The 144,179-nt window shown below is 41.9% G+C and overlaps 1 protein-coding gene across 1 annotated transcript; it reads left to right on the forward strand.

Annotated features, from left to right (window-relative positions):
- Positions 1-29,995: 29,995 nt before the first annotated feature.
- Positions 29,996-110,712, forward strand: HDA9 (histone deacetylase 9). Its single transcript, XM_087700658.1, has 14 exons — positions 29,996-30,248; positions 36,941-37,053; positions 37,134-37,251; positions 37,373-37,447; positions 37,534-37,753; positions 37,965-38,028; positions 58,790-58,882; positions 59,031-59,139; positions 59,945-59,994; positions 60,161-60,251; positions 108,750-108,823; positions 109,649-109,747; positions 110,214-110,280; positions 110,372-110,712. The coding sequence occupies exons 1-14, from the start codon at positions 30,212-30,214 to the stop codon at positions 110,461-110,463; spliced, it is 1,302 nt and encodes a 433-aa protein (XP_087556784.1). The 5' UTR covers positions 29,996-30,211; the 3' UTR covers positions 110,464-110,712.
- The last annotated feature ends 33,467 nt before the right edge of the window (positions 110,713-144,179 follow it).

The raw sequence follows: 144,179 nt of genomic DNA on the forward strand, positions 1-144,179 counted from the left end.
CTTCAAGTGTTCGTGCCAACTAGAGTGTAAACATAGGTCATCTACGAACACTTCCAGTTCGTGCCTGAGCATGTCCTTAAAGATGTTGCACATTAGGCGCTGGAAAGTTGCGGGTGCATTCATTAGCCCAAAAGGCATGAGAATGTAGGCAAATACGCCCCATTCTGTGGCAAAGGCAGTCTTGTGCCTGTCGTCGGGGTGCACTTGTACCTAATTGTAGCCCGAGAAGCCATCTAGAGAACTGTAGGCTTCCTTTCCTACTACCCTCTCCAGCATGTGCTCGGTATAAGGTAAAGGATAATTATTCCTTTTCGTAGCGGCATTCACTTTCTTGTAGTTGATACACACTCGGATTTTTCCATTTTTCTTCATGACAATCACGATAGGTGACACCCAGTCCATGTGCTCGATCTCATATATGAAACCTGCCCTCATGAGTTTGTCAATCTCCTCCTTCACTGCATGGGCGCGTTTAGGATTCATGGGGTAAGGTCGTTGTTTGGTTGGCACTGCATCTAGAATCATTGGGATGTTATGGGTCACAACCCTAGGGTCGACTCCCTTAAGTTCGCCAGGCAAACACGTCGATGTACTCTTGCAGGAGCGCAACAAGTTTGGTTTCTTCCTCTTCCGCCAAGTCATCTACGACGAATACCGGTCTTGGTTTTTTGCCTTTTCCAACCAAGTTAACCTCCTTGACTTTAGCAAGTCCCTCTATCGATTCACTAGTCTGACCTTCTCTCTTTGCACCTAGCAAGACCACCACTCTGTCACCCTTTTTAAATTTTGTAAACCGTTTGGGCAGATCCTGTGGTTTCCTCTGCCTTTCCGCTTTTGAGCCCATTGCTTGCTTCCTGGCCTCCTCTTTTAGCCTCTTGCGCCTCAGGTGGACTGGCAAGTCTCTCTTGGTGCATTTGACCTCAGATGGTTGCGGTATCTCGGGATCACTCTCAGTACTGACTTCCGACTCTGAGTTGAACTCTCATCCTTCACTTGAGGAAGGTGTTTCCCAAGGGGGTCTTAGTTCGGTAGGGGAATCTATCTTGAGCACTGGGATTACCCACCGTTGTGCCACTCCAGCTTGCCCGTAATCTACGGCCTCTATTTGTTCCAGCCAGGATCTGTCACACTCCATTAGTATGACTCCTTTTTCGTTTCGACTGAGCCCTTCCTTCCTAGGCCTTAAGTCTACCCTGATTTGCTCTATCACCTTTCCCTCCGTGTCGTACTCTATCGTGTCTACCTCTTCTTCACTTTCTTCTCTTGCAGAGCGATAGTCCTCATACTCCTCATCATCCAGGTCCTGTTCTTCTGACTGCTCTCATCCCCTAAGCTTCCCTGTTCACGCTCCTTGTCATCAGTGACTAAAGCCCAGTTGTATAACAAGTTCAGGTCATGGACTTTGTTCCATTTCCATTCTGGTTTAGCTAGAAGGTCATGTAGAGGCTTTAAGTTAGCGGCCAAATTGCCGTTCAATTTATCGGACAGATACTCTACGATCTCCTGAAGCTCTAGCTTGTTGTTGGGGGTGCGAGACGAGGCCGGTTTGCCTGAGTTGAGCAAGCTTATTGCCATCATGCAAAGCGGCACAACTGGCTCTTCAATTGGTACTGTGGCGGTTTTAGTAGCCTACTGAGGTGGTCCTTCCTCATTCGAGAATGGTAGGTCAATGGTTGCCAGCACGTGCATCCAATCCCTTTCATCCTCAGGGCAGGGAATATATTTAGCCAGCGATCCATAGGGCTTGGTCAGTTGAGTATTGCCTTTTAGCATGGTTGAGATGGCAGCCAGGTCAACGGACGTCATCGTCCAAGTGTCCATCTCTACCCTCACTGCACTAGTTCTGTTCCCTAGGAAAATCAATCCATTGCTCCAATCCTCTATGACTCGTGCATTCCTCATCCAAGGTCGGCCTAATAGTATGTCATAATCCACTCCCTTCATGACAATAAAGTTTACCGAGAATTGCACACCGGCAATCTTTACCGGCCAATTCTTTAAGACCCTAAATGGTCTTACCTTCATGCCGTTTGCTAGCGTGACGTTGAATCTAGCGGTCTCTACAGGAGGGTTTCCCCATGCCTCTAGGACCGCATGGTTTAGCACACTAACACCGGCACCTGTGTCTACAATTCCCTTCAGAGTCATGTCCCTTAAGGCTAGGACGGGCAAAACTGTGTGCATTTCAGTGCCCTCCCAAAAAGCATTGATGTGCAAAGACTTAGGATCTGTGTGTAGAGTTAGACTTGGGATCTATGCAACTGCGTCGTGATCTTGCGGATCAGTGCCCACCAGTTCCGCGTGTCCCTCGATCGAGTCTTTTAACTCCTGCCACAAGGAGTGATTTTGCCTAAGTAGATCCTCCAGGCTTAGAGTTACTGGGGCGGACAACAGAGTTGTGAGGAGGCTATTGGACCCTTGTCTTCCTCTGAGGCTGGCAGTTCTAGGCCATGCATCCCATCTGCCCTGGTAAGCTTCCCCCCGGCCTTGCTGCTGAGCCGCCTTTAGGGGTGCAGGCATGCTCCCAGCCGGTGGTTTTGAGGGTGAGACTGGTGTGTTAACACTGGAGAAGTCATCCATAGGGTCTTCCAATATGGGTTTAGCATCTTCAAGGTGCTTTTGGGCATCCTTGACCCACTCCTTGACCTTGGCTATAGCTTCGAGTTGTCGTTTGCGATGGGGATATTCTCCTACCTTGGCACTCCCTAGCTCTGCTGTCTTAGGGGCCGAGGTCTCTGCCTCTGCGTCTGTGACCCTCTTTCCCGTCACCAGCGTAGTCGTTTCCTCAGTTTTAAGGGTTATCTTCTCATCAGCACTTTTTTTCCGTCTCCTCTGGCTTTTCTTCCCGATAGAGGTTGCATCAAGGTTGCTTGGCCCTGGTAAGGAGATGCCTGCTTGTTTCATTTGAGCTCGCATCATAGCATGTAGTGGGATGGGCATATCCTCACTACCGAAAGTTTCAACTCTGAAGAGCCCCAAGGGCACCGATGGCATGTTGGCAATGCCCATTAATGGATTCCGCCTAGGACAGTCAGGAAACAGGTGTGTGATTCCACACTCTGTGTATTGGAGATCTGCTTTGTCCTTGTTAGCTTGTTCTCGCTCTGGGCAGCGTGATGAAATGTGACCTGGGTGGCCGCAAGTCCAGCATGTGACCGGATCCTGGCTTAGCCCTCCAAATCCTCTGCCTCGTCCTCTTCCTAAGGCCATCACTAGTACTGGTTGGTAGTCCATCAGGACTGGGTTGCCCTCCTCGTCGTAGGATACATAAGGATTGACATATGCCTCTTCCTCGTTGGGCTCCTCCACAAAGTGGACAGGAGCGTCACTAGGTGGGTGAGTCACAAAAGGCCCTGGTGGCCTAGGTATGCCAGTCGAAGCCTAGGCACGATAGGTCTTGGGTCAGTTGGTGTTGGAAGAGCTAGCTAGGTTCCCCTACCCAAGAAATTAGGTGGCCTACTGCCTAAGTATGGAGGGTTGTACTGCTGCTATACGGGAATCTCCTCGGCATTCTAGAATGCACTGTATCATGACCGAATCTACCGCAATTTGAGCACGATCGAGATCGAGGATCTTGGCACTCCACTGGGAGGTGATTGCTGCCGCAGTACACACATTGTACATGCGATCTCATCGGCTTTCTAACGAGCTCTTGTAACCGCGCAATCTCCATTCTCATCTCTGCCATCCCTTGGTCATGGTCTGCACTCTTTCCCTTGTCCTGTGCACTAGCAGTTGCTTTTTCTCCTAAGGGAGTTGATCTCTCAGGGTCCCTCTGGTTTGCATTATCCCAGGTGGTAGCCCTCATGCTTCGCTCTCTAAGTTGATCATCTATACGTATTGCCTCCTCGAAGACTCGAGCTAGCACGTCACATTGTAAGGTGGAGTTACTGGCCAGAGCCTTGTAGAGCTCCTCACTCCGAACCCCGTTCATGAACATTGTAGACACTACCCTTTCGGTAGGTCGCTCGTTGGCAGGGATTCTCTTGTAGAGGCTATGCACCTGAGTAACGTAATCCCTAACGTCCTCCTTCTCCCTTTGACTGATATTCATTAATCTAACAATGAGGTTGTCCGAATACCCTGCCTCTAAGAACCTTTTGATAAAGAGGCCCTTAAGGCAGGTGAAGTTTGTATGTTCTGTGTCATCCAGACTAGAGTACCAGGTCCTCCCCTTGTAGCCTAAACACAAGCCGAAGGCTTGGGCTCTCTGTGCAAGGTCAATAAGACCGTTTGCCTCACATACTTGCTCGAACTGCTCCATGAAGCTATACGGGTCACTGCTAGGTTCATATCGAGCTAGTTGTTTCGCTACTATAGGATTCTAGCCTGTCCTTTAGCCCCTTGCGTGACTCCCAATCTTGACAGTAGCGCGGTGGCTAGGGCAGTAGCACTTTGCTCCACGGATGTATTGTCCATGAGTCGCTTTGCCACCAGTTCGCTCAACGTCATGCCAGCCTCTGCTGCCCGTTCCCTCTCTACATTCGGTCCGGACTTGGCTGCCCCTGCTAAGTCTAGCACTCTTCTAGCCTCGTACATATCCACGTCCTGCTGCAGCCTTCTAGCCCTTTGCTCATGGTTGTAGGCAATTATGCCTTCCAATGCTCTCTTGATAGCTCTTCTCTCTTCTTCTAGGTTAGCCACCACTTCTTCTACAGGTCTACCTTGGATCTCAGTTCTGGTGAGCAGATCGTAGTCGTGAACCAATTCTTGGACCGAAGTTGGAAATTCTCCTAGGTCTAATTGGTCTTCCCCTTGACTGCCTCTTGATCCCGACATTGTTTCTGTTTCCGGCTCCATGAGGTCGTCGATGAATCCAATCAGCTCCGGTGGCTTCCACTCCTCTATCTTGTTGCTTCCCGTGTCCTTGTGTTTTCTCTAGACACTACTAATGGGGTGCTCAAGCACATGTCTAAGTCTTGGGGTCTCCTCCTACTAGTGGGTTCCTTAATGTTATTAGGTATCCAAATGTGTTCCTTGTTATTTGAAAGCAGCGTCGATCCTTACTCACACGTTGTGCTTAGTGTTTTCGAGGTGCTTGGTGCGAAAATAGGCTTTTCTCTTTTCTTGCTGTGCAAGTTTAGTGGAGCAAAAAAGTGAAATGCCGATGCAAAAGAGTTTAACGCAAACTCCCCCTTACTTCTATCCACATTCTTAGTCTAATTTGAGTTTCCCACTCGGTTCCTGGCTATTCTATGGTCTTTCCGCACCCTGAGTTCAATTAATCTCCGAGGTTCTAATGAGCAACTTGGGTTCTGGGGATATTCAGGGTTGCATCCTGGGGTCAGGTCTGTGGTCAAGTCAGCAAAGATCCTTATCTTTGTGTTCTAGCAAGATGGTCCGATTCTGGGAATCGGACCGGGGTGGTCCGACTCTGAGAGTCGGACGGTCCAACTCTGGCAATCGGACCGCTGCGGTCCGACTCTAACAGTCGGATGATGTTGGTCCGATTCAAGATTGGCCCGAGTTGGACAGGGGTGGGTCCAATTTCTTCGATTGGGCGAGGTGTCTGATCAGACATGCTGGTCCGAGCGGACAGTTGGGTGTCCGGTTATAAGGGGCAGTCCGAGTGCCACGTGGCATGTCCGATCGGGCTGGTCCGATCCTAGCAACTGGACTAGACTGGTCCGACTCACTCATAATCGGACAGTCCAATTTTGGGAGTCGGACAGTCCGACTCCAGAACTCGGGTGGTCCGATTCTGGGAATCGGACCACTGCGAGTTGGTCTAACTGCATCGGCAGCGGGCGCGATTCCGGCGCGTTTGAACCCTCCCTACTGTCTTCTGCACTCAATCATCACAAAGCATCCCATAACCGATCAGAGCGCTACTGGAACTCACTGGACTCACTGAAATGGCACGAATCGAATGCGCCTGGATCGGGGTTGCGTTTCCTCGTCCTGTGAACCAGAAGCTCTCTCTCTCTCACACACACAACAAAGCCAACTAAGAAAATGAGGTCTGTCCTGGCCTCCCAGGCCTCTTAAGGTTCTTTCCCAGCATTGCAAAACCCTATAGCCAGTTCCCTATCCCTGGTTCACCCAGAAGCTTGAGTCTGGTCCCGTGTTTTCCTGTTTTCAACAGCAGCCAGAACCTTTGTCTCATCTGGTTTTACTCTAATCTAACCTCCATCTAGTGCAGCCAATATGAAAAACAGAAATGCAGAACAGTAGTCCTAATCTAATGCTTCCAACAAACCCAAATACTTACATGTTCCTCAGATTAAAACCTCCTAAGTCTCCTAGTTATCTCGAGCACTGGTTCAGGCTGCAAACCCTACTTCCATGCTCGATCTGCTGCGCGCGGCGCTCAAAGCTCGAATCCGTTGGTCCCGGCAATGGAACCAAAATGTGGGAGCTTTCGCTCAACCGCCAAGACCCTCGGACCACTTATTACTCAAGTGTTTCGAACTGAGCAGCCATGGCTACCTCTCACATAGCCGTCGCGCTACGCCTACCTTGTGGGTGTAGTGAGCTTACCTTGATGCTCGATCGAGTACCCTCCTCTTTCTTGCACCCCTGCAGCTCCATGATCCTTGAGGCAAACTCAAGCAACCTCAATCCCTCTCCCATGAGCTTCATCCCCCATAGCCACGTTCAAGACCAGAGGAGAGAAGAGGGGAGGAGAAGATGAAGAGGGAGAATGGGGAGCTTCTTCTCCAGGTTCCCTTGCCCTCCCACGATCACTCCCTCACACACTCTCACGCTCTCAGTCCCTCTCACAAGCACAAGCAAGGAGGCACGAAGGTGAGAAACAGGAGGAGAAGAAGGAGGCGTTGTTTGCCACACACGAGGATGCTCTTCTCATTTACCTTTTAACTTTATATACATGCCCTTAATTTCCATGGGCAGTTGTCCCCCTTTTTTACATGGCCGGCCATTAGCCTAGGCCCTTTTTCCCATTGTCCCTCTATCTTCCTAGATTCCTTTCCACCGCCCGTCTACATTTACAAATTGCACGGGTGAGAGCCCAGCGCTCTTTTACAAGATTTCAGGGTGCATTTTTATATTTTAAAATGCGCCCTCCTATTCCTACTTCAGTTGGGCTACTTCTTTTTGTTTTTTCCGCCTTTGCCCTGTGTCTTTCCCGCTTTCTTTTGCTTTCTTCGTGTTGGGGTTAACAGCACATTCTGCATCATTCTTTCTCTACCATTCGGGTTGGTCACAGGGGTACCAATCGCACCTTGATCTCCACTAACCAATCCTAAATTATCTCCAGACTAACACTCAAATTTAGATTTTTCCCCAATAATGCATAAGTCACTTGTAAGTGGGACTCTATTTCCTCTGATCGGGCTATAGCAATATCTATAGCCACTAGAGGGACATGATCCGAGAAAATCACAAAAAATTATTTGTCTAACACTTTGTTGATTTTTTGTACATTTGGAGGTTTGAAATAAAGAAGAAGGTAGGAACAACCTCTTGGGAAATCCAAGAAATCACTGGATGGAAATATTTCATGGACCGGTTTACCAAGGGGGGGTGAAGAGTAAAGATCAATGGAGAAAGGTGAAGGAAAAATGTGTAATGTGAAAAGAAAAGACATGAAATGGATTTGGAGCCATCCAAAGGGCATGTGAGACTCATAATGTCATGGCTTTGGAGCCTTATGATCATTCAAACAAATGGGACCCTTCTTGGAAGCATTAGTGGAAGAAAAATCAGGTGCATGATTTTGTAAGATTTTTTAAAAATAATTCCACTCAAATTCAAAAAAAAAATTAACATGAAAGTTGTAGCGCATGAGCTGAAGTTTTGGCTGGTATTTTTTTATAATTTTTTGGAGTTACAAGTCAGGAGATATGGCTAAAATGGTGGACGCCAACTTTTTCCAACTATGGTGGAGACCACCTCTCAATTTTATACACACCCACACTTTCTTCCCCACACTTAAACACTTCCATAAAACATCATTCATTAGACTCCCAACCCTTTCCCCTCTCTTCTCCTCTCTCTCAAGCTAGTAAACCATTAGAATTCCCCTCCTAAATCACCCTTAAATCATCCTTAATTATAGTAGTAATGTATGAATTCTCACTACTCTCTCTCCATTATTGCTAGATATGATCTTATTTTATGAAGATTCTTTATATTTTTTTAGGAGAGCTCTTGGACTCGAGCTATGGGGGGAAGAATGAAGACAACTCACCTATGATGGAACTTGATTAAGTACAAAATTGGTTAACAAAACATCTAGATGGAGCTTCCGCATTGGTGGAACCGCCTTAATGCAGCTTTGGTGGTGTTAATTCCTATCCTATCTTAACCTCCTCCCTAAACACCCTCAAGGACTATAGAAAGAGGCCTTCTCCTTTGTAATTTGCAAGAGAGAGCAAAGAGGCTCTTTAGCCCTATTAAGCCTTCCCCATTCTCTCTCATGAGCTCATGCAGTTCATTCCCTTACTATAGCTTATGCATACTCTACAGTGTAATAAGCCCATGCTATTGGTGTCCATATTGTGTATATTGGTTATGTCTTGAGGGTTCTCCATCTCTTGTGCCCTCTTAAGTTTTATTGATTCATCTATTTTTTGTAGTTCTCTCTCTCTCTCTCTCTCTCTCTCTCTCTCTCTCTCTATATATATATATATATATATATATATATATATATATATATATATATATATATATATGAGCGGGTTACTGGCAGAGTCAGATGTACGGGAGGTATATCAGATCCCCTTGTGAGCACCATTGGTGTGAAACAAGGATGCCCACTCTCACCGACTCTATTTGGGCTATACATTGATGAGATAGCAGAGTTTATTCAACAACGAGCCGGTGGAGGTATAGATCTCAGTGGAGCCACAGTTCATATCTTACTATATGCAGATGACATTGTGTTGGTCTCAGACTCAGCTCAGGGATTACAGCAGCATTTATTAGCATTGGATGATTTTTGCATACAGAGAGACATGACAATGAACCTTGGTAAAACCAAGGTTCTTATATTCCATACATCAGCTCAGATATGCAGACAGAGTATTTTCATGGCAGCAGGAGGGAGTATTGAGGTCACTGGATCATATGTATATTTGGGAGTCACCTTTACAACAGCTTTAGGGACTTTCTTGATGACACAGGCAGCTCGTGACCGCCTCACTAGAGGATACTCAGCATTGGCTCTTATGGAGCGACAGTGTCATCAGGCACATTTCCAGGAGCCCCGCACCAAGGGGTGGCTCATTGATACTCTAGCACTGATGTATGGAGCAGCTATATGGGGGCCAGGCCTTGCCGATTATGTATGGACATTGATGGAGAGACCTCAGGTGATCATGATATCTAGATTGATTCGCAACAAGGCCTCAGTTCCACATGACATTGTGCGAGCAGAGCTTGCCACACCGCCCATGCTAGTCGAGGCATTATTTCAAACAGTCTGCTTTCTACACAGATTTCAGGATATGGACAGAGATCGCATTGCATACAGAGCATATATGGCATCTCAGGAGATGGCTCGAGCGGGGGATACCACATCATGGTATGCACAGAATAGAGCTTGGTTTGACAGACATGGGCTGGACATTGATAGACTCCCACCTCTTCTATATAATACTCAGGCTCCCACTTACACACACTCTCTCTCTCAGAGGAACAGAGTCATCAGACAAGAGATATGGCATATTTATATACAGAGGACATGGGTCAGCCCTGCACAGCCACTGCCATCGAAGATGGCACATTATTATACACAGTTCTTGAGCATATCAGAGCAGGGATTCATAGAGATTCCGAGATATATGCAGATCTATATGCCACATCGATTGAGAGTTCTTATTGGACAGCTCAGGGTATCATCCAATCAACTTATGATTGAGAGTGGCAGAGCCAGTGGCATCCCACGAGAGGAGAGGATATGCCCCCTTTGCAGATCAGAGGTGGAGAGTGAGGGGCATTTTGTTCTCAGATGCCCGGCATACTCAGAGTTGAGATCTAGATACACATTGAGCAGCTCACTTCAGGGATGTATGACTGATATGGATCAGAGATCATTTGGCCGTTTTTTGGGAGAGGTATGGCACATCAGAGAGTAGAGCACATAGTGGGTCCTAGTCAGAGAGGGGCCCACCCAGACGACTATTACGCAGTTCTTTCAGACAGACAGAGTGAGAGCTACTGTACCAGCCTCCAGCCAGATTTTCGGGCTCACACTACAACAGGCTGAGGACCAGCGTACCCGATACCGCATGAGGATCCATGGGTTTCGGACCCCACAGCCACACCGATAGGAGATCCGGAGGATTCTTGATCTACATCGACAGCAGACTGAGATCCGACGACACTCGATACATTGGATCTCAGATCTCCAATTTGCTCTTTCTCCACCGCCGATGTACCACATCCTACATCCAGGAGGGATCACATGCTATTAGCGACTTCGACGACTGCTACTACATCCCAAGATAGTATATCTCCCTACATCTGTTACATATACACATCGCACCACTTTATCACAGCCGACAGTTGTTCCCCTATCACAGCCGACATTTGTTCCCCCTTTGTAGCCATTATCTGGAGTACCAGAGCTACATACGCACATACACATACACGACACTTATCACACTCACAGCATCGTATTTTCAATTTTCAGTTTTTAGCTTTTCATTCAGCACTTTTTTTTTGGATAGCTGGACCTCATCAGTTGTATCACAGTTTGTCTCATAGGCCAGTTTTGGTCTTTAGAAGACGTTAATATAACTTTCTTTCTTTCTTTCTTTCTCTCTCTCTCTCTCTCTCTCTCTTAGTTTTCCTCTCTTCTTCCTCACAAGCTCCTCTCCCTCTTGCATAGCATCCTAGTCCGTTCTTCCATGAGTAGGTGGTGCCCTTACCTCATTCACTTTGTGGCAGAAGGGAGTTTGGCATAGTATAAAGGTTGCCATACCGAATTTCCTTTGTCAGGACACTACTCAACTACACTTGGATATTGAAGTCTAATCCATGCAAGAAATATTGCAGTTGGGCAACATTGGAGCCCCAAGAGGAACACCAAGGAAAATGGGTTTCTACTGCAATAAAATATATATTGTAACATCAACAAGCTTTTATTTCATTCTTTTGAGAACCACAACAAGGAAAAGAACAAATATTCACGCAGCATCATAGTAGATATCTCCCACGGATTTGATAGAATCAACCATAATCTTCAACATCTTCATAGAATCCATCAATAAAACAAGAAACACAAAATAATACACCATTTTTGAATGGAAATAATCACATAGTATTCATCTTCATTGTCGTCATAGTTCTCTCTCTCTATCTCTCGTAGAAGGATTCATTGTTTTGATAGAATTGGCTCTCTCTCTCTCTCTCTCTCTCTCTCTCTCTCTCTCTCTCTCTCTCTCTCTCTCTCTCTCTCTCTCTCTCTCTCTCTCTCTCTCTCTCTCTCTCTCTCTCTCTCTCTCTCTCTATCAATAGTACATCATCGCCTCACTAAAATACTCAATAATCACTCTCAATAATCTTTCTTAGGTCATGGATGCACCTCTCAAAAGGCATGGGAGGTATGAAAGGGCACCAGAGCATCTACAATGTCTCTTCATAGCTTACTACTGTCACTTCACTTCAGTCTTCAATAGCTACTTCTTCCATTTGTTCTAGCACTTTTGAACTTAAATTCATCCTTTCCAAAAGTTAGAAAACTTTCCCAAAGTCACACATACATTCCACAGAACACTTACAGAAGATCTACAGAGGATTTATAGAACAAAAACAGAACAGGAACAGAGGCTCTAGAGAAGGTCAACAGAAAATATCAAAATCTCATAACTCATACTAAAATCATCCCAAACTATAAAAAACTATTCAGTAAGCTTTCAAAAGACCTCAACCTTCATCAATCATCAATCCATGCTTCATACAGAAAAAAATCAGAACAAAACAAAAGCTAAACAGAAGGTATTAGAACCAATCAGAACCTCAACAAAATCTATCAGAACATCACAAAACCTCATATTTCTACTAAGAATCATCGTGAGCTTCTGAAATATAATCAATATCATCCAAAACACTCTCAAACACTTCCAAAATAACCAAACATCGCTCAAACAACTCAAAAATCAACCATTCAGGCCTCAAAAACAACAAAAATCAACCCAAAAAATCTAGTCATTTCAGCATTCAATATATCCCCGCACTTAAAAAGGAAGAGTCCTTGCGACCTAAGGAAAAGAAGAAGATAAATCCAGTAAAGAACTCAATGTGATCATTTGTCTTCAACAACACTTAATAAAATCATCAAATCACGACCCCAACAAGTACCCTATATATTTGATAATACTACAACAAAAGGAAAACATCCTTTTGGATATTATCTCAAATTTTTTTTAAAAAATTTAATAGCAGCACAAACTCATAAAGGATATAAAAATTTTCTTTAAATCAGCAGCATCTTCTGCTAGCTTTGAATCTAATATCTTTGTCATTGATCCATCTTCAACTTTAGCTCCATTCAACAAAGATAAACAATATACTCGTACCACATATACAACTCACACAGACACAACACCATGTAATTTGAATGGCACATGTCCCCCAAAAAATGGAGAGCATAGAAAAAGATTTCCATTAAAGAAAAAGAATTGATACATCCAAAAAGAACTCCACAGCTAAGCAGGATGCAGACACTTCTTCTTAAACTGCATACTAGACTTGAGATGCTCCAGAGCTTTACTCTCATCTACAAAATGCAAAGGCACATTCTAGAGGAATTGTAGACAACACATCCTTTCCAGCTAAATAAGAAACTTGGTAGGGAAAGCCTGTGTATCCAGCACTAATTGAGGAGGAAGGTTAATGTAATTGAAGGGAGAGGGTAATGGAATAAGAGGAGAGCATTGTAAAGGAGGATAAGATAAATCATAAAAGGAAGGGAAATGAAGAGATACGGAAGATGGAAAAGACAAAAAATTCAGCAAAAACTTATGAAGGGAATCTGCTGAGAAAACAAAAGGAACAAGAGGAACTACAGGAGGAGGTTCAAAAGGGGTAGGCGATGATGTTAGATTGGCAATGAAAGGACAAAGAGTAAAGATAGGAATGTGAGGGGAACCAAAAGGAGTAAAAGACAACAACAGAGGAATAGTGTTAGGGTTGGAAGTAAGGAGGAAAATATACAACGGAAAACGGTAGGACATAAGATCAGTGGGATCTAATGGATAAAAAGAACAATGATAAGCAAGATCCTAGAAAAAGGAATCAGTGAATAATAGATGATCAGCAATATGACTCAATAGTTGAGTTTGCAAAGATTAGATATCAGATTTATGAAATACACTCCTGAGATGACGAGGCTCCAAAGCATCACCCTCCAAAGGAGGATGCCAAGCATATCCTCTACACCAAGACGTGTGCTGATGATAAGTTTTCAACCCTTCAGCTAAGAGAAGCTCCACTGAATGTACATACATCACAGCTTGTAACACCACATCTTCCACATACAAATTGATATCTTCCTCATCAGGAATCTGCAAATGCCCCGCAAGATACATGAAAGGCAGCAACTGTACTTCATGCAAAATCAGCTCATCAATAAATCTGTCAAACATAAACTTCAACAAATTTGCAGACCACAAATTTTGCCACCCATCCTTTGGAGGTTTTAAATCCACATTGCTCAAAGAGATACACAAGACAAAACGATGCTGATGATACTTGATCCAGAAATACGATGGGAGTGACACCAGCTCAGCATAACGAGTAAAATCATCCTGCACACAATTCATACATTGTTGAAGGAGTTTTACCTTAGCAAAAAACCATTGCACAACTTTGCCTTCTATTGTAATTGGTCAAGCTCCTCTTGGGAAGATACTACAAAAGAAACCACGGGAGGTGGAGGAACAGAAAGAGTAACAATCTTCTGATTAAGCTCTGCAATCATCTTTTGCTATGACTCAACAATTTCCTGCGAAGATTGTAGTTGACCCTCACAAGTACCCAACCTACTGGCTAAGTCTATCATCTCCTCAAGGGTAGAATTCTTCTCTTTAGTCAAGGACGCATTCTCTACTTCCAAGGTAACTATTTGAGTTTCTAACTTCTGAATGGTGGCCTTCTGGGAATTCATCAAAGTAGTAGCTTCTGTCATTTGTTTGTGAATATCAATGAGGGCGGATGTCTCAGATGTGCTAGATCCTCCAAATCCTTACTCAACTGACTAGTCATGGAATCCACTTTGTCTCGCAAGGAAGTATACATCCCTGTGTAAATGAACTAAAGACAAGTCATCAGTGAAGTCTCCAATGTAGCTTGTACACCAGAAACTAACTAGGGAAGCAAAGGTCCAACTAACATTGTTTGTAAAGAAGCATGGATTTGTTTATCCAGCTGCCCATCTCTTTGTGCTGCAAATAGATTAGGACATGACAAGAATGAAGGGAGGAAACTGGTAGAAACAGAAGGAATGGAGTCCTATACAGGAGGATCAGAAACTAAAACAGAAATAAGACTAAGTGGCCCTTTAGTACATAATCTTTTACTACGAGAGAATTTGGTAGGGAGCTCATTCTCCAAATCAAAATAAGGTTGTAATGGAGGAGGAGTTGGAACAAAAGGTGGAGGCTGCTTTGGAAGAGGAGCAGGATTAGCCACTGGCACACCACCAGGAAGAGGTGCAAGGGAGATAATCTTCTGAAGGAAAACATCGTAGGAGACATTACTACCCTGATCTTTCCTAACTTACTGAAAAATGATGATCCATCTTCGCGAGCATGAATGCTGCCCAATTGAACTTGGCTCCCTCTTCAGGATCCAAACATAAGCAGTAAACAGCTCCTTGGATAGACATTTGGAAGCAGGGTTCCTTGACATAAACCTATCTTACAGAATTTGGCAAAGTTGTTTCCATACCAGGGAGGAGATGTGAGCTACAGAAACCCCAGAATTGGTAATAACTTTGCTGGAGACTAAAGGGGTAGAGGTTTCCTTTTGCAAGATAGAAAGGATCACCTCAACTGTTAATAATTGATTTCCACTAGAGACAAAAGACACTGAAAGAGGCAAACACAACACATCACTGATATTGGCTGTGGATAAGCAAAAGCGTCGATTATAAACCAAGCCATACTGGTTCTTGTATGACGCTAGGAAGAAGTAGCAAATTGTGTTGTCCACTGACGGGAACTTCAGGGCCACAAAAGGACGAAGACCAGCACGGTGTCGTAGAATTTATGCAAGAGCTGCAGAACACGGGGTTCAAGAAATAGCAAGGAAAGAGACTAACAAGAAGAAAACGAATTTTTGATGCCAAAGTTCACTATATTTCTTGTCAAGTAAATTACATGAGGTCCATGTTCAGAAAAATCTGTAGTATCACATAAACTGTTTTTCATTCAGGTGTTTGAAGATAATTATGCCATTGGCACATAGGCTTGAAGTGTCTTGAAGAGTTCAGCTGGAAGAGTTCTGCTGGGCATCAATTCTAAGCTTTATCTCGATCTATTCATTGAGCGATCAGCCTATAAATTTACCCAACATTCAGCACCAGTTCAGGATTGTTTTCAGCATTCAAATTTCAGCAAGTTTGTGTGAAGGAAGGTCACTGTTGTCTTTGTAATGACGAAACTCGGAATCATCAGCACAAACATTCTCTATTGATTTGCATGGAATTCAAAGGCCTTCTACAATCATGATGATTGGTTAATGTACTGAAGTTCCACAGATTGTGCCTTCCCTGGTTTGTAATTGATGTTCAGCATAACTCTGAAGTGCTACCATCTCTGTTATGTTGCAATCACACCTTAAAGTTCCACAATACTTGCAAACATTTGGTTCATCAGACTCAAGACAAATAAACTCCACTGGATGACCAAGAGCTGGATCTGGGCCCCCTATGCATGCCACAACCCGTCCTTCCACAGGTATAAGGGTACTTCACTGATATATTCCATCGGTGATTTTCTATCTAGTTTTTGCATCCACTTGGCTGTATGTTTTCCAATCGAAGGCAGAGCCTTCAGTGACGAAGATGACGAACTAGAAGTCGACGCGTTTTGTGTAATGATCATGTTCCCAGATAAGGCGGCAGACCGTTCCACAGAAATGCCATGAGCAGTTGGCTCTCCGGTAAGGACTCACCCTGCACTGAATTGATGCTTGTACCATTCACTGTGACTAATAACAGTAGCGTGATCTTCCCTGAAGAGCCTACCGACTCAGCAGTTCTTAATTAAGTGATGTTGCTAACAATTTAGTGTTGTTCCAGAGCTCCTGCTGTACCGTAGTTGAGAAAGATCACATGCATAAATAGGAAGGAGATTCATTGGTGTCGCTTCTGCTCCCGGATCTAAATGATGCCCTATTGGATGAGATAGCCCCTTCTGATCAACGACTCCATCTCCCTTCTAAATTCGATCACACAAACATCTCCCGATTGATCTCTCCTATCAACAGGATTCAAAGCAACTCACTCTAACCTTAGCTTGATGCGCAAGCCAAAGCTCCATAGCTGTTTCCACTGCCTTTCTTGGTCTTGGAGAAGCAATTGCAATGGGGATACTATGTTTCCTCATGGAGAGAAGAAACTCATTTGAGCCAGGCTTGAGTCTGCAAATTTCGCCCTGCAACTCTTAAAAGATCTCCTCTTTCCTCTGCGCAAGACGCCTGACTTCCCGTGGATGCCTAGACCAGCAAAGAACTTCTGATATCGCCTATTCACCCTTCATTCCCTCGATCTTGCTTAGTATGAACTGGAGGGGGGGGCTTTTTCCCTTCCTCTTCAGCAAGCACGCTCCACGCTTCCCTCTCCCGCTTGCCATCATCTTCCACGACTCCCCCTCTTTTTCAGCAGCATCCCCCAAATTAGTCGATCATCCTCCTCTTTCCCCCAAACTTTTTGCTGATTCCTTCGATTCCCTCCTTTATTTGTTTGGTAAAGAACGAAAAAAAACTCCTGTTTGACAAGAATAGCTTGAAAAAAAAAAAACCCCCAACAAATTTAATTGCATCCATCTTTGTAAGTAAGGGTCAATGCCTTGAGATGCTCTCGTTTGCTAGTTTCATTTTTCTGCACAGACGAATCTTCACCATTCCCATTAGCAAGGGCCTATCCTTTGGCTCAGACCTAGTTTATTGATGACTAAAGAAGCCGCTGAGCCTGAGTTTCCGCGCCCTTTTAGAATGATATCACTAATATGTACCTTTACTCGCTCAAGCAGCTTTTGAGAGACTTCCTTCAACTCTATTTCATGGGAACTATTGAACTTAGATGATCGGCTTCCACAAAGCTTCCTTTGATTCCACGATTTCCTGCACTTTTCTTAGAGATCATCATTGAAATTATCAACTTGATAATGTCCTTTGGCATCAGTTTTTCATATTTTTTTGTCACACCATACAAACTGAAACACACATAAACACAAACACACAAGTGGAGTATGTACATTTGATGCTGGTACTGAAAGGACGGATTATCTTAATGCATCAATCACACACAATGAATCACACGCAAAACGATAACACAAAATGGAGGTGTTTACGGCTCGGATGCACAGCAGCACGACAACGGCGAATGCAATCCTCCTCCAAGAGAAGAGCATAGGCATGCACCGGCAATGGCACATGCTCAATGACAATAGGAGGAATAGAGGTAGATGCCATTCACACTACATAGGACACCCACACAACCAAGAAAAAAGACGACAAAGTTCCTGCAAAACCCAGACAAACTAACACTGAGAAGAATATCAAAACAAAGGACAGACTACCAAACCAAACTGGACCAGACTTCCCCAAACAATCCACATCCTGCGTAAAAATTTTGACATGACCTACTCACTCATGCGACCGAAAGCTTCATGCTATGCAGACAAACAGGCACCCTGATCTCGCATAATCAAGCAATGAAAAATTAAAAAAAACTCAAACACACTGTACCCTAGACAATGACTAGACTCAAACAGAATCCAAAACTTTGACCAATCAGAATAAAGAGAGATGAACAAGCCTGACATCTCTAACTAACAAATTCCAATCCCCATAAGCGCAATGCGTAAACCTATGGTGCAATGAGCGTGGATGGGTGAACACTATCAAATTTATTTTAGCCATTTACAAATTAGATTGCACGTCGTTATTGATTAACCAATAATGCATAGTGAGTCGATTTCGCAAATCCCACCCCTACTTAGACTGACTTGACTAACTAGGGGCCTCTACAAATGCAATTCATTGTTACAACTTATGTGATCTATGGCACAAAGCGCATGTATGCATGACGGCGGGGGTTCATTTTAATTACAAATTCATTGTATGTGTAGCATGTGTGCGTATGCACTATGGATTTATTTTAGAAAATTATGTGAGTTATTGTGCCATGTGCTGCAACAGTGAGAGTTCATTTTACAATTAACGATTAGGTTCCTTTTAAATTAAAAATTAATGAAGTGCATTCTGTTTGTTTGGTGGGTGCAATGGTCGGTTGATTTTATTACAATTACATGTGTTACGGTGCATGTGGGAGAGGGAAAAAGAAAGAACCTGGCAATGTGTGGACACCCACAAGGTCTGAAGCGCAAGTCCTCCTCCAAGCAAGTAAAAAAACAACTCCACAAATGACCACAATAGGCGACTAAATAACACTCGACCTCCTGTCAAAGACGGAAAAAACAAAATGCGACTACCATGATACACAAAAACAAAAGAGCAGGACATATGGCAAATGGATGCAACATGTTACATGTTGAGTTAATGTATCAGTGATTGATGTGTCTGTAAGGCTTATAATTTTGTATTTTGTTTATGTGAGTTTTGTTTGTTTTTGTTCTTTTCCTTTCTTTTTGGATTTTATATTATGGATAGTGTTAGGCATGTTGGGAAAGTGGGATTAGAAAATATCTTAATGAGTCATGTGTTATAATTTTTCGGCATTTATTTGTGTGTTTTTGTTTTGTTTTGATATTTGATTTTTTTAAAAAAGTTTAGGCGGATTTGATTTGTATTTTTGGTGATGTGTTTGGATTTATGTATGTTGGTTTGTCCTAAATTGAATTTGGTTGTTTGTATTTTTGTCTTTTGGTTTTGGTTTATTTTGTTTGGTTTGAAATGATTTTGTTGTTTTTTTAAAATCTTTTTTTTGGGCAATTGGTAATTAATTAAAAACCCAAATATTAATCCCAAAAATAAAAAATATTTAAAATTTTTGGATTTCTTTTGGAATTTAAACATTAATTTTTGGCAAATTGTCACAATTTTTAAACCATTTAAATGGAGTGTTCCAAATATTTAATTGCCCACAAGGGTTTTTATTTTTTTTAATAGGTTTACATAAGGCAAAATCATGCAATAAATTGTTGGAAAATTTTTGCAATTTTTTTTTTATTTTTCTAGTATTTTATTGAATTTAAATGAGCTTTTATGAAATTTTCATTTTTTTCCAATTTGTTTAAATAATTTTTTGAGCTTTCTGTTTATTAAAGGTGGGACCGCGAGGTATATGACAGCAACTGCGTATGAACGACAGCTCCGCGGCACCGGTCGAAATGAGACTCGCATCCTCGTGCGTGAACGAGCGATGGAATAGCACGCGTACGAACGATCCACGAACAACATGCACTTGTGACACAGGACCAGTAGCATCCAGCACACAGAAAATCATCCACAAGCCTGTGCACACGAACAACAGCGAAAGAAACCTGCACACACAAAATAAGGCCCACGAGACAGGGGGGCCAACAAAGAGGCTTGAAAGAGGGGGAGGGCAAGGCATGAAGGGGGGCCGACAGAGGGTTGTTCCTGTGGGAGGAGGGTGTGTGTTCACATGTTGAGGTGTATGGTGAGGGTTGAAGCGGCTGGTGGTGGGAATGGGGGCCTGCGGGGGAGTGTGGTTTGGAGGGGGGGAAGGGGGGCCTGAGAAGGATGTGGGAATGGGGGGGTTAGGGGGTAATTGGAGGGGACAGGTGCGGCCAGGGAGGGGGTAGGGGGGTGGAGTTAGGAAACATGCGGGAGGGGGAACAAGAGGTGGAAGGAGGGGGAAGAAGAGGTGAAGAAGGAGGCGGGGGTGGAAGGAGGGGGAAGAGGAGGCGGATGACGGCGAAGAGGCGAAGAAGGGGAACTCAGGAGGGGCGGCAATAGGGAAGGGGGTAGGAGGGGCAGAGGAGAGAAGGGAGGAGGATGGCAGGGAGGGAGGGATTGGGGGGAAGGAGGGAGATGGAGGAGGGTGGGATGGAGGAAGTGGGGGGAGGAGAAGGATGGCACGCACGCACGCACGCACGCACACACACACACACACACACACACACACACATAGGGGAGAAGGGGAGGGGAGGAAAAACCGTCAGGTGGGGGGGCCTGGAAATGTATTTTTTTAAATTAAAAATTTAAGATAAAGATTTTTTTAAAAAGAAGAAAATGAAAAATAAGAAAGTCTCCCATCGTCTCACGCATAAGCACGTGGGCGAGATAAAAAACATTTGTAGTGGTGGGAGCAGACGGGGGTCGGGATGGTGAGACGAGGGAGGTGCGGACGCCACAGGGATGTCGTGAGGTGTGGAAAAGCAAAAATACGTGCGTGCATGTGCGTGGAAACACCACAAAACAAAGAAAAATGAATAACATGCAAATCGGGCATCAGAACGAAATTTTGAAAAAAGAAAAAAGGTATCAGGCAACGAGAGGAAGAGGAAGGAAAAGTGCAATGGGATGGCCAAGGCAAATTGAGGGCGTTCACATGGAAAAAGTGAAAAATGAGTCTAAAAATGCATACAAGAATGAATATCGAAAAATCCATGAGCCAAAACGAAGGGAGGGAAGAAGAAAAAATGGGCAAAAGAACTTTCCTGACAATCCTATCACATCAGAACACAGTGCTGAGCAAGATAAGCCCCGTGCACATGAAAAAAATAAAAAAATCACTCTCGAAACGAGATGTGAAAATTAATAGAAAAAGAATCGGGCACCAAAACAAATAGCAAAAAAAAGGAAGAATGTCCAAACAACAGTGTTTCACAAGATTGTCATGTTGAAAGGCAGTTCGGGGGGTTTAGGAGGCTATTCACATGGAAAAAACAAGAAAATGGAGCTAAAAAACTCCAATAAAAATTAATAACAAAAAATCCAGAGGTCTAAACAGGGCAGAGAAAAAAGGAGAATTGTGCAAGAATGGTGTCCGGACAAGGCTATCTAGTCAAAATTGAATTCCGAGGAGAATAGGGCAGGTTCACATGAAAAAATGTCAAAAATATATGCAAAAAATGTACGAAACCACGCAAAAATGAATAACGAACAAATCGTACGTCGGAATGACAAGCAGGTAAAAGGAAAAATGTCCAACACAAGGCGTAGGATAGGGCTGTCATGTTAGATTAGCATTCTGAAATAATAAAGGAGCATTCACATGGAAAAACGTCCAATTGGCAAGAGTTGCTTCAAAAATTAATAACGCAAAAACAGTAAGCTAGAATAGGGGGATTAAAAAGAAAAAGTGTGCCATGGGAAGGGACGGACATGGGTATAAAGTTGGATTGGGAGTGTGGTGAACATAGGGTGCAATCACATAGAAAATGAAAAAAAATTATGCAATAAAAGCAATTGCAAGGGAAACGGCCTCGACGACAGGGGGTACAAGGGTGAGGGGTGGTAAAGGGACCCCGTCAAGGTGAAACTAGTACGGGCTAGACACACGTGATTGGTTAATAACAAATGCAAGGGGTATGCACAGCAAACGCGCAGGGATGCATCCCCACACTGAAAACCTTACCGGTTAGAGTAGATTGATCGTCACGGCCTAGGGCTTGTCAATCGACTGGACGCTGACATCCCCACACTTAAAACATAACATGCACTAACAAACATAAAGGCAGGGTTAGGAACACTTGGCCCATTTTGTAGGTGGTTGAAGGGAACCATTGGTGTTGATGCTGGAAGATCGAAACCATTGTCGGGCGGCAGGAGGGACCAAGGCACGCCATAGAACACGTCCAGCATGGCAGGGACCATGCAACAGCGCCCAGGGAGGTAGCTTTATCGGTAGAGTTTGTCGATTCAAGTGTCGATGACGAAGAATAGAATTCTCAGTGCACGAGCACGCAAGAGGATGATAGAACTGTCCCTCGCCCCATGACACACATCACTCAATGAATAAGCATGAAATACCATAGCTCACGCTCGATTTAGAATTGAACAAGGGGAAAATAATTGGGAGGGAGTATGCTAGTGTGCACAATTAATGGTGCATTCATGCATTCCACCTATCGGGCATAGGTGCAAGTAGGAAGGCTAGGGAGCATTTTCGTGTAGTATACAAAACATGGTGGCGTGGCTTTTGATAGTGGCAGAGACCCATCCTATGGGTGCATAGGGAAATGAGAACGTATTGGACTGCAATGTCATAATGTCCCTCAATCCGCACTTCTCAATGATTGTTTGGAGGACACACCAATCACACTTAATCCCCCCTCTGACTGACACTCTGTTGGAGAATACAGAAGGGTAGCCTGTTCCTTACACCCATTGATGTAAGCCTCATAGTCACTTGTGCAGAGGTTGTATGCCTTGTGCGCATTTGATGGTGTAACTATGCATCCCGCCATGTGCCGACATATGATGCAAGAAGAAAGGCCATGGAGCCTCATAGTGCAGTGCACAGAAACAGAATGTGCTTTGTGCATTGAATGGCCCAACCCGTGCGTGCAACACTTCATTCCGCATAGCTCACCTCTCATTTGAATTGAAGGAAAAGGACTAGTCATTTACCCCACCCTTTGTCTCACACTCACTGATACTTAGAGACAGAGGGCAGACTATACTCACATCCCCATCTGGTTAGGATGAAAGCTCGAATCACTCAATTGTTGGTCGATGAAGATCGCTGGTTGGTTGTCGACAAGGTGCCAATGAAGAGGCATACCCAGGGAGGTAGCTAACATATCTAGTACTTGATTTTATCTATAGAGCATGTCGTCTTTGGAAAAGATAGTTTGTTGTAGGGAATTAGTCCTTCGAATGAGACTCTTGATCCGACACATCAAGGGAGAAGGCTTTGGAAAGTTGTGTCTGAAAAGGTTCGGCTAGTGATTCAGCTGTTCCGGACTGTGAGGTGTTACCACCTTTTCCACAGCCAACTTCCTGTCCAAGGGTGTTTACCACCTTGTCTTGGAACGAGGCCTGCTATGACAGGGAATTGCTTCCTTTTCTCCCATAGCAGTTTTTTTTTCTTTTTTTTGTCTTTCCTACTCCCTAAGGTGTTTCCACCTTTCTTGAAGAATAGGTCGGCATGATAGGGACCTAAGTCCTTTTCTCCTATATTTATATTTGTTTTTTTTTCTTCTTCTTCTTTTCAAAATAAATGGAATGACTAAACTGTCAAGTTTTAGAACTATCCTCGCCCAAATTGTTGGTTGAAAATGGAAGAGAGGAGAATAGGAGCAGGAGGTGGAGGTGGAGTTGAAGAGACAGAGGAATCACGCCACATCATCAACAGGAACTAAATGGCTATCATAAATAATATCAAGAAACAAAAAGTGACATCCCAGAGGGGAAGGGACTATCAACTGTGATTGTCAAGATCCCCAGGGAGGGAAGTACTTCTTCAAGCGATAGCCATTAATCAAGAAGGGATCATCAGAGGCATCAATAGTTGAAGCCATTCAAATTAATGGCAAGTACCTTATAGGGACCCATCCAGTGTTGTTGAAGCTTGCCAAGAAACTTGCCAAACTGGGAATCATAAGCCATGACAATATCACCTTCTTTGAACTCCTTGTGCTTGATGAAGCTGTCATGATAGGCCTTGCATCGCGCTTGAGTGGTTTCCATGCACTGCAGGGCCATCCGCCGAATCTCATCCAAACATTCCAAATGCAATAGGCGGTGCTAGAGAGACTCATCATCTCCAAGGCGTTCTTTGACGGCTACTTGCAAAGAAGGCAACTCCAGCTCAACAAGGAAGACGGCTTTTGTGCCATACACCAACTAGAAGGGGGTCTGTCTTGTGGCTGCCTTATAAGAGGTTTTATACGCCCAGAGGGCCTTCCCAATCCGGCGATGTGTGGCAATCGTTCTTGTCAGGATCAAGCAGAGGATGCGATTGGTGACTTCAACTTGGCTGTTGGCTCTAGGATAATAAGGAGTGGACTTGCGATGGCAGATCTTATACAGTTCTATCAACTCTTCCATGATATTGTTAAGGAAATGAGTACCTCTGTCACTTATTAGCTCGAGGGGACTGCCAAAACGGGTGATGATGTTTTCATACATGAACATGGCTATGTTGTTACCATCGTCCCGCTTCAAAGCTTTAGCTTCACACCACTTGGTGATATAATCCGTACATACTAAGATGTATTTGTTCTGCTTTCGTTTGGTGGTAGATCGATGGGACCCACAGAATCAATCCCCCACTTCTCGAACAGCTTTAGGGGAAGGATAGGTTGCAGTGGCATGGCATTGGTCTTGGTGGGTTTCCCCTTTCGCTGACAAGCATCGCATCTCTTGTAGTAGTCAAAGGCATCATTGTGAAGGGTCGGCCACCAGTATTCTGCGAGCAGAGCCTTTCTAGCTGTCGCTTCTCTTGCGAAGTGTCCACCACATGGCTCGTCATGGCATGCTTTCAATACTATGCCGATTTTGTCTCTTGCAACACATCTTTACCTTTCTTGTATAGTGCGTTGCCTCTAACAGGGTATAGGGGGATGATTCTAATAGTAGCTTCTTCCTCTCATGGCTCGAGATGCCAAGGGGATATTGTTGAGTCACTAGGAGGTTGGCTATGTCTGCATACCAGGAGTTACAGTCTCAACTAAAAATAAGGAAGCATCAAGAAGGTCCGGATCATGTTCCTCTTTTGCAGTTTGAGGGATTCAGATAGATGATCGGCTAGGACATGGGAATGGCCAAGCTTAGTGACCACTTCAATAATCGAACTCCTGGAATAGGAGCAACCATCTCATCATTCATCCTTTGACATCTGCTTTGTTCATCAGGAAGGATAGGGCTTCATTGTCTACGTAGAACTTGAAATGCATCGACAATAGATAGTGTTGAAACTTCTCCAATGCAAACACCATTGCCAAGCACTCAAGCTCTGTCATTATGTAGTTCCGCTCTCTATCAGTGACTTTTCGGCTTGCATAATATATTGGTTGATCCAACTTAGAAGAACCCTTCTGGCATAACACAGTGCCTAGCCCTTCGATCGATGCATCTGTGTGCACATGGAACTCCTTTGTCCAGTTAGGAGGAAAAAAAGTGCCCTGACGATCTTGAATGTGCATTGCTACCAAAGTATAGTAACAATTGCTTCTTAAAGCTCTAGTCTACATGGTTAGTTAAAAAGGTAACTCTTCCATAGTTGCTTAAAGATGGGTTTCCTCATTAAAAGATGTTCGAAAGGTGACACTTTTTCAAAGTTACAAATTTTCACATGAAAGTTGATGATAGGAACCCTCTTCCATCATATCACTCATTGGTCCTCAGTACCTTTCCTTTGGTACCTACATCCTAGCAGACACTCTTGCCCTACATGCAAGTCAAGGAAAAGACATGAGTGTCTCAATTATCTGAAGGATTCTTTGTGAAAAAGCAATTTCTCTGCATGCAAGAAACAAATAGATTTGGCTACTAGGGCCTCCCAAACCAACTCTTCCCATGCCACAACCACTTCTAATTCATATTGTGGTAGAAGCAAAACCAAAGATAGAAACCCCAACCTAAAGGCCAAACCACCACCATTGGTCAAGCCACCCAAGAAAACCAAAATAGTGAAACCAAAGAAACTAGTGACCAAAAACATGATGTTGTTTATAGAAAGAAGATACCAAAGCTATCCACCAATAAGTGCAATAGCCCAAGTTTTTTATAAACGAAACTATAGGTATTGAAGAAATTACCACTACAAGAGTAAGAAATGGAACATTAATAGCCACATATCATTGTTGGATACATAACATTGGATTCAAAAGGAAAAACTATCGAACAACCAAAAGCTCGACATCAATAGTCATGAGCCTTTTAACTCAACACTAGAGGCTCCTAAGCAAGCATCTTATATCCTATCAATATGTGGATTCAAGCCTGTAGTCATCTTCCACTACTACCATCATAATAGTAACATCACATTCCTTGCATGCCTTGAGGCTTGCTTTGTTTGGTAGTGTGGTAGAATATTAACAACTGTTAACTAAAACATTTGGTTTGTTATCAACATTGGCACACTCCTTGCAAACCTTTGAAAGTATAATCATTTAATTTTTTTCCCTTTATACATGATCAATTAAGCCTTCTAAGCAACTTAAGTATGTAAAGTTTGATTGCATCACCATTATTACTTCAGAATCTTGTAAGACCTTCTAGATTAGATCTTCAAATTTCTCAATCTCCAAATGGACCGGATCATCACTCCTTTAATGGATTCTAGAGTTTAGTATAGTCATCTCTTCATCAAGCTTTCTTTCATCCTTCTTTCTATTGGTGACCCAATATTTGGTCGCGGACTGCTATTATTCTTCATGAAGGAATTCCTTAACATGAGAGAAGATCATGCTAATCCAATTCTCTTCATTTATTGGATAGAGTAAACGTGAAATAGGAATTGATGAATGCATGGAATTTGACCATTGATGAACTAGATGGTAATATAAGTTTATGGCCTTGCAATCTACATATCATGCAAATTTTATTTTTGTTGTTGGTAGTTAGAATTGTGTTGTCTTTGAAACAAAAAGACATTGAGCTACTAGTTGACAATGGTCTTCTTTGCTAAATATGACAATAAATATGTGAGTAGAGTCACATACACCAACATTCAATCCATAAGGTATAGGCGTAGTGCCACTTAGTGTCATTTAAAGATAGCCACAATTCCCTTCATATTTTACTCATGCTATAAAGTTGATATTGTACTTCTTTGTGCTCTATTTTATATCCCTTGCACAATGCACTATAGAAAGATGTTATTTGATGTACTAATATAGACCAACAAGACTTTAGGCAATGCTAATAGAAAAATGAAATGTATCACAACTTTTTAGTGCATGCGTTAGAAATTAGGGACCCTACACATTTTTATAGCATGTGCACCTCCCTGTGAAAGCCTATGTTCATTTGGGCCACATGAGTTAATGAGAATGCATTGATCATTAGGAGGGCATAGAATTAGAGTCATAAGCAACAATAACTCGAATACACATAAATTTATCAAATATTCCTTTGTCAAAAAGTTTAAGCTTCCCCAACTAAAAAGTCAACACCAATATGCATTAACAATTATGAAAGGACAATATAGTACATTAGGGGACACAATGGTGTCCAATTTGGAAATTGAGATCCAAGGGTGTAAAGAAAAGCTTGATTTGCAAATCATGAATTTGGACAAGGTAGTTAGAATTGTAGGCAGATAATGCATTTGGAGCCCAAAAATATTGTTAAAATTTAAATGTAAATCATGTGTCTTACTTGAACAAAAAGGGGGGAGAGAGAGAATAAGACTAACAATGCTAATACAATTAGAATAAAATACATGTTAGAAGAGATCACTTAATTAGCATTGCTTGTTGTTAGGGGGATCTAGCCTATTCTTAAGGGAAAAATTACCCCTAGTTATTTGGCACTTTGTAGGTTTTATAAATTTCTTTTTATTTAAGGGCTTATTTTTCCCCTTATTCACATGCCCTACTGTACAATGCATGCCTTTGTTTTTATAGTGTGCATGTAAGATAATATTTAAGAAATAAATATTTATGTCAATATATAGGCAATATTCAAGGTTGTTAGCCTAGCCACATATGCAAGATATTTACATATTGGAGGAGATTGTACCTTGCTCTAGGAAAAGAACATGGAAGATGAGAATGAGTGTTTGGAGAGCTACTTTATCTTTCAAACTTAGCTTGATTGTTGTGGAATTTTGTAATGAATAAACTCCCCTCTAAGGAGGATGGAGTGGGGAAATCAATGAAGGTCTCTCTAATACATAAGGAGGTAAGCTAGGGTGGTTTACAAGAGCAAGCTTTGCTAATAACATAATGTCAAGCTAGTGCTCTTTAGTGAAAAGGGCTCGATGGAAACACTAAAGGTTTGGAATTTGGTGAAGGTGGTTTTAGTGTGGTCCATTAAACAACATATTATTTTTGTTTGATGCCAGGAGGCATATTCCACGGTGGATTCCGTGCCACGGTGGATTCCGTGAGGTTTTACGGTGGATTCCGTAAACTTAGATGACCGGGGCTCATACACAAAGAGGATTCTTTGTGTGAGAAGTTGATGGGGACGCCTGTCCTTTTCGGGCGTTTCATTAATTTAGTGTGTACGTGGGTGATTCCATAGCGGGTGATTCCGCAAAATGCATATTAAATTAATAAACGTTTATGAGTTTAGAGTGCGCACTCGTAATAAATTAAGGTTAGGATTTATTTCTAACCAGTTGATTTATTTATGTAGCTGAAGACTGCTAGGTATTCACTTTTGTCGGTTTAATTGTATTATTGTACTAACGATTGTGAATGCTTCAGTTGATGTGTAGAGATAGCAACAGTGGCGGAGGAAAGCATTGGAGTCTAGCGAGTATTCGACCTTTGGATTATATTTTGATAGGCGCCACGCCTATATTTTGTTATGTCTATTGAGACATTGATTATTGATTATTATTTTGTATGCGCCTATGCGCACGGATATGTTATTTCTATTTGGACATTGAGATTGGGCGTGTCAGACTCTATGGGCACCGTCCATTAGCTTTATTTTCCTATTTTTGTAGAAAGCAAACTCAAAAGCTAAAAGCTTGTCATATTTTTGTAAATTGGGTTATTATTGAGCATGAAGATTGAAATATACATAAAATACATGCTTTGTGAAGCGCTCACACAAGGCATGGGGGAGATTGAACCCAATTTGTCTCTTGCCTCTTGTCGTGCATGCTTTTACATTGTTTTTTGTGCAAAAAGGTAGAGTTCATTGTTCTTGGGGACCTTCTGGGATTCACTACGTGAGCATTCTGCGACCGATCTGCGTACCATTGTTAGTTGTAGCATAAAGCATTAGAGCTATTCTCATGAGGGGGTTTCTTGGAAACCATTTTCGATGATTTCCACTACAAACTAGAAACCCCTCAAAGTCATGTGGAGTGCTTTTCAATTTTCGGTGAAAATCCCCTCCATTTGAGAACACAACTCAGCAGGTTTCTCTATTGGAAACCATTGCTTCTTTTAAGAAAGGTCTCAAATTAGGATCGCAGTCTTCCCTTTTTTGAAATTAGGTCCCTTAATGCACGAGAGAGGGGCACAAATTTGGTACTTTTTTATATCTTCTAAATTAAGGGTTTCTAAGAAACCCATAATGTGAACAAGAGAAGGTTCTTGGAAACCAAAAACCATTAAGAAAATAGGTTTCTAGGAAACCCCTTCATGAGAACAATTCTATGCATAGACTAAAAACCATTAAGAAAATAGATTTCTAGGAAACCCCCTCATCAGAACAACTCTATGTGTAGCTAATAACCTTAGTTGGGTGACACTAGGTATTGGTAACTAGATTCAAAAGATCCCTTTGCGAACAAGCTTTAAACAACACGAGCAGGGTAAAGGGGCCAATAAAGTAGCGCCCTCCAAAAGAAAAACACACCCCACCCCAATTGAGTAATAATTTCACAAGAAAGATGTGGTTTTTTTAGCCACTTAACAAAATAATATGATTTTTTTAAAATTACAAATGAGCTTAACTTAAGTCAAACAATTGATCAGTGTAAATTTTTTTATATTTTAGATTTTGTAAAACCCTAAAGTAATATATCCTCGAGTGTCACTCTATTTGCTGCTCACTGTCCATCTTTTATGAATCGTTCATTTCTAACTAAGACTACTTGATAAAAATATCAAAATGTTCTAATATTTTTTCTTTGAGCTCTATATAATATAAATAGTTTGACCATTAAAAAACATTTGTGCAACTCACTTAGAAAAAAAAATTATAATGGAAAATTGTCACATGACAATCTATTGGCCCCTTCACCCGATAGGCACTTAGTTCAAAAGAACCCTCCACGAACAAGCTAATTGCTAAGTACTACGAAGCAAAAGGGGACGGTCTCTTATAAGCTCTCGCGAATCGATTCAGATTTTACCTCCCTTTTTGTCCCTTCGGTGTTTTTTTGAACTTGGGGGCTCCGATGCAGACTGCCTGCTGCGAGGCAGAAGGGCTGTGCGTTGCTTGGACGGGGCGCGACCATCTGCTCCCAAGCGAATGACGTCGCCAAGCAGCTCCCGACACCATTGCAAGAATGCCTTCCAAAGATCGCGTCTCATACTTCTACGACGGTGAGTCACCTTCCTACTCTCTCATACACAGTACCTCAATTCAGTCAACAGTTTCGTTTTTTCTGGGGGGCGGGGGGGGGGGGGAACAGAAAATTAGAGTTAATATCCTCAAAGCCCTGCAGACGTACCTTGTGTACCTTGTTTTTTGTCTCTTCTTTTCCCATTTTGTGATTTATGTTAGTTCGAAATCGAAGCCATATGATGCACAATTCATTCGAGCACCTCAGTGCAATAGTAATCTTTCTAGGGACGATGGTGTTCTTAGCTTTGGCATGGAGATTGGGGGTCTGGAAATTATGCAGCTAAAGCATCTTCTATATCACTACTGCCTTAGCATCTGTTTGAGACTATTTTTGACCCTAGATTATACCAAACCAGAAGATGTACATTGCAACTGCCAACTGTGACAACCCCTCAACAAGAAAGTGTGGTACACACCCACTGAAATAATGTAGGCTATGCTGGGTTATGTTGCTGTATGGGATCATCTTCGTGGTGCAAGAGTGTTCCTTTCTGTGGCCTTCATTGCTCCTCGATGATCAACTATATTGAAGATATCATAGTAGGGCATCCTGGGTGTTTTGTTTGTGCCATTTATGCATTGGAGGTGCATGTTGTAAAGAAATACTCAAACAAAGAAGATAAACTCAAAGTTTATGACTGTAACACAATGGAAAGGTGTAAGACTCAAAGGTGAAGAGTAACTTAGAGAGAATGTAAATGAATGAACAAACACACTATGCCAATGCAAATACAACGACATCTAACCTTCATGTCTAGGTTTGACCAAGGCAGAGATGAACTGCAGAGTGTGTTGTAATTTGAATAGATCCTGAAATTCAACAAGCAGCCTCAAGAAGCGATCAGCTTCTGTAAACACAGATAGTGAAGTTTGGATAGATTGAATCTTGTAGTAGGCAATAGGGTGGCTTGCAAGGGCTGAAAATGCAAAGTGTGAGAGCTTCATTTAACCGCTATAGTTAAATGGTAGCACCTCCAGTCAAGGAAGTAGCTCCTAAAGGGCATTGTGGATCCAACCAAAGTTCAGGGTTTGCCTATGGGACACATAATTATGTGGTAGTTTGAGTTTTGGAGCTGTTTAAATGAGCTAATTAAGGTTTACATTGAAATGCACTTGATTTAGCTTGACACCCCCTCTCAAGCCCAAAATGGAAACTTAGAAGAGATTGCATGCAAAGCTTATCCTAGATTACCTCGAGAAGTTCCACCCCAAAGTAGTAAGGACATTGGTTTAGGGGTGCATGATGGTTGCCCAAGAACCTTTCGAGACAATAGAGGCGATGGTTATCTTACCTCGGGAGTTCAAAGGGCTATCCTAGGGAGGCCAAGGTATTGAACAAAGGGTGCTTGTCGGCTATCCAATGGCCTACCCATAGTTACCAAGAAACGTGTTTCCTATAGTTAGAAAATGTTAAAAACGTCCGGGCATTTCTAAAACATAGGAAATAGATAAATTAGAAATTTATCCTCGAAGACTATAGTCAGTCCAATTTTGCATGTTGGATCAAATCATCATCTTTTGCGATATTAAAATATGGCCCATAGAGACATGGATTTGAAGTCTGAACATATTTAGTAGTTGTTTTTAGAATTCACATGACATGTCACATAGTCCAATTCATTTGATGTCATATAGAGATATGGATTATGATTGCTATTTTGAGTGACTGTAGTTTGTATATTTGAGCAATTTTTAAACCATCGTATTATTGTTCTTTTATATTCATGAAATCTGGATGATGAATTGTGGAATATATGTACTTCGTATGTAAATTGTTGGTCTATTGATTGTTCACTTAGATTTTCTCTAGAATTCTAAATCATTATTAATATGTACTTTGTTGTGGCCATGGGACTTGAAGTATATCTATATGTAAATTAAATTTCAATTATTTCATCTCGATTGAAACCCGCTTTTTACATTTTAGGATACTTGTATGAAACCAGTTTTGTACCTCTTGTTTTTGAAACCCTTGGCAACTATGGGCCTATTGTGATGTGCAAAGGTGATAAAACTGCTTTGAGATATCTTTGCTTCTCTCAATTTTTTGGTTGTTCTTTTTTTTTCCCATATAAATCTATGTCCGTAGGGAAAAAGGGATAGTTGGCTCAAACATCACAAAACTCTAAGTCTTGTACAAGCATTCGCTAGGTTGTTAAGAATGAAGGAATGTAGAAGACTAAAGTATATACCTTATGTTGCCATATAAACCATAGAGATTGCATAGGATGTGGCACAAATACGGTGGATCCAAAGTTGTGGGCGATTGCAAATATAGGTTTTTTCCTCATCCAAAGCGCTCTATCCACAAAAACACAATGCCAATGCAAGGGGTAACACAAAGTGTTATGGGCAAACAAAATGCTATGCAATGGTGCTACTTGGATAGTGTCCTCATAGGGATTTGTTCTCAACTCGTCTAAGTATCATTTTATAATCATAATCATGAAGATGCAAATGATGATACAAAGTATAAATGTAGTTGAAAGATTAGTGATCAAAATCTTGTATGTACCAAGAGAAGAAGCTGCTTCCTCTCACCACCAAAGGGTGGAAGAAAAAGCTATGGAAACTCCCCCTCCCCATCACGTCAATGTGGAAGAGGAGGGAGAGTCCACTTTGGTCGAGGGTTGTAGATAGCGGAGGATTGAGCGGTTGATTTTTTGGTTAGAATGTTTGCAAAATTGTTTGATAACAGTATGAACTCTAGGCGAATGTTGCATAGCTTCACTTGATCTTGGGTAAAATGATAGTGTTCCTTGACATGCTTCGTCCTTGGACTGACGATGGTGTTATCATCAAGTGCTATTGGATTTTGGTTGTTGTAGTAGATGAGGGTTGGGACGGTGCACGGGGAGTGAAGCTTCGTTAACAAGGTCCTCAAATAGATGGATTGATGATTGATGATGGGGTTACCAGCAAGTGCTATTGCACTCTGATTATTGTAGTAGATCACAATCGGGATGGTGCACAAGAAGTGAAACTCTGTTAGCAAGCTCTTTAGATAGATGGCCTTGGTGGTGCTATTGTAGAGAGTTTGATACTTTGCCTCAGTAGTAGAGGCATCAACTATATCTTGTTTACAGTTGGATCAAACAATGGGAGCTGTGTCAAGAGAGAATATGTAGCCATTGTGGAAATGCTAGATATCAAGGTTCCTACCCAATCAGAATCAACGTATTATGTGACCTTGCAAAATCAAACCCTTACCAAATTGTAAGCCATGAGTATAGGTACACTAAACATATCTCAATACATGAAAATAAGAAGTCCAATTTGAGAGTTTCTAGTGCATTGAAATATTGACCAATTAATGAAACGGTGTTAGTAGTGTAGTCAATTCATGTATGAGTCTGGGCTATGTTGGGATTATTGAGCTTATTAGGTATTTTTTAGTGGTCAGTAGTGTGATTATTTTGGCATTTTATGATGGTGGACAAGCATTAAATGCTGGCTGATCTGATGCCATTTATGGCATTCTTTTGGCCCATTGATTCAAGCTTCTCCTCCACACTCATTCATTCATCACTTGTAAATCTAGTGTATGGCTTATTGAAGAGAGGGGGTTGGTGCCAGTGCCCATGCAGCTAGTGACTCACTGTTGTACAAGATCGTCTCGTGTTTGGTATATGGATTCCGTTTCTCGAGCACATCTGTGAGTTCTCTTCTTTTGTAGTGTTTTTGTGTTTTCTCTTTTCTCTCTCTTTTGTCTTGTGTTCAATAGTCTATTTTAACATTCTTTCATGCTTCCATTGCTGCATCCACTTCTGACATGGTATCAAATTTTAGGATCTTTGCTTGTGTTGTTGTTTTTTGCTGATTATAGGTCTTTTATTGCTGATCATTGATTTCCCTTGCCTGCTGCCACCTCCTTCTAGCCTAGCGACACTTGTATGTTGTAAATCGCCCTGTTCCAGCTTCTGCAGTCTGCGTTTATTTCATTAATTGCTCCTATTGGTTGTGTTTTGTTTCCAACAGTCCGCATTTTCAATTTTTGCATTATTTTATTGTGGTACTGTTGCATGTAATGCTTGTTTTGTTTGTGTTTTGACTCCTATAGGTTGGGTGGCTAACTGTATTTTCAGGTTTTGTTGGCTGTAATTTTCATCTTTTGGCTGTGTTTGATCAGATTTTGTGTTTTGCAGCAGCTATTTTGTGATCAGCTTGTCTTATACTGTGCGTGAACTCCCGTGAGTGCAATTTGTGCTGTGTTTTGGTTGTACACACTCTCTTTCCTTCTCTTCTTTCCTTTATTTTCTCTTTCTATCCTCTCCAAATGGTTCCTCCTTGCTGTTCTACTATTGACAAATTACACGGCCTTGATTATCTAACATGGAGTGCTTTTATGAAAGCATGGTTTGTGTAGAAGTGGTTATGGTACATTGTTTCTAGAGCTATTGAGCGTCTTAAGCGTCCTACTCTTCCAGCTTATTTCGACGAGGACAACTATGAAGAAATTGCGCTCACATGGGATATTGATGATGTGTGTTTCTATTTTGCTCTTCTTTGTTGTATCTCCAAAGAAGTTCTTTTGGTGGTCACTTATTGTAGGACTTTTTTTGGGATTTGGGCGAAGCTTCAGATGTTGTCTAAGGCCCCTTTGACCATGCGTGTTGTTACCCTTTATGGTCAGCTCTAGCAGATGAAGTTTGAGTGGAAGGATACTATCCAATCCTTATTGCTTCGCGTTACATAGGTATAGGGTTAGTTTCAACATGCAGTTCGCCTTCTAGAGGTTCATCTTGTGGGGACTGTGCTCTACAAGCTCCCTTTGGAGTTTGATGGAGTGTCCAATGCTTTGTGGAGCCAGAGTTCATTGACACCAATGAGCTTTACCCATATGTCCTTGATGCTGCTTGAGCATGAGGCGTCTTTATGGTTACAGGGGAGGTTTCCATCCTAGTATGGTGGCTCTAGTGAGGCCTTTGTAGCTTCAGAGAGGGGTGACAGGAAGAAGTCGAAGGTCTAGTGCTATCACTATGGTAAGAAAGGATATTTGTGCAAGGATTGCAAATAGTTAGCGGCTTCGAGGAAGAAGTAAGAGAAGCAGCAACAGTAGGATATGGATTCCTCTATCGAGTCATCTGCCTCCTCCGACTCTTGACTTGGATCCTCCGGCCACCAAGGCCAAGGTGTGGAAAGGAGCATTTTCTTCAGGTTGAGGGAAGGGCTTGGCAGCCCCTCCTCTTGCTTTCTAGTGTTGATGATGTCCTCATTCCTCTCGACTCTCTAGTGCTAGAGAGCGAGTGTGAGAGGATGGTGAGGTGGGGCATGTAAGCCTTATCTATACAAGTATATAGGTGCATAGGTTCCAAAGAGGGACTTTTATGATGCATCGATTAAAAGTTTGGCAGGTTTTGAAATCTTGGAGTTAGGATTGATTTCTAGATTCATGGTGGGCTGTTACTATTAGTAGTCATGTGTATCTTGTGTAGTCCTCTCTTGCTTCTAAGTCTTAGTTTGAGCTAGACAAGGACATTAGGAGCTTTGACATTGCATTTGTCTTTGGGTTGAATCAACCCCTTTTCTGTCAGCTCTTGAACCCATGGCTCATAATCTCCTCTTGCTTGGTTGCACCTAGCTTGCATCCCCACTCTATATGGTGAATTATTCGGTGGGCTACTACCAAGGATTAAATCTATGGTAGGATCCTTAGGCCTTTCAGATGGTAGCTACCTTGACAAAGATTGTGAAAAGCAATGAGCATGTTTATTTAAGAATGCTATGTATTCCTTGTCCAACTTGGACAAATTACCCACTGATTCAAAATCATCATTACTTTTGACGAACACTAAGCTAGTTCAAAGATGATTTTTCATTACTAGGATATATCAAAAGGAAATACAATGGGAACCAAAACCCTTTTTAACTTAACATCCAAAGTTTGGGTCTTGCCCTTATCCTGAAGAGGGACTTCTTTCATGTGTGTATCGATCAATGCATGCACATGATTGCACCATGGCATTCCAAGCAGTACATCGCATCCATCCAATGATGCAGCAAATAACTTTTTGCTGTCCTTGTAGTTGTGAATGTGAATGTGAAGCTTCCCAATGACGGGTATGATTGGCTTTGCATGACCACGCTGATCCTTTGCTTTGCCCTATGCTCTAGATAACTTTGTGGCATCATCATTCAGCTGCCCACTTGAGTACATTTGGGACCAAACCAGCAGTGGTTTTCGAGCCTTTCACCCTTAGGATAACCTTTGTTTTCAGGAGTTTCAGCTTGCTGCCTATTACAAGCTCCACCTTGCTATCTTTGCCTTTTCCTGGCATAAAAAGTAGACCTGCCTTGTTTCTCAGCCTTTCTTGTCTCTTTTTTGACTTCTCTTCGTCACCTTTGCATGAGTAAAGCATCAACTGTGCATGCTATTTCTATCAGCTGTGACATGGTGGTCACCGTTGCCCTTTAGCAAAAATCCCTTATTTCTTTGAGCAGCCCATAACAATGCTTCTCTATCTGCCTTGATAGTGGTACTGCATGGTATGAAGTAACGGGCAGCAATGTTTCTCAAAACTTCTTATTGTATCGCTCCAAATTTGGTTGCTTTCTTCTTCACTAGACAACCCCTTGTGAGTTCATGGAGGATTAGACCTGTGGAAATGGCAGGATGTCTTAAAAGATGGATGTTGAATTCTCAATGGGGGTGGACTTTTCCTTTTTACAGGTGACATTGGAAGTGTTTATTATGGACCAAATCATCCAATGAAGCCTCATCGACTGTGTATGACACATAATCTGGTTTTAGCATATGGACTTCACAACAAGATGGAGATTTATGTATGTTTCTTCAAACTTATAGTCTTTGATTAAGTCCTATCTTTGCTCTTCCATTATTCATTGTTGGTGGGTTTTGTCAGAGACCGCACAAGGCGTATCCAGTGGAGCTGGCTCAGTTTCATTCAACCGATTACATTGAGTTTCTGCACAGAATTACACCGGAGACACAGGATCAATTTTCCAAGGAGCTTCTAAAATGTGAGTTTGAATGCTATGAGAAAATCGAATGTACCTCTTGTTGCTTTCTCTACTGTATTGTTTTGCTCTCTGGCAATCTTGACAAACAGCTACTTCAGGAACTAAAAAAGAATTTTGGCAGATAACATGGGAGAAGACTGTCCTGTATTTGATAACCTTTTTGAGTTCTGCCAGATATATGCGGGTGGTACAATTGGTATGAGTCATGACCCAATTTTAGCTTCTAGTCCAAACAATTTTGTCTGTTTACTAATCTTTGCTAGCTTGTATATATGGCAACAGATGCTGCTCATAGGTTAAATAGCGGCCTTTGTGATGTGGCAATAAACTGGGCAGGCGGTCTACATCATGCTAGGAAGTGTGAGGCATCTGGATTTTGTTATGTAAATGATCTTGTTCTTGGTATTTTGGAGCTTCTAAAGTTCCATGCACGGGTTCTGTACATCGATATTGACGTCCATCATGGTGACGGTGTGGAAGAGGCATTTTATCTAACTGACAGGTTTGCCAGCAGCTTCTGTGGTGTTTTTGGGAATTGAGTCTTTTACAGTACCAATGCACCTTCAAGCATTAAAGAGAGAAACGTCCAGTCTGTTCTAAAGGAAAGTGGTTTTGTTATATGAATCTGACCTGCTGTAGTTTTCCTTTAAGTGAACAGACATTGCTGTTATTTTGCAGATTCTGTTCAAATGAATAATTGTTTATTTTTGCAGGGTAATGACTGTGAGCTTTCACAAGTTTGGAGATTTCTTCTTCCCTGGAACTGGGGATGTGCAGGTATGGATGAATTGTTTTTAAAGCTTGAATTATTATGAAACATTGACCACTAATGTCTGAAAGGATTTATACCCCTCCTCGCATCTGATATGGCTTACTAGTTCCATAGTTTCAATATTGGCTTCTCCCTCATACCAAACACGTGATTGCTGAGATTGCAAAATGAAGCTTGAGACCCAGTCATTCAGCATGTTCTTCTGTTTTTGGATTGTTAGTCAGTGCATGCAGTGCTTTTGTGCTGCATGTACAAAGCTGTGAACTTGGTCTTTAGGGATTGTAATCAGGCTTGTGTCTTATGCTAAATCGGCAGGCTTTGACCTAAGTAGCTAAGGCTGATGGTTGATGGCATGACCTGAACCTCAACTGTGGTTCTTTTTCTTCTCATTAGTTCAAGAGGGAAATGGGCCGTCCAGTTTTTGAAATGGTTTGTTGAATATTCTGCTTGTGTGATGGGGCGCTTTCCATGGTCAATATTATTCACCCAATGTGTGGTCAGTGGTTAACTGGACAATTTTGGAAGACATGACAGCCTTAGTAAGTTCATTTGTGACTGCCGCATTATCAATTAGATGGTCCGAGTCCATTAATTAATTGCCTGAGCCTGTGTACAGACATGTATCTCAAGGGTCTTTATAGTCATGTCCCCATGAACCCTGTAAGTGTATATTCTATAACGATCACAACTCTTAAATAGTGGTTTCTTGTACTTGTCACATTAATTAGCTGTTACCTTAATTTACATGACATTTCTCCCCCTTAAGAAGTGTGTTCATCCTTGAAAACCAAACTAGGAAAGTTTGTGAGTGTGCGATATGAAAGGAAGAAAACACACGCACGCGCACACACACACACACACACACACACACACACACACACACACACACAGAGGATGGTGCAACTTGTCGCCTTGTGCAGGCCCATTGTCTTACCCTGCCTTGCTTGTCACCTAGCCTGATGCCTTGTTGCCTTGCCTTGGGCTTGTCCTTGCCGCAGCCTATTTCAGGCCTCCTCTTGCGATAGGTCAGCTGATGCTCTTCCCCCACTCCTCATGCTCCTCTGCCATTGGTGTTCTATGCACTGCCATTGATAGGCCCCTTCCTCTCTGGCAGGCTTGCATATGGATTGCACTGATTTGCCTGCTACAGTCAGGGGTTTGGACATGGATGTCAAAGAAGATGCAATGGAAGACGATATGGTGCCTTGCACCGATGAGATGGCCTTGCCACACACCCCCACCCCCCCCGGCGCCCGCCCGCAACAACGCCCGCCCCATCTATGTTCAGCCTTCTATCAAACACAACAAGCATGATGAATTTATTGCTTCTCTTAAGGCCCTTGACTTGGGTGATTCTCTGCCTCGCTTGTATGCTTAGGTGGCTTCTACTTCGCGGGAGTTGCAAGAGTCAAAGTGGGAATAGTTGCTCAAGTTAATTCTCTCTTGGAGGATTGCATTGAGAATAGTCATTGAGCTAAACCTATGTGCGTGGAGGAGGAGATTTTGGATACATAAGTGTATACCGAGGAGGTTATTTGCTCCTTTTTTACTTTTCACGAGCGAGGCATTATTATCTTCTTTATCAGCCGGATGCTCATGTTTGCAAGGATCCGTCATAGTGGTTGACATCTATCCTTGAGACTAGTTGTGTGGGAGAGTTCTTCGCTGGTTTTTGTGGTTTCTATGAGGTTGTGCTTCTTTCTGCTTCAACACGGAATCTCCTCCTCAATAAGTATCCCCTTTTCTTTTTTAACCAGGTGTATATTGTCTAATGGTGTCCACCCAGATTCCCAATGTTTACTCAAGCAAGAATGTCCTATATGGATAGAAGTGGAGAGTTTCTTGGCTGTTTATTGGGCCCTTCTCAAGGATGCAATGGTTGCCATAGGCCATGTATTGGTTACCCCAAGTTTGGAGGTAAGCAATAGAAATAGTTTGTGCATGCTATGGGATACTGCTAGGAAGAGCAAAGCTCAGTAAAACTCTTGATCTGGCTTTGGTATGCGTCTTGCACTCTTGTCCTTTTGTATCTATTGAATTTGTTATGTTTGGTCTATGCGCAATGGCCTAGAGCCACCTTGCATCTTTTAATCTTGTACTTTTTTTTGTAATTAATAGAATTACCTATTGAGAGAGAGAGAGAGAGAGAGAGATCCATGTACAAAGGAATATCCCCATGATGTCATGATGTCATGAAAGTGAAAAATGAAAAATCCTATCTAAATGTACAGTAAGTGTAGGCATCATCGTTTGGGCAAGCCCTCAATCTATACAAGTATGTCTATTTAGAGATGTATATGCATGTGAGATAGAATGATGCCAATGTGAGAGAGAATGATGCCATGTGGATCTTGTTAGCATGCCTATGGTAGTCTTGTTAGTGTGTCATCTTGTGGTTGTGAGCTCCTGTTAGAGTCATGATAATTGCGAAATGCGTTTTGCTGGCATTGAAACGGGAAACGTGTGAAATGCTTGAAATGTTTCAATGGAACTTGCATTGAAATGCCTTGAGTGAAACAATTGACTAAAACCACATTTTTAAATTAGAGAAAATTATTTTTTCTTGCTCTTTTGAGAGTTTTTAGAGACTTTGCGTACAAGATAGACATCATTTGTTGACGTGAAAGGATTCACCTCATATAAATATGTAAGTCGCAATTGATTGTTAAAACTATCTCATATATATTATTCATGTGTTTCAGTTGGTGTTTCACTTGGGACTTACCCAAAGGTGAAACGTTTCGGGGTGAAACACAATGTTTCAAGGGTGAAACATAATGTTTCAAGGGTGAAACGTTTTCACGTTTACCTTGGTTAGAGTCTGATGAAGACATAGGAGCTTTGGCAGTTTAGGTGCATTTTATTTATTTGTCGGCTTCCTATGTGCATTCCTAGGCCAGTTTTTGCTTTCCACAATTTGTCTACACTTGCTAGACATCATCACTGTTACCTAGGATTTTTCCAAGGTCTCCCTTTTTTTTTTTTGGGCATTTTTCTTCAGTGACCAGCATTTAATGCTGGTTGGCCAGCATTTATGGCCTCTTCAGGATCAGGTTGGCTAGTTTTTTGGTGCTTTTGGTATTTATAACTGCACTTCCCACTTGGCAGACACACACTCACTCTTCAGTCTTCAATCTTCCCTTTGCAGGTGCACACTTTGACTCTTCGACTCTCCGTGCTTGGTGTTGCCATCGTCATCAACGTGTTCTGGTGTCCTTATTGACGCTTTGGGTGTGAAAAAGAGTGTGGAGGCATTGCTAGGGTTTGCATCGAGGAAACACAGAGTGTACGACACCGACAGAAGCACAACAAGACAAACACATACAAAAACTCAAACCCTAAACACAAAACTCAAAACTCAAATACAAATAGAAAAAGGGATAGAAAGAACACAACTCTGAAGTGAATGAATGCTGTAAATGAATGTAAGAGTGTACAGTGTGCCCAAGGGGAGAGCAATGTGTTGGAGAGTAATGTGCACTGGAGATTGATCCCAAGTGTTGTGACCACTAGTCAGAGTGACAGAGTGTACGACATCGACAGAAGCACAACAAGACAAACACATACAAAAACTCAAATCCTAAACACAAAACTCAAAACTCAAATACAAATAGAAAAAGGGATAGAAAGAACACAACTCTGAAGTGAATGAATGCTGTAAATGAATGTAAGAGTGTACAGTGTGCCCAAGGGGAGAGCAATGTGTTGGAGAGTCATGTGCATTGGAGACTGATCCCAAGTGCTGTGACCACCAGTCAGAGTGACAGAGTGAGAGAAACACCAAACGCTAATCACGAGTGTGAGGAGATTAAGGCAACTGTAGAGGATGATGCCTAATGATGTAGACAAAGCAGCAAAACGTAGCAGTAGAACGCCACAATTAAATGTGACAATAAAATGTAGCAGTAGAACGTCGCAATAAAGCGTTGTAGTAGAACACTGTAGTAAAGCGTGGCAGTAAAACGTAGTAGTAGAATGCCGTAGTCGAACGAGGTGATGGCAGCAGTCGCGAAGGTTGGATTGCCACGTGGTGGGAGACTGATGTGGCTGAGATCTGCACACAAGGGTGAGAAACCTGCACGGAAGAGATGGGATTGAATGAGAGCAGCTTGTCTATTTATAGATGAGGATAGTCCCTCCCAAATTAGGGTATTATCGCCTAAGTGAGGACACAGTGTGAAGATTTCTTGCAGAAGAGGATGTTTTCATCACGAAGGAGCAGCCCGGATCTTCAAAATGCATATTTTCAGCTTCAAATGCATACTTTTTGGTAGGCGACAACTTCCTAGTGGTAGGTGAGAGCTTCTTGGTGATAGATGATAGCCTATTGGTGGCGGGCAATAGCTTTTCCTTGGCAAATGATGCATCTATAGTCCTTGTCATTGATTGCCTTCTGTCTCTTGTGCCGTCTCCATCCTTTTTGGGTGATTACAAGCTTTGATGACTCAAAGAAGGAGCTTCTTTCGAGATTTTCTTTTAAGCGAAGACTTGATTATCGCGACTATAGTAGGTGAGAGGAGTCTCCCGTTGGCACCCATTCCCCTTCTATTTATCTTCCATAGAAGGCTTTTGACTGTCCGAAGTAAAGATGTCGTCCTTGATACCCTCGGTGTAGCTGTCTGTCTTACCTTCATTATCCAAAGAAGACAAACTCAATGGTTCCAACTATTTGTTGTGGTCATGTAAGATGAAGTGCATACTCTACACCTTTGATCTTTGGGCTCTTGTTTCAAATTTCATCCCCTGTCTTAAGGAGGCTCGAGCAGATGGGACTTCTATGGACCGAACAACCTTGTGGGATCGCAGCTCTGATCCTTTTCCTTTATGAGTTTGTAGGATTTTGCCATTGTGCATATTTGCAGATTGAAGACCGTGGTGGAAGTAGCTTGTGTCTTTGTATTAGCACAAGATTTTTGTCCATAGGATTTCCCTTGAGAAGAAGTTGCGGATGCTTAGTCTTGATGATTCTTCCTTTGTAAAGGAGTTTTGAAGAAATGATGTAAATGTAGAAAACATAAAACCAATCATACAACAAAGCACAAACCTATAAACACAAAACATAGTTAGAATTAGGGTTAGGGTTACTTAGAGATAGTACACAAAGAATAATAAAGTGAATGAATATTTAATATATAGTGCTCATGCAGCAAACACACTATGCAGTGAATATTGAACCTTGAACTCTTGTATCTTTGCGATCAAGGCAAAAGATATGACTTGTAGAGTGTGTCATACTCCAAACAGATCAGGAATCGTAGCAAGGTAGCCTTTGTGTCTCAAACACCAGCAAACATAACCAAGGAAGGTTGGATCTAATGCAAATGGCAGTGCAGGAGAGAGAAAGACTAAAAACACAAGTACGTGAGAGAAAAATGGGGTGAGTTGTTAGGTGCAAAGGCAACAAATAGAGGAGAGAGAAAGTTAGGGCGCCAGCGAGAAACTCTAAATGCAGCATGTGGAGGAGAGAGAAGATTAGGGCAATAAATCTAGACTGATGGCAACAGCACAAAATGTTGGCGTCAGCATGGAATGCAGCAATTCGATTATAGGTGATAGCTCCAGGGTACCAGGCGACAGCTACAAAGTGAAGGTGAAGGCTGGAATCAAACACTAGATGGTAGTAGTTGGGTTGATTTGCGAGGGAAGGCTAGAATCAGGCGCTAGATGGTAGAAGATGGTTGGGGGAAGCTTTGACTACGATGTCCTTTTCGAATGGGGTGTGGATAGCAGAGGGATAGCCATGAAACCTGCAAGAACGAGATTGAGGAAGAGTGGTGGGCTGCATGCCTATCATAGAAAGTTTGGGGCACCCTAGTTAGAATTTTGCATGTGGGACTCAGTAACTCTCTAAGATTGTGTTTCTTTTTAAAATAAGATGGTTTATTCATTAATTAAGTATATTTTGGGACTGTTTAAGTTGGGTTAATGCATTTTTAGCTCAACACCACCTCTTAGGTCCAAAATTGAGCCATGAAAAATAAGCCATTGATATTGATTTTTCTTTAATCCCAAGGACTCCCATCCCAAAGGAGCCAGGGTATCAGGCAAAGGGTGCATGTTGGTTGCCCAGTGACCTACCAAGTCTACAAAGGCGATGGCTATTTTACCAAGGGAGCCCAAGTGACCACCCTAGAGAGGTTAGGACATCGGACCAAGGGTGCTTGGTCGCCTAGAGGCCTACCAAGTCTTGCAAAGGCAAATGGAATCAACAATGGACTTTTTTTTTGAGGGCATAGTTTGAGTTTGTTCACAAGATTTAGCATGAAATGAGAGTTTCAAATTAGTGTTCGTCCCATTGAGTCAATGTGCCTTGAAGTACGGGAAAAGAAGGATGGATAGTCTCACCATGGTTGGACTCGTACGTCGTACATTATTGATCATATTGTACGATTTGTACGATATTGTACTGTATGTATCCATATGGCTGTGCACTTTTTCCCCAACCCCCCTATATGAGTTGTGCAACTCGGCTTCTTCAATATCTTTTCAAGACGGGAGGGCAAGTTGCTCCATGCAAGGAAATCCCTCAAGACATTGCGGATGAGTTTCTCTCCAAGATAAGAGGGGGATCCACAAGAGGAGGAATTGGTGTATCGGCACCAACTTCTATGTCTACTAATGAGGAAGCATCAAATGTGGGCGTATCTTCAACTAATTCGAGATAGGCCTCTACCAGTGGTGGTGTTGTCTCCACATTCTCTTCTGACTCTAGTGTTGACCTACTATTGTGTAGAAAATGAAAATGAAATGAAATGCTTTATTAACATCTACAAGAGGCCAAACTGACCTATCAAACCGGTAGTTATAACCAAAAAACCTTGGTGATACAATTGTCAAATAAGGTAATGAGTGGATATATACAATAAATAAGAAACAATATAGTAGAGTCTTAAATGTTTGAAAATAACAGTAAATGAAAATGTAATACACAATAAAACAAAGCTAAAAGCTATAAGTAAGGAGAATTGTAGTTGATAAATAAAGAGCTGTAGTTGATATAGGGAGGTGTAGAAGGCTTGGATCTAGCATAAGCAATAATCTCTTATATTATTCTATGGGAGTGCCATCGACACTTGTGTCGAGGTCTAGGATGTTTGGATCGGCTAGGTTGTCTTCAAGAGTTTTACTCAATGGAGGTTCATAGAACCCTTTCTCTTTGCCGATTTGTTAGGCATGGTTGTCTGTTGAGTCCTTTGTTCTTTACTTTGGCCACCAATCCCATTTTGATGATGATGTCTAGCTGGGTAGCTAACGGCAAGGTGGTTGGTCTCTCTTCCTTCATGGGAGTAGTTGGTAGGCCAAGCTTTGGCTCATGGCACCTTCACTACATGGGACTTGTTCGCCCTTGCTTTAGGACTTTGTCTTAATGCCTCTAAAATTAGCCCTTATTAGTTGCATTGCAAGTTATCTTCAGGCCTTGGGTTGACAAGGTGAGGTTGTACTCCAAGGTATTGCTTTTAGACATTTGGGCTATCCTTTGGCGGTGCATGGCCAAAATGTTGATGGATTGGATCTACACATGCATTATAGTAGGTATGTCGGAAATCACATGCTTGGTCTTTCCATGTAAGATTGAACATATCTTAGACAATCATGGTACCAATGGTTTCATACTTCTTATTGAAACCAGCCTTCCTTTCGTGGATGGGTGGTAAATCCTTGATTACAACTTAATTACAGCAGCAGACAATTAATGCAAATCTGAAAATACAAATTTACCTAGTGATCTTGGACAATGCACACTCGATTGGCCCCAAAATTGGCGCCCCTTTCGGTATTTCTTTAGCTTCATTGAGTAGAAGTTGACTTACAATGGGATTCTTCTAATCCCTTTCGGTATTTCAACCCCCCTTGCTGTTCAAAATCACCAGTAAGTCTTCGATCTGATTTGCCCCTTGATTCGGGCAATCAATTGGTCTTCACCTGCTTTGATGGAGATGGAAAATTTCCCAAATTCAATTATTTGCTGGTCCCTCTAATTGAATAGGCTAAAAATAGCTTCAGCCCTGTTGAATCCAAGTCTTGGAGCTTCCAATTTTTGGCACGCTTCCCAAGGCTATTGCTAAACTCTAATTTCTGTTGCAGATTAGGGTTTACAACAGAGAAATCTGAAATTTCTCAGCCTCCAAGGATCCAAATGTTGAGATCTTCAGAGCAAGGTTGTGAAATGGTTGGAAGATGAGAGGGAAAGCTGTAGAGAGAGAAAATTTAGAGTTTTGTCGTGAAGATTGACTAAAAATCAGTCAAATGCAGCTGCTGTCCTGCCACAACAGCTTGTAGATGCAAAGAACTGAAGAAATTAGTCATTTATTGCTGCTGCCTTGTCTCAACAGCCTGTTGATGTTGTCTCTTGCTGTTGATCGGTCTTCTGCCCTTGGAAGCCTCAGAAGGTTCTTCAATGGTTGCAAATTAGACCATCAACCTCTCCTCCCTCTCTTTTGCAGGTTGAATTCATAAAAATGCATTTGTCCAGTCTTTAAAGACGTTTTTCAGTCTTGCATGGGCATTTTTGACAAGTGGCAACCTTCTCAAATGGTTTTTTCAGCATTTTCCATAATTAAATGTTAATTTTCAGTCTTTAAATATTAAAAATTAATCTAATAATTATTTCGGTGCCGTGAAAAATAATTTAACTAGCGAATAATTAAATTGGCTAGGCAACTTCGATTCTCGAGTGTCTTTGTGCCATCTTTGACCATCAGATTGGCATTAGGTACTATTAAATGCCACTTCTCTAGTGTCACCAACTGACGCTTATGGCCAAATGGATAACCTAGGCCAATTGGCACCAGATACCACCCAGTACATGTGTATCATAACTTATAGCAACTTTTGCCTTTGACATCTTATGATTTCTTCAGGTCCCGGGCTCGTAAATTTACTTTAAACCCAGTTGCACATCACATGTGCAACATTTACCTAATCATGTGATTAAAAATTAATCCACATGTTAAGTGAGGTTTCAAAAATACATGTTCTCATGAAACTTACCATTGCTCCCTTGGTCAAAGTCTTATCTATAGGATATCACTTAGCCTATCCGGTTCTTGCTTTGGAATAAGGATTGTTTACGAATGGATATATCTTGGATTTGTTGGCACCATGTTTGTACCCCAAAAAGGATGGGAGGTGGGGCTTTTTCGGATTTGGAGAGACATATGATTGTTGATATGAGAGCCAACAACCTTGGTCTTTGATTGCCAAGTTTCTCCTTGAAGATCAAGGTATTAAACATGGGAACACCGACATTTTGGTTGTTTTAAAACTTCTTTCATGGGAAGGCAAACGAGAACAGAGATGAATGTTGAATAGAATGGCATGCTTGGGACTTATCATTGTTATTGATGCTCTTTTACTTGCAAGCGTTGTTGTCATATCTCTCGGATCCATTCTGTGCTGCTTTCATGTTCCTAGAGGTTATTATCGTTTATGGGACTCTGTTTGAATCTCCTTACGTGCCATGCAACTTTTCCCCCCCTTTGAACCAAGATATCCCTTGGTAAGATTGGATTATTAATGGTTGGCTGACTTTGGGTCATGTTTTAGTAAATTAAATACACCACTTGCTTATATAAGATAAGGATTGACTTGCCGAGAAGGGCAACAATGCTTGGGTCTATATAAAGGTAAAACTTGGTTGAAATCTGTGGTGATGATAGACTGACTCAACAAAACGCATGGCTGCTGTTTTGTTTGTACGACATTTGTGGAGACTTTTTGACATCTATTCCTTTCTTGTCGAGTGGCAAGGAAAGCTTGTTCGTTGGTGTTTGCCATTTGGTCTTGGGTGATAGGGCTATCAAATCTTCTAAGTATTGGGTCTTTGGACATCCCAAGTTCTAGGATACTATGCAACCCAATATTAAAGTGCTTTTTCACTTTTTATGCTTCTGGGTTTGTTGGCACATTGAGAGGCCTTCTTTATTGGTAGCTCAACATGATTGAGCTAGCGTATATTCTCTCTCAGAAGAATTTTCTTTTTTGGCACATTGTAGTTTCTTTGGCTCCTCTTGAGACGGAATAGTAGTAGTAAAAAGAGATGGAGGAGAAATAGTGGAAAGAGATGGAGGAGGAGACGAGTGCAGCCAGAACAGGTTCAAGACGGGGGGCGAGCTACAAGGTGACAGGTGTATAAGCTGAAACAAAGAATAGAAGCAAGACGAGATGTAGTTGAAACACATTGTTCTTGATAGAAAATGACCCACAGATGGTTTGGGACAAAACATGCCCCTCGAAACATTTTGTGAAATGAAACAAAACATTTTGTTGGTTTTGACGGTTCATGTTTTTCTAGGATGAAATGTGTTTTGTGGTTACTATGGAGAAGTGGACCTCACTTTGAAAGGTGTCACAAAGGGACAGTGACGAGATGGTATGAAATCAACCTTCCTTCTTGGAGAGGGTGGAAATTCCTTGATTAAGTACTTAATTATGGCAAGCATAACATTCACGTAAACTGAAAATGTACACTTTATCACTTTAATTTTAGACATTGGATACCTTGTTAGGCCCGAAATTGGTGTCCCTTGTGGTATTTCTTTATCTTATCTTTCAAATGGAAAGAGTACAAATGAGATCCTTTGATCTTCTCTGCTAATCCAAGTGCCTCTTGTTGTCAAAACTGACTAGCAAGTCTCTAAACCAATTTGCCCCTTGGTTTGCTCGGGGATTTGGCATCACCTTGCTCCTTGAAAGACAAATTCAGCCCCAAATCTAATATTGGCTGGTTGGTCTCAACCTCCCTAAAATTCCTCAATTTTAGTTGTTGAAATTCAAGTCATAGGCCCTCAATTTTGAGCACACATTCCAAGTGGTCGTTAAAACTCTAATTTTTGTTGTAAATTAGGGTTTATAGCAAAGATTGATTGAAATCTCTTCTTGTAATGGCTCGAGCTATTGGAAAATGTTGAGATAACTTGAGAGATGGTTGGGGGTGTTGGGTTTTTACTCATGTCTACACTTAGAGAGGAGTGTCAGTGAATGGTAGGACATTGGGACACTTTTTACTCTTGGTACGAGAGGTTTTTTCCCCAGACTTATTGTTTTCTTTCGTATGTGCTTATGTCACATACTTACGGGTACTTATCATGTTCGGGTGTGAACACCCCCTACAACCCTAAGGTTTAAGGGTTGTACTTTGTACTTTCAGCTTATATTCTTTTAGTCTATTGCATTGGGTATCGTGCTTCACTCTCCACGTTGTCTACTACACTCTTAGTTGAGCTTCGATCCTCTCACCCTCTCACATTTGGTATTAAAACAGGGTTCAACTTTGCTTAGCCTCCGAGAGTTCCTGCTCAGTTCAGCTCTGTTTGGTGAAAGACCACCAATGCTACCCGTCACCTACAGCACCTCGTCAACAGTGCCCCCTGCTGCCACTGCCCAGTAGGGCCGCCACAATTGCGCTAGCTCCACCTGTCCATGTTGCCTGCGACATCCCAGCCCTGTAAGCGCAGCCCTTGTCTACGTCCTCCCACTTAGACTTTGTTGCTTGCTTGTGGCAGCGCTTGCCTCCAGCTCGCCACGCTTGCCTTTAGCTTGCTATTGCTGCCCTTGCCGCTTCCTGCCCTGTGCCACGCTTACCTTCAACGCTGCCTTGCAGCTTCTTGTGTTAGCACCGCCTTGCGGCATGATCTCTTGCACTTGGCCTCCAGCGCGCTACGATCCTCTCATGACAGAGGTAAAAGTTATTATTATTATTTTATTCCAGATTCATCTCTGGACAAGGGCAGGCACATAATTTTGAGTATGTGTCTAGGACATGATTGATGCAAATTTCTTGGCAAATAAGAAAATTTTTTGGGGCTTTTGATCTTTTTGAAGACATTGGCACATGTACTGCCGTCTCAGTCACAAATAGATTGTTTTGGACAATTTTGGGGCAAGAAATTTTGGGGTTTTTGCTCATACAATGTTGCTGAATATTGAATGCACCTTAGACTGCGTGCATTATAGACAATTTTGACTCAGTGTACCTCAGTGTACTAATTGCAGCAAGCTATTTGCTATAATTTCTGGAAATTTTGGAGATTTCCAGGTTGGTCCAGTTTGGACATTGCTCTTTTGCCTTCTCTTGGTATTGATTAACATGGCAAATCAGGGAGGAGATGTATTTACCTATATATCCAAGGAGGATAGATTGGATGGTAACAAATACTCACCTTGGTCCTTCATGATGAAAAATGTACTGGTTGTGAAAAATCTTTGGGACTACGTCAGTGGAGAAGAAGTTAGACCCGGAGTTGTGGCTCCTGCTACTCCTCCTCCAAGAGGACGTGGATAACGGACACCTCAACCTGTTCAGCCTGCTCCACTTCAGCCACTTCCCCAATGATCAACAATTGAAAAAACATGGGATACATGGGATGCACAGGCTTTGTCGTTGATTGCATTGGCAGTGCAGTGGTCCATCATCCCTCACATTTGTTCTGTAGCTTCTTCACGAGAAGCTTGGCTAACTTTGGAGCAGATGTTTGCTGGTAAGAATGAGACTCGCATCTCTTTCTTAAAGAAAGAGCTTGAGACATTGAAAATGAATGAGGGTGATTCTATGCAGGATCACTTGAATAAAATTCAGGACTTGCATGAGCAACTTATGAATGTGGATGAGTACTATTCAGATGCACAATTGATATCTAGTACATTGAACTCATTATCCCCTTCGTCCTTGGCTTTTTATACGGCCCTAAACATCACCATGAGGATTGTCCCATAGCCTATTTCTTTTCTTCAGTTAGTCAGTTTACTTCTAGAGGAGGAGCAAACAAGAAGAAATAGTGGTGTGGATGTCATAGCCTTTGACTAGGCTTTTATGGCTAGACAGAAGGGCAAAGGTAGCCAAGTAAAGAATGCTCCGTAGAGCTTTGGGACTTAAGGCGCCTCATAGGGGAATAAAAAACAAGGGGCACACAAGCCAAGAAGGGCAAATGCCATTATTGCAAGAAGCCAAGCCACGATATCACTGAGTATAGAAAGCGCATCGCTAAGGAGAAGAAAAAAGAGTCAGGGATGTTTGCTTTTGATGCTCTTTCCACTACCACTGAGTCAGCATCCTTTGTTGCAGACATGGACTATTGCTTTTACACATGCAGTTATGACTCTTCTTGGGCTGATAGAGCATTTAGCTCTACTGAGGATGCATGCACTTGGTTTTTTGACTGTGGTTATTCTAGGCACATCACATCTCACATAGATTTATTTGCTTTTGTTGGTGTAGCTCCAGTTGGCGAGTCTGTACAGTGTGCCAACAATGCATCATACCGTGTTCGAGGTATTGGGAAGATTGTGCACATAGCCATTGATGGCTCTATTCTCCGCCTATAGGATGCTTTGTTTGTGCCAAGTATAAAGAAGAGTTTGCTCTCTATTTCTTCTTTGGCACGTTGTGGATTGTAAGTCGCCTTTGATGGTGACAAACGCATGGTAAGAGATAAGGGACGCACGACTTTGGTCTTGATTGGCACTTTATGTCATGGGTTATATGAGTTGGATGCTCTTTCAGTTGATTAGTCAGTGGACTTGGCATTCACTCTTACTCCTGCTATGTTATAGATGGAGTTATGGCATGCTCGCATGAGGCAGACCTCTTGGGTCTACAAGTTGAAACGGAATGCAAATGGATCCATTGACAAATATAAGGCAAGGCTTGTAGCTAAAGGTTATGCACAAAAAAAAGGCATTGACTATGAGGAGACATTTGTTCCTACCTCCCGAATGAGTACCATTAGGTCTATGGTTGCTTTGGCTGCCCATTATGGTGGATTGTGCATCAGTTAAATATTAAAACTGCATTTTTACATGTGGAACTTCATGAGGAAGTATATGTACAGCAGCCCATAGGTTTTGCAGTTGAGGGATCTGAACACTTGGTTTGCAAGTTGAAAAAGGCTTTATATGGCTTTAAACAAGCTCCTAGAGCTTGGTATGTAAAGATTGATGCCTTTTTACTCAGCCAAGGGTTTACAAACAGCTCATCTGAGTCTACCTTTTAAGTATGTAAAGAAGGGGGATCCATGTTGATCATTTGTCTATATGTTGATGATCTTTTGCTTATAAGGACTCATGCTGATCAGACTTCAGCATTTAAACCAAATTTGCAGCAAACTTTTGCAATGTTAGACTTGGGGTCTTTGCATTATTACTTGGGCATTCAGTTCATACATGATGCTAGAGGTATTGGTTTATCACAATCAAGATACATTGGTAAACTTGTTGAGAAGTTTGTCTTATAGGATTGCAAGCCAGTCTATACACCAATGAAACCTGGACTAAAGCTGTCATTACAAGATGACAGTGATTTGTTTGATATACACGCATGCTCCAACGGTTGGATGTCGTATTTACCTATGCAACACTAGGCCGGACATATAGTTTGTAGTTTCAGCCCTAAGCAGATATATGCATCAGCCATGCATGTCACATTGGCAAGGGTACTAGATCTCTTGGATTGCTTTATGCCAAGGGGGGACCATTGTAGTTACATGCTTACAGTGGTTCTGATTGGGTTGGCAATTGTTTCTTTCTTGGCTCATCTTGCATATCTTGGCTTAGCAAGAAACAATCTGCTGTTGCCACATCGTCATGTGAAGCTGAATACAAGGCTTCACTACCACAGTTGAATGCGTATGGATTAGATGCTTGCTAGCTGATCTGGATGTATCTGTTACGGGCGTACTCCTTTGTTCATTGACAGTCAGAGTGCCATTGCAATGGCACGGAACCAGTGTTTAATGCACGGACGAAACACATTGAGATACATTATCACTTTGTCAGAGAGAGGCATGCAGGTGATATAATCCTTGTCTATTGTCCTACCACCAATAATGTGGCAGACATCTTCACCAAAGCTCTTCCTCGTGACAGATTTGAAACATTTCGCAATGCTTTAAATTTGATCTTCTTTCGTGGTGGATGATCCTTGTATTTTTGATTACTCTAGGGGGGTTTGTTGGGTTTTCACTCACACCTACGTTCACAGAGAAGTGTCGGTGATCAATAGGACATTGGGGCACTTTTTACTCTCGGTATGAGAGGTTTTTTTCCTTGGACTTATTGTCTTCTTTTGTATGTGCTTATGTCACACACTTATGGGCACTTATCGTGTTCAGGTGTGAATACTCTCTACAACCCTAAGGTTTAAGGGTTGTACTTTGTACTTTTAGCTTATACTTTTTCAGTCTATTGCATTGGGTGTCGTGTTTCACTCTCCATACTGTCTATTGCACTCTCAGCTGACCTTTGATTCTCACACCCTCACAGGGGGATGTGTGAGAGAGTGCCATAAAGAGAAATTTTAGAGTTTCATTGCAAGAAACATTGAAAGGCTACTGTTGCTTGCTCAAATAACCATGGAAGTTGTCACGTACAGCTTAGGACCATTAGAAAGATTGTTGCCTTATTTTGTACGTTGTCATATGTACTAGAAGGACCTTGGGCTGCTGTCACTTGCTCTTGGAGGGCTCCAAATTGCTGTCACATATTGTAGGACTGATCCTTGGTGGTTACAATTCAACTGCGTCTCCTTGCTCTCTAACAACCTCTTTCTTTCTCACAATGACTGGAATAGACTTCCACCAGCCCCTAAGAACGTTTTTTCCACTTGTATAGGCAAGTTTTGCCAAATGGTAGCCTTCTAATCTCATTTTTCAGTGTTATTCAACTTATTAAATGAATTTTCAAAAATAATATTTTGAAAACTAATTTGACAATTATTCTGTTGTCCAAAAAATTATTTTGCCAGTCAATAATTAAATTGGCTAGGCCAATTCGTCTTCTAGGTATCCTTGAGTAGTCATTAGCTCTTAGATTTGTATTAATTAATTAATTAACGTCTGGTCTCTAACGTTATCACACTGACATTAGTGGCTGATAAATTGGACCTCTAGGCTAAAATTTGACACTGGGTACCACCTAGTACTTGTCAGGCATAACTTATTGCAACTTTTGCCTTTGACACCCATTGCATTCTTGGGGTCCTTTGCATGTTACCATGAAATAATTGACATGTGCATCACATGTGCTAAACAACCTTGCACATTTGATTAGTAACTTAATCAAATGCTATTGGCAAGATTAAAGTATCTTAAAATTTTACGTCCTCGTGATAGACCTCGCTCTTGAAAACCTTGCAATTGTTATTGAGTGCATTGCATTGTGCCAAAGGGAAAAACATACTGCATTGGAAGTTTCATAAGGCATCATAGTCACAACATTAGCCATTGTTGTCCAACCACACGACATTCCCCAAATCTTGCTGAAAATTTCCAGCTAGGATAAACATGATATAAATCTGAAATATAGTCTAGAAGTGTTGCTAGAAACCCATTGGATACATCCATAACTCATGTTTCTCAATTGTTTTGAGTTCAAAACCACAGTAAAGCATATTTTCAGTATAAACCATGGCTGAAACTCTCAGTGGCATTTACTCATATGTTGCTATCTATGGAGCCAGCTGTAAACCATTGAAAATTGAGCATAATTTGATCATAAAGTTATCACTTGCTGATTTGAGAACCAATCACAAATTGTTGCAAATGTGATCCCAAATTGATTGCAAAAATTGATCAACAATTGATGCAAAAAACTCATGCAAAACCGATTCTGAAAGTGACCATAAATGGTTCTTAATTTGATTAAAAACTGAGCTGAAATTGATAAAAAATTGATCTCAAAATTGAGGCAAAAGCTGCCCAATTGATCATGAAATGATCCCAAAATGATGCAAAAGTATAGTTTTTGAGTCGTGGTAAGAATCATGCTCATTTGCATACGTCTCACAATGACTAGTACACTAAGTATTGACTCCATGATAAACATATTGTTAGCATAGTACCTTGGATGTATGCTGAATATATTTGAGATCCACTACATATGAGAGTTGTCCACAATTGGAGGAGTGGAAGTGCTACCTCCCCCTTGAGCACAAGGCAATGCTTCAGATCCTTGCTTTGCTAAACCTGATTGAGTCCGAACTGAAGTCTGCTCTAATTGAAAGGCATCTAGGTAAAGCTCCAACAATTGAGAATGGTTTACCAAGTCATCCTCTTCCATCAATTTTGTAACTATTGATGAAACAATGTTGAAGCTTCACCAAAAAGCATATGGAAACTTTACCTCTTAACTTTATTTGCCTTGAAATCTCCACTAGGTTGTAGATCTTTCTTTCCCTTAAGCATTGCGATGCTTTATACTTTCACATTACTGCAATTCCCACTTAACTAATATGCAACATTGCATCTAGTTGATTAGTCCCTCGTGTGTACTTGACATGCTAGGAGCACCAAATGCATTAGGAAACATTCTTGTTTGCATACTTTGGACGATTGCAATGTGATTGTGTATGGGAGTTTGCATGCTACTAGCCATCCCAAGATACATTTTTCCATACATTGCATACATTACTAGTTGTATTTCTTCTCTTGCAAGCATTACTAGTTGCATTTTTTCTCATGACCAACACTACACGGAGCATTTGCATGACTAGCATTAATACCATGAGTCCCAAACATAGTGCTTCATATATGCATTGCCTAACTTGCCCCTTTGTGTCCTAGCATCATATCAACATGGTTATACATGGGATTATGCAAATTACCAGCCATACTCGGATGCATGCATTGGGCCTTGCACACCACGCATTGGTTGTTGCATACGATAAGGAGTTGTGTCATACATCCCCGTAAATGGTCCTTGACCCACCATAGCATGAAAAATAGTGTCACCACCAAAGTAACCTGGTTGCTCCATAATTATATACATGCCTTGCTATCCAAAATACATTGGATTGGCACTTCCAAGTTGGCCTTGCATATGCCTTTATTGCTCTGCTAGCATCATTTGCTTATGTTCATTATCCACATTTAGAACATCATGTTGTTGTATTGGCTTTTTCTTTGCTACATCTTGTTGTCCCAAAGCTCTCGAAGACGTTTTCCTCTTCTTGCCTCCTTTAAGGGATTCAAAAAGTGCATGAATTAAGAATAATTTGCCAATTGCACAAACATTTTAGCTGTTGTCATCAATTGATCTTTTAAACGGTCATTAAATTTCTCTTGTTCTTGCTAGTCATCAGCTTCAAGAGACCTAGAAGGACCGACCTCTTGTCGTCTAATTCCCTCATTCTCAGCTTGTTGCCCATGCTCTGTGCCTTGTCCAAGATCAGGCATTGTATTTTCTCCAATACTTTGTGAATTGTTAGATTAAGAGGCATCATCCTTGCTTGATCCCATCTCATTATCTGAAGACATTCTTGATGTAATGTTCAGCTGAATACAATTTCAGCACTAGAGCAAAGCTTCTGACTTTTAATCAGGTGCGTTAGGCTCACCAATTCGAGGGAATTGATGGTATCCCGTCGATGGAACCTTGAAACCAACCTTCCTTTTTGGAGAGGGTGGTAATTCCTTGATTAAGTACTTAATTACAACAAGCATAAAATTCACGTAAATTGAAAATGCATACTTTACCACTTTAATCTTTGACATTGGACACCGTGTTTCCAAAATTGGCATCCCTTGTGGTATTTCTTTATTTTATATTGCAAATGAAAGAGGTAAACTGAGATTCTTTGATCTCCTCTGCTAATCCAAGTTCCTCTTATTGTCGAAACATACCAGCAAGTCTTTAAACCGATTTCCCCTTTGGTTTGCTTGGGGACTTCAATCTACTCCTTGAAAGACAAATTCAACCCCAAATTTGGTATTGATTGGCTGATCTCTTGAATCTCCCTGAAATTCCTCAATTTAACTGTTGGAATTTAAGTCTTAGGCTCGCAATTTTGAGCACACATTTCGAGGCGGTTGTCAAAACCCTAATTGTTGCTGTAAATTAGGGTTTACAATAGATATTGATTGTAATCTCTTCCTTTGATGGCTTCAACTGTTGAAAAATGCTGAGATAACTCAAGAGATGATTGGGGGATGAGAGAGAATGTTGTAGAGAGAGATTTCAAAGTTTCATAACGAGAAATGCTATTGTTGTCCTTCTCAAATAGCCATTGAAGCTGTCATGTATAGCTTAGCACCATTAGAAAGATTGTTGCCCCCTCTTGTATGTTGTCATATGCAACAGAAGGACCTTGGGCTGTTGTCACTTGCTCCTTGAGGGCTTCAAATTGCTGTCACATGCTATTGGATTGATCCTTGGTGGTTGCAAATCACATTAGTAGCGTCTCCTTGCTCTTTACAAGCCTTTTCTCTCACAATGGCTGGAATAGACTTGCACCAGCCCCTAAGAACGTTTTTTCTACTTGCATGGGCAAGTTTTGCCTAGTGGCAGCCTGCTAATCCCATTTTCCAGCATTATCCAGCTTATTAGAATCTAGATGAGATGGATCATGGATGTTTATTTTCTAGGCTTTGGACTTCTAACTCCAGAGTCTAGGATCTAGGACCTAGGTACTAGTAACTACACACACACACACACACACTCTCTCTCTCTCTCTCACACACACACACACACACACACACACAATGATGTGTTGCAGTATGGATGTGTCATGGGGAGGGTGTCTGGGCATCCCAAAGGCCCGTCCCTTATGCTACTTGTGACAGCTGACCAATCTGCTGGTCAAAAGTCTGTACAGCTGCCATACATGGAAAATGCACCTGAAAATGCTGGAAAACTGCTGGAAATGCAGATATGACAGCACACAACAAATACATTGAATGAGCTTTTTTAACTTGGAGCTCCAATGTTTCCATTAGGTTCTAGCAAAGCTCACTAAAAGGAGATAACAACAGAAATGCAATGAATGCTAACATCCCCCCTCAGATATTGGGAGTGGTTGAAGCCAACGAGGTGCATGGGATGAAGCCTAGAAGGCAAGAGAACGCTCTTCATGAAGAGGTCTGCAGCATTGTTCTTCGGGGACAGTAGACCAGCGCTAGCTCTCCATCTATAACATGCTTTCAAACATATTGATACTGAAGCTGGATATGTTCTACATCATCTCATGACACCTGTATGCTTGTGAGGGGATGTTCTCTGGGATGAGCATTTACATATGCTGCCCTGACATTTGTCTTTGTTCCAAGATACAGATGATTTGGCAAAATCATCAACTAAGCAAGTGAGAATAACTCAGGACAAGATTCAGATTGCTGCAACTTTTGGTGCGCTATTGTTATCACAATGATTGGTGTTTGCTATTATTATAACATTTGGTGGCATCTGGGCATCAGGATTGGGCTTATATGGAATGGGAGCTGCCGAATCATAGAGAACAAACAAGTTGCTTGCTACTCTAAAGCCATAAATCGTAGCAAAGGAATTTAAATATAATGGCTCGTTTGGGGATAATTCACTTCAGGGTTCTTGTTTGTCTTGGCAGTGACTATTATCATTCAGGAAAGTTCTTCGAAGGTTCTAGGAGTTACAGACTCTAAAATCAAGTGCAGCTGCTACTGGCATGTATAGTTGATATTCCATTGTCAGGTGTAGAGCGGCCATGGTTCAATTTGGGTTTACACACCTTCCAAAAACAGAAGATTAAACTTGAGACCTGATCAATGTGTGGCTTGTGGCAAGCACTTAGACCGAATACCTCTGATTAAAGGAAACTTCTCATTGTATACTGGTTTTACAGCTTCTTTGTAAACTACGTAAAGGCTACTTGCTGTGTGTTTCACTGGATACATTGCTTTGCAGGCAGGCATGCAAAATGCACATCTGTTTGTTTGTCACATTTGTTGTCTACATGTTTATGGGTTCCTTTTTTGATCATATCAATCCTTTCATGTTGATCTATTGCCTTGTTTGATGAAGGATATTGGAGCAAGAGAGGGAAAGTACTATGCAATAAATGTGCCACTTAAGGATGGTATTGATGATGCCAGCTTCACCCGATTATTCAAGTTGGTATATGGTTTGAACCTTTTTTGACCATTCTTATCCGAAGGCTAGATATTTTAACAACTTGAAGATCTTGAATGAAAATTTTTGTTGGGGCATTGTCATATCAAAATATTAAGAGAGTAGATAAATTGCTGTGTGATCTGTGGTACAGATAATTTCAAAGGTTGTGGAATTCTATCAGCCTGGTGCCATTGTGCTACAATGTGGTGCAGACTCCCTTGCGGGGGATCGTTTAGGGTGCTTCAATCTTTCCATAGATGGTATGTCCAATGTCTTTCAGTCAGATGTAGAACTACTTTTCTGAAGCTCATTATATATTTCTACTTTGTAAAGGGATAGCATATTGCTGTGGTTGCACAGCTCTGCATTCATTCATGGTGATACAGTATCATATTAAGAAGACACTTTTATTTCGAAAGGTTAGAGCTGGAATCTCTTATATAAGTGGGAGTGGATGATTTTGAATAACGCCATAAGCTGATGGGTAGTAATTGGGAAAAGTTTATGTTTTAGAACTAAGTCTCCTTCAATGAGCTGCCTTCTTGTCCTATTCACTTGGGTTCCCTTTCTGGCACCAAATTGCAAACTGCACTGTTATCTATTGCTTGCAAACATTTGGCCTTGCTGTGAGAAGATATCTTCCTTTTCTTGCCCTCCTCACTTGCAGCCTCTTGTTGGCTCCATGTTTTCCTTTTGATAGAACTTTAGAATGTGCTCAACAAAAGTCCTTGTATGATACCTTAGATTGGGGGCTCGGTGGAGGAGTGGCTTGTGTAAACAGCCCCTAGTGTCTCAATATCATCCACACAGTTTTTCAACATAGAATTATCAGACATTTAACAAAACTCATTTATATCCTTTTAACTCGCCAATTTACCAAAGTTGTATTTGTGCAAACAAAATTTCTTAAGAAAGGAAAAAAGAAAACCTAGGGGAGGAAACAATCTTTAATAAAATGTTCTGAAATGCCTTTAGCTTCTATGGCTTAAATTTCCTTGAAGTTACACAGAATACAATGCATTTTCTTTGTTGTGCTGATGATGTCTTACCTGTTTGTCTTTTCAGGTCATGCTGAATGTGTACGATTTGTAAAGAAGCTAAATATTCCTCTTCTGGTATTTATTCGTCTCGAGACTTATCTCTGATTGGGCATTTAAAGGGTTGAACCAACAATCTTGAATTGTCAAGCCTCCTTCATGTCATCTCAGTGATGGCTTTGTGTACCATTTTAGAATCAAAGCTGTAGGGCCTTATGATCTTATTTTTTAGTTTGATAAATAGGTTACAGGTGGCGGTGGATATACCAAGGAGAATGTTGCACGTTGCTGGACTGTTGAGACTGGTGCACTGCTTGATACAGAACTTCCAAATGGTACTTGCATTAGATGTTTTGATTTAAGCTTTATATGGTATTTAGCTATGTCCATTGCTTAGATTGTTTTGAAGTTACACGTCACCACTTCGGAGGGTCTTGTTTCCAATTCTCCATGCTTAAATGGTGAAGCATAATTGCTTTGAGGAATATGTCGGATAAGGAATGCCTAGATTGCCTTTTTGCGTAGAGTATGCTGTCTTTAGTGCCTATTTTGGAATATTTAACCTACTATTGTAAGTAGTAGCAAAATCATTCAAGTCTATGGAAGGCAATTGCAAGTTTACAAAGGAGAATTAGCCATAAATATTCTGAACTAGACAAGTTTGTCTCCATTTGATGTAATCTTCTGGAGGTAACCATTCCAGAGGTTGGATTTTAAATGTCGGCGTGGTAACCTAAATGACACAAGAACTGTAAATCTTTCTGAGCCATTCATGCTCCTTGTTCAGTAACTTTATAAGGTTGTTTTATGTGTTGACAACAACCCGCTTAAAATGCCCCAATGGTATTATCACCAAGGTAAAAATACACACAAGCAATAAAAGAGAAACATATAGAAGAATGCTTTCACCTGTGCTCTGCACGCAGGGAAGAATGTCAAGTACAAGAACAAGGTAAGAAAACTATCTATATGGTGGCTTGTAATGTGAAGAATTTGAGGTGTAGAACATGTAGGTAACAAAATATGCCCAGCCATTCATTTGCTGGTCTCTCTATGGGGTGGTTGCCCATACAAGAGGCGGCAGTGGAAATTTCAAAGGAAGTGATACTCTCAATGGATACCCATCTGAGCCCAGTTGGACCTGGTCCCATAAATTTTCTGCTACCATTTGGGTTTTTCTGTGTCAGGTGTTTTCTCAGAATAAGTCACTTGGCCTGATCAGGAACATCATCAGCAAGCCCACGTTACTCAGTGCATACATGGGCTCTACTTCAGTACATCATATCGCATGCTTTGTGGAGGATGCTAAGTACCTGTCTGGTGTCCACAGTCTGGAAGACATACAGTCGGTCTATCAAGTTTTTCTGAGAATGATACATATGGTACTTTTAGAATGAGCCAATACAAGAAATTCCCCACAGTTATGGGTGGCTGAATTCTAGCTCATCAGGGTAGAGGACAATACACTTGAGTCCTTGCAAAAGGTCTCTGCCACATGGGAGTCGACTTGATACTTGAGAACAGCAAAATCTGCCAAGAAGATTTAGATTTCAGTATTGCAGAAGGAGAGGTTAGAAAATGAGGGACAAATGATTGAGCTTTGCACTATCTCTACTTCCAATAATGAGTATAATACCAAGGCTTTCTAAATTTCAAAGTAGAACTAGAAAAGACATGCAGAAAACTGAAACTTACCTAGGGGACAAAGTGATTGACCTGCGAACTATCTCTACTTCCAACAATGAGGATAACACTAAGGCTCTTTAAATGTCAAATTTGAAAGTAGAAGAAACATGCAGAAAAGTGACTTGAAAGGAAAAACATGAAATGATGCTGACTGATCAAGCAGACCCAAAAAAAGCTTTGATTTCCAAACAAAGTGAATTTGGCACTGAAATTTCAAGTATCTAGTCAAATGGCAGGATTGGAATGAGAAAAGATGAGTAGGCCTTTGTGAATTTTCCTTTAGAGGATGGAAACTTTCCATGTAAGTGTTGGGCTCGACTCTCGCCTACGCTCATAGAGGAGTGTTAGTGATCGTCAGTAGGACACCGGGGCACTTTTTACTCTCCATACGAGAGGTTTTTTTCCCCAGATTTATTTCTTTTATTTTATGTATCTATATTACACAATTTTAGGCACTTATCATGTTTCACACTCTTCGGGTGTGAACATCCTCTTACAACCCTAAGGTTTAAGGGTTGTACTTTGTACTTGCACCTTACACTTCAGATTATTGCATTGTGTGTTGTGCTTTTCACACTCTACACTGTTAATTGTCCTCTATAACCATCATCATCATTGAGAGTCTTACACTCTTGCTAATCGGTATTACTATTGTGTTCTTCTACTTCTACAAATCATATTTCCATCATGGCCCCGAAGAAAAAGAATTCAAAAGTGGAAATCCCAAATGACGCTACTAACGTAGAAGCAACAGTTGGAGTTGCAAGCATGGGAGTCACTAACAAAGTCATGGGCACGGATAACAAGCCTTTACCAATTTTGATACAACGGGTTTTTTTATAAAAAATTTTATCGGAATTCAATAGAAAGAAGACAAGCCTCTTAAGAAATACCGCGATCTTAGAGTATTCACTTGGAAAATTATTAGAACATCTTATAGGCTAGAAATTGTTAGGAAAACTACAAAATTCTACAACTCAAGAGAAATCATGAGAAATTTTTCAAGACGGATTTATTAAGAATGAACCCCAAAAAAATTAGTCAAGGATATAGTTAGTTGGATCTGTCCTTCCTCTCACATTTAGTATCAGAACCAAGTTCATGTTGGGTGTAAAGGCCATAGAAACAAGGGAGGGGGGCAGGGTTAGGTACGGGGGTCGGCCAAAACCAGGGAATGGGGACAGGGGGGAACGATATATTAAAAAAATGCATTTTCACATATAAAACAGTTTTCAGCTCATCACATTGGACTCTATTGCAATGAAATATATAAACAAGCATAGTTTGAGCTTTAAAAACATAATTTTTCATTGAATTTTATCAGCATATCGCATAACGAACATGAGATGAGCAAATGACAAATACAAACTGTATGGATAAACTTTAACAATCAATGTAATACAAAAGAGCATGCGTCCAAACTCCACTGTGACCTGTCATTGTTTATGTGACATGAAAGCTTAAGAGTTCAAACTTCAAACTTCAAACTTCAAAGATAGGAACTAAAAACAAATGTTCAAGGAGAAAAAGAGTCAACATTGAGTAGTAAAAGACGAAAGACTAAAGTAGCTTTATCATTCATGACATCATGTAGGCCCTAGGGCGTAGGTAGGAATCAACTAGCTACTAGGTTGTAATCAGCCATAAAACAATATATAAAATGAACTTTAGCATTGAATTAGTCCAAATCTAAAGAAAAGTAATAATTATCATCATTTGCAACAAAATGAGCATCTACAAGCTGTGCCATGTGGCAATAGGTCATGATATCATATAGGCAGCTCGTAGCTGGATACCAAGCTATAACCAGCCATAAACTTGGAACCAACATACAAAATGAACTCAGTAAGGAATAAGGCCAAATTTTCAGGGAATCATCATCATCTCCAGCAAAATGCACATCTGCAGCTCTTGATGTGCTAGCCTTATGATCATGGGTGCCATGTATAGTCTCCATACAACGAGTATGCTCCTCCTTTTGCTCCATCTTTCACTGGGTAAATGGATCGGCCTGTGATGTAACACTTCTACAAAGCATTCTCAAGTTGGCACTAACAAAGACCAAATCATTTGCTTTTTCTACTCCAAGGCGATTCCTCTTCTTTGAAGCAATATGACTGTAGGTGCTCCATAATTGCTTCAAGCAAGAGGAGCTCATTGCTTGACTTAAGATACGAATAGCCAACTTCTGCAACTCTGGCCCATCTTATCCAAAATCCTCCCACCACAAAGGTGCCCTTGTTAGCCTGCTCTTATTTAGTCTTAGTCTGTCATCTCCTGGTTGTGAGCTCCTGTCAGAGTTTGACAGGAGACAGAGGAGCTCTGTCAGTGTGTTTTTAGGCTGCTTTAGTCAGCATGCAGCCTTGGGCATTTTACAGCCCAGATCTGGGCTGTTTTTGGGGTGACTGCCCATTATTTTGGGCAGTCGGACCAGTTCTGGTCAGTCGGACCAGATCTGGCCATAGTCGGTCTGATCTGGCCAGGTCGGCCAGTTTTCTGGCTGGGGGCTATTTATAGCTGCCCCCCCAGTCAGTCCAGTATTCATGCTCTGCAGGTTCAGCACTACTCCCTCCATCTCCGTCTCCGGCATTGGTGCTACCTCTGCTTCCAGTCTGTCCTGGTTCCCTCACTGACGCTCCGGGCTGCGTGCAGGGACTGTTCTGTCCATTCCAGTGTATTCAGCATTCATCTCAGTCAGTGCAGACTTTCTTCCTTCATTCTCTACTTCCTCTCTCCTCTCCTCTGTGTTCGTGTTCTTCTTTCGCTGCGCACTCTCACATGGTATCATCGCCTGATTGAGAGCACGGAGGACGAGAGAAATACCTTACTGCTGCTGTCCACAGTTCCACAACCGCCAGGCGATTCCTTTAGGCGGCTGCCAATAGGTCCATCCCAGCCAGGCGACTGCATCAGAAGGCTGTACAGCCTGCGTTTGCTGTACACAGGGGCTGCCACGTCATCCAGTGACGCAGCAACCCTGCGTTTGCTGCCAGGCGACCTCTTCTGCTGCAGGGCGACCCTCCTCCAGCTTGCGTTTTGCTATTTTGCAGGTCGCTTCTACCCCGGCTGTTTCTATCCAACAGGCGACCTCTGTCTGGGCAAGTTCCCGGTGCTGGTGGTCTCGATTCTGGTGTTCGACATTAGATCTATTTGTGTTTTGCAGATCTAGGTGTTTGTAGGCACTCTCTGCCTCCATCTTGGTGGTTGGTGACCACATTGTTGGTCCTATTTCGTCAGCGGCACAACTTTATTTGGTATTTTGCAGATTGGAAGATGTCTTACCAGTTTTCAGGCTTTGAAGACTCAGAGGATGAGCTTCTTTCTCATCATTCCTCTGAGCGGAGGCGGGACTATCGTGAAGTTCGACATCGGGATGACCCTCCTCGCACTCGTCCTTCTTCAGTCCATGCATCTCAGAGGGTTCCATCTACTGCGAAGGTTTCTTCAGTGAAGACTGCATCAACTGTGCGGATGCCTTTCTTGATTCCCTCTATCCAGGTGCCGATTCTCCCTTCCTTTCCAAAGGAAGACAAGTTGGATGGTTCCAACTATTCCCTATGGTCATGCAAGGTGGCTTGCATCCTTGATACCTTTGATCTGTGGGATCTTGTTTCTTCGCCCATCGACCGACCCCCCGTGGATTCGTCCGATGGCACCTCTATGGACCGTGCAGCCTTATGGGATAGGCTCAACTCTCGAGCCCGTTCCTTTCTTTTTATGAGTCTCCATGATTCTGTTCTTGTACATGTTCACAGGTTAAAGACCGCGGCGGAAGTATGGACAAAGCTTGTGTCTTTGTATCAGCACAACACATTTGCCCACAAGATTTTCCTGGAGAAGAAGTTGCGGATGCTCAGTCTTGATGGTTCTTCTTCCATGAAGGAGCACATCACGAAGATGGAGGATATGCGAGGCGAGCTCGCCTCTCTTGGTCGTCTGATATCGTCTGAAGATATGGCGATGATTCTGTTGACTCAGTTGCCATCACCCCGTTATGATGTCTTCTACACCAACCTCATCACTACAAGAACCCGTGAGACTCTCCTATGGGAGGAGCTTTCCCCGCTTGTCTTGGAGCATAACGAGCGACTCAAAGAGGTGGGAGCCAGTGGCTCCACCAAGGCATTTACGGTTGCCAGAGGTGGTGGCAAGAAGAAGAAACAAAAGAAGGAGAAGTCCAAGGACAAGAAGGAGGAAGATAAGAAGGATGCGAAGGAGAAGAAGCCCAAGTGTCCCCATTGTGGGAAGGGCACTCATCCCGAGGAGAAGTGTTGGCAGAAGTATCCCCATTTGAAGCCTAAGGAGAAGGACTCGAAGGCGGCCCCAGCCACAACAGAATCTGCGTTTGTGCATCTCTTTGTTGAGGAAGACACTGCCCTTGCTTCTACCACTCAGGAGAAGCCTTGGCTCGTCGACAATGGAGCATCTTCACATATGACCTTCCGTCAAGATTGGCTTCAGGATCTTCGTTCCAGAGGGGAGTCACCATTGGTGACAATTCTACAGTTCCTGTTCATGGAGTGGGGACTTTACCTATGTTTTCTGACAGGCGGTCTTCCTCCGCCAAAGTTCTCTATGTGCCTGATTTGGGTTTTAACCTATTATTTGTGCATGGTCTTACTCAGTTAGGTATCCGAGTCATTTTTACTCAGGATGCAGTCACAGTGGAGGATGCTTCTACAGGTGATGCTCTTTGGACAGGTACACAGGAGGGTGGGCTTTATACGCTCACAGCCTTGGCTGCGCGGACTTCCCATGAGCTTGGGCTGCTCTGGCATGCTCGGTATGGTCATTTGAACCTCGATTCTCTTCGCCGGGCTTCTAGGAGGAAGATGGTGGAGGGACTTCCTGATTTCCCTCCTCTTCATACTTTGTGCCCTAGCTGCTTGAGGGGCAAGCAGCACAGGCAGCCTCATCCGCAGGTTGCTTCTAGGAGGGCTACTTCACCGCTTGAGTTGGTTCATACCGACCTTTGCGGACCTATGGGCACGGCCTCCCTTGGGAAGGCCAAGTATTTGATGCTGATTGTGGATGACTTTAGTCGTTATGTGTGGCCTTATTTCTTGGAGTACAAGAGCGAGGCGTACTCTCGTTTCTGTGAGTGGCAGGTGTTTGTGGAGATCCAAACAACTTTCAAAGTTCGTGGTGTTCGAGCTGATCACGGTGGAGGGTTCACTTCTCACCTTTTCTCTCAGTTTTGCAGGGATCATGTTATTCGGGTGGAGTATTCCCATCCGAACACACCATCAGAGAATGGTGTGGTGGAGCGTGCGAATCGGACCATGATTGAGATGGCCCGATCTATGCTGGAGCATAGGAGTCTTCCTCATTTCCTTTGGGGTGAGGCGGTGGCTACAGCAGTGCATATACGCAACCGCTCTCCGACTTCGGCGTTACAGGACATGACTCCATATGAGGCTTTCTTTGGAAAGAAGCCTTCCGTGTCCCATTTTCGCATCTTTGGGTGCGATGCTTTTGTCCATGTGGACAAGAAGAAGAGGAAGACGAAGTTCGACTCTAAGTCGAGAAAGCTTATCTTCGTTGGTTATAGTATGACCACGAAGGGATATCGGCTCTACGACCCGACGACGCGGCAGGTTGAGGTGAGCAGGGATGTGATCTTTGATGAGGCTTCGGCCTCTGAGGATCCGATTGATGGTTCTATTTCCGATGTTTCTTCATCATCGACGGATTCCCCCCCCCCCCCCCCCCCCCCCCCCACCTTCTCTCCCTTCCCTTTCTTCCAGGATCACCCTTAGCACCCCCCCCTATTCCTCCTCCTTCGGCTTCTCTTTCCCCTTTGGTGGATGTGCCTTCATCTTCTACGAGCTCTTCTACCGCCACTTCGGGATCTTCACAGGATATACAGCCTTCTTCAGATGCGGAGGATTTACCTTCACTCGGTGAGGGGGAGTCTCTCTCCGATTTGGGTGCTTTACAGGTTCCGGAGACCCCGCGGTCTCCCTCACAGAAGGAGTCTCTCAGGATTCCTTTATGGTATCGCCGGCTCATGCAGGATTCAGGTGTTACTCACTTTCCTGCTTCTTCTATAGGTCCTCGTCGATCCGCCCGTTTACAGGCCCAGCGGGACAGTTCACTATGTGTGAACTATGCTTTTATGTCACAGATTCTTCAGGATTCTGAGCCTTCCACTGTGGAGGAGGCTCTTGCACAGGATATTTGGAGACAGGCTATGCAGGCCGAGCTCGACTCCATCGAGCGAAACCATACGTGGGAGCTTGTACCGCGTCCCGCGAAACGGAAGGTGATTGGTGTGAAATGGGTCTTTAAGACCAAATATCTTGCAGATGGCTCCTTGGACAAGCATAAAGCTAGGCTTGTTGCCAAGGGTTTTGCCCAGCATGCAGGGTTGGATTACTTTGATACTTTTGCTCCTACAGCTAGGATGTCCACCATTCGAGTGCTTTTGGCTCTTGCTGCTCACCACCGTTGGCCTGTCTATCAGATGGACGTCTAGTCTGCTTTTCTGAATGGCGTTCTTGAGGAGGAGATTTATGTTTCACAGCCTCCTGGTTTTCTTGTGCAGGGGAAGGAGGATCATGTCTACAGGCTGCGGAAGGCTCTTTATGGCCTAAAGCAAGCTCCTCGTGCTTGGTACCAGCGGATTGACCGCTTCTTTCTACAGAGTGGCTTTGCGCGCTCCGCTTATGATCCCAACCTCTACTTACGGGTTGTGGATTCTCTTTCGGTGTTCCTCATCTTGTATGTGGATGATCTTATCATTACAAGGAGTGATACTCATCAGGTGGAGCATACACGGTCCATTCTACAGCAAGAGTTTGACATGACGGATCTAGGGATCCTTCACTTCTTTCTAGGTCTGGAGATCTATAAGATGGCACAGGGCATTTTTATCTCGCAACACAGGTACATCTCCGAGCTTCTTTCGGAGTTTGATATGGCTGAGTGTCGGCCTATCTCATGCCCTATGGACCCTGAGTCCAAGCTTTTGACCGCTGGAGTTCCTCTTACCGATCCCACCCGTTACAGGTGCCTTGTCGGCTCTCTTATCTGGCTGCTTCACACTCGGCCGGATATCTCCTTTGTGGTGGCTTTATTGTCTTCCTTTATGCAGACTCCTACCCAGCATCACTGGCAGGCGGCCTTGCGGGTTCTTCGCTATTTGCAGGGAACTTGATCCTTTGGGATCATGTATGGAGATGGGATTACCCTTTCTGGATGGAGTGATTCTGATTGGGCAGGTGATGTGGATTCGCGACGATCCACTATAGGTTATGCTTTCACCCTTGGATCTGGTGCTGTCTCTTGGAGCAGCAAGAAGCAGCCTACTGTGGCACTTTCTTCTACAGAGGCTGAGTATCGGGCCCTATGTTCGACCGCCATGGAGGCAGTTTGGCTCCGTCACTTACTCGCGGAGATTGGCTTTTCCCAGACCGGACCTACGGAGCTGCGCGTGGATAACCAGAGTGCTCTTGCTCTGGCCAAGAACCCGGTGTTTCATGCTCGTACGAAGCACATTGAGGTTCAGTATCACTATGTTCGAGAGCGGATCGTGGATTCGGAGCTGGTGGTGGTCTATTGTCCTACGGCGGCCAATGCAGCTGATCTCTTTACGAAGCCTTTGCCTCAGGCTCCTTTGCTTCATCACATGCGGTTCTTGGGTCTTCAGACTCTCCCAGGAGTTGAGAGGGGGTGTTAGCCTGCTCTTATTTAGTCTCAGTCTGTCATCTCCTGGTTGTGAGCTCCTGCCAGAGTCTGACAGGAGACAGAGGAGCTCTGTCAGTGTGTTTTTAGGCTGCTTTAGTCAGCATGCAGCCTTGGGCATTTTACAACCCAGATTTGGGCTGTTTTTGGGGTGACTGCCCATTATTTTGGGCAGTCGGACCAGTTCTGGTCAGTCGGACCGGTTCTGGTCAGTCGGACCAGATCTGGCCATAGTCGGGCAGATCTGGCCAGGTCGGCCAGTTTAGCTGGTCGGCCAGTTTTCTGGCTGGGGGCTATTTATAGCTGCCCCCCCAGTCAGTCCAGTATTCATGCTCTGCAGGTTCAGCACTGCTCCCTCCGTCTCCGTCTCCTGCATTGGTGCTGCCTCTGCTTCCAGTCTGTCCTGGTTCCCTCACTGACGCTCCGGGCTGCGTGCAGGGACTGTTCTGTCCATTCCAGTGTATTCAGCATTCATCTCAGTCAGTGCAGACTTTCTTCCTTCATTCTCTGCTTCCTCTCTCCTCTCCTCTGTGTTCGTGTTCTTCTTTCGCTGCACACTCTCACAGCCCCAACCTTGCATCGGTCATGTAGAGCATCTGCACAGCCATAAGAGTTTTTTGCTCTCCTATAGAGAGCAAGCTGATCTCTAATTTTGTGCCTAGTGTCAACATCAGACACCATGTGCTCAAGAATTCACTGCAATGAAGATTGACCTCAACATCAGACACCATGTGCTCAAGAATTCACTGCAATGAAGATTGACCTCAACATCATTTTCTTGATCCTTACCTTGAAACTTAGGGTCCAAAACAAATGCAGTTGAATGCAGAGGTGAGCTATAGGCATTTCAACTCTCAATATACAAATCATGTATCTCCTCATATTGCTCAGCATCAGGCATTAAGTCTTTTAACTTTTCAATCATCCTATCCATTGTCTCGTACACTTTGCCAATACATGGCTGCATACCATCAACGAGTCTCAGCAACTGTACAATAGGCATAACCATTGCATCAAATTTTTTTAAATTATCCCAAAATTCATTGCTCTTTGTATTTTCTTTGCATATCATGTCCACAGGAGTGACTGTCAATGAAGAAGTACTAAGCTCATCATTGACAAACAACTGTCTCACTGCACCCATGCATTCTCTGAGGCGTCCCAACATAAAAAAGTTGTAGGCAAATTGTGTGTCTGAATACTTCAATAACATCTTTTTTGACTTTTTTGTAAACTCATAGCGGAATTATTGGTGATTTAAAATAAAAGTAACCATTTGATTTGCATCATGTATCACAGGATGGACCCATGATAACTCACCAATATCTTTCAAAAGGTTATTCAAGCAATGTGCCATGCAATAAGAAAATGTGATATGTTTATACACTCCTTGAACAATAGCACGTGTTGCTCTATTTGTGGGCTCACCATCAGCCACGAAACTAACCACCAAATGTGGCCCAACAATCTCAATGGTAGAGATTTACTTTGTTGCAAGCTGATCTGCGAATTTCCCAGTTCTTGAAGTATCATTGGATGACATAAAATACATCTCCCCTGGAGAATAAGCTACAATGCTATGGATAGATCTCTTTCTCGTGTCACTCCATCCATTAGCAATAAGTATGACACCATTTTTCTTCCAATCTCTCTTTATGTTTGCTGTAGCTTGCTCCACAACACGCTCTTCCTTATCGAGCAAGGTAGTGCGTAAAGTCTCAGAAGAGGGAGGCACATAGTTAGGTCCATACTCTCCAACCTTCTTCAACATGGCTCTAAAGTATTGCGATCTAGGGACTTAAAATAATAAACACAATAATTATCATGATATCATGATTTTAGAATAAGTTATAAGTTTATAATATATAAGTTATAAATTTAAAAATTATATTATTTAAGGGAAAAAAATGTAAGTAGTAAAGACTCGAGTATATCAATTTGTCACGACTGAAAACCTGGTTGTATGAAATGTAATATGGCTGTGGTAGAAGAAACGAGCCACTGCTGAATCTGTCTTCTCTTTTTTGATTGGGTCCCAACTTTCCTCGAGAGTAGTCTGGTGTCTAATGGTCGAGGACGAAGGCATTGATGGTAAATATAGACTCAATACAGCGACTCCATGTGGTGTGGATGCCATACTCGCTACTGTAGATGAAGCTCTAGGCCTATGAGTTGTTGTTGTTGTTGCCGTTGCCGCAAGTGTAGTTGGATCGACCACCACTCGTGCACGCCTTGATGCAAATAGAGCCTCTTGTCCAGCCACATGATCTAGAAGCTTCCTTTTTTTCTTCGGCGTGACATTGGGACAAAATTGCACTTCCAATCTTGGCTCATGCAATAAATGGGCCCTTACTTTATTTGCGCCACTCGTACTCCGATATGGACACAGCTTGCGTGACCAAGGGCGTGATCCGCCTCCACTTGATGGGTGTTCAATATTTACCTCATCCCACCACGACCATGTGTCGGTGTGTCTGCCTCTCCCTCTAACCCGACGAGCCAGTCCTGAAGAAGCCATGCTAGTTGCTCAGTTGCTCACTACAGGACCTGGGTGCCCGATTTAGGGAGGCTAGGAGCCCAAGTTGCAAGGAGTAAGAACGAAGTGAAGATGATGATGATGATAATGAAGAAGAGGAGGAGGAGGAGACAAGAAGAAGAAGAAGAAGAAGAAGAAGAAGAAGGGCTATGGGCTCGGCTGCAGGGTGGGCAGTAAGGTGGGCTTCAGGGCAGGCTGCGGGGGGAGTGGGAGTTGGTAGCTAGAGCAGGTGTCGGAGGAGCCGCGAGTCAGGCAAGAGATGCGCGAGGCGGCCTGGTGCGAGTTGCACGGGAGGCAAGATAGCCCAAAAGCAGGGGGCGGTGACCGACCTTCGTCCCTAACATGCAACACGTCCCCGGGATGGGGGGCGGCTGTCCCCTTGTGACGCTTCTAAATGGGGACGTCCCCTGTTCCACCTCTACGTCTTGCACAGGTGTCCCGTCTCGGGACGACGTTTCGGCATCCCTTGTTACTATGATAAAGGCCCTTTACGCTCTCCCATGTATGTCCCGTGTATATATTACTTCACACACGTGAACTCACCCTAGCGGGTGTAAGTGTTCCGTACCCTAAGTATAAAAACATTCTTTTATTCTTTGTGTGTACCACTTTGATGCACACCTATCCGTCGACTCTCTCTCTCTCTCTCATTGTTCAGTACTGTGGAGCACCTCGAGTAATGTGCCTGCCCTCTCTCTGCTTCCGCTTCCACTCAACAAATTGGTATTAGAGCTGTTGGTTACAACATTCGTGCTTTCCAAGAGTGTCACAGGTCACGACACAGAACCCAGCCAACCGACAACACTCGACAAGTGCATCAGGTTGAGCTGAAGTGAAGAGTTGAGGACAAGCGATCAACACAGGTCGCATAGACGACCAGCACAAAGTGTATGTTGACAGGTTGATGGGCGCCAGGTTGCAGAGGCGACAGTACTGTTGTAGTCGTGACAATCAGTTGTGCTGCGAGGAGCAGGTCAGATGGATGGCTCTACGGGGATTGACGGCTTGACCACCACGTGGCGACAAGGCCAGGTGTCAAACGTGCACGCGTGACGGGCGACAGGGGACAACAATCGGGCTGCACAAGTCGATAGGGGTTGACGCGGGCTGCATGGATTGACGTCCGTCAAACAGGCAGGTCAATGGTCCCATTTTCTTTTAAAAATTTAGAAATTTTCAGTTCATTTTATTTCCTCTCTTTTGGGTGTTCGCGTGAGCAAGCATAGAATGCGAATCTGTGCAAATTTGCTCCTTAAAATTTGGGGCTTTTGCCAGATTGGTGCCGAACATAAGTTTCAGTCATTCTTGATCCACAAATTGTAGACATTGAGTGCAAGGGTCTCGGAAATTTTGGGGATTTTCAGATTCAAGTGAAATTTCTGCTTGTTTGAGCAAATTTCTTGGAAATTGTGTACTCTTGGACCCCGAAATTTGGGGCTTTTGCAGAATTCGTGAAATTTCTGCGATATTCGCTCGTACTTGATGCTCGGGAAGATGTATTGGTGCAATTGGAGTAGATTTGCTGCAAAAATTTTGGGGCTTTTCACATTGGTGATATATTTTGAGTCAATTTGAGATTGGACAGTGAAATTTGCAGCAGATTCACTATTGAGTGGGAGTCTTTTGAGTTTTGGATGCTTCAAATGTTGAAAAGGGCAGCTTCTCTTGGCACATGTATTGCTGAATACTCACTATGTAGTGAAACAGTGGTAAATACAGCATTTGGGTCATTGCATTTGGGAATTTTGGTGATGTATTACTGAAGTGGGAGCTATTTTTAATGCAAATGTATAAGATTTGATTCATGTATATGCTGTAATGAGTACTTGAGACTGAAATTGCAGCTAAACATTTGCTTCTTGGACATCTTGGAAGTACAAGAGTGTGTACTTGCTGTTACAATTCAGCAACCTTGCTACTGGTTGAAAGCATTCAGCCCTTTATTGCAGTTGTGTATTGTTGAAGATGGTTGGCAGTGCATCTACATTTGATACAAAGAATCTCTTTGGATTCGTAAATTCGATGGCAATGGTTTTGATCTTTGGAAAGATCGTATGCAAGGTATACTCTTTCTAAAGGATTGTGATGATGCTTTAGCAGAACATAAGCTTGTTGCTTTGTCAGATGAGGATTGGGCTGAAATGAATAAAAAGGTCATCACTTACATTAAAAGGGTCATCACAGATGATATCTCGGTTGATATAAAGGGGCTAGATATTGCCTATGTAGTTTGGGAGAAACTCAAGGCTACTTATGAGAATACAACTCCTATCAATTAGGTACATCTCATACGGAAGTTGGTCAACTTGAAGCTTGATGAGTCCAAGCTTGCCTCGGAGCATTTGAATGCTTTCATTGGTATTTTGAGTCAGTTACAGGATGCAGGTTTGCCAACTTTTGATCCTAAATTAAGGGCTATCTTCTTGGTCATGACCTTGCCTGATTCATGGGAAGCATTGGTTGTGTCATTGAGCATTAATCCCAACTTGACATTTGATGGTGTGTGTATTCTATTCTCTTGAAGAGATTAGACACAAGGCAAGTGGAAAAAACAGTGGATCAGGCTACAATGTAAGAGCAAGAATCGAAAAAAGATCTAATGCTGCAAATAAAAACAAAAATTGCAGCAAAAGCAAGGAAAAACAACAAGATGTAACTTGTCATCAATGTGCTCACAAAGGGCATAACAATCTCAAACGGAAGAAGCAGGCTAATGCAAAAGGCAAAAAGAATGAGAAGGATGGCAACTCTACCTCTAAAGAGATAGAAAAAGAAAATGTGGTATCTAGTGTTGTTATCACTTGCTATGGCAGTGGAGGACATATATATCACTAAAATGGATGTGATAGATCTTTGTTGTCAGCTCATGATGGTTTGTTACAATCGTGGATTGTTGACAACGGTGCTTCATTTCATGTAACTCCATCTTTGGAGTGTTTTTCTTTTTATGCAGAAGGTAATCTTAGAAAAGTCTACCTTGGCAACAATCACACATGTGATATTGAAGGAATGGGCACCATACACTTGGCTCTTAAAAATGGTCAGGAATTGATCCTTCATGATGTTAGGTATGCACCTGGCATCAAGAAGAGCTTGCTTTTTGTTGGGCAGCTAGACAATAAAGGTTACTTCACTACGTTTGGTGGTGGAATGTAAAAAATACAGAAAGAGTCTATGCTAGTCACTAGAGGTGGTGAAATGGGGACTTTGTATTATCTCTACCGTAAGGCAATTCTTAGAAAGTTTGTTGCAGTTGCTGAAGTACAGTCACACATGGAGTTATGGCACAAGTGTCTTGGACACATGAGCCAAAAGGGTTTGCAAGCACTTTCTTCACTTGGAAGAGTTGATGTAAAAAACTCAAAGCTTAATGATTGTGTAGTGTGGTACGATGGGCGATTCAGTGTGATAACTGATACGATGGGGCAGAGAAGAATACAAACTTAGTTCGATTCAAGACAGAGGCACGAGATACATTTTTCCTCCCAACCTTGCCTAGATATTTGCTGGCAATCCCCATCGTGATTTGATTGCCAGCCGTCAACTCTTGGTGAGTTCTACTATTCTTGGACTCTCTTTTATTCTAGGCTTCCCTAAACCCCGTTCGGGTGCCCAAGGCCCTCGGACAGTCATCCCTCGCGCTTGTTTCCTGTAATTTACCTTATTAATGTAACAGATTGTGTTCTTGGTAAATATGTAAAGAGTCCATACTCTCATGGAGTCTCTAGGAAGGCATGTATCTTGGATTTGGTCCATTCAGATGTATGCACCATGCCAATAAAAACTCATAGTGGTTTCCGTTATTTTGTGTCTTTATTGATGACCATTCTAGGAAGCTATGGGTTTACTTGCTTAAGCAAAAAAGTGAGGCATTGGATGCTTTTAAAAAGTTTAATGCATTGGTTAGTATTCAAAAGGGCATAAAATTGAAATGCATAAGAACAGATAACGGGGGAGAGTATGTATCTAAAGAATTCAATAAGTTTTGTGATGTCAATGAGATTAAACGGGAGCTTACAGCTTCTTACAATCCATCATCTAATGGTGTGGCCGAGCGAATGAATTGCATGTTATGTGTGAAGATTCGGTGTATGCTGTCCACAACTAATCTCTTGTAATTGTTTTGGGGAGAGGCATTTAAAATCGCAGTGCATATTTGCAACTGATCTCCATATCGTGCCCTTGAAAGTGGTATCCCTGAAGAGGTTTGGTTTGACAAACCTGCTTCATATGACCACTTGAGGGTCTTTGGTTGGAAATGCTATGTACATGTACCTGTTTAGCAGAACCAAACCTGACACGAAATCTCATAGAGGCATCTTCATGGGTTATGGAGATGAAGGTGAAATGGGCTATAGGGTTTGGATTCCAAGCATAGTCTTATGTTTTGGGAGCTTGAGCTATTAGCAAAGGTGTTTCTTGAAGGAATTTTCGGGGTGATTTAGGGCTGTAATTTTCAGCCATAACAATTCCAAACTAATACCGGCCAATTCTTCCTATTCCTCTTGCATCATACAAGCCCTCTTGATAAGATTTGTATCTTCCAAGAACTCTTGCGATAGAGCACTACATGTATCCTTCATCTAGCTGATTCCTCTTGATATAAGAATAATTTTTTATCTTCCAAATCATTGGCTGTAATATTTGATTCCCTTGGGCTGAAATCTCAAATCATACCACTTGAAGTCAGTTCAAATCCTTAGAGCACCTAGTTGTAGGTACAATGTTCCATGTCAAAGTCATTAGAATAAAAGATAATTTTTTTGCCGCTACACAGTCGAGATGTGGTATTTAATGAGTCAAAGCTGCTGAAAAATGTCACATCTAATGACTCAGACAAAAAGAAGGTTAAATTTCAGCATGATCAATACCTTGAGTAGCCGTTAGCCATTGAAAATTCAGCTCCTTTTGATGCTGATTATGACAATTAGCGTAATCATTATTGAGCCAGATGAAAATGGGCAGCAAGGGGACACTGAACATCAGCTTGAGCACCAAAATCAGCATGCTGAAAATGAATTACAGCAGCCTGAAATTGTATTACTACAACCTGAACTAGCCAAACAATGAGGTCATTGACATTCCCTTGGATGTGGATCCATTACCTGATAACATAGATCATGGGGTAAGAAGGTCTACACGTGTCAGAAGACCTATACAAAGATTTGATCCTTCTTTGGATTGCATTTTGCTCACAAATAAAGGTGAGCCTCTTACGTGTAAAGAGACTTTATCATGTGAATTAAAGAAAAAGTAGGGGCTAGCTATGCATGAAGAAATGAAGTCATTGTATCAGAATGATAGTTGGGATTTGGTTATATTGCCCAAGGATAGGAAAGCCATTCCTAACAAATGGGTTTATAAAATCAAATGTGTAGATGGCAAACCCAAATACAAAGCCAGACTTGTGGCTAAGGGCTATACACAAAAGAAGGGCATTGATTTTCAAGAAGTGTTTTCTCTTGTTGTCAAAATGATCACTCTTCGAGTGCTATTTGCCATTGTAGTATCTATGGATCTTGAACTTGATCAGATGGATGCTAGAACATCATTTCTACATGGTGATCTGGAAGAAGAGCTGTACATGAAACAACCCGAAGGCTTTGTTATACAAGGAAAGGAGCATTTGGTATGTAAGCTTAAGAGAAGCTTGCATGGTTTGATACAGGCTCCTAGACAATAGTATAAAAAGTTTGATGCCTTTATGCTCTTACATGGTTTTAAAAGGAGTAGTGCAAATCAATGCTTATATATTAAGAAGGCTGATGATGGAAGCCTTAATTTACTTGTACTTTATGTGGATGATATGTTGATTGTTGGTAAGCATAAAATAAAGATTAATGCATTGAAAAGACAATTGAATTCAGCCGTTTCCATGAAGGATTTTGGTGCAATTGAACATATTTTGGGCATGCGTGTGACACGAGATGGAGAGCAGCAGCTCTTATTTCTCTTAGAAGAAAAGTATATCAGCAAAGTACTTGATCGTTTTTCTATGGCTGATGCTAAGTCTTTGGTGTACCTTTTCCACCTTATCTTAAGCTTAGCAAGGCAAATTGCCCAAAAGATGATAAGACAGCCAGCTCTATGAAGGGTGTTCCTTATGCTTCAGCTTGTGGTTCACTCATGTATGCTATGGTTGCTACTAGACCTGACATTCCTTATGCAGTGGGAGTTATAAGCAGGTTTATGTCAAATCCTAGCAAAGCACATTGGGAAGCAGTGAAATGTATCTTACGGTACCTTAAGGGCACACAAAGAAAATGTATTTGGTATGGCAAGGGTACATTAGATTTGTAGGGGTATTGTGATGGAGACGTGGCAAGTGACTTGTATACTCACAAGTCTACTAGTGGGTACATCTCTACCTTGACTAGTGGGGTGGTTTCTTGGTGCTCTAGATTGCAAAAGATAATAGTACTCTCTACCACTGAGGCTGAATATATTTCAGCCACTAAAGCTTCAAAAGAAGCAGTTTGGCTTGGTCATTTGGTCAAGGATTTTGGGTTGCTCACCAAAACACCTGTACTTAGATGTGATAGCCAGAGCACTGTATGTCTGGCTAAGAATGCCATGTTTCATGCACGTACCAAACATATTGATGTTCGGTATTATTTTATCAGACAGGTTTTGGATGATGGTCTAGTCACTTTGACTAAGATCAAATCACAGGATAACCCTGCAGATGTTCTCTCTAAAAGTCTTGCAAAGGCTCAATATGAGCATTGCATTAGACTTGTGGGAGTTGGTTAAAGGTTTACTTCGGACCTTTCAGTGGGAGGTTGTTGGGTGTAAAGGCCCTTTATGCTCTCTCGTGTATATATTACTTCATACACGTGAACTCACACCCTAGCGGGTGTAAGTGTTCCGTATCCTAAGTATAAATACATTCTTTTATTCTTTGTGTGTACCACACTGATACACACCCATCCGTTGACTCTCTCTCTCTCTCTCTCTCTCTTTCATTGTTCAATACTATGGAGCACCCCGATTAATGTGTCTGCTCTCTCTCTACTTCGGCTTCCACTCAACAGTTCAACTCAATTGACCTTTCAGCCATTGTTAATAGCTCCTCAGCCTTCATTAGCAGCTTCACCGCTGGTCCAGATCCTTCGAGTTGGTCCGCGGGACTCCGCAACAGGCCAGCCGCCAATTGCTAGCAGTACCATCGGGCAAGCCCGTTGCTTGTGCCACCTACGTCTTTGCTTCCTGCGCTGTCCCAAGCACCACTCGTCTCCAACGATGTTGCCCTGTCTCAGCTCCTTGTGCCACCTACACCTCGCCAGTGGTTGCCTTGTTTTGTAGTAGTTGTGCTAGTTGCGCTCACCTGGCCCCTGGCCCAGGTTCACCGACTGGGCGAGACGCCGCCTGGTGTCCGACTGCGTTGGTCATTGCTCGCTTGCTCTAGTCCTCCTCTCAACGCTGACGTTCTTCAGCTCCAATTGCCGCCCACTTGTCTTTGCCCAGTTCGGCCATCTGTGCTACCAGTTGAGCCGCCCGCTCAGCTATCTTGGCCACCAGCACCACCACCTACTTTGCCAAGTCTTCCAAATTTGCCCGCTAGGTTCGGCTCTCCACAACTTGCAGCAGATGTAAAAAGCAAAATTTATTAATTTTTTATTTCAAAATTTTTTGTATTTGGAAGGGGCTTTTTGCCTGGGTAGGCAATCTCAGTTCTAGCACGTGTTTGGGACACAAATATTGCAGAGATTTTGTGCATTTTGGGCTAGACATTTGGGGCTTTTGTAGTTATCTCAGTGATTGGCAAATGTATATCTGTGACAGTTTGAAATAGATTGATTTTGTGCATTTTGGAACAAGAAGTTTTAGGGCTTCACTTTTAGTGCTATTGAGTATTTATTGCACCTTGATTAGCATGCATTTTAGACAGTTTTGACAGAGTGTGTTTAAATTTGCTAATTACAGCAAAGGCTTGCTGTAATTTTTTGAAATTTTGAGATTTCTAGGTTGCTCCAACTTGAGATATTACTCTTTTGCTCCTTGATTAGTGACATTTATCATATCAAATCAGGGAGGTGATGTATTTACATATGTATCCAAGGAGGATAGGTTGGATGGCAACAACTATCCCCTTTGGTCCTTCATGATGAAGAATGTGCTGATTGCGAAGAATCATTGGGATTATGTCAACGATGAAGAAGTTAGGCCCGGAGTTGTGGCTCCTGTTGCTCCTCCTCCAGGAGAACATAGACAACGGGAAACTCAGCTTGTTTAGCCCGTTGCAACTCAGCTACTTCCCCAGAGATCAAGAGCACAAAAGGCATGGGATACACGGGATGCACAAACTTTGTTGCTGATTGCATTGGCAGTTTAGCGGTCTATCATCCCTTGCATTTGGTCTGCAGCTTCTTCATAAGAAACATGGTTGACCTTAGAGGAAATGTTTGCTGGAAAGAATGAGACACGCATCTCTTTCTTGAAGAAAGAGCTTGAGAGTGTGAAGATGGATGAGGGTGATTCTATGCAAGATCATCTAAATAAAATTCATTTATGCAAGAATGAGACATGCATCTCTTTCTTGAAGAAAGAGCTTGAGAGTGTGAAGATGGATGAGGGTGATTCTATACAAGATCATCTAAATAAAATTCAGGACTTGCATGAGTAGCTTATGAATGTAGATGAGTATTACTGAGATGCGTAGTTGATATCTGCTACCTTGAACTCATTGGTGCTCTCGTACTTGGCCTTTCATACAGCCTTGAATCTCACCATAAGGATTTTCCCACAACCACTTACTTTTTCCATAGCCACTTACTTTCCTTTAGTTGGTTAGTTCGCTCTTAGAGAAAGAGCAGACACAAAAGAATAGTGGTGTGGATGTTATAGCCTTTGAGCAGGCTTTTATGTCAAAGTAGAAGGGTAAGGGCAGCCGAGCAGAAAATGCACTGCAAAGCTTTGGGACTTTAGGCACTTCATAGGGCAATAAGAAACAAGGAAACACACAAGCCAAGAAGTGCAAGTGTCACTATTGCAAGAAGCTAGGACACTACATCATTGAATGTAGAAAGCATATAGCCTAGGAGAAGGAGTCGTCAGGGATGTTTGTTTTTGATGCGCCTTCTATTGCTATTGAGTCCGCGTCCTTTGTTACAGGTAGGGACTATTGTTTTTACACATGCATTTATGACTCTTCTTGGGTTGTCAAAGCATTTAGCTCTATTGATGAGGATGCGAGCACATTGTCTTTTGACAATGGTGCTTCTAGGCATATCACATCTCGCAGAGATTTATTTGCTTCTGTAATTGCAGCCCCAGTTGGCAAGTCTATACAGTGTGCCAACAGTGCATCATATCCTATTAGAGGCATTGGGGAGATTGTGTTGACAGCCATTGATAACTTTATTCTCCGATTGGAGGATGCTTGTTTGTGCTAGGTATAAAAAAGAATTTGTTATCTATTTTTTCTTTTGCCAAGTATAGTTTGCAGGTTACCTTTGATGATGATAGATGTAGGGTGAGAGACAAGGAATATATGACTTTGGTTTTGACTGGCACTCTATGTCATGGGTTATATGAGTTGAATGCTTTTTCAGTTGATCAGTCTGTCTATCTAGCGTCCACTCTTACTCCTACTATGTCACATATAGAGTTATGGCATGCTCGCATGGAGCATGTAAACGATGGTAGCTTTATGCTTATGTAGCGCACATAGATGCTTGATGATTTCTCTCTCTTGGAGAGACCTTCTGAGCACATATGTGAGGGATGCATTCTGGGAAAAGTACATCGTTTTTCGTTTTTCCGTGATGTTGCTTTTAGAGCAACTGCCAGGTTATAAATTGTGCACTTAGATGTATGTGGCCCTATGCAGACAAAGTCAATTGGGTGGCTGTACTATTTTGTCACTTTCATTGCACATAGTAAAGAGGCTAGGCAGATGCCTCGATGGTATTTGCAGACTATAAAAAATAGTCACTTGGATGCTCCTATTGTTTGTTGTACTAGAAGGCAAGCTCACATGCACGATGGTGCACATACCATGGAGTTTGTTATGATAGCATATATATTTGATGATGAGTATCTTGAATGTTTTGAGGATACACAACATAGTGTGCATTGGATGGCAGCAATGCAAGTTGAGTTTGATTTCATCATAAAGAATCAAACATGGGATTTGGTGCCTTTGCCTGTTGGGAAGAAAGCCATTGGTACAAAGTGGGTCAATGAGCTGAAAAGGAATGTAGATGGATTCATTGACAAATATAAGGCCAGGCTTGTGGCCAAGGGCTACGCACAAAAGAAAGGCATTGACTATGAGGAGACTTTTGCTCCTACCTTCCACATGACAGCCATTAGATCTATGGTTGCTTTGGCTGCTTATTATGGATGGACTGTGCATCAACTTGATATAAAGATTGCATTTTTACATGGGGAACTTCAAGAAGAAGTGTATGTACACCAGCCCATTGGTTTTGTAATTGAGGGATCCGAACACTTGGTCTACAAGTTGAAAAATGCTTTATATGGTTTGAAACAAGCTCCTTGAGCTTGGTGTGCTAAGATTGATGCCTTTTCACTCAGCCAAGGGTTCATAAACAGCTCGTTAGAGTCTACCCTTTACGTACGTAAAGAGGGGGGATCGTTGCTAGTCATATGTCTATATGTTGATAATCTTTTGCTTACAGGGACACATATTGATCAAATTTCAGCATTCAAACAAAATTTGCAGCAAGCTTTTGAGATGTCAGATTTGGGGCCTTTGCACTATTACTTGGGCTTTCAGTTCATTCATGATGTTAGAGGCATTGGACTGTCATAATCGAGATATGTTGGTAAAATTCTTGAGAGGTTTGGCTTACAAGATTGCAAGCTAGTTTGTACACCAATGGAACCTGAACTGAAGCTGTCATTGCATGATGATAGTGACTTGTTTGATATCCATACATATGCTCAAACAGTTGGATGTCTTATTTATCTATGCAACACAAGGTCGGATCTACAATTTGTAGATTCAACCTTGAGCAGATATATGCATCAGCCACGCATGTCACATTGGCAAGCTGTCATGCGTGTTTTTTGTTACTTGCAAGGTACTAGGACTCTTGGATTGCTGTATGCCAAGGGGGGACCACTACACTTACATGCTTATGATTCTTGTCATTCCACTAGTGGCAATTGTTTCTTTCTTGGCTCATCTTGCATCTCTCGGCTTAGCAAGAAACAATCCAATGTTGCCATATCGTCATGTGAAGCTGAATACAAGGTAGCCTTCACTACCATAGTTGAATGCGTTGTCGCACGGGATAATACGCGTGGGGGTTCGTGAAGTTGCTCGTCATAGGGACGCTTAGCAAGATGGGAGCAAAAGATAATGTTGAGTATTCATCTTAAGATTAATACATGAAGTAAAAGAATGATTAGGCTTCACATTCATAAAACTAGCAATGAGAATGAATTCATTGTTTGTCTGAATGTCTTTTGGGACATACAAGCATCTCAATTTAAGTCACAATGTCCTTTGGTTTCTTCAAAGTCACAACACATGCTATTTTGTTATTTTGTGAGCAAGGAAGAAAATACCCTTTCAAAGTGCGTTCCCTTGTGTTATCAACTTTGAAAGGAATAAGAGTGCTTGGGTGCTTCAAAGTAATTTCATCTAGTTGCCGACTCCATAGATAAAATATATAGCTTTCTTCATTACAATATATGAGACCCTCTCGTTCTCATGTCAACATGCACGGTCGATTCTAATTCCCCACCCAAAGAAACCAATCAACCTGTTTATGAGCATGTTGGAGAAGATATGGACTTTGCTTCTTCGCAAGTCTATTGGTGATTAGGTTTGAGTGTAGATGGAATTAGTTGATCATACGTGGCTTTCCTTGGCATATGAGGTTTTCATAGTTTTCCACCATGTGTCATATTAGTCAAGAGAGGGAGCTTCGTTGTTGAGGATCATGCACAACACTACACTCTTTCACTTCTACAATCGCGGAGCACTGGAAGGGTGACGTGTGCTGCTTGTGGGAGGGTATGAATTGCATCATCTCCACCCTGAACACTACCAAGTTGTCAATCATATAGGCCAACTCGTCAATTTATACCTGGTTTGTCGTTGCCTCATTTTCAGCCACCGGATATTTGTAGGATTCAGTCGGTGAGATCAACGCCACACGGAAATCAAAGAAGTCTCCTGATGAATGTCGCTCGATGGCAGCCAGGATGGCAATCACGATCGGAAGGAAAATCAGGTCTTCTTCTTTGTCTTAGCGGCCAAAATCTTCACAGTAGCTGTCGGGCATCATGAAGAAACACAAGGTCAAACCGCAGCCTCAGGCTTGTAGCTACACCAAGCACGTTGGAGACAAGGCCTCAAAGGCCTGGCATTGGCAGAGGCTTGCTCCTATGGTGGCCTCTTTTGGAATGGATTGTCATATGGTCCTCTGTCTCGTCATCACCTTTTAGTCTTCAACGTCTTCTTCGTGCTTTCCTGCGCCCTCCTTCGACTTCGGAAGAGCTTGTTGATCGTCGTCAGCTTCGGTTCTTGTCTTTGACTTCCTTCATCTTCAATTGCGCCACCATCTGTCTCTTTGTATTTTGTTTCATCCCTCCTATTGCAGCAGCTACGTCCCTCTTCTTTTTATAATCGGCGCCACCCTGAAAAAAGCTTCAGAAAGCATTGCCAATAATGGTGCTTTTCTTACTCTTTTAAAAAAAACTTCAAAAAGCATCGTCAATGATGACATCCATTTGCTGCACCTCGACATCTCATCATATTCGGAAGCCAATCAGACCGCCATCTTTTGCAATGTCTATGTGATTTTGCATACATTCAAAAATTCGCCACCCAATGGCTTTTGAACGTTTGATATCATCTTCATATTGACACCTAAGATCAAAATTTGCTGAATGGTCTTAGCACTGTTATCGTGGAGGATCCAAAAGGGACTACAAACCGCCACGACCATCGGATTTCTATTCCTTTCTTTCAGGCACTTCGTATAAGGCAACGGCAAGTGATCGCAATCCTTGGATGGTGAACTAAAATATAGCTCGACTTTTCAAAACTGCACTAATGATGACGCTCAAGCCTAGCTTTTCTCAATAAGTCCATCCAACTTGAAAAGCTGCAACAACAGACTCAAGGAAAATAATGGATACATGTTGAAACCCATACCCAGCTTGTGATCAAAGGCAGCCGCCTAGTAAGGATAGAAAATCTTGGAGCTTTGTTGGTACAAGCTTTTAAACTTCCAAAGTTTTGCCATTGTTCACAACGTAAGCAAATTTAAGGTGAATCTTTTCCAATGACACCAGAAGATGAACTCCAGCAAATGGCCAACTATGTCAAACCTAAGAGTAGCTCCATAATCAAGCTCCTCAAATGGTTCTTACCTCCCTTCCAAGCCTTGATCAAATCTTTTATGAATTCAATCAAACTGAAATTTCCATCATGTTTTTTCCATGCAATGTATCCTAAAAATATTCTTTGGGAAAGAATTTTGTGCCCAATCACTCATAATTTGAGATCAAATGCAATGTCGAATCCATGATATGCAACCAATCAAATGATGTTCACAAAAATTATGAATGTACTGAGGAGAATGTGCCTAGCCTAACTACAGGTGCTCATGCGTCAAGCAAATGCAAACACAAAAGATACACACACAACAGAAAACAAAATCCTAATGACGCTGACTAATATGATCAAATTCTTGGCGAAAATCTTTGCCCTCAGATTTGCAGTGTTTGATGTGCAACGTCACAACAGCGTATGACTTAGATGGTTGTTAGCTGATTTGGATGTATTTGTCATGGAGCTTACTCCTTTGTTCACTAACAGTCAGAGTGCCATTGCTGTGGCACGGAACCCTGTGTTTCATGTACATATGAAGCACATTGAGATCTATTTTCACTTTGTTAGAGAGACTCTACATGCAGGTGATATCAGCCTTGTCTACTGTCTTACCACTAGTAATGTGGCAGATATCTTCGCCAAAGCTCTTCCTCATGACAAATTTGAAGCATTTTGCAATGCTTTAAATTTGATCTTGTTCGGTGGATGACCCCTATATCTTGATCACTCTTTACTCCGGGGGGGTTTGTTGGGTTTGACTCACGCTTACGCTCATAGAGGAGTGCCAATGATCTTCAGTAGGACATTGGGGCACTTTTTACTCTCCGTATGAGATGTTTTTCCCCCTAGATTTAGTTCTTTTATTTTATGTGCCTATATTACACAGTTTTAGGCACTTATCGTGTTTCACACTCTTTGGGTGTGACCATCCTCTTACAACCCTAAGGTTTAAGGGTTGTACTTTGTACTTGTGCCTTACACTTCAGATTATTGCATTGTGTGGTGCTTTTCACACTCTACACTGTCAACTGCACTCTTAGCTGAGCTTCGATTTGTCCTTCCTCTCACAGCAAGGGGGACAAATGTTATGCCACTGATAATTTTGGGAGTCAGACAAAGCAAAACCATCCACATGTATGGGACCTATGGGACATTCACAAGTGAACTGTGAAGCTGCAAGGGCTCAGTATATCTAGGAGCCACAGTATGCAGGTTTTGTGAATAAACGGGGAGGTAGCACAATCGGTACGTTTTGCTCTCTATCTTAAGCTCTTGATGCTGAAACAGATGTAGCATGGAAATAATGCATCGTGCAAGTCAACGAGAAGCTGTGAAGCGAGGTGCTGGTTGCTTTGGAGGAACTGAGTCTTACCATGAAGATTCCCTCTCAAACAAGACAGCCTTGACAAATGAGCCGCTAGCACTCCAGAGGGTTATAGCCTATGGTTAACACTTAGGCTCCTAATATGAGGTGGTGGGTTCAAGTCTTGCTAGTTGCATCATGTGGTTGGAGACGTACATTGATATTGTGTGCTGGTGTAAGTGCAGGCTCTTGCCTACTCAAACACTTGGCTGCTTGTCCTCCTTGGTAGGGCCGTTGTGGAGGAGGTTCCTAGTTAAATCAAGCTCTGCTGTTCAGTCAGCTTACGAGCTCTTCTATGTCCACACAGGAAAAATGCTACCATGGCTCTTTGCTGCTCTCTCAGCTTATGTTTGGGGGGGAGCAGCTGTTAGAGGATGGATCTCCTGGGCAAGTGGGGGAGCTAGGTAGGCAGCATGAGCAGGGCAGACACCAGTGCAGCAGTGAGCAGCCTTGGCGGCAGCAGGCAGGGCAGGAGTTGGGCAGCAGTTCCGTTGACAGGCAGGACCAATTGGGTAGCCCAGCTGGCCTGGGCCCTGCCTGCCATGTGGCAGGGCTGACCAGGCCTGCCCAGTCAGACCAGCTTGGGCTGGCTGACTGCATCATCTACTTTCCCTTTTTCTTGCATATTTAGGCCCCCACACTGGCTACAGTCCAGTAGTTCTCCAGCTATCATACATGCACACCCTCTTGTACTCAGTCCTGCCTTGTTTATTCAGCATTCAGTGTCATTCTACTCTCTCTCTCTCTCTCTCTCTCTCTCTCTCTCTCTCTCTCTCTCTCCGTGTGTGTGTTCAGCATCTTTGATCAGTTCATCCATATGCTTCAGTACCGCTGTTATCAAACATGGTATTGGAGCAGGTTTGGAGCTGATCAAGTGTGGAGAGACTTGAAGAGGAGGGTTCGGCATGACATAAAGGCTGCGTTTTCAGAGTACGGGTGTGAGTGGGAGGGCTGTGCATCAATACAAGACTGGGAGTGAGTGGAGACACGTGAAATGATACTTGTTTGCTGTTTGTTTGTGCAGGAACAGTTGTCAAAGTGTGAAAAAGGCTTTGTTTTGAGCCTTTCAGAGCAGATTTGACTTTTTATTGCCTTTGGCGGCAATATTCTGATGTGCAGTTTTCTGAGCTGAGAGTGAATGTGCAAAGAGTTGAGAGCAATAGAGTGAGAAAGTGAGCACAACACTTGATGTTCGGTACAAAAGACTAGTTATACCACATTTAGGTTTTGAATATATATAAAGTACAACAAGTTAAGGGTGCGTTCACACCGAACACAGTAAAAGGCATGGTGAGCCTTTATTCCCGACAACCTCCCACCCTAAAGGCAACGTGGCTCACCGTAGAGGAAAGAATTAGTTAAGTCTATGTATGTATAGAGCTTAAAGACACATGTACTATCCAACCCCCGTTATTTGGCGACAATGGGCAAACAACTCGGTTGGAAGATCCTTTGTAAGAAGGTTTGCAAGGTTATCATTTGTATGTACCTTGACAAGCTCACTGCCTTTGCTGTCAAGTACATCCCCGATAAAGTGACACTTCACATGTATGTGCTTTGTCTTTGCGTGAAAGACAGGATTCCGTGCTAGCATGGTAGCACTTTGAGTGTCACAGTGGAGGATAGGAACCTCTGTAATCCCAAGCTCTCTCACTAGACGTGAAAGCCATAAAGTCTCTTTGCATACCTCTGTGGCAGTCACATATTCTGCCTCTGTAGTAGACAATGCAACACACTTTTGCAGCCTAGATATCCAAGAGACTGCTCCTCCTGTGAACATGAACACATTTCCTAAAGTAGACTTATTGCAATAAGGATGGCCGGCATAGTCTGTATCCGTGGAGCCGACAACAAATGACTTCTGCTTACCAAAACAGATACACAAATCCTTTGTGTCCTTAAGGTATCTTATGATACCCTTCAATGCTTCCCAATGCTTTTTGCCAGGATATGCCAGTCCAAGTTGTTAGAGATCATAGCCAGGGCTGCACAGTCGGACTGCCACGTGGCAGTCCGACTGCCTGCAGCCCAGTCGGCTGCATTTAATGCAGCCGACCTGTCCTATTTTTTGGGCAGATTTCGGCTATTTATACTTGACGTCTCCAGCAGTCTCGGATACCTCTCGCACTCTTCTTTGTCGCAGATTACAGACCGGTGCCGTGCAGATTTCTGTCTCTGTTCACAGATTTCAGACAGCAGACAATGCAGACTGCAGCAGACTTCGAGGTGGATAGTAGGTCGCATCGTCGAGGTGGAGATACGCAGTCCAGCGCACTGCGCCCGTGTATATCTTTGTATTCAGCATTCTATATACAGCAGATCTTCATCGTCCACTGTCTCTTTCTCTCCCTTCTCTCTCTGCGTTCTCTCTCTCTCAGTCCTACGCTTCCGCACCGCTGCACTCTGACATGGTATCAGAGCAGTATTTGAGGGTTGACTGAGCGCAGAATCAACCTGAAGTGGAGTTTCCATTGCAACACAAATTTGCGTTTTTTGCGTTTAAGGGCAGACAGGAGGGTTGCGCCTTGGAACAAGGCTGAAACGAGTGTGGGCGCACAGGAAAGGAGTACAGGTGGTGGTTTTGCTGCTGTTTACTGCTGTTTGATATGGAGGAAGTTTGAGTTTTCAACCTAAAAGTGCAGGTTTTGCTTTTTCATCGCCTCCGGCGGGTGAAGAAGCTTTGGGACGCGGAAGAGCCTTAGCAGGCTGAGTTTACCCAGTCAGAGGGGGCTGCTTTTGCGTTTGAGAAGGCATTGCAGGTGAAGATGTCTACAGAGATGGATCTGGAGTTCCAGGCGATTATGGACCGGAAGGTGCCTGTCTTACCGGCTCTTCCTACAGATCAGAAGCTCGACGGCGACAACTACCGCATTTGGCGCGTTATGATGTTGGCCATCCTTGAGTCCTATGATTTGGCGGAGTTGGTACAGGAGGATATTGACCGGCCTTCGGTAAGAGATGAGTCCAAACTCTCTTCCGATGCTCGTACGGAGTTGGCCAGGGCCCAGTCTCATTGGGACAAACTGAATGCCAGGATTCGATCCTTTCTCTTTCTATCATGCACTACAGCCGTGATCGCTCACATCGAGCACTTGACAGTGGCTCGTGAGATATGGCTGGAGCTTGATCAAATGTACAATCGGATGACCTTGATGAAGAGGGTTTCTTTGGAGGTACAGATGCGGATCTTGTCCGTAAATAAGTCTTCTTCGCTAAGGGAACACATTAACAAGCTAAGGCAGCTACAGATGCAGGTTCAGAATGCGGGGAAGCCGATTTCCTCCGAAGACATGGCGATCACACTATTGTCCCAGTTGCCGCCACGATCCGGTACATTTTACTCTGCCCTTATTGCTTCGGGGCGAGAGTCTACTCTTCGCTGGGAAGAGTTGGTTCCTATGGTCTTGGACCAAGAGGAACAGGTAAAGGGACAGAATGCTTCCAAGACGGAGGCGTTGACAGGTCAAGCCTCTCAGAAGAAGGGGAAGGACCAAAAGAAGAAGAAGGGGGATAACAAGTCCAAGAAGAACAAGGAGAAGGACAAGGACAAAGACTCCATATGTCACATTTGTGGAAAGACTGGCCATTGGAAGAAGGATTGCCCTGACAAAGACACGAAGGACACCAAGAAGAAGGATACCAAGGATTCTGGAGCGGTGGCTGCACCGTCATCAGCTGCATTTCTACATTTAGTTGTCATTGAGGACGCTTCACCGAATGCTTCTGATACTGCGATGACGGCTCCCCAAGCTCGAGAGTGGATTGTTGATAGTGGTGCCTCACGGCACATGACTCCTTCATCAGATGGTGTTGCCCAGCTGCGACCTTCGCGTGGGCAGGTTTTCATTGGGGACAGCTCTTCAGTTTCTATTGCAGGTTGGGGTAAGATGCAGCTTATTCCGGATGGACGAGGTGGCACCCATACCTCAGAGGTTTTGCATGTACCAGGATTAGGGTACCATCTCCTTTCAGTTCATAAGATTTGCTCCCTTGGTCTTTTGGTGGAGTTTGACAGTTCTACTGTGCGAGTCCTTGATCGTGAATCGAGGAAGGTTCTATCATCTGGATATGAGGAGAACGGCATTTACAAACTGATGTCTTCCACTGCCCTCTCTACTCTTCTTCTTACCTCACAGTCACAGTCTGAGTTATGGCATGCTCGGTTTGGTCACCTGAACTATGACTATCTTCGGAGGGCGTCACTTGGACAGCTTGTTCGAGGGTTGCCGGATATAGTGGTGAGCCAGCAGCCATGTGTCTCCTGCATACGGGGGAAGCAGCATAGGGATGCCATTCCCCACACAGCTTTGCGGCGGTCTACTTCACCGTTGGAGCTCGTATCTACGGATCTATGTGGCCCTATGAGGAATGAGTCCCTGTGTGGGAGCTCGTACTTCATGCTGATCGTGGATGACTATAGCAGGATGACATGGGCCTACTTTTTGGCACTAAAGTCAAAAGCTTTCTCGCACTTCAAGGATTGGCTTCTCTTTGAGGAGAACCGATCAGGCCGGAAGTTGAAGACCTTGCGATCCGACAAGGGAGGTGAATTTGTGTCTAATGAATTTGCTCGGTTTTGTGCAGATAGAGGAATTCACCAGGAGTTTGTCAATACCAATACTCCTCAAGAAAATGATATTCTAGAACGGAAGAACCGCAGTGTGATCGAGATGGCGCGCACCATGATGGAGCACCGACAGACCCCTCAGGTTCTGTGGGCCGAGGCTGTGGCTACTGCAGTCCACATTCTTAATCGATCCCCTACTTCGGCTGTGGAAGGGATGACTCCATTTGAGGCTTATTTTGGGACGAAGCCAGATGTTTCTTACTTTCGAGTCTTTGGGTGTGATGCTTATGTTCACATTCCCAAGGCTCACCGTGATAAATTTGAAGCGGCTTCCCGAAAACAGGTATTTGTTGGCTACAGCTCCCAGTCCCAAGGCTACCGACTGTATGATCCCGTCAAGCGGGATGTATATACTAGCCGTGATGTGCGGTTTGTGGAGGTTCCGACTACTTCAACGGGTGAGGAGCATCCCGTTCTTGGAGATCCAGGGGAGAGTTGGGCTCCTTCTACAGTTCCACTGGAGCCCGTGCCTTTTGATTATGATTCTGTTTCTGACACAGAGTCTAGTGTTCCACTGGACCCTTCTGAGGATTTACCCCCGGTGGACATTCCAGAGTCTTCTGCTGATGGAGAACGACGAGGGGAGGTTCGGCCTCCTCCTCGCTGGGCCCGCGACACACTCCGTGATTCAGGGATCGAGGGGGTTCTTGAGGAATGGGGACCGCAGGATGGTCCGCGGCGGTCACGGAGGCACCAGGCGCATTCTTCGAAGCTTGTTTGCTCCAATTATTGTTTGATGTCCCGTGTTATGCAGGATCGAGAGCCCACCTCCGTGAAGGAGGCTTTACAGTCCGCCCCATGGAAGAAAGCTATGGAAGCTGAGTTGGAGGCTATTGAGAGGAATGGCACTTGGTCACTTGTGCCACGCCCCCCCGAAAAAGAAGGTGATTGGAGTCAAGTGGGTCTTCAAGACCAAATATCTCAGTGATGGTACTTTGGATAAGCACAAGGCTCGCCTTGTTGCTAAGGGTTTTGCCCAGCGCCGAGGGATTGACTGTCATGACACCTTTGCCCCCACAGCTCGTATGGCAACCATTAGAGCTGTTCTTGCTTTGGCTGGCCATAGGAGATGGCCTGTTTATCAGTTGGATGTGAAGTCGGCCTTCCTGAATGGTGATTTGAAGGAGGAGATCTACGTTGAGCAGCCTCCTGGCTTTGGTTCTTCAGATGGGCAAGTCTACATGTTGAAGAAGGCCCTGTATGGCCTGAAGCAGGCCCCCCGAGCTTGGAACGAGAAGATTGATTCGTTCCTCCAGTCTCAGTTGGGATATCGGCGGTCCAAGGCCGATCCGCAGCTGTATGTTCACACTTCCAAGGATGGTTGTGTGCTGTTTGTATTATATGTTGATGATTTGATTGTCACAGGTGATGATGCACAGCAGGTCCAAGAGACAAAGTCAGCTTTACATCGGACGTTCGAGATGACGGATTTGGGGCTACTCCATTTTTTTTTAGGCCATGAGATTTATCAGTCTCAGAGGGGGATCTTTCTCTCGCAACAGAGATATGTACAGGAGCTCTTGGTTTCTTTTGAGATGGAAGATTGTCGGGCCCTCTCTACTCCTATGGATCCGAACTGGAAGGCCACTTCCCATTCAGCTTCTCCTTTGGCGGATGCGTCCCGCTATCGACAGTTGATAGGGTCCTTGATTTGGCTTCTCAACACCAGGGTTGATCTATGTTTTGCTGTTGGGCTCTTGGCAGGGTTCATGAGTGAACCTAAGAGGGTGCATTGGCAGGCTGCTCAGAGGATACTTTGGTATCTGAGGGGGATGTTTGATTTGGGGATTCATTAACCCGCAGGGACAGATGGGTCAGATCTTGTACTTGCAGGTTGGAGCGACTCGGATTGGGCCGGTGACGTGGACCACAGGCGGTCTACAACAGGTTACTGCTTTACTTTGGGTGCAGGTGTTATTTCATGGAGTAGCAAGAAGCAGCCCACGGTAGCCCTTTCGTCTACTGAGGCGGAGTATCGGGCCGCATCTTCCACCACATGCGAGGTTGTGTGGCTTCGGAGATTGTTGGAGGAGCTTGGGTGCCCCCAGACTCGTCCTACATTGCTGCGATGTGACAATGAGAGTTGCATTGCCCTGGCAAGGAACCCTGTTTTTCATGCCCGGACGAAGCACATTGAGATTCAGTACCACTTCATCCGAGAAAAGCTTTTGGATGAGACCATCACTGTGGAGTATTGCAAGACGGAGGACAATCTTGCGGATTTGTTTACGAAGGCGCTTCCTCAGGCTCTACTTCGGAGACATTCCAGATCCCTCAGACTTCTGCCCTGCGCAGGTTCTGAGAGGGGGTGTTAGAGATCATAGCCAGGGCTGCACAGTCGGACTGTGCTGCTTGCAGCCCAGTCGGCTGCATTTAATGCAGCCGACCTGTCCTATTTTTTGGGCAGATTTCGGCTATTTATACCTGACGTCTCCAGCAGTCTCGGATACCTCTCGCACTCTTCTCTGTCGCAGATTACAAACCGGTGCCGTGCAGATTTCTGTCTCTGTTCACAGATTTCAGACAGCAGACAGTGCAGACTGCAGCAGACTTCGAGGTGGACAGCAGGTCGCATCGTCAAGGTGGAGACACGCAGTCCAGCACACTGCGCCTGTGTATATCTTTGTATTCAGCATTCTATATACAGCAGATCTTCATCGTCCACTGTCTCTTTCTCTCCCTTCTCTCTCTGCGTTCTCTCTCTCTCTCTCAGTCCTACGCTTCCGCACCGTTGCACTCTGACACAAGTCTCAATCTTAGAACCTAATTCACTTGTGTGATAGTTAGTCTTGTCTGTATCCATGTCTTCATGAGTTTGGTCTTCGTCTTCCAACCTCCATAGCTTCCGCATTGCCATTTTTTAGATCCATGTTTTTACAAACATCCTTGCCTGCAATTAGCATGCCATCCACATACAAAACCAAGAGAATAAGTTTGCCATTTGTTGCCTTCTTGGTGTATAAGCAGTGTTCAACTTGAGAACGATGAAATCCCTGAGATTGCATGAATGTATCAAATTTGTGATTCCATTCTTGTGGTGCCTGCTTCAGCCCATACAGACTCTTGTTGAGTTTATATACCATGTGCTCTTTTTTCTTTGTAACAAAGCCATCAGGCTGTTGCATATAAAGCTCCTCATGTAGATCACCATGTAAGAATGCGATTTTTATATCCATTTGTATGAGTTCCATATCCTCAGATGCAACCAAGCCCAAGATGGTTCGCAAAGTCGTCATTTTGGCTACAGGAGAAAAGATTTCATCAAAATCAATTCCATGTTCTTGCTTGTACTCTTTAGTAACCAAGCGTACCTTGTAGTTGGGCAAAGAACCAGAAGTGACTTTCATTTTGTAAACCCATTTGCAAGGTAGCACTTTTTGTCCTTTTAGTAAGTGTACTAAATCTCAAGTGTCATTCTTCATTAGAGATTCCATTTCTGATAGCATTGCTTCTTGCCATTTCTTACTATCCTGTCTGTCCATTGCTTCCTGGAAGCATGCCGGTTCACCACAATCTGTTAACATGACATAATCAGCCACATAGTTTACTCCAGGAACAAATCTATTTGGTAGTTTTTGCACTTTGGTCGACCGACAGACCCAGTGGTCAAAATTTGCTGGCTGTTCAACCTGCAAATTTGCATTAACAGCTTGCTGTTCTGCAGGTTCAGTATGTTGTATAGCTTGTTCAGGTTGTTCCAGATGCACATGTTCTTGTTGAATTCATGGAACATAATGGGCAAGATCCTATTGATCATTTTTAGCATCATTCCCTGCATTTTCAGGGACATTTATAGCATGTATTTGCTGCTATCTAACGGGCATTCTTTACTGTCCTATTGGTACATCCTCCAAAAATATAACCCTTTTGACCTCCTTTGTTCTTTCGGGCTGGTTGTGCATGAGATCTTCTCGGAAGGTGATATCATTGCTGCATACTACTTTTCTTTTCTCGGGAACTCATAATCTATGCCCTATCTCACCTTCATCACCATATCCTAGGAAATTACATTTACAGGACTTTGGCTCAAGTTTGTTGCGTGCTTCCTTACGTCTGTGCACAAATGCCTTGCAACCAAACACTTTCAAGTAAGCATACGAAGGTGGCTTGCCTGACCACGCTTCTTGAGGGGTCCCCTCCCCCAAAAGACCTGTTTGATGACCGATTAATCAAGTGTACGGCTGTCATAACAGCCTTTGTCCAAAAACCATGGGGTAAAGCAACATGTGATAGCATTATATGGACCTTGTCTTGAATGGTCTTATTCATACGCTCTGCAACATCATTTTGGGGTGGATTATGAGAGGCAGTAAGATCCCTTTTAATCCCTTTGCTGTCACACAAGTCTTGAAAGGCTTTGAAGGCATTTTAATGTCTTGCTGGTCTGATTTTCAGCAAATGCCAAGAATTTTGAAAATTTATCCAAGGCATCGTCTTTGCGATGGATTGGATAAACCCATACTTTGCGTTGTTGGGGAGTTCAGCTGAGAGTGACAGAAGTTTGAGGAGGAGCGAGTGTGAGAGTATGAGTGCTGAAGAGAGAGAGTTAGAGAGCAGAGTCAAGTACGATTCGATAAGAGTGTACCAACAATGTGTTGGTACACAAAGAATAAAAATGTATTTATACTTAGGGCACGTAAGGATACATTCATATGTACAATGTGCGTGTACTATACACGGATGTTAAACCAGGTCTTTATCCCAGTAACCTCCCACTTAAAGGTCCAATGTGAACCTCTAACCAACTCCCACTAGTCGTATGCAATGCTCGTGCTGACTTTGCTTAGACTTTTAGTGAGAACATCTGCAGGGTTGTCTTGTGTTTTGATCTTGGTCAATTTGATTTGACTATTTTCAGAATCTATCTGATGAGTGATATGGCACATCTATATGCTTTGTGCGTGAATGATACATGTCATTCTTAGCTAGATACACAACACTGTGGCTATCACATGCAAAACTGCAGTACCCATAGACATGTTGAGATCCTCTGTAAGTTTGCTCAACCATATAGCTTCCTTAGAAGCTTCAATAGCTGATATGTATTCAGCTTTAGTGGTACTCAGTGCAACGATGTTCTGCAACCTTGAACACCAAGAAACAACTCCACCAGCAAGTGTGAAGACATACTCGCTGGTGGACCTACGAGTGTCCAAGTCATCTGCCATGTCTGCATCACAATAACCCTGCAAACTAAGTGCACCTTGCCCATAGCAAATACACTTTCTTTGTGTACCCTTAAGGTATCGAAGAATACACTTGAGAACCTCTTAATGTGTTTTGCTAGGATTTGACATAAACCTGGTAACAACTCCCACTGCATGAGCAATGTCTAGATGAGTAGCAACCATAGCATACATAAGAGAGCCACAAGCTGATGCATAAGTGCCTCCTTTCATAGCATTTGCTTCCACGTCATCTTTTGGGCTGTTGGCTTTGCTAAGCTTGAGATAAGGAGCTAAGGGTACCCCAAAAGGCTTAGCTTCAGCCGTGTTAAATTTGTCCAGTACCTTTTCAATGTACTTTTCTTGAGATAAAAACAATGATTTCTGCATTCTATCTCTACGAATTCTCATGCCTAGAATATGCTATGCATTTCCTAAATCTTTTATGGAGAACGCTGATTTGAGTTGATGTTTGAGAGCACCCAAGCTAGTTTTTCTTTTCCCAGCTAGCAACATATCATCCACATACAAAACAAGTATGATGGGGTGTTGGGATAAAGGCCCAGTTTTAATCCCCCTCGTGTATAGTACATGTGAATGCACCCTTTACATGACCCAAGTATAAATACAATTTATTCTTTGTGTACCAACACATTTTTTTGTTGGTACACTCTTATCGATTTCGTACTTTCACTCTACTCACTCACTCTTCAGCCGTCACACTCTCGCTCACACTTGCTCAACCTCCATCTCTCTCAGCTGTGCTTTTCGCTCTGCTCCCCGCTCAACAACTGACATCAGAGCTTAAGGTTATGTGGACGTTTTCCAACTTGAACACGACTTTCTACAAGTGAGCGACAGTCAGGCGATCTTTAGCAGGCAAGCGACAGGTAGAGTCGATTGGTAGTAAATGTGTAAATAGGCATGCAACTTTTTGCAGCTGACGACCAGAGCGACGGTTCCAGCAGGCGTAACTATTCTTGGAGGCGGGCGACTAGGCGACGGCTACAACGCAGCGGGCAGATGTCGACTAACTAGTGGATCGTGCCAGTTGTCACGTGATGGTTAACAACCTCCCATCAGTCTTCTAAAATAAAAAATTTCTTTTAATTTTTCAATTACTTGCCTCGGTGGGTGTTCACATGTTGGAGGCACAGATCTTAGATCTGTGAAGATTCGAGCCAGAAATTGGAACTTTTCCCAGATTTGATATCGTTCATGCGCGTTAGTGATTTTCAAGTCAGAAATTGCAAATATTGCGAGCGGTGATCTCAATTAAATTGGAGATTTTGTCGAATTTATCGAAATTTTACTCTTTTGAGTAAAATTTCTTGACATTGGATCCCAGAAATTTGGGGCTTTTCATGTATTGGCAAAGTTTTGCTTAGCTGGGTCAGATTGACTAACATTTATGCAATTTTGGACTTGAAATTTTGGAGATTTGCATAGAATTTGGTAAATTTTTGCATCCTTTGCCCATGTGGTGTTTGGTTCATGTATAAATAGCAGAGATTTATTTCTGGTTGAGAAAGAACAAGAGTGTATTTTGTTGGTTCAGCTTGTGCTTCCGCAGATTAGTGCATTTACTCCTGTGTTCGTGATAAAATGGTTGCGACTTCTTCTAGTTCAAACATCAAGAGTTTGATGGAGATTAAACGGTTTGATGGTCATGGCTTTGACCTTTGGAAAGACCGTATGTAGGGCATTTTGTTCTTTAAGGATTGTGAGGATGCTTTGCAGGAAGATAAACCCGCACTAATGTCTGATTCAGATTGGGCCAGAGTAAATAAAAAGGCAGTGGCTTAGATAAAGATGGTGTCATTGATGACATTTTGATAGACATTAAGGGTTTAGATACAGGTTATGCAATAGGGGAAAAGCTGAAAACTACTTATGAGATTACCACACTTGTTAATCAGGTGCATTTAATTCGCAAGTTGGTGAATATGCGACTGGATGAGTCAAAGCTTGTAGCTAAGCACTTGAGCGCATTTACAGGGATTCTAAATCAGCTCAAAGATGTAAATTTGGACTTTGATGATAAGTTGAGGGCAATATTTTTGATCATGACACTGCTTGACTCATGGGAAACCTTGGAAGTTTCACTCAGCAATAACCCCAATCTCTTATATGATGGGTTGAGGGGTTCTATCTTGAATGAAGAAATTAGACGTATGTCTAGTGGAGAAGGCACCAACTCAGCTTATAATGTAAGAGGCAGGGCTGAAAAGAAAAATGCAAATGCTAGGCAGAGAAACAGGAGTAAGTGCAAAGGAAAGGAAAAGAGTGGCATTACTTGCTATCATTGTGGTTGGAAGGGCCACAAGAAACTTGATTGTAGGTATTACAAGAAGGAACAAGAGGGAAAGAAGAATACAAGAGATAAAAAGAAGAAGGAAGAAAAGATAGACGCATCGAAGACAATCAAAGGCAAAGAAAAGGCCAATGTGGTCTCTAGTGTGGTCATAGAGGAGCTTTCAGATACAGAGGCTGATGTATTATCTGTAGCTGATTATGATGCCCTTGTATGTCACATGCAGGATATGTAGATTACCAAGGTTGATGTGATTGATGCGCTCTTGTCAGTTGATGATGGTATCACTCAGACTTGGATTGTAGACTCTGGTGGCTCTTTCCATGTGACTCCTTGCTTGGAGTGTTTTGCTATGTTCAATGCAAGCAATTATGGAAAGGTGTATGTTGGAAATAACCATGCTTGCAGCATTGATGGGATTGATACAATACACATGTCTTTAGACAATGGTCAAGAGCTTGTGCTAAAAGATGTCAGATATATGCTTAACATTTAAAAGAGTTTACTATCTGTTGGTCAGCTTGACTTGCATGGCTACACCACACTGTTTGGCGATGGTTTGTGGAAAATGAAAAAGGGGTCTATGCTGACTGCAAAAGAAACCAAGAAGGACACTTTGTACTGTTTGCACTGCAAAGCCTTAAATGGCAAGTTTCTTGCAGTTGCTGAAATTTGCAGCCACTTGGAGTTACGGCATAAGAGATTCGGCCATATGAGCCAAAAAGGACTTGATGTCGTTACCTCTCTGAAGAGGGTTGATGGAAAATGCTCTAAACTTGACTTTTGTAATGAGTGTCAGTTTGGAAAGCGAATAAAACATTCCTTTTACTCTGGTGTCTCTTGTAAGTCCAAGGTCTTGGATGCAATTCATTCTGATGAATGTAGTATGCCCGTGAAATCGTTGGGTGGTGCTGCATATTTTGTCTCCTTTATTGATGACTGTTCCAAGAAGATTTGGGTGTACTTGCTGAAAAACTTTTCATGCACAGTGACCACTCAGTCAAATAGAAATTGAAATGCTTGAGAACTGATAATGGGGGTGAGTTCACATCGACTGAATTCAAGTCCTTTTGTGACTTGCATGGTATTAAGAGGGAGCATACAGCCCCTTACAACCCTTCTTCAAATGGGGTGGCTGAAAGATATAACAAGACTTTATGTGAAAGAGTGCAGTGCATGCTATCTACTGCTAATCTCCCTCATGCATTTTGGGGAGAGGCACTCAAAACCACGGTTCACATTTGCAACCGCTCTCCAAATAGGTTCTGAAATAATGGCATTCCTCAGGAGGTTTGGTTTGGCAAATCGGCCTCATATGACCATTTACGCATATTTGACTGTGATGCTTTTGTGCATATTAGGGATGAGCTGAGGAACAAACTTGATCCAAAATCCAACAAAGGCATTTTCATGGGCTATGGTGATGAGGGTGAATTTGGCTACAGAGTGTGGTTACCTCAGTCCAAGAAAATTATTCGCAGCCATAATATTGTGTTTAATGAGGCAAAATTGTTGAAAGGCACTTTAGCCTCTAATGAAGATCTGAAAAAGGTGAAATTTCAGAGTTTGCAGCCTCCTATTACTTCAGAAAATGAGTCTCATGATGTTGTACCACAGGTTGAAACTGATGATCAACCGGTTATTTTTGAGCCAGATGATGATGGACAGCAAATAGAAGCATAAAGTGGTCATGGACAGCAGTAGCATAGGCTTGCTTATTATGAAAATGCAGGTGCTGGAAATGAAAATGAAGGTGCTTTACAACATGAACAACATACTAAAAATGGTTTACAACAGCCAATAAATAGTGAAAATAATATACCTCCAGATGTAGACCCAATTCTTGAAAATGTTGATCATTGGGTACGCAGGTCTATACGTGTAAGAAGGCAACGACGTAGGTTTGACTCCTCCTTGCATTATATGATGCATACAGATGAGGGTGAGTCTCTTACATACAAAGAGGCCAAGTCATGTGAGTATAGCAGTTAATGGGAGCTAGTTATGCAGGACGAGATTAAATCTCTATATGCAAATAATACTTGGGATCTTGTGTCTTTGCCCAAGGGAAGGAAGCCACTTCCAAACAAATGGGTGTACAAAGTAAAGACAGTTGATGGGAAATCCAAGTACAAGGCTAGGCTAGTTGCCAAAGGGTATGCACAAAAGGAAGGGATTGAATTCAAAGAGGTCTTCTCACCTATTGTGAAGATGACCACTTTACGTGTGCTTTTTGCTCTTACTACTATTTTGGATTTAGAGCTGTATCAAATGGATGTAAAAACAGCTTTCTTGCATGGTGACATTGATGAGGAAATCTACATGAAACAACCTGAGGGCTTTGTAGTTCTTGGAAAAGAGCAGATGGTTGTGTAAGCTAAAACATAGCCTGTATGGGTTGAAGCAAGTACCACGGCAGTGGTACAAAAAGTTTGACACTTTTATGCTATCTCATGAGTTTACACGCAGCCATGCAGATCATTGCTTGTACATGAAAAAGGATACAGATCATTGAAAAAGCAGCCTGGTCGCCCGTCGATTGCTACTCCGATTGCTGCCCGTTGAGTCACCTGCTTGCCTAGTCGTTGTGTGACCTGCAGGTCATACCTGTTGACGTTCGTCAATGTGATGTCTGGTGCCACACGTTGTGCAGCCCGCTATATCTGCGACTCTGCTTACTGAACGTCTGACTCTTGCACAATTACTGGAGCATTCAACACAACCTGTGCTCTGATACAAGTTGTTGGGGAGCTCAGCTAAGAGCGATAGAAGTTCGAGGAGTGAGTGTGAGAGTGTGACGGTTAAAGAGAGAGAGTTAGAGAGCAAAGTTAAGTAGATTCGATAAGAGTGTACCAACAATGTGTTGGTACACAAAGAACAAAATGTATTTAAACTTGTACACAAAGAACAAAATGTATTTAAACTTAGGACACGTCAGGGTGCATTTACATATACAATGTGCGTGTACTATACACGGAGGTTAAACCGGGCCTTTATCTCAACATGCGTGTGGCATCATCAACAAAGGTAATGAAATACTTCTTCCTTCCTAAAGATAATCGTGGCATTTGACATACATCTGAATGTACTAATTGTAAGGGTGAAGACTTTAGAGAAAGAGATTTTTTGTGTGACATTTGAGCATGTTTACCATAAATACAATGATCACATTGTTCAAAATCAGCATACCTCAAAGATGGTAAATAACCCAAACGAGAGAGCACTTTCATTCCAGATTGACTCATGTGTCCCAACCGGCTATGCCACAAAGAAACACTTGGCTACTCAGTTATGGAAACAACATGGTCACGCACACTAGATACATGCAAAGGATACAATGTATTACTTTTGGACCCCTTGGCAACAATGCGAGATCCCTTACAGATTTTTCATTTGCTATCCCTAAAGATGGTGTGATAACCTTTATCATCTAGTTGCCGTCTTCTTATTAAGCTATTCTTGAGCTGAGGTACATGTCTCACATTATGCAAAATAAATACGGAGCTATGTTGAAATTCCAGTTTCACACTGTCAATGCCTGCAATTCTACATGCATAGTTATTTCCCAAGTGAACAACACCCCGTACACCACCATTGTAGTCAGAGAACCACTCATGATGTGGTGTGACATGAAAGGATGCACCTGAATCAAGTATCCAAGTGTGCATATCATCCTTGGAATCTGTAATCAATGCATATGCATCCAAGAAGTAAGAAGTACATCACCATTACTGTCATTATCATGAGGATTACATTTACCTCTTCAATTTTCACATTGCTCTTTTTGGCAGGTTGGCTGTCCTTATTTTCAGCCTTGTAGACTTCATTGTTTTTGTTTTTGCCCTTCTCTTTCTTCAGTTGAAAGCAATCCCATTTGTAGTGCCCTTTTTTGCCACAATGATGGCACTCCACATTTTGTCCATGAGAGTTGCTGCATGCTTTGTTTTCAGAATTGCTCTTGTGCTGAAATCTGCCTCTAGTGTGTAATGCATTAGAAGACTTGTTTGTTGAGTTATTCCACCTATTGAGTTCTTCCATTAGCAAAGAACTCTCCACATTAGAGTATAACAGCTGAGCATTCGAATTACTCAAAGTTGTCTTGAAAGTATCCGAACTTTGAGGCAAGGTGCATAGCAAGAAAGTAGCTTTGATCTCTTCATCAATATGGAAATCCAAAGTAATCAGCTGACTGAAAATTGAGTTAAACTCATTCAAATACAAACATGGATGTATCTTCTTTCATGCGAAAGTCCATCAGTTTTTTCAGCCAATAAACCTCGATGGCTGCACTTTTATGAGCATACAATTCTTCAAGCCTTTGCCACATTGCATATGCTGAATTCAGCTTCTCAATGTTAAAGAGCAAGTTGTTTAAAATCGAGAGCTCAATGGTAGAGCGAGCAAGCTCGTCCAAGTCATCCCACGTGTCTTGTTCCATGTCTGCTGGTTTGATTCCCTTTGTTTTGATGGGCTTTACATGTTTCTTCTGCACCAAGACATTGTAGCATTGTTTTTATCAATTTGCAAAATTATGTGCACCCTCAAGCTTCTTAATGTGCAAAAAATTACTGTTGTCACTATTTCCAACCATAATTTGCAGTCCCAAATCGACTAACCAAACACCAAAGGCAAGTTGAAATGTGACACAAGTAACCACGGTACACAAAAGTACCAACCAACAATTAAAATCCCAAGATTGTGGAAATTTGAGTCCTACAAATAGATTTTCAGAACTAAAGGTGTCTTTTGTTACAGTCCTCAAGCAATTTCTGACACATTTAGAGACCAAGCCACCAGTTACATGTGAAATCCCCAAAATTTCACTGCAATTTTTGCTCCAAAGGCATTCTCGGGCACAAATTTGACAATTTGGATCAAAAGCCCTAAAATTTTAGAGGATAATTTGTTCAAATTGCATTTCTCGGGTCCAGTGTGCACAAATTTTATTGAAATTGAAGAAATTGCATTGAAATGTGAAAAGCCCCAAAATTTCACGGGCAAATGTGCATCAATTTTGCAATTTCTAAGTCAGATTGTCCACTTCTGCATTAAAGTCCTCAAATCCAGGAAAAACACCAATTTTCTTGGGCAAAATTTGACTTTGTGTCCTTTCATGTGAACGCGTGATGAAGAAGAAAAGAAAAGGGATATTTTTGATTAAAAAAATGTTGACAGCCACCCATCGTCACCTGGCCTCGCGTGGATGACTTTTGCTCGTTGTCGCCTGGTGCCGTATGGACTGGTTGGCGCGTACCAAATTCTTGGTTGCTGTCCTGTCCGTCGCCACGTTGGTGAGCTCCTTGACCCCCTGCTGCACATCGACTGTTGCTGTCCTGTCCGCCTAGCTGTGTGTAAGTTGACTTCCCTGTTGACCTGTCGTGTGCCTGTCGCGTGACCTGCGACCCTGCAACCATAGTAGCAAGGGAACGTTGTTCCATTCCCTTGGGAATGTGGGAACATGTTCTACACCAAAAAAATGCCAAAGTAACGGGGGAACACCTGTGAAGGGGGAACGGTCATGGGAACATGGGAAATGTGGTTGGGAATGTGGGGGAACACTGCGGGGATCGCCTGTGAAGGGGGAATGTCTGGGGGAACTTGGATGCTGCCGTTCCCCAAAGGTGAATGTTGAAAAAGTGACGGGTGCTATTGGGATTGCCAAAAGTGACCAACAAGGTGTTCGGATTGTGGCGATTGGCATGCAAACTGTTGGACTTTCAGGAGCAGGGCACTTTGTGGTGCGACTCGCGTGCAATCGTTTCAACCTCTAGGTAAGAGAAAACCGTTCATTGGACTGTAGTCTCCTCTCTCTCCCCCTCCGATTTCAGAATAATTACAGCTCTCTCTCTCTCTCTCTCTCTCTATATATATATATATATATATATTACCATTGTTTTTACAGCTCTCTCTTCTCTCTCTCTCTCTCTCTCAACAAGCTTAGAGCCTTAGATTTTACTGTTTACAACTATCAGCCTTTTCTTTTACTAATTACAGCTCTCTCTCTCTCTCTCTCTCTCTCTCTAAAATAGCTGTGTTTTCACAGAAGTCTCTCTCTTAAAACAGGCTGAGTCTCATGGAGGGTCGACTAATGTTTTTGATTCTTGAATTTGTAGAAGTCATGGCTTCGTTGGGATCAAAGCGTTCGGGCAATAAGCGATCTCAACCTAGTTGTGGGACGAGGTTGAGAAAGTGGACCATTATACATCAAAGGGAGGTGCAAAGAAGTGGAAATGCAAAAGGTGTGAGCAATTGAAAACAAGAGGATCCAATCGTGTGAAGCAGCCATGCATGTGGGACTTGGAACTTTTGTATCCTCACAATCCCATCATGGAAAATGCAGCGAGCAACAAACTTTGGGAATAGCTTGGAATCCTCGTAAAAAGGATAGGGTGGATGCAGCCATGGCAAGGTTTTTCTAGCATGATCATGTTGCATTCAATTTTATAAGATCTCCCTACTTCCTTGAGATGGACTAAGAGATTGCCAAGTATGGTCCAACCTATAAGCCTCCATCATATGAGACACTGCGTACCACTTTGCTGCAAAAGGAAAAGGATGCAATTTCCCCTTGGGGTTTCGTTCTCGTTCCCCTTGGGGCTTCGTTCCCATTCCCTTAGGATCCCACGTTCCCGTTCCAGTTCCCATTCCATTGCTACTATGCCTGCAACCCCTTATCACTTGTGACACTTGAAGATCTTGCTTGCCTACGGCTTCTGCTCGCTTGTCACGCAGCCTGACGTCCATGATTGGCTTTGGGAAGCGCGCACAACATGTGCTCTGATACCAGTTTGATGTGCAGTTTTTTGAGCTGAGAGTGAATGTGCAGAGAGTTGAGAGCAGTAAAGTGAGAGAGTGAGCACAACACTTGATGTTCGGTACAAAAGACTAGTGTACCACTTTTAGGTTTTGAATATATATAAAGTACAACAAGTTGAGGGTGCGTTCACACTGAACACAGTAAAAGGCATGGTGAGCCTTTATTCCCGACATATTCTTCAATGAATAGGCAAAGGAAGTCCTTGCTAGTGCCTTTTTGGAGCGAGAGGGAGGTTACCCAGCACGTGCAAATTTATTCCAAGGTGGATTAAGATGCCTTTTGAATTTGACATGGAGTTCGAGGCCCTTATGGACAGCAAGGTCCTAGTTCTATTGGCTCTTCCCAAAGATCAAAAGCTTGATGGAGAAAGCTACAATGTTTGGTGAGTGATGATGGAGTCCATCTTGGAGTCTTGTGATCTGGCAGAGTTTGTCATTGAAGCCATTGACCATTCAATGGTCAAGGATTTTTGAACCCTTTCTCAAATTGAGAAATCATTGTTGGAGAAGGTCCACACACATTGGGACAAGTGGAATGGTCTCCTTCACTAGTTCCCATTCTTCTATCCAGCCGGTTCAGGATACATTGGGCTAGTGTTGTGGGTATTGACAGATTCAGTGGGAGAGCAATGCTTTGCTGATCGACATCTGGTTTCTACTTTCTACGTGGTGCAAGTGCTGTTTCATGGAGCAGCAAGAAGCCACTAGTAGTTGCCTTTTCTTCTGTGAAGGCTATTACTAAGTGGCATCTTCTACCACTTGTGAGACCGCGTGGCTTCGGTGGATTTTGGCTCGGTGGATTTTGGGTAAGCTTGGCTGTCCTCAGACCCAAGCTGCCACTCTATTCTGTGACAATGGGAGTCCCATAGCTCGTGTAGAACCTAGTGCATCACGTGTACTGCAAGATGGAAGACAACTTGGCGGACCTTTTCACCAAAGCTCTTCCTTAGGCTGTTCCTCCACAATATTCTAGATCCTTGAGACTTATCCCATGTTTGGGATCTAGGAGTGGGTGTTAGAGTATACACCTCTTGGATGGGGGGATGGGCTGGGCAGACAGTGGACACCAGATTGGGAAGTGCCATAAGTTCTGGCAGGGAGAACACTAGTGGGGGCAGTGGCCAGCTTTTGCAGCAGGCAGGGAAGGAGTTGGGCAGCATGGCTGCTCAAGGGCAGGGCACGGGCACCACAGTTGGTGTGCTTGCCACATGGCAAGGCTGACCAAGCCTACCTAGTCGGACCAGCCTGGGCTGGCCGACTGCATCATCTCCTTTCCTTTTTTCTTACCGATTTACGTCCCTGCATTAGCTGCAGTTCAGTAGTTCGTGGTGTACACATTTTGTGAGGTTCTCTGGCTGTCATACATGCACAGCCCCTTGTAGTCAGTTCTGCGGCCTGCCCTGTTTATTCAGCATTTTCAATGTTCCACTGTCCATTTCTCTCTCTTCTCTTCATGTTCAGCATCTTCGGTCGGTCAGTGCATATGCTTCCACATTGCTGCATTCTGGATCCTGCTGTGGGTCTTGAGGCGTGTCTCATCTTTGAAACAAAAAAGGGGCCTCCAGGGTAACTGAGCCACTAAAAGAGTACTTTAGTTTTTGATGGTTTTTTGATGCGAAGACTGAAATGATTGTGTTTTGTTTGTGCTCCAGTATAATTTTCTTTGCTTCTTCAAGATGATCTTTTGTTGTGGATCAGTGCATCAAAATATGCAGCAGAACATCACGCACCTAGTGTGTCAGAAAGAGATTGTTCTTGGGGAAGAAGATGATCATGACATCAAGCCCATGACTGGCAAGCACATTGTGCTTTCATTGGCTGGCTGCTCAAAAACGTGAAATAGTAGTGGAGAAGAACTGATTTTCATTTGGGGATGTGCTGATCTCCTTTTGGTGGGGTCCCCCGGGGGGTGGGTGGGAAAGAGGGCTGTGGTGGTTGTTACTGGTACATCTACTTTGTCTTACAGCCTATTATGAAGCTCTAAGACGAGTTAGTTAGATGCAATGTGTGTGTTGTGGCTAGTATGCTTAACTTTTATGATATAGAGCATGCACACAAATTTGAGAATGAAATATGTTTTTTGGAATGATCATTAAAAAATACCTAAGAGTTTAAGCCATCCATTTTTAAAGGTCAAAGCTAAAGTTGAACTTGTTACTTCCAACATCATGATCCTGTAATATTCAGAGTGAGAAGTTGAATTCACCTTCTTGACATCATGTTGTAACTTACTTTGATGCAATAAGAGGGCTAGGTAAGTTCCAACTAGTCATTGAGTTGTGGATTCATATATAGAATAAAGTGGAATGAAAAATAAGACTCTAGAGACTCTAGAAGGATGGGAAGTGCCTAAGCATCTCCCTTAACAGCCTAGAAATGGCTAGAAGAATGATCACTTGAACAGACAGAACAACGGTCACTTTTCTAAAAGAGGCACTCCTGTATGTATTGTACTAGTAAGATGGTACTGTACACGTACATAATGCTTCTGTATGTACAAAATGCCACTTTGCTCCAAAGTGCTGGGATATACTGTTGAATACTGCTGGCATTGAGGGGACATAGGCAACAACTGAAGGTTCATGGACTGGCAGTATATGGTGAGCAAGGGAGCAGGGCAGAGGTGAGAAACTGGATGGAATTGTGAGAAGGCAACCAAGGTTTTAATGGTGCTGCCAACCACGGTGGTAGCAGTGATACACAGCCAGATGATGATAATAGCAAGGTTTTGGTGGACCATTTTGACTGATAGTAGTTGGCGGCGGTCGGGCAAGGAGAATGGTTGGACAAAGATCAGGTACTGAGTAATACCAGCAAGTTCCATCAATAGTCATCAAAACTTATGAAAGCAGTGATTTCATGTTAGCTGCACTATCCACCTGTATTTTTTTGCTTCCCTCAACTTTTATCAATGTGGAAAATTGCATGGAAACAATTTACAAATAAGGGGTTTTCTACCTAATCGTGAGACTAAATTATCCTCTTGGGCATACAAGTTGAAACACATCCATACATCATATACCAAAGTTCGCGGAGTTTTTCTTGCAAATGATCTGTGTTATGCAGAATTCTCAAATGGCCATGTTTTTAATTGGCATGCCTTTTGTCAGGTTTTGGTGTCATGCTTCCACTTGCCTCCATTAGCTGTGTGCCTTTTGTGTGTTTTTGGTGTTAAGCTTCCAGCTGCCTCTTGTTCACTCTGAACATATGCTAGTTTTAATGATGTGACATTTCCTTTATTATGGATCTCTGTAGTGGAATAAACATTTATGCTATGTTTTTTCTTGTGCAGAGATATCTGACAAGGTGCATTTTTTTGCAGAGATACCTGACAATGATTATATCAATTATTTCAAGCCGGATTGCACCCTGAAGATAAATTCTGGAAACCATATGGTACAGTGTTTTGCTGATTCAATTTCGCTTGTCTGGATCAAGCATAATCTAGATATCTGTATATATTAGCTAGCCTCTTTGACATAGTGTTACATCAATAAATGGTCCTGTTCGAAGGGCAGCTGGTGTAAGGTTGACTTGAGGCAAGAGGAAAATGCAAAAAAGGGTTCTGAATGCCTCTTATCTATCCATCTGTCAGTGTCAAGGAATTTCTGGCATAAACTTGAAAAATTTGCAGTCACTTTTGACTCCTTACTCATACCTAATTCATCCTATATCTCTTGAGATAGAACGTGTGAAAGTTCCACTTGTTATATTTTGTTAAAACTCAGAACTTGCACTAGTGTTGGTTGTGAATAGGTTGATTCTTGTCAAAAGGGAAGCAGTGTAAAGCTGAGGCAAGGCAAGAGGGAAATCCGAAAAGGATATTTAATGGCTTCACTTATCCATTAGTCTGAGGGATTGTCCTTAGAGATATAGGAAGAGATGGTATCTCTTGGGATGAGGAAGACTGCAGACACTTTCAACTTTACACTCCAGAGTATTGTCACCTCTACTCATTTCATATCTATACCTTCTGAAGGCAGAAAATGTAGGACCGCCTTTAAAATTTTTTACCAAACAAAACACATGGTGCTAGTAATAGTCTCGGGTGCTATAAACTTTGTGTTTTGGCGGGAGGAAAATGTGAATTCCCTTTAATAAGTCAGATGAAACACCTTCATGAAGAGTTCCTGTAGTTATGGAGCTCTTTATTGGAATGTTTCTCTTAACATCAACTAGAGTACTTCTGCTTACTGAGACACGTTTGTATTCCTTTTTCAGGAGAACTTAAACAGTAAGCAATACCTGGGGACAATCAAAATGCAGGTGTTGGAAAACATGCGCCATTTACAACACGCTCCCGGTGTCCAAATGCATGAGGTAAGTATTGACATAAAGTCTGCATTTCTTCTTTTGAAAATCATAAGTTAAACTTCCTCTGTTTGAGTGCGATTTTCTTGTCCCAAATAAATATAGAAAGCTTATATCTCACCAGCTTATAGGTGATGGAGGAGCGAAACTACTCTGGCTGTATCTTGTGCATGTTTTTGCAGTGCTTCTTAACTGTGGCACATTGTACAAATGCCTTGCTTGTTAAAATCAAAGAAGACCCTGAAAAGGATGTCATTTCCAAGGTCTTCAGATTTTTATTTTTTAATAATGCACTATATCTATAGTCAAGTATGTTGTTTGTTGATAAGATCCCCCCTTTTGACCCTGTTCATCTTCCCCTAAAGAGCTCAGGTTTCATTGCCCTCTCCCATTCTCATGTTACAGTGTTCTCAATAGCTTGTTCAGTGCACTGAAGATAGCCTCAGGAATAGTAACCATGTTTCTGTTCTGACAGGTTCCTCCTGATTTCTACCTACCAGATATTGATGAAGATGAAATCAATTTAGATGAACGCATTGACCGTAAGGATATGGTTATATTCCAACTAGCATATATATTTGGATTATGAACACATGAGCTAGATTCTAAGACTTACACATCCTATCTGAGCAGAGCATACACAAGACAAACATATTCAGCGTGATGACGAGTTTTATGATGGTGACAATGATAATGATCATGATATGGAAGACGGTGGCCCCTAATATGGAATTGCTCACTTGGATTTATATTTACTTGCTGTTTTTGGCCTGGTGCTAACCAAGCATGCTTGGTTGATTGTAAAGTATGTGTACCATAGTAGATGCTCTTTTATTTTATTGACAGGGTCCCCTTCCTTTGCTGGGTTATCCAACAATATGCCAACCGAGATCAATGTAATTTAGAAACCATGCCAGCTCCTTGACCCATGTACAACTAACTCGGCAACTGTATTTATTTCTTTTGAATTCTCTCGTGTATATGTCTCATTCACAAAGGTGTAGATTTTCTGAGTCATTCCACTGCTTCAAATATATAAACTTTATGCTAGATACATACATGTCTATGCAAGACTGCAAGGTCCAAAGAACGTATACTTAGCAAATTTTGATTTGCATACAATTGTGCAATGAATCCTGAATCCGATTTGCAGGTTCACAATGATAGAAACCTAGAATAGTGCGACATTCAATGCTGGTGATGTTGTCACCAGGTGTCCAGAACAATGATCAAAGGTATCTTGTTTTGGTATAAGAGATCTCTTGTAATACCTTGTGTTTCCTTAATGCCATCTACTTGGGATCTCTCCTATGCAAACATGAAGTGCAGGTCTGGTGCTTGGTTTGTCTTACTCGCTTGTATTTCTTGGTGGATCCTGTTATTACGTCTTTGAATGCAATCTGGATGTTCTCCCTCAATATTCTCCTCTTAAGTTGAAAAACATGTGCATGTGCACAGACACAGACACAAGGGGGTTCGATAGGTTAGTTCCGTGGTGTTTCATCAAGCAAGTGAAAAATTAAGCAACTTTTAACTTTGGAAACATAGAATATAAAATTTGAAGCAGCAAAAGCAACCAAAATGTTATAAGGGATGATTTAAACTCATACCATCACAACTCAAAGCACAAGTGGGTGAAATGCCAAAGATGAAGATAGCTCAAAAAATGGGTAGTAAATTGAGAGAACCAAATGCATTATAGAGACCTCTAGAAAGCCAAAGTAGAGAGTTGCTCCAGGGCATTGTTTATTAACTTTTACAGCTGAAGAGCAAGTATTTTCTTATGTCATTGTCATCCCATACTGGATGTTACTTAAAAATCTTGATGTGTGTCGCTATGTTTTATGGGGCATTGATGCCTCTTAAAACATACTATGCAACTCTCTCACAAGCCCAAGTGTGTGCACACACATATAGGTAGACAAGTATTTGGAATTGTGTAGGGTAGAGATTCACACACACACAAAAGTATTTACAAGTGCGGACAAGGTATCATGCACAACCTCTCCATATCTTTTTATGTATAATGTTCCTTCAGTGCTTTTCTAGTTGGTCATTGTAATTCACGGTTCCATGCTGTTTTCCTTGCTATTGTACACCATGTATTGCTTTACTTTGGGCAATATATGACATTTCTCATGTATAAACATGTATCTTGTAAGGAATTGTTTCTCTTTTAATCTTAGTATGTGACACCATTGCTTTGTTGTAACACACCGACACACACAAATGCATATAAGTATTTGCGAGTGTATAGTTTAGAGATTTGAACTCCTCTATGTAGGCACCTTGTCAAGGTGTTGACTTTAAAACATGATGGTTTTGGTAAGCCTATAGAGGCTTGCAAGGCTCTAACTCCACCTATTGGGATTGAGGGGAATAATTAGTATTGAGATTGACAACTCATCGTTCCAAGCCAAAGATACATGACATTTGGAGCGTGATGAGTATGTCTAGTAGGATTAGGAAAAATATGGAGAAAGTTCTTTCAAGCTATTGCTTCTCGGGTTCAAGGGGGTCCTCCAACCAAGAGGGATTGCTCACAAATGTGTATGCTTTGAAAGGAGCTTATACAATCTGGTAATCAGCTTTTGATTGGGGAATCACAAAAGTGTTTGACCATAACAAAGGAATTGAATTTTATGGAGAAAGTTCTTTCAAGCTATTGCTTCTTGGGTTCAAGGGGGTCCTCCAACCAAGAGGGATTGCTCACAAAGGTGTATGCTTTGAAAGGAGCTTATACAATTTGGTAATCAGCTTTTGATTGGGGAATCACAAAAGAGTTTGACCATAACAAAGGAATTGAATTGAGGTTGAGCATGAGTTCAAAGTTGGAGAAGAGGAGCTTAGACAATGAGCAAGAGTTCGAAGTTGGAGAAGGGGAGCTTATATAATTTGGGAATCGGCGTATGATTGGAGAATTACAAGAGAGTTTGACCATAACAAAGGAAGTGAATGAGGTCACATGAGTTGGACAATGAGCAAGAGTGCAAAGTTTGCGAAGGGAAACCAGTTGCACACAACATTAAAAAAAGGGTATGGGCTGTGCCCAAATACAAATATCGAATAATGAAAAATTTAACCGAGTGTCTATGTACATATAATACATTAAATGCTTTGTTAAGTACTTTAATAAATAGTCTAAATACAAATATCGAATAATGAAAAATTTAGTCGAGTGTTTGCACATGTAATATAATAAATGTTTTGTCAAGTGCTTTAATAAATAAGCACGCTGAAATAATTATTAGTGTCACGTCTTAAGTGATAAGGTGCACCCCATAAAAAATAGTAATATGTCTAGGCATTTGGATTTAAGCTATTGCTTAGTGCTACCCAATGCTACCACTGTCTACTCTACATATCAACTGAAGCATTCACAAATGTTAGAAAATAATTAAATAAAATCCAATAAAAGTGAATACCTAACAGTCTTCAGCTACAAAATAATTAAATAGGTTGGAACTATGTACTAACCTTAACTTAATTCGAGTGCGTACTTAAACTCGTAAACGTCCATTAATTTAATATGTATTTTACGGAATCGTCCGTTATGGAATCACCCATGTGTACATTAAACTAATTTGACACCCAAAAAGGACAGGCGTCCCCGTCAGCTTCTTACACAAGTACACCTTGTGTACGAGCCTTGGCCAATAAATAGTTTTATGGAATCCATCGTGAAATATGTCTCCTGGCATCAGCAAGTCACCCCCATGACCGACACAACTTGTGTAGGGAGAAGGGGGAGGGAAGGGATTTGTAAAAATCTCAAATTCCCTTAGTATCCATATAACACGAGGGGAAGGGTGTCTAGGGATGTAGAATCTCAAGCCCCTCAAACCCATACAATGCAAAGGAGAGCCATAAAAATATTGATGCCCCCTCCTCACATTGTGCGGGACTCACACAATGTGTATGTGTGCGGGGGGGAAGGGGGGAAGGGAGGGAGAGGGGATTTACAAAATCTTGATGCTCGTCTTGTGTTGTGGAGGTCACCCTCGGGACCCACAACATGAGGAAGAGGGGGATTGCAAAACCTTGAGGCTTCCCCTCACATTGTGTGGTTATCCAAAGGGACCAACACAATGCAAGGGGGATGCAAAAACAGCAAGGCCATTCCCTCACATAGTAGAGGTCACCAAGGGGAACCCACACAATGTGAGTGGAGTTGATGCAAGGGCCACCCACATAATGTGAGGGGAGTTGATGCAAAATGTTAAATCCAAATCCCCCCTCCCCCCTACATTGCGCAAGTCACGTAGGGGTCCCATGCAATATGGAAGGGGGAGATCTTGTGGCTCTCCCCCTCACATTGTGTAGACCTACACAATGTGAGACATTGTGTAGACCTACACAATGTGAGGGACTGGCCTCTAAAAATCTAGATGAGCCATCTTGCATTGCAAGGGTTCTTACAAGGTGACTCGCACAATGCGATGGAAGGACCTCCATATTTTCAAAGGGTAGTGCCTCACGTTGTACGGATCTGAGACTGCCATAATGAAAATCGATGAAATAAAAATTAGGACAGTGATTGCACCTAATGACAGAAGGAAAACCTTCAATCATTTGATAGAGAGTGTGTGTGGATGCACATCACAAGCCAAGAAGCAAGTGTGATGGCCCATGGCCCTTGGAATCCCCCACAAGACATGCCTACGATCCCTTGGGGAGGCATCTCGCAAGACCACGACATGCCATATCACAACACCGTTTCCCAACTTGACATGCACTCATCGTGCACTCAACGTGTATACCTCAACATGACACGACACCAAAGTTTGCAGAACGGCCTATCTTAAGGGCAAAGCTCATATTCATGAAGGGGGACTATGTACATCACAAGCCAAAGGCATAGAGCATCTTGATTCGCAGGTGAGGGCTAGCACTATCAACATGCATCCAAGCACAACTCGACGTTGTGGGGTGAAAAGTGGATCTACCACCCATTAGTTCGAGCATTTATAGCCTTGGGTATTCCACATGTGGTAGATACATGCATTGTCAAAAGCAATGGGGCTTACTAGCCAAAGTCCCCTTGGCACCCTCACCTCCTACCCAAGGGATCCCTATGGAGAGACCTCTTGTATCTAGGGTCAATACTATCCTCTAGCATGGTCAAACAGCCCCTTAGCGAAGGGCTCTTGCCATTAACCTTAATGGAGGTTTAGACAAAGGTAGAAGAGATAAACACACTTCTTATCTATAATCGTGATGAAAAACCCTCAACTTTTGTTTATCCATCCCTTAGTATTTCCAAGATTATAAAGCCTTAAATATGTTAAGTGCAGCAACTCTAAATCCTAAAGTAGTGTAGAAGTGTTCTTTTTTCAACCCTTTCACCAATACCTTCAATACTTCAAAATTGAATGTTGAGTACATAGTCATAGTCCCACATCAACATCACTTAAGAAACTTCCTTTGTCATTGGTACAACAAAAATGCACGTGATTGAGAGCAGCATCCCATAAAGTCATCCGAGTGTATATACCATAACATTCTCTTGTAACGAAGGTTCAAAGGCTCTTCAAGCTTTCATGCATGAAAAGGAACTTAAGAGTGTCACTCATATTTCCAATCAATGCATACGATAACTCCTCGGTTCCCATGCTATGATAATACCATTTGTAACCATAAGCTCTTCCCACAAGCATGATTCTAGCTCTTCTATGAACACATTAATAACCAAGCAAAACTTCTTTCTTCATAATCATGTTCTCTAGTTGCAGACAGCCACATACGGTTAACCGTAAAGCACGTCCACTCCTATTTCATTGCAGCCAATTAAATCCATACGGATAATTTCTTACTCTCATGAATCGACCTTCTTCACTGTTGCACCATATTGGCATGATATCCGCTCAGTATAAACTTCAGCAAGACCTCGTCTACTATGCCACTCTTTCCATGTCTTTGATTTTCCTACGTAGAAATTGCAAGAGCTACAAACAATTACAAAGCTCTAATCACACCTAATTTGAACTCATTTAATAGATCAGATCTCCCACCGTAGTAAGCTTTGTGGAAAGTCATGGCGGCCTGATGCAACTAGTATTTTAGATGATGGAGGACATTCTTCACTGGTCTTCCCTTCACGTGACTACAGCGCCCTTTTTTGTTATCTTCATCTTAATGTAAGACCCTACGTGTTGCAGTCGCCACCTCTCCCAAAGACTCATCACCAGCTACAGTTTTGATCAGAGAGGTCGCTTCCTCACAATCGCCCCCCTCTGTGTTAGAACTTCGGTTGATTTCATAATAAAGACACGTTCACACTCGCACATTAGTTAGTTCCAACACTCCCCCTTAATGGGTGAAGTGTGAACAACCGTTTTATTATGCATGGACAAAACAGATGCACCCCATTTCCCTTTAAGAGGATCATGGTGCTTCTCAACCTAAAACTACATGCTATAAAAATTTTACAAGCATGAAATGCATTTATCTTGGATCTAGAGTTGCATCGATCATTAGCCACATAATAAGCTTTGTCTTCATTTTGATGCCTACATCCACATCTTGATATATCCATAACTGAGTTTGCATTTCTTGATCTTGAACTTGACCATTACTCCCCCCTCAAGAGAAAGAAATGTAGCAATGCAATGATTGAGTTTGCCTTCATAGAAATCGGATCAGCATCATAATCACTAGAAACATAATCAACCCTTTCAGCAATATCCATGTAGTCACGCTTCAATGTGACCTTGGCTTGATAATCAACTTTAGAATCTGCATGTTGTTTGTCATCATCTTCATATTCACCCAAAACAAGTGCTCGCTGATAATCCCACGAATCAGCAGCATCCACAATAGTTCCGCCTTGAAATAGGCCACGACCAATCACTTGCAAATCACCATCACCATCAGGGGCACAAACGAATCCATCTCTAGGATCACCATGCATAGCTGGAGCCTGCTTTCTTTCTGCATTACCTTGACCTTGGGGAGGAGCATGGGCAGTAGCCTCTTTAAACATGATATGCATAGATCTGTGATCAATCTTGTGATATGCTCGAACGAGTTGCAAAACATGTTTGACAGCAGTAGATTTACCAACAGCATTGTCACCTTGGAGAAGATCATTTGTATAATTTGCATCCCGAATATGGGCTGCAAGATGCTGATCATTGGCATCACAAGGACCAAGACCACCATATCCAACATCTGAAGTCGGATCATCTGTTGCATATTCACCTTGATCAGGCTGAGAGTGATGTCGAGTACATCGTATGGAAGCAAAATCATGAAAGTCATGCATTCCAGCATCTCTGCCCGTGCACAGACAACAAATCGAAGTAGTATCCAGGCTGGAAGGATGATGTGTCATCCATTTATCTTTGAAGGTAACACCAAGGCAATCGATCCCAAGTAGTCCAACAGACTTTACCGCAGGAACAAGCCCGATAATGTTTAATACCCCCAAGGGCGTCAAGATTAGGCAGATGCGAATGATAGACAAAGAAAGCTTTCGAGGTAGGTCCCTGTGTCGCAGAGATATGGCCGATATTAGGATCTAAATTTGGGACCTCAATTGGTGCTGTTGTGGGAGAGTGCTGATGACGCCCAATCTGGGCTACTAACCCAAAACAAGGTGTGGAAGAAATCATGGCGGGCAGAATGCAAAATTGCATGAGAGCCTGCTTGTTTAGAGGAAGCAGTGTACCCAACAGGCAGAGAAAAAATGGGCTAGAGGAAGAGCCACCGGGGTCAAAAACCTTGGAAAAAATGTCACCCAGCAAGAATGATGAGCCGCCTTGTCTGTCAAGTGGAAATCTTTGTCCACTGGTTGCCACCGATGCGATCTTACATCCAGAAATGTTCATGCCGATCATGTCCTCCAGTCCAGGTAGGAACACCTTTGATTGGACTCCAACAGGAAGGTTGGGCAGTGAAGGGAGAAGAAAGATGAAATTCTTACCTTCTATGATTGGTAGAGGAGAATTTGCAGCGAACGTTTGGCAGGCTGCAGGGATAGCATAGCGCGTGTGGCGCTCTTCATCAATTGTAATGTCTCCAGATTTTGGATCACTTAATGAGGGTTTTTCCTCGTGCAACTTAGAGGATATCTGTAATTCATCTTGGTTGAAAACAGAGATGAGGGGCTGAGAGGGTGCATGTTGAGTAGTCGCATCTTGGCCGATTTGCAGGTCGAAGGTTTTTGCAACAAAAATTTTATGAACTGGCTTAGAGGATGATTCCGCTTCATCTTGGCAAGGGGCAGATGTGTCACCACACACAGGGTTTTGTCCTGTATAAAATCTCTCAAACAGAGTGACGGTGCTTGCAGGGCAGAGAGGCGCACCCACAGGGGATTTTCTGACCTGATGATACCATGTGAAAAGTAGAGAAAGCTGCATTTCTACAGTTATTACAGAGAGACAGAAACATTGCTCAGAATTGGTCATTATTCATAATGGGAGAGATACAAGTAAATAGGTGCAGACGGCATGTGTCCCTTCACATTGTCAAGAATCGCGTGGTGGGGGGACTTGCTTGAGTTGCGGTGCCAAACACACACTGTATACACAAGAGGAAGCTCACTCAAGAACACAAGAAGAGAGATGGATGCCAAAACGTTTTCTTGCTGGTTTCTTCTTCTTCTTCCACACACTATATAATGTACAAAAAGTATAGATAAGATACAACATAAAGGAAAGTGGCCTACTAAGTCAAACAATGCATAACCGACTACACTAATCGACTGGCGCTATGTCTTTGCCAGCTGCTGTAGGTAGATGTAACAAACTAAATATAATAAGTGATAAGTCAGTGGCCATGTGAGTATTATAATGACCACCAACGTGCTAAGTGTAGACGTGCGGACCAATCTAGCCAGGCGGTCCATCATTAATGTCTGCATGCGTTGAGCTTGCCATCTCAACACACATGCAACTGTTCATAATAAAGACACGTTCACACTCGCACATTAGTTAGTTCCAACATGTGCTACCTCAGGCTTTGGTTGATCCACTTCTCCACATGTCGTGCTACCTATCTTCTTCTGCATGCTTGTTTTCAATCGCAATTGATAAAAGGCACATTACCTTATCGCTCTACAGCTCATCACTTCAAACAAAGATGCCAACCACCAACATACACTAATAATGCATGACCTCTCACTATCATATAGCCCTTCACAATTAAATCTATGAATTGGATAGGTCCACCAAGATCATTTAATGGCAAAAAAAAAATCCCATTGCGATATCATGAATCCAATAGCCTTGCCTACATAAACCCTTTTCATATTTTCCCATCATCGTGTACATTAAAGCATTTGCGCCCGCCTCAAGAAATTGCAAAGGAACACTCTCCCTAGTATATATCTCTAATTTATGTAGTGCTAGCACATCACTTGCAAATGCATCTTCTCTACCTTGCTTGTTTGGAGTGACCATTTGCACTCTGAGCACTCTCTGAAATCATATTTTTCTTTTGCATCCTCAAGTTTCATAACATCGCCCCTCTTTTGCACAATAGCATTGGGCATGCTTCATCATCACATCATCGTTAGGCACATTTCCAATAACATTAGAAGACAATGGATCTACATTATCAGCCATAGCATTTTTAACATCCTCCCTGATATCAATCAAGGCATTTGTGTTGTAAATACCATCCTGCATATTGGATGACATGGCGGCATCCTCAATCAAAATCTCAGCATCTACATGACTATCGAGCACCATGCCTATTTCTACAATCATAGGCAATACATCTATAGCTAGCGCATCCATAGACAAAATCTATGCATCATTAGTTATTGCTATCCCTATGTCCACATCCTCATTATCCTCTATCTCTTCAACATCTAATGATGAAAGCTCAGATAATCCAATAGTCAAGTCATGATTTTACATGCAAACCTTGGCTTTTTAGGCACGCTTACATTCTTCCGAGACTTTGAGAGCATGCTTGTGTTTATCCCAAGTTATTCCATACATCCATTGTATCTCTTGAACTTCTTCTTTGACCTCGCTTTCATCAATGCATTCAAAATATTCAATCCTATAATCCTCTGGGATATCAAACTGTTGCGTTCTTTCATAAAAAACTCTAAGATAATTAGCTATATCCTGCCCATTAAATAGACCCACTTCTTGTACAATCAATTGAAGTGCTTTCATTTCCAAATCCTACATCTACTCAGGTTGTTGCTAGGTCATTTCATGTTTTTGCATATTTATGACTTGATGTGGTAATTGCATTTGTATTGCCTCCATAAAGATTTGAGTTGCCCATATCCTTGAATCCATATCCAAATCTTTACACTTAGTTGTTTGTATACATTCTTTTAATTGCTACATCTGTTGCATGTGAATACCCCTGATAAAGTCCTTGTTAGCTTCATGATCTTTGTAGTTTCTCATTTTGCAACAATCTTGACATGGCTTTCACATCAGGTTCACTACTAATTTCAATAAAGGGGAGAGAGAAAGGTGGAAGAGAAGAACACACTTCTTATTTGTAATTACAATTAAAACCCCTTAACTTTTGTTGACTCAACCCTTGGTATTCCCAATAGTATAAAACCCTAAATACATTAAGAGCATCAACTCTAAACCTTGAAGTAGCATAGATAGAAATGTTCTTCTTTCACCTCTTTCATCAATACCTTCAGTACTTCAAAATCCAATGCTCAATAAACACAAGCTCCAGCACACAGTCATAGTGATCCAACATCAACATTACTAATTAAGCAACTTCCTTTACCATCGGTAAAATAAAAATGCATGTCATTGAAAGCAGGATTCCATGAATTTATTCACTATATATATACTAAGATTCTCTTGTAACCAAAATTCAAAGGCAAGATTTCATGCATGAAAAAGAACTTAAGAGTGTGATCGATATTTTCAATCAATGCATATGCTAACTCCTCTCTTTCCCATGCTATGATAAGACCATTTTTAACCATGACCTCTTCCCACAAGCATGATTTTGGCTCTGCTATGAACACATCAATAGCCAAGCAAAGCTTCTTTCTTCGTAACCATGTTCTCTATTTGCAAACAGCCACACACAATCAACTGTAAAGCACGTCCACTCCTATTTCATCATAGCCAATTGAAACCATACACACAATTCCTTGCAATCGTGAATCAACCTTCTTCACTATTGCACCATATTGGTATGAAGTTAGCTCAGCAGAAACTTCGGCATGACCTTGTCTACTACTGTAGTCAAATCTATGTCTTTGAATTTCTTGCGCAAAAATTCCAAGAGCTGCAAATGGTGATAAAGCTATGATCGCACCTACTTCAAACTCATGAAATAGACCAAATCTCCCATTGCAGTAAGCTCTATGGAAAGTCATAGTAGCTTGATGCGACAAGTATTTCCGATGACGGAGGACATTCTTCACTCGTCTACCCTTCAATATGTGACTACAGCATTTTTTGTTGTCTTCGTCTTCATGCAGGGCCCTACGTATTGCAATCGCCACCTCTCCCAAAGACTGATCACCTTCTTGGATTATAACGTCTTGCCTCTCAGGAGAGCCTCACTGCCGAAAGGACAGCATCACTAGCTAGATTTTTTTTATCACAGACGTGGGTTCCTCACAATTAACAACTTTGGTTGATTCGCTCCTTCAGTACATGTCGTGCTGTACGTCTCAAGCTTTGGTTGATCTACTTCTCCACATGTCGTGTCGTCTATCTTCTTCTTCATGCCTATCTTTATTTTTGGAATTCATTAAAGGAGCATTACTTTATTGCTCTACCGCTCATCACTTTAAATAGAGATGTCAACCATCAACAAACATGAAGGTGGCCAGCGATCATGACTTGTCTCCTTAGCTTTTGCTGCTCCAATCATCATTATGATCATGGCTAGAATCATGATCTAGCACTAGCCATAATATTGCTGCTATAATCTACCCACAACACAAGAAGTAGCCACCACACTATAGCTTCGTACTAATTGGCACTACCAGGATATTGCAAGTCATCTCTCCGATTGGTCTCTCTCATGGAGAAGGTCTCGCTCCTGCATCAGAGCCGCCCTTCCCTCCCCGGAAAACACTAAAACCTCTTCTCCCCTTTCATGACCACCCAAGGTTAAAGCAGCACCCTCTTTTCTCCTTTACCTTCTTAATTCTCCATGACGACAATAGTCCCCCCACATTCCAAAAGCATGCATAAAAGCCTTGCTTTTTCTCCTTCCCTCTCTCTTCAACAAGTAGCATAACCTTACCATTTTGCTTGCCTTATATCACCTTATTTATATAACTTCATGACAATGATGAAGGTCTCCAAAGAAGGACAAGTTCATTTCAAGTATATACGAGCATGTAAATGTCCTCAAAGGGCCAACCATCAATCCAATGACAAGCAAAATCCTCAATTTATCGCATGCATTGTGAACTAGTCTATTCTCGTGCCTCTACAAAAGGGCCTCTTAATGAGTAGATCTTATATGTGGTAATGCTAGATATTCATTGATTATCTCCTTGTACAATCCCACTCGCTCCACCATCAAAAACTTTGAGCCCAAGATCCATCCAAACTCCTTCCTATAGCATCGCAAGATTTGTAGCTTGGTCTTCATTCACCTAATTTTTGACAAGCAGTATGAACCCCTTTCATTGTTTGATACCCCCAAAATCTTGATGACCCCCCCTCCCCAGGTGTATTAACTTGTGAGGATTGAAGAAGACCCCTTAACATTGGCATTTTGGGTCTCAGCTCATGTGTGGGATGTTTGAATCTAACATTGGCTCAAAAATAGAGCAAGTGTGTTGTTAACCATATAGAGACATTGTACATTTACTTGGTTAAAGTTCATTCGGAGCTATATTGAACTCGATTGTTGTCTACTAATGCTTGGCAATGTATATGCCTTTACTCTCATGCAATGGTGGATGGCCTTGATGAGTTTAAAAACTCAGATTCGGAAGGCAAGAGCAGGCTAAAATCTGTCATTAAATGTATGATAGTTAACACTTGAAGGTTGAAGCATTGTGATGCTTGTTTGGTACTTGAGTCTCTAGGTCGGTGGGATCGCGGTTTATAATGAAGTGATGCAAAGAAAACAAAATACAACTGTTAGAATCACAATTGTCAGTACAAGGAATATTGCAAAAAAATAAGCAAGTAGAACAAAAGAAAAACTTACAAAGTCCTCTAGATATATCTTGTGGCCGCCCCTCCCAAGATGATGGACCACTCCGGCCTCTAGTCGTGCCCTCGTCGCCTCGCGCTGCTGTCTCCAATGTCCTAGAGAATCTGTAGCCTCCTCCTTGAGTCGGTGCCAGTCATCCGTGTCTAGCCACTCGGGCTTTGAAGCCCCACTCTTGAGTGCCTTGCGTGCGTTTGATCGTCTGTGTGACATGTACGCACGCATGCACTCCATCATCGAGCCCCTGGAAAACCTATCTACTGCAGCTGGTACCAGAAACTCCTCATGCAAGGATGCTACTATGTAGTCCTTGCTCCCCTTCGGTATGTTCTTCCAATGATCCAAGACGTTGTGCCAAAAAACTTATTGGCACAACTCTCTTATATGAGCCGTCACCCTCCTTCCCTCATCATTCATGATGATGGCTCATGTCCTATCATCTACAAGGTATCCATATCCCTCTAGGTTATGCGTAAGATGTACCCTCTCCCACCTACAATCACGCTCATGGGCATATCCAGGAGACCCCTGTACATCTGGTGTACCTACGGGGGTAGTATCTCTCGGAGTAGTACCCATAGGGGTGCCACTTGCAGACGTCTGAGCAAAACTTGAGTGACTAGAGTAGACGTCCCCATAGGTGTGATAAATCCTACGGGTGACACAACTCCAGCAGAATGACGAGACGGAGACACTGTGTCGGTACCTCCACAACAATCACCTGAGCCGCGCTCTCTTGAACTGCCCACGAGAGCGACGAATAGCACCTGTATCCCGAGTCGACCGCAGGCTCATTGCATCCAGGTCTTCGCAGCATCCCCCTGAACCACTCCCTCTGTCTGGCCCAAGTCTGGAGCATTGTGTATGTTAGAAACTGAAGCATTAGAGGGCACCGAAGTAGATCTAATAGAACGGCCTGATAGTGTCCGAGACAGCTCCTCATCCGCCATATATCTGAATCTCACCATCTGATCTGGAGACATACGTGTGAAGATCTCTTGTAGCTCCTCGTTGCTCATCCCTCGACTCATTGTGATGATCTAAATATCCACAAAGGTCACCTGCACAGATAAAAATTGATGTTAGCATAATCAATATAAATCACACAAAGCACGGTAATATAAATCTTAAAAAATGATCTTACTTAAAATGCATAACTTATGTACCCTTATAAGCGATTCGTCAACGAATTGAGTAGGTGGATGCTCCAAGTATGAAGTACCCTATGGTCCCATGTCAATCTCCTGACACAACTCCGTATACACTAGAAGGTCGATAGACATGTCACCACAAAAGGATGAGTCCACCTCGTTCTCAAAGAATTCTAGGACTCCTGTATTTCCATCATTGTTACCCGATGCTGGCTCCTCTACATGCTCCAAGCTTTCAGTGGCCTCCAACCCTTGTAATATCGACCCTCTATTTGCATACTGTCCTCATCTATTCTCGGAATATCGCTTTGATAATATAATCTCACACTTCAGGGAGCTGAAGGTATAACGTACCACCATCGAGGTTGTCGAGGGTTTGGATAGAAAATTCCCTATTCACAATCACGTACAAGAGAGATTTAACTATTGTGACATGTACCATATCGTAATACAATTTAAAAAAACATGAGTTCATGCACATATTCACAATGGATCGGCAACACAAACATGTCGCTTTTTTGGAATCTGTTTCGAGAAATCCAGATGGATCTCGTCGAATTGTTACTGCAGCTCCTTCAAGCACCACTTTGAACCACTGCACATCGAATAGTATCATGGAGAAGCTACAGTAATCCACTGTGAGACAATACTTTGTAAGTTTCCAAAATACTCCATCTCATCTATAACCGTGTTTGGATCCGCTACTCATCGTCGATGCTCTTGCTCGAACTTTGCCATGATACCACAATCTGTTGTGGAGTGTATTTTGTCAATACGCTCCACGTGGAAATGCCGTCTACATGACCACACTACACTATATATTTTATACTGTACATTGAAACACTCAATTAGTTGTCGCATATAAAATATCGATACGACAAATCCTAAACACGTCATCACCTTTGGACTACATTCCCTCGAGAATTCCCACTCCTCGGTTGAGACCACTGTCTCTTCGTGAGAGACGCTGAGGTCAAAGCTCCATGCAACCATCGCGTTGACATAAACCGCGGCATCTTCTCCATGCCCTCGGGATATCGAATCCGTCGATGGGGCATACTACATTGAAATTCAGATCGCGCTTCCTTCTGATCTTTCCTAGCTTGTTGGTACCTAGCAAGCCACGTCTCCATAGCGGCATGGTGCAGCATACAAAAACGATTCACTTTCTCCTCCATTGTAGCATTCATTCTTTTTTCTACCCCATTTCCAACCACATCTCCGGTCAGTCTAACATTGCCCTTCAGTGACCATAACATACTGTTGTCCGAATCCACCATTGGTAGCCACTATGAAATATGCACTAACGCCTCAGACACCAATCAATCTTCAGCCATGCTACCTTCTGGGCGTGAGCTTGTTGTCGCACAAAGCCTTTCAGGATTTTCATAAAGCGCTCCAAGAAGAACATCCATTGGGTATGGACAGGTCCAACAATCTCCACTTTATCTACAAGATGCATAAGAAGGTGAATTTGTATCGTGAGCATGCTAGTAGACATGTATTTCTTAAAGAGATAGACCGTCTCTATTGCTCCCCGCCTTGCGGGCTCAATAGAGGATGTCTTAATCTCCTTCTGTGAGATCCATTGCACTAAGTTTGACAACCTGTAAATTGCCCCGCGTATTTCTGGAATAAGGCATCCTGCGATCGCGATCGGTAGTACAAACTGCCATAAACGAGGAAGCATTATAAACAATGACTACACTCCAAATAGCAAAATAAGCAAGCCACTTACAATCCATTCGTAGTACAAATCTAACATATTTTATGCCAATCATGGGATTTTAGCCCTGATAATTGGTCGTCTTTAGAAAACGCAGACCTGAGAGAACGCATCATACTCATCGGAGTGTGGATAGACTTGACTATTTGCTTCACAATGCACTCTTCTTTAGTGAACAAAACCCAAGGAGCGCGAGGTAGCTGCAAGTGACCATCAGCACTCAATCGTGGCAAAAACACCTCCATCTTTCCTACCTCCTTCAAATTCATTCGTGCCCCTATAGTATCTCTCTTTCCTGAGATGTGGTCCCATAGTAAGCTACCCATGTTCTTGAAAATATGCATGGGATCCAACAAGTGGTTGATCTGTAAGTGGGTCCAATATGGCAACTCGTAGAAAACATAGAACTTTTACATTTCGTTTGGGTGTGACTTCGTGTGGACCATTTTCAGCTTGTACCCACTTTGGGCATTCATACATGATGGAGGACGTCCAAGAAAACCTTCCTTGAGTTCATGACCCTCTTGCAAGAAAGTGGCGTGTCCTTGATATACCATCTTCTTCATGGTTCGTGACCTTTAGGAGTCTAATTGTGGCCCACACAATGGACATGCATGATAACCTGAGGTAACCAGACATGTCCCAATACCTCTATCCAGTGAATACAAACTTGAACGAGCTATGATAGATATTACCAACAAGAACGGAAGCCTACTTACCTGAGCACTCTCCGAATCTCGGAAAGTCATGCATGGTCCACATGAGAATGACTCAAATATTGGCGGATTGTCGACCATCGCGCTTGCTCATATCTTACACGGTGACCCCTCCTCCCACAAAATCTTAAGCTCATCGATAATGGACCAAGATGTGTATACATCCATATTTTTGACTTTGTAGTGATCGAGAACGAGCAAGCTAAGGATGAGATGTCCTTTCTTCGTAGAAAGCCATGAAGGGATATTGTAGTTGACAATGACTATTGGCCACACATTGTAAGAAGTTGAGCGTAGACCGAATGGGTTCATGCTATCCATAGCAAGACCGAGCTGAAGAGTTCTTGGCTCTCAGGAAAAGCTTGGGAAGGTAGAGTCAATGTGGCTCCATACGTGTGACTCCACTGATATTCATTGAACTCCATCTGTGGATCTATTCTGCGCATGTCATGCTGTCAAGCTCGGCATGCCGGACGTATGAAACATGTGGTTTATGTGCGGGGGATAAGCGGAAAGTGTCTAATAACTTTTTGAGGGATGGTTTGCCCTTGGAAGTCCTGTCGATAGCTATGAGCACCACACGTCTCTCCATAGTCTCGTATTCTCCTTGAAACAGTATGCAATCATTGATACATTCATGGATGCTGTTGTAGTCCATGCCAAGCTTTCGTAAAACATGTCGTGCATCATCAGAGACTCAGGCATGGTATTTGCAAGCAGTAATATATGATACTTTAGTAATCTGAAAAAAATCATAAAATACCTTGAAAAAGCACAAATGTTTTTTATGATAGTGCCGAAAATAAATCAACGAAGCGTACGTACAATGTACCTGAACAACTCGTTCACACTCGCATCGCTCCACCTGTATTTTGCTTGCATACTTAAGAATGCAAGCAGTGTCTTCAGACGAGATACTCGGCACCCATCATATAATAGTATGGATGCTTCCTCTCTAAGCGGATCAGAAGTTTTGACATCCATGGGCATCAATGCATCGATCATTGCCTCCATCTCAGGCTCCAAGATTGTAGATAAGTTTGAAAGGCTACTTGTCTCCTTTGGTATTGATGGTATAGATTGGGTAGTACCTTCCAAGTGGTGGATTGGCTCAGGCACTCCATCCATCGTAAGCCCACGAACTCTTCTAATTGGCCGCAAAGGGTGCACTCCTCCTTGGGACGAGACGTCACCTCCCTACATAGAAAATTTGCTAGACACACCCAATGTTTTTGTATATGGTATTCAATTAGCTTGCGAATACAATGCATGATTGATATACACTTTTCTTACCATTTGCTCAAAATCTAAGATCGCCTTATCAATGATTTGTGATTGAAACTTACCGAAGCGTCGTACATGTTCTATAGACAATCGACGTTTTTGTCTAATTGCTAGCTTACTTTAAGAGCAAGGACATGGGACACACTGATTAAGATACACCTCGCGATCTTGAACATCACGACCTTCATCGTTTTCCATTTGGTCTACGTTACGACAAACAATTTGTTCTTGTTATCATTCTTTTTTTCTTTCTTAAATTGTTTGAGAATGGATTTCTTCTCTTGTAACTCAACAAAATTAACGTATGTAAATTCTCCACCCACCCACAAATTAACGTATGTCGGAGTGTTTCCCATCTCATGGTATTGTACCGGACCTCGCCACCACCACCACCACCACCACTAATACTACTACTACTACTACTACGAGTACGACCAGGACTATGACTACCGTAACAACAACAAACAAGAAAAGAAGAAATTAAACAACAACTACTACTACTATCACTACCACTACCACTACCACCACTACTACTGCTACTACTACTACTACGACCACGAGTACGACCACGAGTACGACTACTGTAACAACAACAAACAAGAAAAGAAGAAATTAAACAACAACAACTACCACTACCACTACCACTACCACTACCACTACCACTACCACTACCACTACTACTACGACTACCACAACAACAACAAACTAGAAAATAAGAAATTAAACAACAACCACAACCATTACCACTACCACTACCACTACCACTACCACTACCACTACTACTACTACAACTACCATAACAACAACAAATAAGAAAAAAAGAAAAGAAGAAATAAAACAACAACAACAATAACAACAACCTCTCCCTCCCTCCCTCTCTCCCTCCCTTCATCCTCTCCCTCTCTTTCTCTCTTTCCCTATTATGTTTAATGTTTTCTCCCTCTCTTTCTCGTTCCTTATTTCCTTTTCTCTCTTCCTCTCCCTCTCCCATTTCCTCTCTTTCTCTCTCAATACACATGATTTGTAACAAAAACAAGCAAAATAAAAGGAGAAAAAACAAAAACAAAGCAAGAGGAAATAATGCACTCACCGCAAAGTCCCCAGGATGGATTCAACGGCTCCTCTTTGCAACAGCAGCTCCTCTTCGCCCTCCATACACTTCCTCCTCTTCTTTGCAATCGGTGGTGATGGCGGTGAGAAGCTTTCCTTCTCCCTCTTTCTCTCTTTCTCTCCCTCTCCCTCTCAAATGCAAGATGGAGTTCGCTCAACCTTTCGCTCTCTCTTTCGTTCGTTCGCGCAAAATGACGCGCTTGGGTTTCGGCCCGTGTTTTTTTACCTGAGTACCATCACTATTTGCATCGCATTTACAACGAAAATAGAGACGCCGCTAATTTACGTCAGAAACCGCCGTTGCTATGCACCTGTATCTTTGTAGTGAGTAGCATGCATCTCAAAATGGCTAGATTTAGTAGGGATTTGTTGGTAGAGGTGATGGATACTCTCGTGCAAGTGGGAGATCTCAATCTAGGGGCAGAGGATCCTGGCATACTCAGTCTATTCATGAAAATGCAAACAAAGATAAAGATTGTCATTACTATGGTAAGTATGGCCACATTGTGAAGAGTGCTGGAGGAAGAAAGCTCATTAGAAAGGTAGACAGCATGGACATTATGAATCTTATAGTCATGTAGAATCGGAGATTGGTGACATACTATTTGTTGTGACTTATGTACATAAAAGGGCAAGTAGCATGGAAAGTTTGATTATCTCTGGTATATAGATTTCGGTGCCTCAAACCACACGAAATCACATGGCGAGTGGTTTGATGAGTTGAAAATAGGTGCTAGTGGCTATGTATATACTAGAGATGATTCTTAGCATGAAATATCATACACAGGGATTGTTCCATTGGTTATGCCAGTGATTGCAAAAGAGCACTTGCATGATGTATTGTAGGTTTTCTCAATCACCAAGAATCTATTGTATGTAGATCAGATGGTTGAGCAGAACCTGCAAGTATGATTTAATAGAGATGGTTGCTTTATAGAGGAGTATGACAGAGGATGTAGGGCAAGATGTTTACATTAGATGCAAACATACCTAAATTGAATGCTACTATATTTTCTCATGATGGGGCAAGTATCTAAGACATTGATATTTGGCATAAGTAGATTGGACATATAAATGTTCAAAAGCTGAAAAATATGTAGCATAACAAGCTTGTTACAAGGCTATGAACATTTAAGTATATTGGTTTGGGACATGTATGCTCAACATGGTAGTTTGGGAAACAAGCTAGGTTTCCATTTGCCAAGAATACATGGAATAGCAAGAGGCCTGTATAGCTTATGCACTCCGATGTCTGGGGACCCGCACATAATGCATCACTTGGTGGGTCTTGATACTATGTGACATTCGTGGATAACTATAGCACGTATACATCTCAAAGCATAAAGATGAGGTGTTGGATATCTTTATGTATTTTAAAGCTCATGCTAAAAAAGATCTTAATTGTTATATCTCATGCTTATGGTCTGATGGTGGTGGAGATTATATCTCAAAGAAGTTTGATAGATACTTAACAAACCATGCGATCAAAAAGCAATTGACTTGCAGCTATACTCCACCGTAGAGCAGAGTTGTTAAAAGAAAGAACAGGGTTACCATGGAGGCAACCAAGGCCATGTTTAATGAGGAGGATATGTTGTTGCATTATTGGACTGAAGTAGCACTTTTGGCTGTCTATGTGATGAATAGAACATATACTGCATGAATACATGAAAACACACCTTATGAGCCGCTGTATGGTTACAAGCCTAATATCCGACATTTGAAAGTATTTGGTAGTATTGCATATGTCCATGTTCTTGATGACAAATGAAAGAAACTTGACCCTAAAGTGGTAATGTGTGTTTTCATTGGATACTCACAGGAAAGAAAATCATACACGTGCATTGTTCAACTACATGAGAGATATTTCTCAACCGTGATGTTGTGTTTGATGAGTTAGCATCTTGGTATGGTGCTAAGCAGGCTGCAATATATGATGATAATTCATAGGCCATGTATACTAAAAATGGACAGCAAGGCACTACTTCTATTAGTGAACCTACTCAAGATGCATCTGGTAGCGTAAGTCGTTGGATAGGAAGGCTTTGTTGCCATGGGTCTCCATCCACTAACATGGATACATCAGTGATTGAGGTGGAGAGATAGAGGAAAAGAGAAGTTTTTTGATGATATCATAGGTCCATTGACTTCAAGATATGACTCTAGTGAGAGTTTGGATAGTGAGTTTGGCATACCTACAGTGATTATACCTAAAGTCAAGCAAAGATATATACCACCTCATAAGAGAGAAAAATCTGTTCACCTAAGTTGCAGATAGAAAGGAAGCCTATGGATAGGCTTACCTACAATGGATACTCAGTGAGACATTATGCATGCATGATAGAATTGGAGAAATACAAAGAGCCCACATATTTTATAGAAGTAGTCAAGGACGAGAATTGGTGCAAGGCTATGGATGATGAATATGAGGCTTTGCTGAAAAATAGAACGTGGGATTTGGTTGAGTAGATTGAGGGAAAAATGCCTATTGGATGCAAGTGGTTCTATAATATAAAATGTAAGTTGGATGGCTCACTAGATAGGTACAAATCTAGATTGGTAGTAGTGAAAGGATATGCCTCGAAATATGGGTTGAATTATGAGGAAACCTTTAGTCCGATTGCTAAGATAGCAACTATATGGATTGTTATTATATTGGTTGCATCCAAAGGCTCTTTATCAAATGGACATTAAAAATGCTTTCCTAAATGATGAGTTGGTACAATTGGTTTTTATGGATCAGCCAAAAGGCTATGTACATCTTGATTATCTATCATTTTTTTGCAGACTAAAGAAAGCATTATATGGCTTAAAGCAAGCCCCATAAGCATGATATGCTAGGATTACTTCCTACTTGTAGAAGCTTGGATTTAAAGTAGGTAAAGTTGATCACAACCTATTTACTAGGAAAACATAGACAAGATATGTGATTTTGGTGCTCTATGTAGATGATTTGGTGATCACAGGTGATGATATATAGGGCATTGATGAGTGCGTTGGAGAAGTATGGCATGCCTGAATACAAACCCATGGATACACCACTAGAGTAGAATGTAAAGATGGCTATTGATACATGGAATGTGATAGAGAACATGATTATGCATAGACAGATGGTTGGGAGTTTGATTTATCTCACTATCACTAGACCGGACTTGAGTTATGTAGTTGGTTTGATGAGCAAGTTTATGCAGCAACCAAGGAGGCCTCACCTAGATCATGTGCATGGATTTTGAGATATGTGAAGGGTACATTGTCTTATAGGCTATGCTATGAGCATGGTAAGCGTGTTGAGGTTACATGGTATAGTGATGCGGATTGGGCTAGTTGTAGTGAATCAACATACCATACATCATCATGTGTTCCCCTTTTTTATAACAACATTCATCAAGTGCTATATAATAAATAGATGCTCATTTTTATCTTCATATCATAATGAAGATGGTGCATATTTTCCTTGCCACAATCTCAAGTAAGTTACTCATGAATATATGTGTGCATCATGTGAGTTCAAAATAAGGTATTTTTAAAATATTATTTTTATACATTTTTACATACAAAATTGTGTAATATAAAGGGGTTATTTATAGATTGAATAGAAAAGGGTTATGTTTTATTCATGAAAAATTTACAGATAAGGATATTTATAAATAGGCCTTGAACGCACATGATGGAGAGGATATACATTTAGTAACTTCCCTAAGGCTATAATTTACTACTATGGATATCATTCTTCTTAGCATAACAATGGGATACAATATGACATGCTTTGCTACCATAATGATAAGCAATATCAGAATTACTAAAAGTTCTATTCTACTATCCAACTCTTTCTCTAAAACTCCCCTTGCCTTTGAAGTTTCAATGACCTCCTGAAACTTGCATTTCATTGGATTGGTGATTTAACCTGTTTTGCTGACTATCACTAGCACATCCCATACCATACCCTCTTGAAGAGATTTGCCATGTCTCCTTCTTGAACTTGAGTGAAAAGCTTAGACCTGTTATCAGTTCTTTCAAATGGCTCACCCTACATATTGATCTATTAAGTGATCACGAGAGAGATTAACTCATCAAAATTTGGAACTAGCTTCTGTACATATACAGAAGTGAAAAATGATTTTCAAGCCTTCTCATTATTAAGGCCATTGAAAGTAGATGAAATCAAATCATCATCATTAGACATTACATCAATCACTAGCAAAGCATTTGCAATGATCCTTACCTTCAAAACATACTCATTGACACAATTTTCCATTTCTTCAAAGTATTCAACTCTTAGTTGAGGTGAACCTTTCGTGCCTTTGTATTTACTAAAAATACATTCTCAAAAATTATCTAAGTTGTATGTGAAGTTTTTATATTTTTTTATATGACCCAACATAGTATTATCAATGATTTGCAAATAGCCAATACATCACCTTTTTGTCCTTTGCATTGCATTCCTTCCATGCCTTTAATTCATCTATAGTCATAGGATTACTCAACCCTAGCTTCTTTTTTTAATCTAAAAGAAACTTGTAAAGAAAATTTGCAATTAGGAAATTCATCACACAGAAGTTTCATAATGGGTAGTAATTCTTGTCTAGCTTCTCAAAGATGGGGTTTCCACTACTCTCTGCCATTATCACAAAATTGATACAAAATAGCAAGCAAGTCTTTTGCAACACAGTAATGCACCAAGAAACCTTTTTCACTGATTGAGAACAATGCATGTAATCTGCAAATTGTTTATAGATAAAACTTATGTTTGCTTCTTGATAAACACATGAGAACTTATAGATTTGAAATCTGTAAGCTATCCATCCACTTTTGATTGACACGATTGAAATTGTACTATTGTCCACAAGCTTGTAGGTCGAGAACGAGGTCTAAAATAGTTTTTGATGGTAAGAAAAGCAGTAAGAAATCCTTCAAGGGTGTAGTTAGAGAATACACAATGCTCTACTTGCACACTAAATCTAACACCAATCTAAGATTTTTGGTCTACCTTGCTTTCGATGCCTCCACAAGCGCTATCTAAGAGAAATAGTGAAATAATGAGAGAGATTCTTACCTATTTCTTGTTTTCTTGAATCCTTGTCTCTTCTCCTTCCCTTAGCCTTCAAAATCAGCCTCTCTCCATAGTATTGCTTTGATACCATGTCACAAATTGCATGGTGGGGGGATTTACTTGAGCTATTGCACCAATCGCATACCATACACACAAGAGGAAGCTCACTTAAGAACATAAGAAGAGAGATGGAGACCAAAATGTTTTCTTGATGGTTTTTTCTTCTTCTTTCCACCCCACAATACAACGTACACAAAGTACAAGTAAGATACAACATAAAGGAAAGTGGCCTACTAAGTCAAACTATGCATAACTAATTATACTAATTAACTAACACTATAACTATGCTAGATGTAGGTAGGTGTAACAAACTAAATATAATAAATGATAAGTTAAAGACCATGTGAGGATCATAATGACTACTAAGTGCTAAGTGTAGACATGTGAGCCATCTAACTAGGTGGTCCATCATCAGCGTTTGCACGTGTTGAGCACGAAGAGGAAGAAGAAATGGTTGAGAGAAAAAATGGTCCATCATCAACGTTTGCACGTGTTGAGCTTGCCATCTAAACACAATACCACGAAGAGGAAGAATAAATGGTTGAGAGAATAAGGGCGAGCAACATGGAAAGTGTAATGATGTTTACTATATAGAATTTGGTGCATCAAACCACATGAAATCACATGGAAAGTGGTTTGGTAAGTTGAAAAGAGGTGTTAATGGCTATGTATGTATTGGAGATGATTCTTAGCATGACATAGCATACACACGCATTGCTGACTACTCCATATTGTTGGAAATCAAGCTCCACCCCGTCATGTATGTGTGACTTACCGACATTAGCTGGATACAGCTGTACATGTGCGTGTCATTGAATAAGTCGGTAGAGCCTAACCATAGTTAGATGATGGTTAGTCAAACCTAGTGTAACTTTTTCTTTATGTTTGTGTGATTAAGTGGAAAAATAATAAGAAGATAATGAAGATGAGTTGAAGGCTCATGGTTTTGCTCCACTCTCTGTCTCTCCCTCTCTTCCAATATGGTATCCAAGCCAAGCTAGGTGGGTTCTCTAGAGTAGGAGGTAGTGAAGAAGACATGAAGAAAGTGAAGATCAAGGCATTTTGAATCATAGGCAGGCTGCCATTGTTCTTGAAAGGTAGGCATTGGTTCATTGTGGTTCCAATTTGTTCAAGTGTTGGTCATGACTTGTTGGAGAGTCTTCTAAGGCTTGTTTAAGCACCATAGTCTTAATCACAACCACCATATGCATGTGATTCATGGAGAAGAAGCTTAGGATTTGTGCATGCCAATTGCGCCTGCTGGACAGATTTGAATGTTGGCTGCAAAATCATCATGTGGAGCACGTGTCAAGTGGCATAGAGCTTGAATGCAGACCTTAGAAGGTACTTGAAGGGTGTACTAAGAAAATGCCTTTGTGGGAGCTCATCCATGGGTTGTAATAGGGAATTACAGATTTGAAATATAGCCTAAACTATTGTACACAGATAGTATACATCACTTACTTGGCATTGGATAGAACCGGAGCCTTTTGACATGCTTGGAAGGCTTCATTGGAGCACAAATATGCTCATATAGACATATGTATTGGTTGTAATACTTATGAGTTGGAATCTTTAGTCAAAATATCAGATTTGAGTATTTGTTTACTAGCTAGAAAACTATCAAAATTTGTGGGCTATAAGCACTTAATGGTCTTGGAACATTAGATGACTTTGGTTAGCTTATGTCTACTATATGATTTGGTATATGGCCTGCAAATGTCTTGTGGATCAAGAAGGGAACTGAACATAAATGTCTTGGACTAAAAAAAAAGTCTTGACATGGTCTTGGATGGCTATGAATAGTAAATGCACTATATAATAGTGGCTCTTGAAGACGTGGGAGCTCACATGTTTATGCATTGATTCTCATGTATGTGGCATATATACATGACATCTTGAGAAGATTTTGGACTAAGATACCTTGTGTTTTGATGAATATTTGTTGACTACAACCTGTGAACAGGATTTTTGACACTTGTACTTGCTGGTTATACATTGATTTGTGCCCGTATGGTCATATTTGGACTACTACATGTACTAGCAGATGTCTATGAAGTTTTGGAGCATGTATGAATTCTACACACCTCATTTTTGGCTTTGAATTAGCTGATGGTCACTAACATTTATAGATTTCAGACTGCATATATGTACTCTGATAGTAAGGTTGCATGATACAAAGTATATAGAAACTACATGGTCTATGTATTGGCAAATGTACCTATAGGTTATGCCACATGTTTGTGGATGGTTATGAGATGTTAATGGACTGAAATACCCTTTTTTTAGTAGTGAACTTATTGCAAAAAATTGTCATAAATAGTACAGTTAGTCAGCCATACTTGTTGGCTTACAGGAAGTCACACATAGTCTATTGCAACATGGCAAATGCATAGTGCATTGATAACATTACACCGATTGTTGGCGAAAAGATGGATAACAAGAACTTGTTATGATGGAATTTTCATATAAAGAATTTCTTGTTTGGCAGAGGTTACAGGGATCTATGCAGTGGTGATGAAGATAAACCTGAATTGCTTGAACGGCCAACACATGATCAGAGAAGAGCTCATAAACAGTGGACAAAGAGAGCATGCAAAGTGCTACATTGGTTTTCCTTATGTATATTTGATGCTATGGCAACACAGATCACTGGATGTGATTCCTCGAAAGATGCTTGGGACATACTCATGAAGAACTATGGAAATGTAACAATATCAAGAAGATGTAGTTAAAGCAACAATTAAACAACATGTCTAGGAATGGCAGAAGCATCTAGGCCTACACGATGAAGATTAAGACCATAGTAGACCATCTTGCCACTATTGGATCTGCAATGCCTGAAGATGATATGATAGCAGTCACTCTAAATGGACTTGGCAAAGAGTACAAAGCACTTCTATTTCTATTAGAACAACTCTTGTGTGCTGAATATCATGCTGGGTGTTTAGCTCTAATAGAAATAGAACCTGCAACCAACCAGCATGATATTTAGCACACAAGAGTTGTTCTGTTGATGATGCCTAATAGCAAAAAAAATAGCATGAATGATGTACTGCATGTACCGTCAATCACAAAGAATATTTTGTTTAGTTGGACAAATGGCAGAACATAACCTGCATGTGAGGTTTAAGAAAGATGGATTCTTTATTGAAGAATACGATAATTACTGCAAATTAATTGCTAGAGGCTAACGAGATGGCAAGATGTTTACCTTGGACACATCCATTCCAGAACTTAAGGCAATCATGTTTGCACATGATGAGGGTGCTATACAGGATGTTGAGATTTGGTATAAGAGGATTGGCCATGTTAATTTTCAAAAGTTGAAATCTATGCAGCAGAAGGAAGTGGTACTTTGCTTGCCCAAATTCAAGTATAATGGCCTTTGGCCATGTATGTCATACATGTCAATTTGGAAAATAGGCAAGGTCTCCCTTTATGAAGCATGCCAAGAATAGTTCGAGGCCTTTGCAGTTAGTGCACTCTAATGTTTGGGATCTGTTGCATAATGCCTCATTTGGTGGTGCTCGTTACTATGTATCTTTCATTGATGTTTTTAGCATGTGCACTTGGTTGTACATATTGAAACATAAAGATGAAGTGTTTGATGCATTCAGAGATTTCAAGAAGCATGCAGAAAATGAGTTGGGTTGCTATATTTCTTGTCTTAGTTCAAATGGAAGCAGAGAATATGTCTCACGAAAGTTTGATAAATATCTTGCAAAGTATGGGATCATAAGACAACTTACTTGTAGATATAGACCGCAACAAAATGGTGTGGCAGAGAGGAAAAATAGGATACTCATGGAGTCAGCTAGAGCTATGCTGAATGAAAAGTGTTTGCCTAATGCTTACTAGGCTAAAGTAGTGGTGACTGCTATATATGAGCTGAATAGAACCCCTATAGCAGGGATTCATGATGTAACACCTTATGAGAGGTTGTATGGTAATAAGCCTGACATTAGGCATTTAAAGGTATTTGGTTGCATTGCATACATGCATATTCCTGATGAAAGGAGGAAGAAATTGGATCCCAAAGCTGTCAAGAGCGTGTTTTTGGGTTATGCACAGGAGGCTAGGAAAGCTTATAAATGCTATGTGCCATATGCTCATGAGACGTTGATAAGCAGAGATGTTTTCGACAAGCTAGCTTCATGGTATGGGAATCCTATTGCAGTGGCTACAGACGGATCAGTCAGCACTTGTAATGCTAAAAATACCCCTACAATTAGTACATCTATGAGTGGTCCGACAAGTGATGTGTCATCTATAGTAAGCCCTTGGTTAGGAGGATTGTGGAATCACACTACTACGTCCACTAACATAGCATGTCAGTGAGGGGGGATTGGATAAGGGAAAAGAAAATATGTTTGAGGATGTAATAGGTCCACTTACTGCTGTAGGTTATGAGTCGTCCAGAAGTGATAACTTGGACAGTGAGTTGGATTCCTTTTGTTATGATGCCTGGTGCAAGGCAGAATCGATATGTACCGCCTCATGAGAGGCAAAATCAAAGTGAGTCACAGTTGAGGGGATCTGAGAGGGTAAAAAGACTAGTTGACATGTACACATACACTAGATATTCAGCCCGTCATTATGTCTATATGACTAAGGTGACAGGTTTCAAAGAACCCACTAAGTTTGATGAGGCAATTGTAGATGAGAACTTGTGTGCTGCTATGGATGAAGAGTATTCAGCTTTGGTTGAAAATGAAACATGGAAATTGGTTTAATTTCCTCAAGGCAAAGTCCCCATTGGCTGAAAAATGGGTGTACAAGGTTGAATGCAAGTTAGATGGGTCATTTGAGCGCTACAAGCCTAGGTTGGTTGCAAAGGGATATGCACAACAGTACGGCCTTGACTATGAGGAGACTTTCAACCTTGTGGCTAAAATGGAAACTCTTAGAACAATCATTTTATTGGTAGCATCTAAAGGCTAGAAGTTATGGCAAATGGATGTGAAAAATTCCATTCTGAATTGTGATTTGCATGAAGAAGTTTATATGGAGCAACTTGAAGCCTATGTGCATTCGGACTTCCCTACACATGTATACAAACTAAAAAAGATATTGTATGGGCTAAAATAGAAACCTAGAGCATGGAATGCTTGAATTAGCAACTATTTACAACATCATGGATTTAAGTTGGGTGATGCAGATCATAGTTTGTTTGTGAAGAAGATAGATCATGGCTATGTGTTTCTGGTTGTTTATGTAGATGATTTGATCATTGCTGGAGATTATGAGAACAGGATTGCTGAAATTAAATCATTGTTGCAGGCTAAATTCAAAGTCAAAGATCCCCGTGAGCTGAAATATTTTCTGGGAATCGGGGTAATGTCTATGCCTCAAGGCATATGGCTGTTACAGAAGCAGTATGCCTATGAAATGTTACAGAAGTATGGAATGGCTGAATGTAAGGCTATGGATACACCCGTAGACCAAAATGGCAAGCTACAGATTGATGTTGGGATAGAAATTGAGAATGTAACCATGTATAGACAGATGGTGGGCAGCTTGATCTACTTGACTATTACTCGACCTGACTTGAGTTATGTTGTGGGGTTGATCAGTCAGTTCATGCAGAAGCCTCGCAAGACACATTTGGATGCGGTCAGGAGGATCATGAGATATGTAAAGGATACTACCGATTATGGGCTATTTTATGCATATGGAAAACCCCTTGACTTGATAGGATATACCGATGCTGACTGGTGTGGAAAACCAGAGTTGTAGCAAGAAAAGTGTGCACAAGAGGGAGATGAGAGCTCAAAGTACAATAATAAAATCTTTCTTACTAAGTTGCTCAAAGTACAGAGAGATCATTAGCCATGTAGTCCTATTTTACTTTTCTAAAAAAATACTAAAAATTAAATTTAATTGAAAGTAATAACTATCAAGTTATGCATCCCACTACATAAGGGTTTTCTACTAAGTAAAGCATAGCTTGATGATCAAGAAAGAAGTGAATGGCATTGCTAGTAAATAGTGGTGAAATGTTTTATGACAAATACCATGCTAGGATCTCTCTTAGTAGTAAAGAAGTCCATTTCTATGTCTATAAGCTAGTGAGTAGCAAAACTCATTGCATAATCCAAATTGTGCTCTCTGATTGGCATAGTATTGCTCCTCCCTTGGTGAATTGTGAAGCATTAATGAACACATGGAATATCTTGTTCTAGGACTCATAGAATTGGATCTATTATTAGCAACTTTTTTGGTGCTTCATAAGTATAATAACATTCATTAATCCACTAAAAAGACAATCAATAATTTAAATCAAGGTTGAGCAATCAATGATATCTTAATACAAATTGCCAATAGTATCCTGATGTGGATGAGGAGGCATTGAACTCCCTTGCATTTTTTTGGTGGCAAGATAGGTCAACAATCACCTTGAGCTTTGAAAAGTCAATGAAGCTATGTTTTTTTAGAAACTAGGTGTCCTAAATTACAACTATGGTTTACCTAGAACTAGCACTTGAAGGGCTTTTACATTGAGAGTTTTTGCTAAACAAGGGTCAACGATAGCACCTTACAACTTTTCTAGATACTCTTCCCAATTGGGGTGTGTGCATACAAAGGTTATCTACAAATATATCCAACCATTTCATGACCTTGCCCTTCACCATTCCATACATAAATTGATGGGAGGTGGTAGGGGCATTAGTCAAGTCAAAGGGCATGACTATATGTACAAGCACTCCCCACTCAGTGGTGAATGCCATCTTATGTTTGTCATTCAAATGAGCTTGAACTTGATAAATTTTTAAGGGACCTTACCCTCTTTTCATGTGACGCTTTGCATCATATACTCTGTGTATAGCAATGTATAGTTATCTTTCTTTGTTTTTGTATTGAACTTTTTATAATTAACACCTAGCCTGAACTTTTTATTTTCATTTAATTTAATAACAATCCGTGAGACCCAATCTATATGCTCAATATCATAGTTGAATCCCACATTTATGTTAAGGAGAGGGCTAAGAGGTGAGGGAAAGAAGAGAAAAAGAGAGAGAAAAGAGAAGAGAGAATAAGTAATGAGGAGAGAGAAATACTAGAAAGATAAGAAAGAAGAGAGAGAATCTATGAAAGTTGAGTACAAGCAAGTAAGATGAAAGATAGTAATTGTACTATCATAAAAAATGTCAAAAATTACATCTCTTACACCTTTTATACCTACGTCAATATGATAAGGTATTATTAATAACTCTCTCACTAAAACATGTCTTCCAAGCTTCTTGCAATCCATCCCTACCCAAAGGATTTTGCCCACAAAAACAAATTTACAATGGCAAAGAAGGATGGATGGAACAGAGTACTACTCTAATTTCAACTATACAAAAGTTAAGAAATGAATCGAGTAACGAAAAATTATTTATTGAAATGAAAACATAAAGGAAAGCCTCTACCATATACATAATCTAGATTTCTTCAAAATAAATTGAAGCCTTGAAATCTTCAAGAAACAGACTTTGTAAAGAATAGAAAGCTCCTTGTAAAAAAAACAAGCCATGCAAAGCAAAACTGCCATATCTTCTTGTAGAAGTATCAAAATAGGACATGCCACATATCAAAACATTGCAATTAAATAATATTTTGACCGTATGTAGGAGTAAAGTCTATGTTCTAAAACAAAGTGATGTCTAGATCTTGACAACTAGCTCCCATATTCACTATGTCTCAACCACTAATGCATCTCATAGATAGGGAAACTCATCCAAAATAGAATCTAGCCTCTAAGAAGTTTCTTCAAGTAGTAAATCCTTCCACTTGAGCAAATACTTAATGATAGAGTGAGAGTGAAGCTTCTTTTCACACGGACCTATGATATCCTTAGGAATGTACTGAATAAGTCATTCTTCATCCATAGGAGGTAGCTCATCAAGTATTTTCACTTGGGTACCATAAAAGAGTTTGAGCTAACTAACATGAAATATATTATGAATCTTAGTGGAAGAGGAAAGTTCCAATCTATATGCCAAGTCTCCAATATGCTTCAAGATCTTGTAGGGTCCATAGAACCTGTCAACAAATTTTTGATTGGATCCATCCTTTAAAGTAGAATAGTGAGACTTGGGGGTACTTTTAACAAAACTAACTCTCCCTCTTGGAACTCCAAGGGTCACCTCTTCTCATCAGCATACGCCTTTATTTGATCTTGAGATTTCCTAATATCTATCTTACATTGTTGAAGAAGGTTTTACATTCTTTCCAATTCTTCCATTCCATGACTGTTAATCTTCTCATTGAAAAAAACTATGGATAGGGGCACCTTGTAGCCATACATTGCCTCAAAGGGTGAAACTCCAATGCTAGCATGAGTGGAGTTATTATGGGCAAACTCAGCCAAATGCAACCATGAATCCCAATGTATTGTATATCATGATAGAAATGGCAAAGGTAAGTCTCCAACCACTTATTTATCTTTTCTATCTAACTATCAATCTTACAAATGAGAGGTTGTAGAAGAAGTCTATTTAGTACCCATGGAGTTGAATACCACCTATAAGAAGTTATTCATGAACTTTATATCCCTATCATGCACAATCACATGTGGTAATCCATGTAATCTAAATATCTACTCCATGAACTGGCTATGGGCAGCCTTAGTGAGTCTATCCACTACTAAATCAATGCTATTTCAACCCTTTTTGATAGTAGGTAGGCTAGCAATGAGATCCGTGGTAATACATGTCCATTTTCCTTCAATAATTGGCAATGGCTACAACAAACTATTTGGCTTATGAATGTTTTCCTTGTTTTGCTAACAAGGCATACTCTTCATGGCATAGTCCTTAACATTTCTCCACAATGCTTTCTAGTATTGGAAGCTTTTGCTGATCTTATCATAGGTCTTAAACACTCCAAAATGTCTAACTATAGGTGAAGAATGTAACTCCTCAATAATGTTCAACCTAAAAGAAGTAGAGGCAATAACAATCTTGCCATTAAGCAAGATTGCTAATAATTTTAGTTTTCCTTCATAAGACCTTGCTATAATTTATAATGTATATGGCTAAGCTCATAATTTAAAAGATAGGCTTCCTGTAGCTCCTTAATCCAGTCACCATGTAACTTATTCATAGTTGAAACCTGTCATGCCCACATTCTAGAAAGAGAATTAGCCACCACATTGTCCTTGTCCCTTATATGACTGATGTAAAAGTCATAATTTTGCAAGGTAGCTACCCACCTATGCTACTTAGGGGTGAGATTCGACTAAGTAAGGAAATACTTTAGGACCCTGATCACTTTGAGCTCTAAATTGACTACCATATAAATAATGGTGTTGTTTCTTTATTATATGTACAATACCCAACATGGTCATAGACTAGTCATCTCTTTATCTGTAAGGTTTCAACTTTCAAAGGCAATAACTCCATGCTCCTATTGCAAAATGGTCCCTATACCATCACCAGTGGCATCACATTGTATGGTAAACTCTCTAGAGAAATTATGGCATTTTAAAATAGGAGCAGAAGTAAGTAGTTTCTTTAACTGGTTCAAGCTACTATCTACACAAGTGTATCCCAAAAGAAAGCTTCCTTCTTCAATGTGTCAGTCAAAGAAGCTACTACAGCTGCATAATGCTTAATGAATCCACAATAGACTGATGATAGACCAAGAAACCTCCTAAGTGAAGTAGTGGTGGTACAAACTCTGACACAGTACACCTTCTTACAATCAGTGTGTATCCCTTTTCACTAACAATATAGCCAAAGTACTCCACCTCAATTTGCACGAAAGAGCACTTTTCCTCCTTAAAAAGAGTTTGTGATACCTCAACACATAAAAACCTTTCTCATATGTGATAAATGGTCTTGTAGAGTCTTATTGTAAATCAGTACATCACTAAAGAAGACTAGAACAAACTGGAAGAGGAAAGGCTACACAATCTTATTCATCAAACTCTGGAAGGTAGTTGGAGCATTATAAGCCTAAATGGCATCACTAGGAAATGGTATAACCCATGAGCAGTCCTAAAGGAAATTCTAAGTTCATCATCCTCTTGCATACGGATCTTATGATATCCGGATCTCAAATCAATCTTGGTAGAGAATCTAACCCTTGAGCTTATTAAGAAAATCAACAACTCTAGGAATTGGACATATGTTCTTCATTATGATCTTGTTTAGATCCATGTAGTCAATACACATCCTGAAGGATCTATCTTTCTTCTTCACTAACAAGATAGAAGATGAATAAGGTG

The sequence above is a fragment of the Lygodium microphyllum genome, chromosome 19 (genome assembly GCF_053477565.2).
Source record: "Lygodium microphyllum isolate KBCC chromosome 19, Lygodium_microphyllum_v1.1.10, whole genome shotgun sequence".
In the NCBI taxonomy this organism is placed as follows: domain Eukaryota; kingdom Viridiplantae; phylum Streptophyta; class Polypodiopsida; order Schizaeales; family Lygodiaceae; genus Lygodium; species Lygodium microphyllum.

Coding starts and splice junctions, on each gene's coding strand:
- HDA9 (XM_087700658.1), top strand. CDS start 30,212: ATGCCTTCCAAAGATCGCGTCTCATACTTCTACGACG. Junction 30,249..36,940: donor CGTCTCATACTTCTACGACG/GTGAGTCACCTT, acceptor TCCTTTTTACAG/GTGACATTGGAAGTGTTTAT. Junction 58,883..59,030: donor TCACCCGATTATTCAAGTTG/GTATATGGTTTG, acceptor TCTGTGGTACAG/ATAATTTCAAAGGTTGTGGA.